The sequence below is a fragment of the Schistocerca americana genome, chromosome X (assembly GCF_021461395.2).
Source record: "Schistocerca americana isolate TAMUIC-IGC-003095 chromosome X, iqSchAmer2.1, whole genome shotgun sequence".
Classification (NCBI taxonomy): domain Eukaryota; kingdom Metazoa; phylum Arthropoda; class Insecta; order Orthoptera; family Acrididae; genus Schistocerca; species Schistocerca americana.
This window is the reverse complement of record NC_060130.1, coordinates 620660373-620804551: the sequence shown is the minus strand read 5'-3', so window position 1 is coordinate 620804551 and position 144179 is coordinate 620660373. Positions and strand designations below refer to the sequence as shown.

Sequence of the window (144179 nt, the reverse complement as noted above, 5' to 3'; positions counted from 1 at the left end):
TTTTATTACACATTGGTCCACAGTTTTATATTGTATGTAATGTTCCTGGCTGATTCTCCATGAACAAGGTCTTTTGCAGTAAAATTTTGCAAGTTTTTGATGCGGTCCATACTGAAAGCAACTAGAACTCACTGTCACATGCGGGAAACTCCCGTACCCTGTTGTGACACTTGAATAACTGCAAAGCTTCTACTAATAATCAGATCAATAGTTGTGGTAACCTTCCAGTGTCAGCAGAATCCATTGTCCTCGAGAAGTGTGTAACAATGTTCAAAAGAGATCTGTGGTCCTTCATCAACGAGAGCAGAGAATGCTTTCTAGATCTTACGCAGACACTGCCAGAAATAAAAGCAGTGTCCCACCGCAAGTATTGTATTTGTGTTTGTATATTTGTGTTTGTGTATATTTGTGTTTGTGTATATTTGTATTTGTATTTGTGTATTTGTATTGATCCAAGCAATCATAGTATAGTACAGCTGTACATATGATATTAGACAGGTCAAGAGAGCTATTTACAAGTAATTTTTATAAATTGATTTTTACATTATTTTGTAGCAAGGAAATTATCTATATTAAACAAAACAGTTAATACAAATCATAGAATTGTAAGGTTTTACATACAATATCGGACAGGTCAAGAGAACATATTTGAAAGTAATTTTTAATAAATTGATTTTACATTATTTTGCAATGAGGAAGTTAGCTATCTTTGACAAAACAGCAAATACAAATGTTGTATGGTAAAATCCAAACAGCCAATACAAATGTAATAGTAAAGTAGTCCAGTGTATTTCATAGACATGCACAGTATATAATAATCCAGTATATTTCATAGACATGCACAGTATATAATTTGCAGACCTAATTGAACATTTATCATTGTTTACATTTTTAACCCCTTAAAAAAATCAACTGCATAAAAGCAATGGTCCAAGAGATACTTTTTTAACTTATGTGTGAAGGCTCTTGGGTTCTTTGTTGCTTTGATATCATTGGGTAAATTATTATACATTTGTATCCCAACATTTAAAACACTTTTTTGGTAGCAGGTAGTTCTGGACTGAATCATATGTAGGTCAGATTGCTGCCTTGTTGCATAGTTATGAATATCCCCATTGAATTTTAGTGTGCAGTCATTGTTTAACAGGTATGACTTGACAAATGAGACGATATTATAAATGTAAGCAGAGGGCAGTGTCATAATGCCATTTGTTTTGAAATGTTGTCTGCATGATTCGTTATGTTTTAGATTACATATTATGCATATTGCCTTTTTTTGCATTTTGAAAATATATCTACCTCCAGGTGAGTTCCCCCAAAATATGATTCCATACTGTAATGTAGAATGGAAGTAGGCATAATATACATGTATGAGAACAGATTTTGTGACTGATTTTTTGAGTATCCTTAAAATGTAACACATGTGAGTCTCCCACTTAAGATTTTCTTCAAGCCATATGCCAAGAAACTTGAGAGTCCACAAACATAAGCTCTTGGTTATTTAGAATCACATCAGGCATTTCTTGTTTTTGGGATGAGAGTCTGAAGTTGATGTACGTTGTTTTCTGTATGTTTATAATCAGTTTGTTCTCATTGAACCATTTGGTGAGTGATGACATAAGTGGTTTAATTTTTTGGTTGTGGTCCTCTGTATCAGTACCTGTTATTAGTATACTTGTGTCATCGGCAAATAGTGTGGTATGTCCTGCAGCAAGCTTCGTGCTTATATCATCAATGTAGAGCAGAAACAGTATGGGTCCCAGGATTGAGCCTTGTGGCACACCATATCTAACAGGCATTGTGTCAGAGTAGTGGACAGTAGATTGATGGGTGGTTGTATTATTTTTTTCAAAATTAATTTCAACTTTTTGAAATCTGTTTGACAGGTAAGATTCTAACCATTTGTTTGCAATTCCTCTTATACCTTTATTTGCTAACTTCTTAAGGAGTATGGTATGGTCAATTACATCAAAGGCTTTGGATAAATCTAAAAAGATACCAGTAGTGATTTCCTTACTATCCAGTGCTTTTAAGGCTTTGTTGAGATACTCATAAATAGCTGTGGTAGTTGTCTTTTGCTTTCTAAAACCATGCTGGTGTTTTGTTAATAAGGATAGTTTATTAGTAAAGTCTTCCAATCTGGTGTAAAATAATTTTTCAAATATTTTTGAGAATGAGTTGAGTTGTGCTATGGGCCTGTAATTGGCTACATCATTTTTAGAGCCCTTTTTGTGAAGTGGGGTAATTTTAGAAGACTTTAGTAGGTCAGGGAAAACTCCATTTGTAAAGGATGCATTTATTATGTGGGTTAGGGGTTCTACAATGGATTCCCCACATTTCTTTACAATTAAATCAGGAATGTTGTCACTACCACTGGAGTACTTGTTCTTTAGTCCTTTTATAGCTGTAAGTACTTCAGCATTGGAGACTTTATGAAGAAACATTGATGCCTGTACTGGTATGGTTTCTATTAGTGTTTGATGTTGAGTGGAAGAGATGTGTTTACTCACCCTCCAACAATTTCTTGTCATGAAAAAGAAATAGATGAATACCGTGAGGCTGTTGTCCCCCAAGTGCTGCAGGATATGGAGGATGGTAAGTGCACACTAAAAGTCATTATTTTACTCTTACTACGCATTCAGTATCGTCAGAGTTGCAATGCAAAAATCAGGTCTTGCTTGTTGCAGGGTTCCTGTTTCTTGGAGACAAGTGCTGCAAATGTAGGGGATGGAACTGTAACTAACATAAGCAAATTAGGGATATTTACAAGCCACCTCTTGAATGTTATGTTCATTACCAGTCGGGGGAAAATGTGAGAAAGTCCCTAGAGAACTGGTGTTGCATTCCTTACAACAACCACTCCATCAACACTGTTCTATGCTACACCCTTAACGAAAAATGGTTGCAGAAATTTTGCTGTAATGTTCATTCATAGCTGGAATCAACAAAACATGCCACATCTTATTTAAAAAGCAGTGGCCATTTGAAAGACTCGTAGTTGTAGTTTGGCATGAAGCAACATGTTGATACTCACTGGAATACTTTGTGTGTCATGCCAAAATCCGTGTTTATTCAGCAAGAACAAATTGCTGAAGTTTTACTTGAATTCGGAAAAATGCACTTGTTTGAGAACTGGGATTATAGTGTGCGCAAAATGCTGTGGCCACTAGATGTGCAGTCGGCTGGGGAAGCACGAGGAGAATGGCAGTGATGGGGGGTCGCTCAGTGTGCTGTAAGCGAAATGCTGAGTGCTTGAGGGGAAGTGCCTACACTCTCATTTTTGGAAAATATTACGGGGTCGCTCCACGCCCACCCATGTATGGTGACCATTCAAAAAGATATGTCATCTCTTCTTTGATTGTATCTAAGAAGAATCCCGCCGAAAATGAAGCTGTTTATTTTCACCTGGTTTGTTAACCATTTGTAACTTGCACAGAAGAGTCAAAAGTGGGGAATTTTGAGTAAAACCTACACACTGTTGCCATGTTAAAATTTGCTTTTGCCAAAACACAGTGGAGTTTACATATTCTGATCTCACTAATATGTTGTGCAGATGCAGTTGCGAGAGAATCGTGAAACAGTGGTTCATTAAGTGAGGAACTGAGAAAAAATGTCAGCATCTTATGAGAAAAGCATATCCTTGCAACAAAACTAACATGTAATGATTTCACTTATGTTGTTCCAAAACCCATAGCATCTCTCACTGCACCAGCTCCTAAAAATTATGTTTTTTCGTTTCGGAAAGTCTGTAGTTAGTGAAATAACACGGTAGACAATGAAGTTTTGCATAATAACCATACGGCAAAATACTCTCCTTTTTATGTGCTATCATTTGCCAAAATCTTATTTAGATATCTCAAATCATTTATGAAATATGAAAATTGTTGTGGATATTTCGCTCTGGCTTCGTCATTGGCGCAGCGCAATCGCAAATGAGTGCGCTATGTAGGATCAATTTTCTCAAGATACGTGACATGTAGAGACCTCCAACCAAGTCTAAAGAAAACTTCACTATGATAGCTAAATTTCATATGCAGCAACATATTATGTAATATCCACCAGATGCAAAATCATAGTGACTCCTATTTTTCGTTGCAAACTTTTTCAGTTTTCGCACAGTGTCTTCCTTCCATGTAAATATCACAATAACTATGATCATTAATGAAATGATGGGTACATCATAATGAACCTGACACATAAAGATACAAGTAAAGCAAAAATGATATTTTTTTTAATGAATAATTTCTGTACAATCGTTTGAGAAAGACTGCAAGGTGTACACATCGATTCTGTCAATGCCGACAGGCCAAAAGGTGGTAAAGGCTCATTGGCCACCCCTTCTGAACAAATGAATGAATTCGTCCACCTCTTTGGATGAAAACTGGTCACCATGCATCAGTCACCATATCCTGCACAAGCTATACCAGGTAGCTGACAAATTAATTTATTTTCTCAAAGTATTTCAAGGAGATACCAAGGTTATGGAAGCTGACAGTGATTTGAGGCTGCAGTTGCTTGTGCCATAGGTGTACCAGTTTCAGGGACACTAGGTTGAGAATGTGGCAGACAGTAGGCAGACAGTAAGGTAAGCAGTCCCTGGTTAAATATTTTAAATATCCATAACTAGATAAGAGATCATGTTTAAAGAAGATAGTGTGCCTCAATACTGTCAAACATTTGAAGGAAGCAGGCGCTACTGAAGCAAGCTCTCAAAAGCTCTTAAGCGAAAAATGGAAATAAAGTCAATGCATTTGTTTGCATTATTTGTAGATTTGTAGTACCACAGGTGCATCATCTAAAGCAACTCTTGATAATTGATCGAGAGGAAGTTTATGCCTCAGAACATTCCAGATACGCTGCACTATGAGGTAAATATTTTATCAGTACTGATGCCGTCAATGTTTCATAATATAATAGCAAAAAAGGCATAAATTTATATGACCAATGCATCAAATTTATTAACAACTACATGATATAACATATTTGTCATCCATGCTGGCATGATGTATTATTTGCAAAATATCATACAGAGAACAAAGCCTCAGCATCAACACCTTTAAAATGTGGAAAGAATGGTGAGAACAGTTGTACCATGATTTAATCTTTTAACTTCAGTGTGCGCCAACAAAAACTTTTAAATACTTGCCATTTCCTCATACAGTATCACAAAAATTCATTAATTAGTAGGGCAGCCTCTAATAAAATTAACTGCATCATAAGGTATAGAGCTTTTTACATGCACACAACAATAAGTTCATTTAACAGTTACAAGGAACAGTGAAGATTTAAGTATCCATCTTGTTCCTGATGTTACAGCCATCACTTATTTTAATGTAACACTGAAGGTTAATTTCTATGTCGGTAAATACTGTGGGAAGTAAATAACTGCTTGCTTACAGACCACAGAGATTTCGTTCTGCACCCACAACAGTGTCAGGCACGCAATGTAACGAGCAGCTGAGCCACACACATACCCGGGGAGACTCAGGTTCTGGTGGGGCACTGCTCGGCCTGGCTCATCCAGCTGACTGGGCAGTGTGAGTCAAGGCTTGCAGTCCCATATTTCCCTGGAAACTACTCCTAAATCCTACCCTCTCCCCCTCCCCCTCCCCCTCCTCTCCCATCCTCATCACTGCCGCCAACAATTTAGCCACCCCTACTTATGCGGTGCATATCCCCTCGCTCAATCTATGCTTTCAGTGTGAACTCTCGTGGATCTTCATGGTTGCAGACGTTACTGACCCAACTCAGGGCACTGGCAAATCCACTATTGACTAAATATCCACCCTGATGAAAATATTGGAAGAAACAAGGGAATACAGTATAGAAACACTTCATATGTTTCTTGATTTGAAAGCAGCATATAAAATAATAAAAAGAAATACGTAAGTTTATTGAAGCCATGAGTGAACTCAGCATACCGTAACAGTTAATACTCCTCATAAGTTTAACTCTGGGAAAAGTAGTATGTGAAGTGTGTATACAAGAAAATTTAATGACCACTTTTGAGACTAACTGTGGACTAAGGCAAGAGGATGCATTCTCACATATGCATTTTAACACACCAGTAAAGAAGGTAATAAGGTCACCTCAAAGCAACACAATAGGCACAATATACAACAGAATGGTGCAGATTCTGGCCTATGGAAATGATATGGATATTATTGTAAGAACAGAACTAGCTTCTAAAGCAACATACGGTGCACTGATGGCAGCACCCACAGAAATGGGACGAAGTGAACATCAATAAAACAAAATACACACAAATAACATGACCAAAACTAAATACAATATCAGAAATTTATCAGGTGTACATAAAATCTGTTAGTGAATTTGTCTATGTGGGAACACTAGTACAGAATTGTATTAAGTATGGAAATAAAGTGGTGCATCCCCCTTGTTAGTTAGTTAGTTAGTTGGTTGGTTGCGTGTTCCATTGATCAGTCGCTCGGTCGGTAGTGGTCGTGATGTGGGATGTGTGAAGTGCACAAGCAATGCACATATGAAACAAGATTTTTAAAAAAAAATATATATATATATAGTTAAAGATTAATATTTCTGTTATTTACCCCATTCCATTAAATGGCACAAAATGCATATACTATATTTATAGATTTATTTATTCCTATTCAAGTATTCGTCTATGGTATAGGAGTTGTCAAGGAGATATTATTTCAATTTATTTTTGAAGCTATTACTGCTGTCTGTCAGAGATTTTATTTCATCTGGTAACTTGTCGAAAAATTTTATAGCAGTATATCTTACCCCTTTCTGTGGCAAAGATAGGTTGAGCAAAGGATAGTGTAAGTCTTTCTTTTTTCTGGTATTATGATCACGAATGTCACTGTTGTTTTTAAACTGGTCCATGTTGTTGAGAACAAATTTCATTAGTGAGTAAATGTACTGTGAGGCTGTTGTAAGAGGCTTTTAAAAAGATGCCTACAAGATGTACGACTATGAACCCCACACATTATTCTAACCACTTTCTTTTGAGCAGTGAATACTTTTTGTCTAAATTTTGAGTTACCACAAAATATTATTCCATATGACATCAGAGAGTGAAAGTATGCAAATTATGTTAGCTTACAAATTTCTATATCCTCAAAATTGGCAATTGTTCTGATTGCAAAAGTTGCTGAACCTAGTCGCTTTAGAAGATCCAAAATATAAATTTTCCAATTAAGATTCTCATCTATATGTACACCCAAAAACTTAGTATGCTTTACCCTGTCTACTGACTTCTGTTGATGTGTTATATTTATTGAAGGAACTGTACTTTTTGCAGCCGAAAATTGGATGTTCTGTGTTTTTTCAAAGTTTAGAACAAGCCCATTTGCAGAAAACCAATTAATGACTTGTCCAAAAACCTTATTTGCATCATTTTCAATTGGAGTTTCTTTTACTGGGTTAATAATGATGCTTGTATCATCAGCAAACAGTGTCAGTTCAGCTTCCTGTTTCAGATAGGAAGGGAGGTCGTTCACATATATCAAGAACAGAAGAGGACCCATGATTCAACCCTGTGGAACATCTAATGTAATTTCACCCCAGTTCGATCAAGCGGGAAACTTATTTAAATCGCTTGACCCATATAAGGAAACTTTTTGCTTTCTGTTCTGTAGGTATGACTTAAACCACTCATATGCTATTCCATTTATACCATAGAATTGTAATTTCTGTAACATAATGTCATGGTTCATACAATCAAATGCTTTGGACAAGTCACAGAAAATTCCTGTTTCTGACATTTTACTATTTAAAGACTATTATGTGGACAGTGAAATTGTACATTGCTGTATCAGTGGAACAGCATTTTTGAAATCCGAACTGTGATTTAATAAGTATCCCATTACTGTTGAGATGGCTAGCCACTTGAGTACATTACTTGCTCAAAGGTTTTTGAAAATGCTGTAAACAAGGATACTGGCAGATAATTATCGACATCTGACATCTGTGGTGTCCCCCTTTTTGTAGAGAGGCCTGACAATGTCACATTGTAACCTATCTGGGAAAATACCTTGAGTTAGTGAGGCATTACATATGTGACTCAGAACATCAGCTGTAATTGCTCCACATTATTTTAATATCTTATTAGAGTTGTCATCTACTCCAACAGAACACTTATTTTTCAAAGATTTAATAATTTTACTTATTTTACAAGAGGTTGTTAGGTGAAAGTTAATCTGACTAAATTTTTCAAAACAGACTCTTCCCTGTACTGCCTGGCTTTTTCTTTTAAACTGTTCTCATCAATTTTTTCTCCTACACTTAAGAAACGGTTGTTAAATACATTAGCTACTTGTGTACTGTTGGTTAGGATGGTCTCATTCTCTTTAATAGTAATACTACCCACCCCAGTGATTACTTTTCCTGTCTCCATCCTAACAACATTCCATATTGATTTTATTTTATTGCCGGAGTTGTTAATTTCTTCTCTGACATACATATTTCTTAATTTCCTTAAAACTTTTCTCAGTATGTTGCAATAATTTTTAAAGTGTAAAACTACTTTGGATCTTTACTAGTTCTTGCTGTCTCATACAGTTTCCTTTTCCTTTCTGAATACACTTTAATACCTGCAGTAATCCAAGGTTTCTTTGAAAAGTGTGTTTTGTTAAATTTAGAAATTTTCTTTGGGAAACAATGTTCAAAAAGGGACATAAATTTATCAGGAAATATGTTGCATTTGTCATTAGCATTTGGCTCATTATATACATCTCCCCAGTTAACATTTCTTAAGCTTTCCCTGAAGTGCTCTATAGATACCAGGTTGAGCGACCTCACACTTTTACTTAATGGTTTCCGAACTGTACACCCTGTTAGATTTTGTAAGTTAATCAGTTGTGCAGCGTGGTCTGACAATCCATTTACCACAGGGAAAGCATGTGTTTGTTTTACATTCTCTTTCTGTACAAATACATTATCTATTAGCGTGCTACTGTCCTGAGCTATACATGTAGGGAAATTGATCACTGATTCTAAGTCATATGTTGTTAATAACACTTCTAGTTCACTTTTCCTATCAGAATTACTTAGAAAGTTTACATTCAAATCACCACAGATTAATAACTTTTTCTTTTTGTCTGACAGACAGTGTAATAGGGAGTCAAACTTTTTTATGAACAGCTCCCAGTCTCCTAATGGGGACCTGTACACTGTTGCTAACATCAATACTACATTATCTAGCTGAAGTTCACATGCACAAACCTCAAAGTTTTGGTCAACACAAAATTTGCTTACTTCTACAGTTTTACATTTATACCCTTGTTTTATGAAAATGGCAACTCTTCCTTTATCCGTCCTAGACCTACAAGTGTAAGATGCTAAATTATACCCACTTATACTGACACTATCCATGCACACAGTTACATGGTTTTCAGACAGACAGACAGAGTATATGAATTTCATTCTTATTTTTGATATCATCTAAACACACTAATAGCTCATCTACTTTATCTTTTATTCCCCTGATATTTTGATGAAGTAAGTTGATACTGCCCTTAGCTTTACCCCTATTTACTGTACATGAAGTTTCTTTTGTTCTATTATCTTGATTTTCATCTGTCTGGCCTTTGGCTTTAACCTAAAAAAACCCTGTCTGTCTGGACCCATTAACCACAGGGATCACCCCTAGTGACTGTTGACCCCCTTACAGTTCCCGCTAATAGAGAATCTAACTTATTTTTCCCCATCACATTCAGTTGCAGGCCATGTGTAGTGTACCCCCACCTACCAATAGCATTTACTGGAACAACACTTATGTGAGATTTTGCTGGTGTCTGGAGCATCCTGTTCAGCTCAGTGTTAACATGTCTTACACCTGTGTTTACCCAGGGCAGATCATGGTGCTGAAAGACCTCCACAAACCCCACATTTGTGTTCTCAGTTTCTGCTCCTATTTTATCCAGGTCACTCCTAATACTGTATCTTGGATTCATAGCCAGGCTGTTTCCTGCTCCCCCCAACTATAATCACCTGATCTTCCTTCTCAAAGTCCCTGCATAGCTGACCTAAGTTTTCTGTCACCTGGTTAAGGCTAGCACTTGGTTTCACAAAACTAGTGACCTTTTACCCTGCACCTAATTTCTCCTGAAGCTGCTGGCCCACATCCCTCCCATGACCGCTGCCTACAAGCAGAATTCTTCTTTTCCTATTCTGGTTTGAACCTGACCTGTTTTTTTTTATTTAAGCTAATATTCTGCTTCACCCTACTTTCAACTACATCTGGATGAGGCCCTTCCTCCACTTCAGACAGCAAGTCAAACTGAATTACTAATGGAATTTCTGGATTTTTTTCAAGTGTTACTCTTTTTCACCCTTTGCTTGCTACGTGTTCCCAGTTCCCAGTCTCTTTTTCCTCCCTTAATCTACATAGTTCCAAGTTTGCATTTTCTAATTTAGCCTTAAGGGCACAAATTTTTGCCTCCTGTTCAGCAATTTTTCTGTTGTTTCTACATAACCTACACTGCCATGGAAAAGCCTTGTTACCCGTGTTTCCTCGCCGCTACATTTGCCCCAATGAAATCATAACTTACAGTCTACACAGAACACCCCGTCTTTCAAATATCTACGGTAACCACCACATTTGTCACACTTGATTTGATAGACAAACTTAACACAAAAGCAGAGAATAAGTTGGCACAAGACCACAGTAGTTTCGTAACCTGTAGCGAGCTAATCCATAAATAAACAGTAATGTACACAAACTTTTAAACTTACTTTCGAAAGTTTTAACTACCTAAACTCTGCATGACCAACACGAATTAATCTGACGTTGAAGCGATAACTCTAGTCAAAAACGAAAATCTACACTATCTCGAAATTTAAAATTCCTGGTGTCAGAGAACAGAGATGCAAGACGTTGGACAGGGATGAGTGGAATGTTGTCCTAGAGCAGGCTGTAGAGCCTTGAAGAAGAAAAAGAACAACAAGTATTGAAAGAGAGAGAAAAGTAGTTCAAATTGATTTTTTTAGTCTGAAAATTATATTATGTTTTATATTTGGTGTGACAGATCTTCTTCTGAAGATTTAAGTTAGCATTTTGATTTTTTAAAAAATAAGTGATGTTTAGAATGAACTCAAAAACTGCAATTATGGGTCCGCATCATCTGGAGAAGCATGCTTGGATAGCCAAAGTTACTGAGGTGATTTCCTGTGACAAGAAGGAAATCCAGGTTTGAGTCTCACTCTGGCAGGGCTGGCTCTAGGGGGATGGCTAACTGTGCCACATCCAGAGCAGTGGGTTTCTGGGCATGACAAGATCTTAAATTTTAACATGGTTCCAAAAGGATGAATAAAACAAGACAGTGAAGGATTTGTAAATATAAATAATTCATAAAATTCAGTGTCTTACAGGAAATTGTCAGTGTCATTGTGAAATAGATGAGATCTGGAGTTGATCACATTGGTTACGTCTTTCAAAATAGCAAAGATTGAAGCTGGCAATGTTGGCTGTTTCTACCATGTATCTACACAACACTTGAAATGTACCCGCAGCAGCTTGTAAGGCCCTACAGAGGTGAAAAACTTCATAATAAAGAAACAAAGATAAATGACAGCAAATGATGGTCTAACAATTCCTTAAATACTCATAGGGGTATCACTGAGAAAAACGCTCATTAATATATACAGAAAGAATAAGTAAACTATGCACTGCCCATCATATGTCATAGTCTTTCGAACCCACATGTTGTGATTAAGCGGCTTTTCCATGTGGAAAGATGTATGGCATCCTCCCACCACCACACACTACTCTCTCGCCTTTGGATCTACCATTAATACCATTTATATAGTTCTTCTTTTTAAGTTTTCCCTCAATGATTTTTTTCCCTCAGTGTTAAAGCCATAATCAATAGATATTGATATGTAAGTTAATATGGTAAAAACCTCTCAAACCTTATTTTGGAGCTGAAGTAACTAAAATGCACAAAGTGTTTGTTCAGTTACTTTTCACAACAATAAATGTAAGTGCTTTCTAAACTGCTTGTTGTGTGCCATAAATCTTGGTCATGGCAGGTCATAACTGACCATACGCAATTTTTCTTTACGTACTATGGACACATCAAATAGGCACTGCCAGTTTATACACTTTTTTCAACAGTTAAAGCATTTATGTGTAAGTCATTCGCAGTCATGTGATCTTGCACTTTGTACAGTGGAAGTGATATTGATTCTGCCGACAAGGCTGTACTCAGCTATGCTAGTTGCAACAGTTCTCAAACTTCATGCTCCACTCCGCTCAGAGAATGAAAAAAAAAGTGAACAGATTTTAGTACACACACTGCGAGTGACAAAACTTAATTTTGGTTGTGTAAATCATTTTGGAGCGGACTCAAAACAGAAGAATGGAAAAACTGATAGAAGCAGACATAGGGGAAGGTCAGTTTGCATTCCAGAGGAATGTAGCAACATGCAAGGCAATATTGATCCTACAATTTAACTTAGAAGATAGGTTAAGGAAGGGCAAATCTACATTTATAGCATTTGTGGACTTTGAGAAGGCTTTTAACAATGTTGATTGGAAATTCTGGAGGTAGCAGGAGTGACATACAGGACGTGGTTCAAATGGCTCTGAGTACTATGGGACTTAACATCTGAGGTCACCGGTCCCCGTAGAACTTAGAACTCTTAAACCTAACTAACCTAAGGACATCACACACATCCATGCCCGAGGCAGGATTCGAACCTGCGACTGTTGCAGTCACGCGGTTGGGCGCCTAGTACCGCTGGCCAACAGGAAGTGGAAGGCTATTTAAAACTATTACAGAAATGCGGCAGTTTTCTTGGGATGGGATTTCTTTTTCTCTCAATAAAATAAAAGTAGTTTTGAAGCTTTCTGTTTAAATTCTTCACCTGATGATGAAAACAGACATTTCATGGTTGCAAGAGTGCACATGTCTGGGGGGGGGGGGGGGGGGGGGGGGGGGGATGGTGATGGCCCCTAGCTCTCAAGGAAAGGTAAAATATAGTGTAGCCAGGAGTTTTTCTTTTTAGAAAATGATTTAAAAGTCAGTATTACATAGGCTTTTAACAGTATCATAACAAACTTTCTTATGGCAACTTACAAGTCACCACTCCTTGTCCAAAATATTAAAAATAGTCCATAACGACAGATCTGCTCCCACCCCCTTAAAATAATAATAATAATAATAATTATGCGTGCTCTTGCAGGGTTGCACTAGAGAATTGTGTTTGGGGAGAGGGGGGGGGGGCAGGGGGTGTCACTTTAATACTGTGTCTCAGTGATGACAATCTTGAAAAATCTCATCATATAACTGTGGGATTTATTGTTCTCTACTTTTATGAAAATATTAATAAATACCACGTACACACGTGTGCTCCCTGCCGCCGTTGGATAAGCAGCTGAGCAGCAAGTCGTATACTCCTAGCTCACTCATTTGTTACATAGTTTAATTCTTAATTTCTTTGCGTGTTTTTGGTTCTTGCATTGTTTAATTCATAAATTTCGGGCGTATTATAGTATTTGAGAGTGTAGCATCGTGTTTTAGTACCTGAATAGTGTAATTTCGCTTAGTCTCCTTCCGCCGCCGAGCAGTGTCAGCAGTGCGCAAGTAGCAGCATTACTGCATTTACTAGGCAATCTTGTATTTTAATAAACCGTTTAAATTTTGTCGATTTGTTTACGCTCTCTGTAGATTAGTTCAGACGTTCTTAGCAAAACAGTTTTTAGCATGGATAGGGACTGCAACTGCTGTGTTCGGATGCAGGCTGAGTTGGCATCCCTTCGCTCCCAGCTTCAGGCAGTGTTGGCTTCGGTCACACAGCTTGAGGCTGTTGCCAATGGGCATCACTGTGGGGGTCGGGATGGGGGTTTGTCGGGGACGGCCAGCTCGTCCCACGCATCCCCTGATCGGACTACGACTGTGGTTGCCCGGGATACTGCCCGCATTGAGGCTGATCCCTCACCTGTGGTAGAGTGGGAGGTCGTTTCAAGGTGTGGCAGGGGGCGAAAGACATTCCGGAGGGCTGAACGGAAAGCCTCTCCAGTTTGTCTGACGAACCGGTTTCAGGCTCTGTCTCAGGCTGATACTGATCTTCGGCCTGACATGGCTGCTTGTCCTGTTCCAGAGGTTGCCCCTCAGTCTGCAAGATCCGGGCAGTCGCAGAGGGTGGGCTTACTGGTAGTTGGGAGCTCCAACGTCAGGCGCGTAATGGGGCCCCTTAGGGAAATGGCAGCAAGAGAGGGGAAGAAAACCAATGTGCACTCCGTGTGCATACCGGGGGGAGTCATTCCAGATGTGGAAAGGGTCCTTCCGGATGCCATGAAGGGTACAGGGTGCACCCATCTGCAGGTGGTCGCTCATGTCGGCACCAATGATGTGTGTCGCTATGGATCGGAGGAAATCCTCTCTGGCTTCCGGCGGCTATCTGATTTGGTGAAGACTGCCAGTCTCGCTAGCGGGGTGAAAGCAGAGCTCACCATCTGCAGCATCGTCGACAGGACTGACTGCGGACCTTTGGTACAGAGCCGAGTGGAGGGTCTGAATCAGAGGCTGAGACGGTTCTGCGACCGTGTGGGCTGCAGATTCCTCGACTTGCGCCATAGGGTGGTGGGGTTTCGGGTTCTGCTGGATAGGTCAGGAGTCCACTACACGCAACAAGCGGCTACACGGGTAGCAGGGGTTGTGTGGCATGGGCTGGGCGGTTTTTTAGGTTAGATGGCCTTGGGCAAGTACAGAAAGGGCAACAGCCTCAACGGGTGCGGGGCAAAGTCAGGACATGCGGGGACCAAGCAGCAATCGGTATTGTAATTGTCAACTGTCGAAGCTGCGTTGGTAAAGTACCGGAACTTCAAGCGCTGATAGAAAGCACCGAAGCTGAAATCGTTATAGGTACAGAAAGCTGGCTTAAGCCAGAGATAAATTCTGCCGAAATTTTTACAAAGGTACAGACGGTGTTTAGAAAGGATAGATTGCATGCAACCGGTGGTGGAGTGTTCATCGCTGTTAGTAGTAGTTTATCCTGTAGTGAAGTAGAAGTGGATAGTTCCTGTGAATTATTATGGGTGGAGGTTACACTAAACAACCGAACTAGGTTAATAATTGGCTCCTTTTACCGACCTCCCGACTCAGCAGCATTAGTGGCAGAACAACTGAGAGAAAATTTGGAATACATTTCACATAAATTTTCTCAGCATGTTATAGTCTTAGGTGGAGATTTCAATTTACCAGATATAGACTGGGACACTCAGATGTTTAGGACGGGTGGTAGGGACAGAGCATCGAGTGACATTATACTGAGTGCACTATCCGAAAATTACCTCGAGCAATTAAACAGAGAACCGACTCGTGGAGATAACATATTGGACCTACTGATAACAAACAGGCCCGAACTTTTCGAATCTGTATGTACAGAACAGGGAATCAGTGATCATAAGGCCATTGCAGCATCCCTGAATATGGAAGTTAATAGGAATATAAAAAAAGGGAGGAAGGTTTATCTGTTTAGCAAGAGTAATAGAAGGCAGATTTCAGACTACCTAACAGATCAAAACGAAAATTTCTGTTCCGACACTGACAATGTTGAGTGTTTATGGAAAAAGTTCAAGGCAATCGTAAAATGCGTTTTAGACAGGTACGTGCCGAGTAAAACTGTGAGGGACGGGAAAAACCCACCGTGGTACAACAACAAAGTTAGGAAACTACTGCGAAAGCAAAGAGAGCTCCACTCCAAGTTTAAACGCAGCCAAAACCTCTCAGACAAACAGAAGCTAAACGATGTCAAAGTTAGCGTAAGGAGGGCTATGCGTGAAGCGTTCAGTGAATTCGAAAGTAAAATTCTATGTACCGACTTGACAGAAAATCCTAGGAAGTTCTGGTCTTACGTTAAATCAGTAAGTGGCTCGAAACAGCATATCCAGACACTACGGGATGATGATGGCATTGAAACAGAGGATGACACGCATAAAGCTGAAATACTAAACACCTTTTTCCAAAGCTGTTTCACAGAGGAAGACCGCACTGCAGTTCCTTCTCTAAATCCTCGCACAAACGAAAAAATGGCTGACATCGAAATAAGTGTCCAAGGAATAGAAAAGCAACTGGAATCACTCAATAGAGGAAAGTCCACTGGACCTGACGGGATACCAATTCGATTCTACACAGAGTACGCGAAAGAACTTGCCCCCCTTCTAACAGCCGTGTACCGCAAGTCTCTAGAGGAACGGAGGGTTCCAAATGATTGGAAAAGAGCACAGATAGTCCCAGTCTTCAAGAAGGGTCGTCGAGCAGATGCGCAAAACTATAGACCTATATCTCTTACGTCGATCTCTTGTAGAATTTTAGAACATGTTTTTTGCTCGCGTATCATGTCATTTCTGGAAACCCAGAATCTACTATGTAGGAATCAACATGGATTCCGGAAACAGCGATCGTGTGAGACCCAACTCGCCTTATTTGTTCATGAGACCCAGAAAATATTAGATACAGGCTCCCAGGTAGATGCTATTTTTCTTGACTTCCGGAAGGCGTTCGATACAGTTCCGCACTGTCGCCTGATAAACAAAGTAAGAGCCTACGGAATATCAGACCAGCTGTGTGGCTGGATTGAAGAGTTTTTAGCAAACAGAACACAGCATGTTGTTATCAATGGACAGACGTCTACAGACGTTAAAGTAACCTCTGGCGTGCCACAGGGGAGTGTTATGGGACCATTGCTTTTCATAATATATATAAATGACTTAGTAGATAGTGTCGGAAGTTCCATGTGGCTTTTCGCGGATGATGCTGTAGTATACAGAGAAGTTGCTGCATTAGAAAATTGTAGCGAAATACAGGAAGATCTGCAGCGGATAGGCACTTGGTGCAGGGAGTGGCAACTGACCCTTAACATAGACAAATGTAATGTATTGCGAATACATAGAAAGAAGGATCCTTTATTGTATGATTATATGATAGCGGAACAAACACTGGTAGCAGTTACTTCTGTAAAATATCTGGGAGTATGCGTGCGGAACGATTTGAAGTGGAATGATCATATAAAATTAATTGTTGGTAAGGCGGGTACCAGGTTGAGATTCATTGGGAGAGTGCTTAGAAAATGTAGTCCATCAACAAAGGAGGTGGCTTACAAAACACACGTTCGACCTATACTTGAGTATTGCTCATCAGTGTGGGATCCGTACCAGGTCGGGTTGACGGAGGAGATAGAGAAGATCCAAAGAAGAGCGGCGCGTTTCGTCACTGGGTTATTTGGTAACCGTGATAGCGTTACGGAGATATTTAATAAACTCAAGTGGCAGACTCTGCAAGAGAGGCGCTCTGCATCGCGGTGTAGCTTGCTCACCAGGTTTCGAGAGGGTGCGTTTCTGGATGAGGTATCGAATATATTGCTTCCCCCTACTTATACTTCCCGAGGAGATCACGAATGTAAAATTAGAGAGATTAGAGCGCGCACGGAGGCTTTCAGACAGTCGTTCTTCCCGCGAACCATACGCGACTGGAACAGGAAAGGGAGGTAATGACAGTGGCACGTAAAGTGCCCTCCGCCACACACCGTTGGGTGGCTTGCGGAGTATCAATGTAGATGTAGATGTAGATGTAGACTAAGCTTTGTTTGGGTTTATTTTCAGCGTAAGTAACCTGCAAATTGGAAAAGACTGTTTCTGCATAGGACTCATCCCTACTATTCTTGCATCACAGTTCTGAACTCTTTAGGCAGCGTGAGAGCTGCACTAACATAAATGGCTCACAGCCTGCCTGACCTGAACCAAAAATGCTATTTTTCCTAAACCCTTGGGTCATCTGGAGCTCCCGCTTCTTTCACTTTTCATTTCTGGCTGAGCTGTGTGTATACAATAAATTTTGACAAAATCAATGATGATGAGTAGGCATAATCACCATGACAGTACTCTACAGTAGCTAATATATGAATACGCTTTTTATTTTGATTTTACTTTTATAATACATCATTTTAACTTCCTGGTAGAGGGTTCACTGACTCACTTTCAGATTGTTTCCACTACTGTTCCTCTCCTGAACAGCAGCGGGAAAACAAACACCTAAATCTTTTTGTGAGAGCTCTTTTTTGTTATTTTATTATGGTGATCATTTCTCTCTGTGCAGAATGGTGTCAACAAAACATTTTTGCATTCAGAAAAAGTCAGTGCCTGCAATTTTGTGAAAAGATCTTGCTGCAATGAAAAATGCCTTTTTCTTAATGATTGCCACCCTAATTTACATATCATATCTGTGACACTCCCTCCCTTGTTTCGCAATAACACAAACGAGCTGCACTTCTTTGAACTTTTTTGATGTCCTCCATTAGTTGTACCTGGTCTGCAGCCCATACTGCACAGCAGTATGCCATAAGAGGGTGGATAAGCATAGTGCTGGCAGTCTCTAGCAGACCTGTTGCATCCTCTTAAGTATTCTGCCAATAAAACACTTTGATTCACCTTTCCCACAATATTTTCAGTTGTTTGTAATTGTAGTACCTAGGTATTTAGCTGAATTGATGGCCTTTAGATATGTGTGATTTATTGTGTAACAGATTCCTTTTAGTATTTGTACTCACGGGTATGACTTCACACTTTTATTATTTACAGTAAATTCCCACGTTTTGCACCATAAAGATATATTATCTAAATCATTTTGCGATTGGTTTTGGTCTTATGATGACTCTGCTAGATGGTAAATGACAATATCTGCAAACAAACTAAGAGGGCTGCTCTGATTGTCTCCTAAACCATTTAGAAACAGCCGAGAGGCCCTATAAAACTTCCGTTGGGAACACCAGATACCTATCACTTCTGATTTACTTGATGACTTACCATTGATTACTACAAACTGTGACATTCCTGACAAGAAATCACGAGTCCAGTTGCACAACTGAGACGATACTCCATAGACACACAATTGGATTAGAAGCTGCTCATGAGAAAATGTGTCAAAAGCCTTATGGAAATCTAGAAATATGGAATCAAGTTGAGATCCCCTGTAGACAGCAATCATTTCTTCATGTGAATAAAGAGCTAGTTGTACTTCATTAGAATGATATTTTCTGAATTTGTGCTAAATGTCAATAAATCATTTTCTTCATGCTAATTCATACTGTTCGAACACAGCATCTGCAAATCCTACTGAAAATTGATGTAAGTGATATGGGTCTGTAATTCAGTAGATAACTGCTGTTTCCTTTTTGAAGTGTTGATCGTACTGTGCAACTGACCAGTCTTTAGGTACAGATCTTTTGTTCAGCAAGTGGTTGTATATAATTGCTATGTATGGGGTTATTATATCAGCATACTCTGGGAAAAAAAACCTAATTGATATACAATCTGTACCTATGTTTTTGTTCTGAATTTGAAAGTGATCTAATATATAAAACATAATTTAGACTGTTTTGCTCAAACTATGTACAACTGCCTTACAAAGTGTGTGCTGCAATCCATACATATTATAAGAAGGTACATAGGAAGGTATGAAGTATGTATGTATGTATGTATGTATGTTCCACATCTCCTCCTAAACCACAGAATTGGTTTGAACCAAACTTGGTGCAAATCATTATGCTCACATTGTCATATTATATTCACACAGTATTTGAGAATGAGAGCCCTTAGTGACCTGTAACAACCTTTTTATACATTATTTCAAACCTTTGAGAGACTTTCTCTTGCTCAGATTCCCCACAAAATGCTGAAAGGAAAAAAGTTTATCACTTTCTACATTTTCGCTGTTCACGCAGTAAAACTGCTGCAGCATGCATGATGTTTTAATTTATTACTTCTTTACTACTAACTCTATTTGCAACACATTTCACAGACAGCATTCATATACCAGTGAATGTGCCTGCAAAATTATATCAATGTACAACACATAGTTCAGGAGATATGATGTCAAACATTGAGCTGTGTGAAAACGAAACTGCAGGGTGAAATTCAGTAGAGATATTGGCCTAATATGTGTGAAATATGTTAAATATAGATGAAAAATGTGTGACATGTGCAAACCAGGGCAGAGCAGTGGGTAAAAAGTCCCTCCTAAACTCCTGGAACAATTTCACCCAAACTTGGTGCACATGTTACTTCTGTGGTGCCTCCCTCATTTATAAATTTTGCAAGTCCCACAGTCTGCCCTAACAGATGACTTTTCCCATGCACCCGCACCACAGTGGACACTTGCTGACTGGAATGTCTTTTCCCCATTACCGCAATCTGCCTACCGTCTTCCACCTGGAATTCCTGTCCACATGCAAGCCAAGCATTCTTTGGCATGCACGAGTGACGACGGTCAATACAGCATCCATGCAGGTGCTCTGCCTTTCAATGTGAACCAGTGCTACCATTTGGGAATGAGTGATTCTGTGTATGAAACGGTGCTTTCATTTCAGATCAGCATGCTCAGTGAGGACCCACAGCTGCCACACAATTACTATTCAAGAACAAATCGGGTGAGTCAGGCTTGGGAATTGCTTTGCGCAGATAGCTCGTGAGCGCTGTAGCTTCCTGAGAAGGACTTGACACAATTTAGCAGTCATCGCATCATTTCCCCTTTAGTTTCCTTGAGATGCTCTGGAGAGTCGCCTACCGATTTCCAGAGGCTGTGAATTCTATATGCAGAAGCACACATATATGCCCTATACATTGAACTACTTTGTCCCAGCACCAAGCACTCCTGTGGATGGACCCATTCGATTATCGTGCACTTTTCATCTCCATTTGTGCGCAATGTCGCATCATCACATTTCTTACTTTTATTCATCACTGCATGTGGCTTCTGAAAGGGATAAACTTTTCATGTCTATGTTAAGCTTTTGAACTCTGTGTGATTCTTAGAGATGGTTCCCACATATGAACTTTAAGAATGTGTTTGTTACTATACTGGTACTGAAGAATATTTGATTTATGAAGTGTGTTACATACATACCTGTGTATAAAGTGTATTATTGTAACCTTAAGTAAGTATACCTAGAAATGACTTTCAGCTGTATACTTGACTTGTCCAATGTCGTATGCATAAGCTGTTTAGTAGGCAACAGGACCAATAAATACAATACAATTCCGATAAACTGAGAACCTTCACTGTGTAAGTCACACCTGAATTGTGTACGGATCACATAGTCCCCTTTTGTTATTGTTAAATGTAATGTAGTAATCTCAGCCTTCATAAATAGTTTGTACTGCTGAAAAATTGCTCCCTTGCTTTTTCGTTGCTTCACTGGAACACACGTTCCATGCCATTTCCAGCCTTCTCCTTCCTTTCCCCTTAATTTCTATTTCCCAATGGCTGTGATGTACAGTGTACAGTGAAATATTTTCAGCACTGTCAGTGTGACCACATTACTAACTGGAAAGAAATACTGTGGACATGAGAAGCACCAACTTCCTGTTGTGGTGGGATGATAACATGGCAATGGAGAGAGAAGGGGTGCAGAGGAGATGGACAAACAGAGACAGGGAGGAGGAAATGGACAGAGAAAGTGAAGAGGAGGAGATTGTGGAAGAGGTGATAGACAGAGGGGGGAAGGGGGGGGGAGAGGAGGGGAAGGACCTTTTATTTCACACATTTAGCGGTTTGGACAACTGCATAAAGGTTTAGTACACAGTCACATCACCTCCAATGTCAAGGGTACAGCTGTGGCACTCACCGCATATGGTAACCTGTTTGAATCCTGGTGATGGTAGATATTTTCATCATCACAATTTGGCTGGTACGGGGGTATGTTACTGTTCACGTGAAACGGGCCGTGCCCCTTCAAAGGAACCATCCCAACATTTGCATGAAGCGATTTACGGACATCACTAAAAACCTAAATCAGGATGGCTGGACATGGGTTTGAACCATTGCCCTCCCGAATGCGAGTCCAGTGTGCTAACTGCTGTGTCACGTCACCTGTCTCTACCTTCATGTGTGCATAAGCATAAATAATCAGTGTGTTAAAGGTTTCACGTCAAAGGTTGTTTCACATCAATCACTGATATAGTCCACCTTCACTTTGAATGTCATCTAAAAAGTTTGTTCACTACTTGCAATCATGGCAAAAAACCCAAAGTCACCATTTCCTGTAGGACACAATATTTATCGATGACATAGGGACAAAGCTTAAAGTAATTAGGTGGCTACACAAACATCCTCCAATATGGGACATTCAAAATGTTCTTCCTACAGTATTTGGAGAAGGTACAAAGAAGAAGAGGCAGTCTTCTTGGCTTGACTCAACTACTCGGAAAATTTGAATTTGTCTGAAAGATCTGGGGTTCTTGTACAATTCATTAGCTGCATAATTTCCAGAATTTTGCAAATTAACATCAATGGACTTACAGTGGGTTGAATTACTAAACTACAAATGCAGTGTATGTGATGGGAGGAATAATAAAATCAACCATAGGCTGAATTTAAACCATACCCCTAAAGGTTCTAGTGTTGACTGCATTGTGAGAATAACTACAAAGAGTGCTGCCAATAACAGACGAACATTTTGGATTCACACCAATTCAGCTGTATCAGCTGTTAGAGGTTGTTGATTTTTATCTCATAAAGAACGAGATTTGAATGTTCCCAGAACAAATTAGTTGTCACTTAGTATTCTGTCTTGCTTTGGGTGCCATTCACAGCTGCTGAGCTCTTGAGGGCTTTCCCACATTTTGTTTCTCCACTTTCTATGTAAAATATGGTTCAGAAAAACACCACACATGTTGTTAGGCATTGCTCACATTTTTGAGAAGATCCCAGTCAGCACAGCAACACTAACAGTGCCTGAAATATGACACTGGCAGCATGTTTCCAGTGCAACTCACTTAACTTTGCCTCTACCAACTCTTAACCTAAGAAAGAAGTGTTGTCAAATTACTTTACTGCGTAATTCAAGTTGAGCAGACAAAAATATTACATCTTAAACACACATCAATCACTGTGCTATGACTGTCCTTTGATAATGCTAGAGTTTTTGGTTGGATGGTTTAAAGGCGGGAGAAGGGACCAAACTATTAGGTCATCGGTCCCTTGTTCCTAATAAAACAATGCCACAAGGGTGAGAACAAAACTGACAAAACATATAACGCAAAACGGAAAGAAAGGAAAAGCCACAAGATCGAAGGGAAGGCAACAAACACTAAAAGGAACAAAAGGACAAGAAAACAACAGAGACACGCTAGAAGCAGAAGAGAGTAAACCATGAAAGCAGATTACAGTGGCTGGGCAACCACGAGAATAAAAAAGAGAAAGCCAGCCACTCTGCAATTTATTGAAACATTCACCCCAAAAAGCACAAGAGTGAAAAACACAAAGGGACAAAGGACATACGCTACACAGAAGTATAAAACCCACTCTCACAGATAAAACGTAAAACTAAAGCTGCTGTGGAGGCACTGTTGCCCAACACCGAAGGCAGGGTGCTGGGAAAGTTAAAAGTCTCCCGCAGAGTGGCTAAAAGTGGACAGTCCAGCAAGAGGTGGACGACTGTCATTTGGGAGCCACAGCGACACTGAGGTGGGTCCTCGCGACAGATTAGGTAACCATGTGTTAGCCACATATGGCCAATGCGGAGCCGGCAGACGACAACTGATTCCCTGTGAGAGGCCTGCATGGAAGACCTCCACACCTTCATAGTCTCCTTAATGACATGCAGTTTGTTGTGCATACTGTTATGCCATTCCGTCTCCCAAAGCTGGAAAACCCTGCAGTGCAAGACAGAACGCAAGTCAGCTTAGGCATCTTCGACCTCCAGAAGCGGTTTCTGCGTTGCCTGTTTGGCCAGCCTGTTGGCAAGTTCGTAGCCGGGGATTCCATGTCCTGGGGTCCACACAAACACCATGGAACGGTGGGACTGTTCCAGGGCATAGACAGACTCCTGAATGGATGCTACCAGAGGGTGGCGAGGGTAGCACTGGTTGATAGCTTGTAGGCTGCTCAATGAGTCAGTACACAGGAAAAATGACTCGCCAGGGCATGAGCGGATGTACTCAAGAGCACGAGATATTGCCGCCAGCTCTGCAGCCAACTGGCATGGAGTGCTGCTCAATATGTCCTCCATGAACACATGTAAAGCCTACGTGACCGTCAGCCATTGAGCCGTTGGTGTAAATCGCTTCAGAGCCCCGGAACACATCAAGAATCGAGAGGAAGGGCCATGCAAAAGGTCCAGATGAAGCTGCGGCTAAGGCATACACCATGGAGGTGTACGTGAACAGACCGCAAGTAGAGGTGTTCACAAACGGAAGGACTCCAGTTCGGAGAGAAAGGATCGCACGCGAACCGCAATCGTTAGCCCCGATCTGGGCCGCCGATGCAGGAGATGGACTGCCGCGAGCAGGAAAAGGAGATGGTAATTCGGGTGCTCAGGGGAACTATGACTGTGTGCTGCGTAACTGGCGAGCAGTTGCGCACATCTGATCTGCAGCAAAGGGACACCAGCATCCACCAGTACGCTGTCACTGGACTCGTCCTAAAAGCTCCTGTCACTATTCGAACCCCACAGTGGTGCACAGGGTCAAGTAAATGCAATGCTGAACACGCTGCCGAATCATAAACCACACTCCCATAGTCAATTCGGGATTGGACAAGGGCTCTGTAGAGCTGCTGCAGTGTACAGCAATCTGCACCCCAACTAGTGTTGCTCAGGCAACAGAGGGCATTGAGGTGCTGCCAGCAGTTCCACTTAAGCTGACGAAGATGAGGAAGCCAAGTCAATCAGGCGTCAAAAACCAGTCCTAAGAATCGATATGTCTCCACTACAGTGAGCGGATCATCATTAAGGTAAAGTGCGGCTTCCGGATGAAGGGTATGACTGACAGAAGTGCACGACACGACTTTGCGGCTGAAAACTGGAAGCCATGGGCTAGAGCCCACAAATGCGTTTTGGATGGCTCCCTGGAGGTGTTGCTCAACTACAACAGTACTGGAGCAGCAGTACGAAATGCAGAAGTTGTCTGCATACAGAGAAGGTGAGACGGAGTGCCTGACAGCTGCTGCTAGACCATTTATGGCCACTAAAAATAGAGAGACACTCAATAAAGAGCCCTGCGGGACTCCTTTCTCCTGGATATGGATGGAACTATGGGAGTCACCAACTTGGACACGGAAAGTACGGAGCGACAGGAAGTTTTGGATAAAAATCTGGAGTGGTCCCCAGAGACACCATTCATACAAAGTGGCAATAATATGATGTCACCAAGTCGTGTCATATTCTTTATGTAAGTCAAAAAAGACAGCAATCAGATGTTGGTGGAAAAGGCTGTTCGGATGGCAGACTCACTGGACACAAGATTATCAGTGGTAGAGCAACCCTGGTGGAAGCTGTCCTGACATGGGCCAGCAAGCCATGTGACTCCAGGACCCGACCCAACCCAACCCAACCCAACCACCGACATACCATACGTTCCAGCAGCTTACAAAAAACGTTGGTGAGGCTGATGGGCCAATAGCTATCCACATCAAGTGAGTTTTTACCAGGTTTGAGCACCGGAACGATGGTGCTCTCCTGCCATTGCGATGAAAGACGCCATCGCACCAGAGTCTGTTGAAGATGACAAGATGTCACTTGTAGTCAGATGAGAGATATTTAATCATCTGGCTGTGGATGCAATCACACCCAGAAGTTGTGTTGGGGTAATGTGCAACGGCGCTCATAAGCTCCCACTCTGTAAATGGGTGTTATAGGATTCACTGCAACATGTAATGAATGAGAGGACATTACCTTCCAGCCACCGTTTGAGTGTGCGAAAGGCTGGGGCATAATTCTCTGACACAGAGGCTTGACCAAAGTGCTCAGCTAAGTGCTCGGCAATCGTGTTTGCGTCGGTACATAACTCACCATTTATGGTAACACCGGGGACAGCTGTTGGGGCCTGGTACCCAAAAAGCTGTTTGATCTTTGCCCAGACTTGGGAAGGTGACATGTGGCTCCTCCTTCCGTTGTTTGATAAGGAAGTGAACACGGGCACGGAGCCGCTTAAACGATATGAGGTGCTCCAGGGAAGGGTGCCACTTACGCCGCTGTAGAGCTCGCCAACACTCCTTAATTACTTCAGCGACTTCCGGAGACCACCAAGGTCGGGCACCCTAAAGAGCGAGGGATCGTGTTTTCTGCCGAAGAAACAATTGTGCTAGTCACCTGCTCAACCATCACATCGATGTTACCGTGTGGGGGAGATTCAGTGGTGATAGCAGAGGTGAAAGTTCCCCAGTCTGCCTTGTTCAAAGCCCATCTGGGCAGGCATCCATGTGCCTGATGCAGGGGCAGTGACAGGAAGATGGGGAAGTGGTTACTACCACACAGGTCATCATGTGGTCTCCAGTGGATAGATGGGAGAAGTCCTGGGCTGCAAATTGATAAATCAGAGGCCGAGTAACTACCATGAGCCACACTGAAATGTGTGGCAGCCCCAGAATTTAAGAGATAGAGGTCGAACTGCGACAGTAAAGTTTCGACATCTCTGCCTCGGTCAGTAAGCGTGGTACCACCCCACAAGGGGTTATGGGTATTAAAATCTCCCAGAAGTAGGAAAGGTTTAGGGAGTTGATCAACCAGTGCAGCTAATACATTCAGGGGTACTGCACCATCTGGAGGAAGATATACATTGCAGACAATTAGTTCCTGCGTTGTCCTTTTTCTGACAGCCACAGCTTCAAGATGGTTTTGAAGGGGCACATGTTCACTACAGACTGAGTTTAGGACATAAACGCAAACTCCACCTGACACACTATTATAGTCGCAACGGTTCCTGTAACATCCCTTATAGCAGTGGAGGGCAGGGTTCCGCATTGCTGGGAACAAGGTTTCCTGGAGGGCAATGCAGACAGCAGGTGTCACATGCTGCCACCGATTTATTGCCTGAGCAGTCTATATCCATTGTGTCTGAGGGTCTGGCGAGATTTAGGTCCTCAGTGGACGCCAAAATCTCCACCCCATTCTCAGCCGCAGAGCTTGGAGGCAGCAATGGTGTGGGTGCCACCGCAATTTCCTTGGTTTTAGGGGTTTTCTTTATGGATCTCTCTCGCTGCTCCTTGGGTTTCCCTGGCTGGGAGGACTTCACTGGCTCAGACTTATGCTTCTCCGGCTTAGAAGTCGGGACAGATGTCCCCAATGGTTGGGGGGGGGGGGGGGGGGGGTATTGCTCCCGAAAAAAGGTGGTGCAGGAGCAACAGGGAGGTAAATGCCCCGCACCATCAAGGGGGCAGGTGTAGTCTTCCGGCTCTGAGAGGTGACCTGGTTGGCGGAGCTGATGGTGCCAGAACTACTGTTGTGGTGGCGTAAGATGATGTCATACACGCAGGATGCAGGTGTTCAAGTTTTCTCTTAGCCTCAGTGTAGGTCAGTCAGTCCAGGGTCTTGTAGTCCATGATTTTCCTTTCTTCATGGAGAATCCTGGAGTCAGGCAAGCAAGGCGAATGGTGCTCTCAGCAATTGACACATATCGGAGGTGGGGCACATTGAGTAGTGGGATGTGATGGGCGTCCGCAATCTCGGCATGTGACACTGAAAGTACAGCGGGAAGACATATGACCGAACTTCCAGCACTTAAAGCACTGCATCGGGGGAGCGATATAGGGCTTCACATCACACCGGTAGACCACTACCTTGATCATATTGGGCAATGTATCACCCTCAAAGGCCAAGATGAAGGCACCGGTAGCAACCTGATTATCCTCTGGACCCCAGTGGACACACCTGACGAAATGTACACCTCGTCGCTCTAAACTGCCGTGCAGCTCATTGTCGGACTGCAAAAGAAGGTCTCTGTGAAATGTGATACCCTGGACCATATTTAAGCTCTTATGGAGCGTGATGGTTACAGAAACATCCCCCACCTTGTCACAAGCGAGTAACTCCTGTGACTGGGCAGAGGATGCTATTTTGATCAAGACTGACCCAGATCTCATTTTGGACAAGCACTCCACCTCCCTAAACTTGTCCTCTAAATACTCGACAAAAAACTGAGACTTCGTCAGGAAAGATTCCCCATTAGCTCTCGAACATACCAGGGCGAATAAGATCCGCTGCCATCCTTAACCTGATGTTCCTTCCATGGTGTGGCCGGGGGTGGGGGGGGGGGGGGGGGGGGGTTGAATGATTTGGGGCCATACTTCTGTGGATTGAATTGAGCTCGTGATCTCTTAGAGACTGCTGGTGTTTCACCACCAGCAAGAGATGACGGACTACGCTTCATCACGTGTCATCCGTCCTGATGCCACCCACTCCGACCAGGGCCTCTCCCCACGGGCACCACCCAGCCACAGCAAAGGCCACCTGGTAGGATGGCCATTTCTGGGAGTCCCGATGCCCCAGGGGGATGGGCATCTACCCCTTGGCATACATGGGGAGTTAATGGTGCAGGCATCAGCAGAGGGATCCCTGTGTGGTCAGGGGGCTACAACCAACAGAGTACATGGCAGCCCCACCACAACGGATGGGCTACCATGCTGAATATCAGATGCAAAGAAGTCCACGGTCATCGTCAATGCAGAAATCGACACTGCATAGTGCATGGTGGAAAACGCACCCAGGAAGGTGTCCCAGCCAAGAGATGGAGAATGCACAGGACTGCAATGTGACGACGAGAAGGGGAGCTAAAGATCTCAATGCAAGATGGACATGATGCATCTTTTAAGTCGCTCTTCTCCAATTGGCGCGCTCTTCGTGGAAAAATTTGAAGAATGGTTGTCAAACCATATTATTCTTGAAGAGGTCACTATCGAATACATTTAAAGAATATTTCCTTTTTTTCTGAAGCCAAGCAGGTGAAAAAGGTAAAATTATATTTTTTAAGCTATGAATAAAGGAGGGTCAATAGTTAGAGGTTTCTATGATACATAAAATACCATAGGTTTCATTGAAAATATTCCATTTATTACTTCTTGTTTATATGTACATTATTGCTCTTTTTCTGTTTCAGCTTTGATTTAAAGTACACACATATACCCGTAAGCTCATTCTCATTAATATTAAACTTTAAACTGATGGTGGTTGCTTAACCAGAGTATTTTCTCAAACTTCAATGAATTTCTTCGCTAACTGAATCAAACAGCGGGAAGTTGCATGGGACTGGGAGAAGGCCCAGGTCATAGCAATCTATAAAAAGGGTAGAAAATCAGATGCACATAATTACTGGCCAATTTCACTTACATCGATTTGTTGTAGAATCATGGAACACATTTTGTATTCAGACATAATGACCTTTCTAGACTCTGAGAAGCTCATCTGCAGAAACCAGCATGGTTTTAGGAAACAGCAGTCATACGAGACACAGCTGACCCTGTATGTGCATGAAATACAACAGGCTCTAGATACCGGCTCCCAGGTTGATTCCACATTCCTCGACTTTCGAAAGGCGTTCGACTCAGTTCGGCACTATTGCTTACTCCAAAAAGTGCACGTTTACAGTCTATCTGATGATATATGTAGTTGGATAGAAAGCTTTCTAACAGACAGAGAGCAGTATGTCTTCCTGAATGGGGAAACGTCAACAGAAACAGGCATAACATCAGGTGTGCCCCAGGGCAGCGTAATAGGTCCGCTGCTTTTTACGATTTACATAAACGATCTAGTTGATGGTATTGACAGCGGCATTAGACTGTTTGCCGATGATGCTGTAGTCCACAGGGAAAGTAGTATCACACGAAAGTTGTAAACAAATCTGCCAGGAAGTTTCAAATCAATGAGGATTTGCAGAAAATAAATGCTTGGCATAATGGCTGGCAGTTATCTCTCAATATTAGTAAGTGTAACCTACAGTATATAACAAAAGCTACAATCCCCATTAACGTAGGAGTACAAAATAAATGCCCTGTCTTTGGAAGTGGTAACACCCGTCAAGTATCTGGGTCTGACTAGTTGAAATGATCTCAAATGGAACAATCAGATTACACAAGTAACGGGTAAGGCAAACTCTAGATTGCTGTTTATTGGTAGAATCCTGAAGCGATGCAGTCCTTCAACAAAGGAAATTGCTTACAATACTTTAGTTTGTCCAGTCTTAGAGTATTGTTCATGTGTATGGGACCCTCGCCAGTTGTGTCTGATTCAAGAGATTGAGAAGGTCCAAAGAAGATTGGCAAGATCCATTGCTGGTACAGTTAGCCATCGCAAGAGCATTACAAATCTCATAGAAAGTTTGAAGTGGGACACACTTGCAGACAGACGACGCGCTAAATGGAAGAGGCTGCTCACTAAATTCCAAAAACCAATCTTCACTGAGGATGTGAAGCATATATTATTACCCCCAACTTTCATATTGCACAATGTTCACCATTCAAAGATATGGGAAATTAGAGCTCGTACTGAGGCATTCATTCAGTCATTTTTCCCTCGCCATGATCCACGAGTGGAACAGAGATGAGAGAGAGAGAGAGAGAGAGAGAGAGAGAGATGAGAGAGAGAGAGAGAGGGGGGGGGGGGGGGGGCGCATGACTTTGGTGCGCGAATAGCGCCCTCTGCCACACACCGCTTGGTGGCTAGTGGGATATGTATAATGTAGAAATAGTGATTTTTTTTTATTTAAACACTAATTTTCTCCTGACTTTTTCCTGGTTTCTGCATTATTCAACTGTAAACAGCTCTAGACTTTTTTCCCCTTCAGTACTATCTAACTGCTTGTGGTCTACCTGCAATACAATGAGCTCCAGCACTTTCCACACTAAAACACAAGATTCAAGACCTTGTGGGTTTTATAATTTACTTCAGCATTAAAATAATGTACAGTAAATACTGAACACTGAATGTCCACAAAATATGTCACGTGTATTCATCTCAGTTAACTCTGACAGTCTCCACAAAAAGTTCAGTTGGTCCCACTAATTTCAAAGTGCTGCTATATACTAGTTGTAACACACGAAGCAAGGAAGAGCAGCTGAAATACCAACAAAAAGAAGATATTTTGAAAACTATCTGATCTTAAAACTAAATTTGCCACAATATGATTGAATCTAATCATACTTAGATTAATTTATGAGATTTAACTTACTTTTATTGTGTGCTATTGTTTGGTACAAGAGAATATTAATTTACGATAAGCTAAGTCACTGTTGCTTGCACTTTTACTGGCAATGAGCTGCAGCCAAACGAGTCATTTCTCTCCAGGGGTACCACCCCTCCCCCTCCCCTTTCGACCAACCTTTATTACACCGCAAATGTTACAAAACACAAGTGCGTTTCAGCTTAGTGAATATTTCTGAATGCAACACATAAGAACTCACGATTTCTGCTCCACTCAGTTGAGAGACTGCTGCTAAATGACAAGAGATTTAAATTCTCAAATTTTGATGGGATAAATATACTAAAAAGCAAAACTATAATATACATACTACAAATATGTAGATCCAATATTACACAAAGGGAGAAACGTTGTGCTGTTACAGCAATAATATATAAATTAAATACAAAAGGGTATTGCTTAGTGTTCATTTATTACTGTCTGAAGGTGCCTCACACCTTGCCGAACTACTGAAGAAGCAATTTGTGAATCTGTCACATCAGAGGAAACTTTTCTTAAAGCAACAGAACAGCTTATCGTTTCAGAACAGCTTATGCTTGTTTGCATCAAGTTGTCTATTTATGTAGTTATATAAGACAGTATATGCACCAGGACAAACTTGCATATTGATTTACTTTTACATGCATGCGCTAATTCTGCTTCCCCCCCCCTCCCCCCCCCCCCCCCCCCCCCCCGTCCGGGAGAGAGGGGGAGGGAAAGAGATTCATTTTCCTTACACTCTACATGCTAGTAGTGATGGGTCACAATAAACTGAGTTATTCGTCAATGGTGAAATGTAGCACATTTCATTTTCACACAATGGAACTGCCTCTTTTGAGTAATAACCAATGCATAAAATTCTCTCCAGCATGTATTAAAAAGGATGAAGTTGTTATGAGTGCAGCTGGTTTGCATGCTTCAAATGAAAATTTGTTAAACTTTGTCATCTGTGCTGGCACATTGAGAATGGAATGGTATTTCTTTTAAGATTGTAAGCACTATAGTATTTTTGTTTGGTAAGGTTTTTCATTTAATGCACAACCTAAATCTCACACAACTACACCATGATATAGTCCAGTTTTATGTATTTATCGATGAGCAAAAAACACTTTTGAATCTCATCAGTAGCCAGTGAAGATTCAAAATAATATCATAAAATTTATCTATAATGATACCTATTCTCACCAACTACTATGCATGTCTTTCCATCCAGAACATTACAATTTTCAAGCCGCACCTGAACTGACAGTACACTAACACGCGTAACTCTTGTTCTGCAGCTGTTTTGTTCATCAGAGTAAAAAAAAAAAATTTACACAGGAATCATGTGAAAAATTGGTCTACATAATATCAAGCGTTCATTTGCTGCCTATGAGGTAGACTTAATTTAAGCGACATAACAAATTCCTCTGCAATTGCAGCCACACTGTGAGAATCACTTCACATTTACAACAAACAAATGAGACAACAAACAATAAAAATTTTAACAAACTATATAACAAATGTTCATCATTTCACACGGAATTCAATAATTTATGCACGTCACACTGCTTATGTCTCCAGCTTCACCTAAAAAAGAAAGAAAAAAAAACGGTAAGTACTTGTTACAAAAACACAACAAATCATGGTTTCATAAGCAATTAATTCACATTTTCTATGGCAGATAGATCCAATACAGTAGTAGCTACAGTGAAACAGTTTGAAGAAATCTGATCCTCACACAGAAATCAATGATAACTGGCTGCACAGATAAATTACACTGTAAATAATAGCATGACATACATATACAAGTAGGGACAGTTAAGCAAAACAACAGGAAGGGAAATTTACTTAATATTTTGTCTAAGCATGCTTTACAAATTTTTGGGCAGATAAAACTGTGTGGCTTCACCAACTCTCAACCAAACATAGACCTCTGGCCACGCTTCTGATAAAGCTGTTGCCATAAACCACATTTCACATAACAGTGAATACAAATATTTAACAAATATGGAAATAACCAGTCTCAGTGTTCTGTCATGTTCCCAGAAATAGATTTGCATAGCATCACACACCATGTGTTGCAATTGCATTATATATTGTTATTTACATGTTTGTTAACACTAAAGTGTCGTATTTGAAGGTTTTCATTTTTGTATTTGTGTACAACAAAAATATGATGTTTGACTGGTGCACCAAACCAGAGATCTCCCACGCTGGATCATTTTTGTTAAAAATGGTTGTGCAAAAGTGTTGGGAAATGTGATGTCCACTTAAAAGGGCTTGATGACAGATTTATTGTAAGGGGGAAAAACAATTTCCAGTGATTAAACTGGCAAGCCCAAAAAAACGTGATGAGGCAAATCCGTCAAGCAAAGGTGAAAAAAATTAAAAAGACAGATACTTGCACCTTCGAACTATGCTGCCAACCATTATGGCGACAGATTACTGCAAGTCTATGTTCGCAGGCCAAGGTACTTGTTTCAACCTGACAATGACGACAGTCTCTGTCAAAGGTGACATGTCAAAATATTGTATGTAAACCTCAAATGGCATGTCTCTGCTGTGTGCATATTCTGAAGGGATACAAATAAATCCTTTCTGAATTTGGTAGAAAATCAACTTTCCATGCCAGCAAGAAAAACGGGCTTCGTCAAAAACTGATAACCAACAATTTTCTGCTTTTGCACTGAAGGCAGTTTTGGTCGCATGTTACAATACAGACTCTGAACAGCTATTTCCACACTACAGTGTTGTGGTATCAGTCTCAGGGAGACCACAGCAGCCACTTGTGTAACTTTGCAGTCAGACAGTGCCAGCATGATGGTATAGTGTTCTGCAATGCAATGGTCTACCATACCAGTGGGCTGTGTTGCTACATGCTGTATTGTAAATCACGTTTACACTGTTGGCTACATGACTGGAAACAAGATCCTACTAACACACCCAGACATGGCAAGTATATGAGGTCTGTTAAAAAAATTCTGGATCATTTATAATTTCATGTTAATGGTGTGTTGGACTGAAATGTGGTTTGCATTCCTGCAAACACCTGTGTTTAATGTGTAACTGCTGAAAGTTTCATTGTTGTATCTCTGTTACTTATTGTTCAGTGCTGTAGGATAGAACATTGTGTTGCACAGTTTGCGAATTTCGAGATGGCGGAGTTATAGCATAACATGTCTGCATTAAATTTTGCTTGAAACTCAAGAGAACCTTTACAGAGAGAGAGAAAATGATGCAGGAAACCTATAGTGATGAGTGCTTAAGCCATACTTAGTGTTATGAATGGTTCATCACATTTTGCAAATGGCTTGATGGGAAGTTAAAGATGGCCCTTGTTCTGGACGCCCTTCAACATCTACCAACGATGCTGCCCTTCAACATCTACCAACAACATTCATGTCAGGAACATCAATGAAACTGTGCACACCAATTGAAGACTGACTGTCCAAGAGATTGCAGAAGAATGTAACATTTCAGTTGGATCATGTCATGAAATCCTGACAAAGCATCTTGAAACGCATCACATTGCAGCCAAGTTCGTGCCATGGCTCAGGAGTCAAGACCAGAAAGACCTTCACTTCACAATCTGTAGGAGCTTTCGGATTACGTAAATGAGAGTGAGAGACGATAAGACATGGACCCATAGTTATGATGTTGAGACCAAAGTTCAGTCTTCACAATGGGTCATGAAAGGTTTTCAAGACCAAGGAAAGCTCGTCAGGTCAGATCAAATGTCAAAGTCATGTTGATAGTTTTCTTTGACTTTGAAGGATTATGAATTTGTCTCACAGGAACAAACTGTTACTCAATGGTACTACCGGGACATGTTGTGACACCTGTGAGAAAATATGAGAAGGAAACTGCTTGAAATGTGGCGAGACAATTCATGGCTCTTGCATACAATAATGCACCCACACATTCATTCCTGTTGGTGTGTGACGACTGCTATCACTGTGCTGCCTCATCCTCTGTACTCTCCAGACTTGGCCACTGCAGACATTTTATTATTACCAAAGTTAGAAACCCCATTGAAAGGATGAAGATTTGAAACAATAGACAAGATAAAAGAAAATTTGCAGACAGCGCTTCGTATGATCCAAAAAGAGGCATACCAAGACTGCTTCCAGAAGTGGAAATGGTATTGGGAGCAGAGTATCAATTGTGGAGGAGAGCCTTTTGAAGGAGAACATCCATAATAAGTAAAAAGTAGATGTAGAATAATTTTGAGGACAAAGCTCTGGAATTTTTTTAACAGACCTCACGTACATGCTGCCGCCACCACCCTCCACCCACCGGCCAATTCTAACAGTAAAGCTCCCAGAAGTAGGAAAGGTTTAGGGAGTTGATCAACCAGTGCAGCTAATACATTCAGGGGTACTGCACCATCTGGAGGAAGATATACATTGCAGACAATTAGACAGGGTATGGTGCCAGATGTGCAGTGACTAATTTTCATCCAAGGCACTGAGTCAATTCATTCGTTTGTTCAGAAGGAAAGGCTGACACCATATACCTGCTTTCAACTGGTTGGCGACATGCTGCGATGAAAGAATGAAGGCACCTGCCCTGAATCTTTCTCGAACAGTTTCCCAGACACTACTGGGTAAAAAAATTTGCATTACATATAGCATTGTATGTCAGCTTCATGATGATGTGCTCTTCACTTCATAAATGGTCATGGTTAGTGGAGTTTTTGCATTTAAGTAAGACACTGGGAGAATTTTGAAAATGTTTGCAATGGAAAATACACATCTTTACGATTTTGCATTCGGTGCATATTGCATAATATGTTGCTGCATATGAAATTCAGCTAACATACTGAAGTTTTCTTTTGACTTGGGTGGAGGTCTCTATCTGCCATGAATCTCAAGAAAATCTATCTGATGTAGCACGCTCATTTGCAATCACGTGCGCCAGCAATAAAGACAGAATGAAATATCCACGACATTTCACATTTTTCATTAAAGATTTGTGATATCGAAGTGAGATTTTCGCAAATGATAGCACACAAAGAGGGGAGTATTTCGCCATATGGTCATTATGCAACACTTCATTATCTACTGTGCTATTCCACTAACTACAGACTTTTTCAATGAAAGAATGTAATTTTTAAGGACCATCAATAACTGGTGAATAGAGAAATGCTGTGGGTTTTGGAACAACATAAGTTAAGATATTTCATGCGTATTTTTGTACTGAGGATGTGCTTTTTCATAAGCTATTGATCTTACTTTTCCTCAGTTCCTCACTTAATAAACCGCTATTTCAGAATTATCTTGCAACTGTGTCTCCACAACATTTAATGAGCTGACATTGCATAACCTCCACTGTGTTTTGGCAAAAGAAGCAAATTTTAAGACAAAATCCAGGTGAAAATAAATTGCTGCTTTTGCTGCATTTTCAGTGGCATTCTTTTTAATATTTACAAAAATAAATAAATAAAAAATATAAATAAATAAAAAAAAGCATAGGCTTCAGTTTAGAAGGACACTTCCCCTCCAGTGCCTGGTATTTCCCCTACAGCACCACCTGCCTGCCTGCAACCCTACCAGTATTGCTCTCTCCATGTGTGCCCTGCCAGTTGCACATCTGCCACCCACATTATTTTGCACGCACTCTAACTTCATTCCAATGACTGAGTCAGAGTTCTTGACTGGATTTGGTACTGGAAGTATCAACCCCACAGCCTCCTGCATACACAATTCTAGGGGGCAGAAGTGGCCATCCAACAACAGTGGTGTAAGCGTAACAATTGACATGGGCAAACGAACCATTGTGTAAATGTTGTCTACACCATCGCTAAAGGTCGATATTAGCAGCTCATTTACAATGGCTGTGATATCGCTAATTATCTAGAAGGTTCTGGAAGCTAGCTACATGCCAATGGTCAGGAAATCCTAGATGGGCTGCATGTGCTTCTGAGGCATTGGAGTGAGTCAGTCAGTGGTTAGTGGTTGAGGACGACAGTCAGGCTGCAGCCCGAAATGTGGACAGAAGTTAATTTTGAAATACAAGGGGCAGTGTGGTAAAGGGAAGTATCTAAGTAGTGTTCATGACTGAATATTCATGGAAAGAAATTTTGTGAAGCAAATGTGTGTAATTGCAAGTTCTGAGCTGTCTGAAGATCATGGAGTGATGTGTGTGTGGCAGCCATTAGAAGTACATGGCAGTTGTGTTGAAATTTGGAAGAATTCTTGAACAATTTTGGGTGAAATAACTAAACTGCTGAAAAATGTATACTGTGAAATAGTTGGGTAAAGGGGAGGTGGGGGTGCAGGAAGTGACTTCGATGACTAAGCAGACTGAGTGTTGGATTGAGACTGATGAGTGAACACAAACTTGTTGTAAGTGGGAAACAAAATTGTATTTGAGTGAGTTATTTCAAAACACTTATTCATTAAGTATAGTTTCCCTATACACAAAAAAATGCAGTGCAAAGGTTGGTTGAGGCCAGTGGTTGGCAAACCATGGCTCATGAGCCACATGCAGCTCTTTGGCGACTTCAATGTGGTTCTTTGACAAATCATCTCCGACTACAACTCCTGCCAAACTTTACGACCATGATGAGGTTTAAACTGATGTTATAGATGCGCTTATGCAGAGTGTTCGTTACTTTTGCACTGCAATCATTTTAAATGTCTCTTTGACAGAAGATTATCAAAGAGTGTAGTGGTAGGAGCCAGACGGGTCAGATAAAAAGAGTGTGATTGACGAAAATATCTACACAGTGTATTAAACTTCTTGTATCTTCCAACTAGCTGTGAATCTAACAGGTATATCTGCTATCAATTTAGTAAGCTATATAACTTTGTGAGTTTTTATTTTTGTTTTTGAATATGACTCATATTTTAGGTGCTACGTGTAGGTAAAATGTCACATGATTCGAATTAGAAATACCCACTGGACCCTGTTTTTATTTTTTTATTTATTTTTAACTACTGCAGTATCAAAGATATGCATCCTCAGGAGTAGTACATAAAATTTACTTCTTATCTCTTAACATTGACTGCTCTGGGATCATTTTGTGACTCTTTTGGATATATTAAAATTATTTAATGATTTTAATTGAGGAAAGGCTTCTAAGATGTTCCAGAAAGCTAGCTCCTTTTATGGAATTCAAATTTATCCAAGCACAATGACCACTTTTTTCATAAAAATCTCTCATACTGTAATAAACACAAAAGATGACAGTCTCCCATGTACAACTTTTTGTCAAAGATTCATGCAGCCACTGTCTTCCCTACTACAGACCATGATATAAAACTCTCCAGCTGCGCATTAACAATGCATGTGTTTGCAAGCTGGATAATATATCTTGACAAGCAAAACAAAATTATAATGACACTCTACCTGTCGTGTGCAACTAGTGTAAGATTGCGGTGAGTCAGTTACTACGTGGTAGGGAGTTCAGTGGTCAGCACTCCACATTTTATATTCACGTGCCAAGTACCAGTAAGCAACGGACCAAATAGTGTCACTGAATGCTTGAACACATACCATATTCCAATTGATAAAATTTTTTCAGCTGCAACAGACTGGGCAAAAAGTATGACAGGACTGAGAAAGGGATTTGCTTCTCTTTTCACGGAAAAAGTTAGCCAAAACGTACTTGTTTATTGTTGCATCAGTCATCAAGAAGCACTCTGTGCCCGCACATTCCCAGAAGAAACTGAAAGTGTGATGGACCTAGTCATTAAGATGGTCTACACAATAATGGCTAAAACTCTTTATCATCGGCAATTTAAGGAATGTTTGATTAAAATGTAGAGTGAATATGCGGATCTTCTGCTTTATAACAAGGTACATTGGCTTACAAGAGGATACATTCTACAGCTTTTCACTTCCTTCTTATCAGAAATTAAAGCATTTCTCCTACAAAAGGGAAATGAATATCCTGACTTAATATAAGGGCATTGGATCCAAAAACTCTGTTTAATGGTAGACGTTACAGCCCATCTACATGAGCTGAATTGTAAACTACAATGGAATGGAAAAACAGTCTTTTCAATGTTAGAAGACATAACTTTATTTGAAAATATATTGTTTCTTTTGGCACAAGATTTGGAGAGAGGAATGTTAATTCATTTCCCAAGTCTGCTGAAATATTGGCAGGAAAATAACTTGCTAACTGACATTTCCTTTTACACAAGAACAATTTTAAACACGAGAAAAGCTTTCCTGCAGAGGTTTCAGGAGTTCAGGAATAGCAATGTGTCATTAGCCACTCAGTGCTAAAGCAACAAAACAAAATTCCCCCGCTGATATTGAAACTGGCACTTTTGAAATGAAATTGCTACAGCTAAAAAACGAGGAATTATGGAGCTCCAAATCTGAGCTGCTTAATGCTGTTTTGGAACAATTAGAGAAAAAAAAAATGGTGACCTTAGTTCACAGCACAAACAGTCTGGTTTGAAAGACCCAGAGAAGGCAGACATGGTAATTTCTAACACCTATTCCAGACTCATTGCATCAGTTAGAAGCAACTAGCATTTGTTGTTCTCTCATTTTTCAGTTCCACATATACATGTCAACAAGCTTTTTCAAGCACGAACCTCATAAAAAGTAAACTGAGAAATAGCCTTATTGACAAGACTCTGGAATCCTTCCTGAAGTTAACAAACAAACAAAGCGGACCAAGTCAAAATTTCCACAGAAATGAAAGGCCACTGTTTGCGTGAAATATGCATTATCATATATTGTCTATTGCATTTTATTTGACAATAAATAGCATCATCATTAATTGTGATCTCTATATTTATTTGCTGTTAGTACTACTAGCGAACTCCTACAGCACAGTTTTAGAAAATAAGTGTGGCTCTAAGAACATTTTTTAACCACTTACTACTGGAATTTTGCTCTTTTTGACAAATGGCATTTCTGAACACTGGTTTAGGCCCACAGTTCGATTTAATAACTGCCTGTGTAACTGATGTAATGAACCCCGTTCACTCGTCTGATTGCTGTAAACTACAGTGAACACTACAATAATAAATAGATAGGGGAGGGTTTATAAGTGGCATAGGACATGTTTTGAGGCATCAAGGGATCACAAATTTAGCATTGGAGGGCAGCGTGGAGGGTAAAAATCGTAGAGGGAGACCAAGAGATGAATACACTAAGCAGATTCAGAAGGATATAGGTTGCAGTAGGTACTGGGAGATGAAGAAGCTTGCACAGGATAGAGTAGCATGGAGAGCTGCATCAAACCAGTCTCAGGACTGAAGACCACAACAACAACAAACAACAATCTCTCAGTAGAAAGCTCTACAGTTATGACAATGATTTCTTTTGAGAAACTTTCAGTGTTTGGCTGCACAGTTATTGTTCTTTAATTTATTAAATTTAACCTTTTCGTTCAAATAATTTAAGTAAGCATGATGTGTGATGTCAATAAATATCATGTGATACCAATAAATATGACGTGTGATATCAATAAATACACGCTAACACTGTCTACATCCATGTCCATACTATGTAAACCACTGAAAAGTGCATGGTAGAGGGTGCATCCCATTGTACAAGTTATTAGGGTTTCTTCTTGTTCCATTCATATAAACAGTGAGGCAAGAATGAGTGTTTAAATGCCTCTGTGCATGCTGTAATTATTCTAATCTAGTCCTCAGGTCCCACACACTTGAGGAATATTCAAGAATGGGTTGCATGAGTAATTTGGAAGCAATCTCCTCTTCCCCAGTATTCTACCAATAAACCGAAGTCTACCACCTGCTTTACCCACAACTGAGCCTATTTCGTCATTCAATTTCATATCCCTACAAAGTGTAGTATGACTTGGCCTTTTCTAACTGAGACTCATTGATATTATAGTCATAGGATACTACATTTCTTTCATTTTGTGAAGGGAACAACTTTACATTTATGGACATTTGAAGCAAGTTGCCAATCTTTGCGCCACTTTGAAATCTTATCAAGATCTGATTGAATATTTAGCAACTTCTTTCAGACTACTACATTATAGGTAACTGCATCATCTGAAAAAAGACTGAGGTTAGTATTAATAATGTCAAGGTCATTATTGTTTTTGTTTTGTTGCAGCATGCATAAACAACTAGGGTCATACGCGCCCATGTCAGGAACATAGAACACAAAGACAACAAAGGAGTTAAAGGCGATTACATGTTAAGCCCAATCGATAGAAGGAAAGACAGCTAACAGCAGGGACTTGGAGAAAGGTCCACAAAATATGCCATAGTGACAACAGAGGTCCTGAAATAAAAATTAAATGTCCTTCACCATATTGCTATGGCATATAAAAAGTAAAATATGGTCAACAGCCTGCGCATCATTCACTAAAATGGCTGGTAACTCAGACGACAAACATAAAACAGAAGGTAAGTGGTTAAAAAAAAAAGGGCACTCTGTCAGGAAATGACAAACCATCAAAGATGGAGGACAATGAGCACAAAGTGGTGGGGGATCACCACTTAACAAATTGCAATGGCTAAAAAGACAGTGCCCAGTATGCAACCTAGCTAAAATGATCTCATGACAAGAGGGCTCATTTGAGGGAATGGAAGAACTAGTGGGCCGAGGTACGAGGACTGCAGCCTTGGCAGCAGCAGCATCAGCATCTGTTTCCTGTCAGACCGACATGACCAGGGAGCCACATAAAGATCACAATGGCTCCATTAAGAGTGAGCAAGTGAAATCTTTCCTGGATCCATTGCACTAAAAGATGGACAGTGTCAGCACACACAGGCTCTGAAGAGCACAGAGAGTCAGAGCAGATGACACAATTGAAAAGCCTGTGTTGCCGGACGTATTGCGTGGCCTGATGCAGTGCGAAGAGCTCCACTGTAAATACTGAGCAGTGTTTCGGAAGCCGAACAGAAAATTGTCAGTACCAATGACAAAGGCACACCCGATACCATGGTCAGTCTGAAGCCATCAGTGTACACAAAAAGGTTGTGTAACCGAAGGTGATAGGACAAGGATGGAGTAGTGTCCTTAGGGAGCAAATGAAGGCCAGGGCGAACACAGGCCACCGCACGAAGCCAAGGTGACGAAGAGTTCACACCCACTGGGAAAGTGGCAGGTAGCGTGAAGTTAAGCTACCCGAGCAATAGCCAAAAGTGAACTCCAGGAGGTAACAGAGAAGAGGGGCATGCCCCATACTGGTGATCAAAGGAGTCACTGAAGAAGGAGGCATAGGATGTGTGGCCAGGCATGACAAATGGCATGCATATCTCTTGAGGAGAAAATCACGGCGGTATGGCAGCAGTAGTTTGACAGATTCTACATACACTCAACCAGGCACCAGTGGCCAAACAGATACTCGATGGTGGACAGTATTGTGACAACGTAAGACGGATGGACATGCAGATGCATAAACAAAGCACCCATTGTCTGGTTTCTAACAGACAAGGGACCAGTACAAATGGAGGAAGGTGGTCCGATCCACTCCCCAGCAAGTACCGCTGAGGACACGTAGGATACTGAGGGACTGAGTACAATGGGCAGCAAAGTAAGACACTTGGGAGGACCAAGAAAGTTTCCTGCCGATCATGAGCCTCAGGAAATTCATAGTTTCAACGAACAGAAGAGAAACAGGACCAAGATGTAAAGGTGGTGTGTTTAGGCGGTGGGGGGGGGGGAACCCTGAGATAGGAAGTTCTGAAATATTTAGTGAGGGTTGGAATGTGTATCGGAAAGACAGATTAGACACCGTAGGAGGTGGTGTCTTCATTGCAGTTGACAAAAATATTGTGTCTACTGAGGTCGAAGTAGAGTGTGATTGTGAAGTTATCTGGACACGTTTAACAGGGCTAGGAGAAATAAAGTTAATTGTTGGGTGTTATTACCGACCACCAGGTTCCACCGTGACAGTTCTAGAATCATTCAAAGGTAGTCTACACTCTGTATCGCAGAAGTACCCAGATCATGCTATATTAGTCAGAGGCAACTTCAACCTACCTAGTATAGGCTGGGATGTCTATGGATTCATTACAGGATGTACAGACAAGCCATTGTGTGAATTACTTTAGAACAAATTATCCAAAAACTGTCTTGAGCAGCTAAATTGACAACCAACGCGTAATGGAAATATTTTAGATCTGGTAGCCACAAACAGACCAAACCTCATTGACAGTGTTAGTGTTGAGACAGGGATTAGTGATCATGATGTTGTCATTATGACTATGGGTACAAAAATTAAAAAGTCGGTCAAGAAGGCTAGGAGAGTATTCTTACTCAAAAGAGCACATAAGCAGTTGTTAGCATCCCACTTAGTAAATGAATCGACTTCATTTACTTCTGGTATGAAGGATGTGGAAGAATTATGGGCAAATTTTAAACACATTGTAAATCCCGCATTGGACAAGTATGTGCCGAAAAAGTGGGTTACAGACGGAAAAGACCCACCGTGGGTTAACAGCACAATTCGGAGAATGCTCAGGAAGCAAAGACAGTTGCACTCATGGTACAAGAAAGATTGGGAGAATGAGGACAGGCAAAAGTTAGTAGAGATTCGTGCTGCTGTAAAAAGATCTTGCCGAAAACCCAAGGAAATTCTGGTCTTACGTAAAATCAGTAAGCGGGTTGAAGGCTTCCATCCAGTCACTCACTGATCAGTCTGGCGTGGCAACGGAAGACAGCAAAACGAAAGCTGAAATTTTAAATTTAGCATTTGAGAAATCTTTCACACAGGAGGATCGTACAAACATACCGCCGTTTGAGTCTCTTACAGATTCCCGCCGGAGGACATAGTGATAAGACATCCCTGGCGTCGTGAAGCAGCTGAATGGGTTGAAAATAAATAAATCGCCAGGTCCTCATGGGATTCAAATTCGGTATTACAGAGAGTACTCTACTGCAATGGCTCCTTACTTAGCAAGCATTTATCGCGAATCTCTTGCCCAATGTAAAGTCCCGAGGGACTGGAAAAAAGTGCAGGTGACACATGTATATACGAAGGGTAGAAGGACGGATCCTCAAAATTAAAGACCAATATCCTTAACATCGGTTTGTTGCAGGATTCTCGAACATATTTTCAGTTAGAATATAATGAATTTCCTAGAGACAGAGAAGTTGCTGTCCATGCATCGGCACAGTTTTTAGAAAGCATCGCTCCTGCGAAACGCAACTCACCCTTTTTCCACATGATATCTTGCGAACCATGGATGAAGGGTATCAGACTGATGCCATATTCCTTGACTTCCGGAAAGCATTTGACTCAGTGCCCCACTGCAGACTTCTAACTAAGGTACGAGAATATGGGATTGGTTCCCAAATATGTGAGTGGCTCGAAGACTTCTTAAGTAATAGAACCCAGTATGTTGTCCTCGATGGTGAGTGTTCATCGGAGATGAGGGTATCATCTGGAGTGCCCCAGGGAAGTGTGGTAGATCAGCTGTTGTTTTCTATCTACATAAATGATCTTTTGGATAGGGTGGATAGCCCTGTGCGGCTGTTTGCTGATGATGCTGTGGCGTACGGGAAGGTGTCATCCTTGAGTGACTGTAGGAGGATACAAGATGACTTGGACAGGATTTGTGTAAAGAATGGCAGCTAACTCTAAATATAGATAAATGTAAATCAATGCAGATGAATAGGGAAAAGAATCCCGTAATGTTTGAATACTCCATTAGTAGCGTAGCGCTTGACACAGTCACATCGATTAAATATTTGGGTGTAACATTGCAGAGCGATATGTAGTGGGACAAGCATGTAATGGCAGTTGTGGGGAAGGCTGATAGTCGTCTTCGGTTCATTGGTAGAATTTTGGGAAGATGTGGTTCATCTGTAAAGGAGGCTGCTTATTAAATACTAATACGACCTCTTATTGAGTACTGCTCGAGCGTTTGGGATCCTTATCAGGTCGGATTGAGGGAGGACATAGAAGCAATTCAGAGGCGGGCTGTTAGATTTGTTACTGGTAGGTTTGATCATCATGCGAGTGTTACAGAAATGCTTCAGGAACTCGGGTGGGAGTCTCTAGGGAAAAGGAGGCGTTCTTTTCGTGAATCGCTAGTGAGGAAATTTAGAGAACCAGCATTTTAGGCTGACTGCAGTATAATTACATTTTGCGGAAAGACCACAAAGATAAGAGAGATTAGGGCTCGTACAGAGGCATGTAGGCAGTCATTTTTCCCTCATTCTGTTTGGGAGTGGAACAGGGAAAGAAGATGCTAGTTGTGATACGAGGTACCCTCCGCCACGCACCGTGTGATGGATTGCAGAGTATGTATGTAGATGTAGATATGTAGATGTAGAAGGTCAAAGGATCAAAGGAGACCGGAAAGAAATGCAAGGGGTCGAAGCAGTTGTGAGGATACAATTTTGTTTCCTGGAGGCAGAAAACAAATGGACACTGCGATTCCAAGAGCAGCTGTAATTCCTCCTTGTTGGATTGAAGGCCATGGACATTCCATTCAAGGAGAGCCATGACGAGGAAAGTGGAGGAGGGAAAAAAAATCAAGGTGGTGTCACTCGGCAGCTGCCAAGTAACAGCCTTCAAAGACTCACTTCCAAAGGGTGCAGAGGTTCGAGTATCCTGCTCCATGAGATCTACAGAGGCATCAGGATTCTCTCTCTGCCAGTCTGTGGAGTCCAGGGCAGAAAAACGGCTGGCTGCACACACCGGCGACATGGAGGTCAGCCGGGTGAGGGTATCACGTGGTGACACCATTGAACAGGATCTCTGAGTTAGTGAATAAGAAGACTGTTTGCCTTTGACTGACTTCTTGGAGCCTTTCTGGTTGGCAGGGCAGTAGTCAGATGTCTGTTGGCTGGAGGGACGTAAAAAGTCTCCATGGGTGTATTCCTTCTGGCCTGCCGATTGTGTAGCAGGTGACTTTACATTGTCAGGCAGAATGTTTTTTGGCTTGTTGCACAGCTGGAGGAGGAGGAGGAGGAGGAGGAGACGGGAATGTTACCATGACACTGGACGATTTTTAAACTGTGCTGCTGTATTTGAGGTCACATGTCTGCGTGGCCATGTCCTTTTTGGAGTGAGATGTAGCAAGACAGTACTGTAAGTGCCAAATGGTAGAACACTGTTTCTGACTAGCCAACAACTTGCAAGCGACAGGGTAAGGCACTTTTTCTTCACCTGGATCTCCTGGAAGGCCCGATCATCGAGATATAAGGGACAAGGAGGCTGCATGGTCACCATTGCAAACTGATACGGTGGGGACGAGGAGGCGGACAATGCCGTTGTGAGCATCCATACCAGATGTTATACATCTGGCCGGGTGTCAACAGGACATTCGAGTGTGGTTGTAATGCTGAAACTGGTAACAGCACATAGGGTTTGGAATGTACATTTGGACTGTGATAACTTCATTATCTGTTTTGATCTTGGACAGAAGCACCACTCTATCAAAAGTGAGACGAGGAGAATGAGAGAGAGAGAGAGAGAGAGAGAGAGAGAGAGAGAGAGAGAGAGAGAGAGAGAGAGAGAGCCAGCCCCGATGGACTGTAATGACACCCTAATCAGAGCGGTATGCTTGGATTTCTGCCTCGGTCAGACCATCGAGCAGCCTAGTGTAAATACAACCACATGATGAATTCAGCATTGGATGGGCCTCAGCAAAGCTGCAAGCAGTTGGGCTTGAATCAGAAGTAGTCTCAAAAGCAAACTGTCATTGCATAAATGAGAGCAGCATTTCACAGGGCTGGCAATTACATCAACACCTTTCTGAATAATAAACAGATTTACCATAGCAAAGGACTGACCACCTTCAATACTTGAAACCATGAGGAATCATGGTGCACCTGAGAGGGTCTTTGAATCGTGAACCTCATTCCGTTTACATTTAACAGACATAGACTATGAGGATGATGATTGACTCATTGCGAGAAAACCTCCATGATTGAAAGTGCCTCCAATGAGCACTCCTTCCAACTGGGGGTCCCCACTCGGAGGGGGCTGCACCCGCGTTACATGATTTTTCACACCTCAGGTCACATCTCCCGAACACATGACAGGATCAATTGGCAGTCCGGGAAGCCAACAGCTCAGGGGATCACCCCTCCCTGCACCTGGCCTGCACCAGGGGATACATGCAAACCGTACCTGTTGACCCAGGGCTGGGAATTACGCACTACCCAGCAGTCACCTTCAGAAGCACACCTGGGGGAGGGGGGGGGGGGGAGGGGGGAAGGAGAGAGAGAGAAGAAGTAGAATAGGAACCTCAAATGCTGAAGTGGAGGATAGGAGAAGGGGAACAAAGAAAGGAAAAAGGAACGAAAAGCAGTGGAGAGTGTGTTCTGATGTTGGTTACTGAATATGTAGAACACATTCCTAAAAAACATCCCTGATATGTTTCCCAAGGGAGGGGAAAACGATCAGCAAGATGATATATACATGCAGCATGGAAGGGGAAAGACACTGCAAAGGCTGGGGCCCCATGGTAGCCAAAAACGAACCCGCCAAAGTGTGGGGAGCCCCCGGGGACAAGCAAGGTCATTATTATACAACATAAACTGCAAGGGTCCCAACACACTTCCTAAAGCACACTCAAAGTCACTTCTACATCTGATGAAGACACTCTATCCAAGATAACATGCTGTGTCCTCCCTAACAAAAGGTCCTCAATCCAGTCACAAATTTCACTTGACACACCATATGATTGAACTTTTGATAACAGGCGTAGGTGGATACTGAGTCAAATGCCTTTTGGAAATCAAGAAATACTGCATCTACCCGACTGCCTGTGTTGGTAACAGTACAATATTTTTGTTACTACCTAGTTTTGTAATTTAAAAAATTAAAGGTATTCATATGATGCGGACTATAAATTGAAAGTAATAGCATGTGCAGAAGAACATGGAAACAGAGTAGCTGAGTAGCATTTTGGCCCTCACCCAACAGAAAAAGCCATTCATGATTGAAGGACTAGTAAAGAAGAACTGAAAAAATGATGAAGACTAAATGTGCAAATACAGGACTGAAGACTAAATGTGCAAATACAGGACTGAAGACTAAATGTGCAAATACAGGACTGAAGACTAAATGTGCAAATACAGGACTGAAGACTAAATGTGCAAATACAGGACTGAAGACTAAATGTGCAAATACAGGACTGAAGACTAAATGTGCAAATACAGGACTGAAGACTAAATGTGCAAATACAGGACTGAATACAAAATGGCCAAAACTAGAAGATGACGTACTGAAAGGGATTCAAGGACACCATCAAAACTGCACTGGAATACAAAAACGATTCGAATACGTGCTTGTAAGCTAGTGCTACAGTGGAACTTAAAGGGTGGAGTTTGTTGGTGCTATTAGTTTATGAAGTGTCGAAACCAAACCCAAAACATCTCTGTAAATGCTACAAGAGTATGAAGAGGAAATATTATCTTTCAATCGCTTTATTATTTAACACCGAAAGAAAACCTGTGTGGTACCAAGCCAAACAGCGAGTAAGGACAAAACTCCTCTGACATTTGATGTGCCGAGTAACAGAACTGTTGCCATGAAAGGTGCTAAAAGAACAACTATAAAAACAAGTGGACATGAAAAAATGCACTACACTGTTGTCATTTCATGTTGTATTGGCAGTACTAAACGTAATCCAATGATTAGCAAGTGCAAAACATGCCAAAACCTTCTTAAATACTTCCAACTGTTGTCATTCACGTAAATGCCAAGGGTTGGACAGATGAGGCTGGTATGGAATTATGGATTAAGAGAGTGTGGGAGAAAAGGAAAAGTGCTTTATTGAAGAAGAAATCATCTTTTGCTAGATCAGTTTAGTAGTCATTTGAAAATTCTGTGAAAGAGAAATTGAAACAGGTACACAGAGAGCTTGCTCTTATTCCAGGACGACTTACTTCACAATTTCCACCTCTCGATGTCACGATTAATAAACCATTTAAGGTGTATATGAGAGAGGAATGGAACAAACTGATGAAATCCAGCATGAATTCACGTCTAAGGGAAATTTAAAATTATCTACAATCAAACAAGTGTGTCAGTGGATAAAACAACAGTGATCTAGAGTGAGAGGAAATATTATTGTTAAATCTTTCAAGAAGTGCAACATACGTAATGCTCTCAATGGCAGTGAAGACCATCTTATATATGAAGATGACAATGAAGAGGGTGACGAAAAACGAGAAGGAGAAAATTCAGGTGATGATTTCCTAGGATTCTGAAGGTCAGTTCAGTTTTATAAACTGAAAATTTTTTTAGGCTGGCTTTACAATCTAATAATAAAAATGATAGTTACATTTTTAAAAAATTGGTTAAAAATGAAGGTGTGTCTTACAGCCTGTAAAATGAGATATTTGTTCTATGAAAATGAGAAAGCCTGTAGCCATACACAAAACCAATTCTATTTGTGTATCCTGAAAATTAACTCATTCCACATAAATTCAATGGAAATCATAGTAGTGATGCATAGAATATGAGATGCACTTCTAACAAATCACTAACATTATATCTAAAAACAAAGATGATGTGACTTACCAAATGAAAGCGCTGGCAGGTTGATAGACACACAAACAAACACACAAAATTCAAGCTTTCGCAACCAGCGGTTGCTTCATCAGGAAAGAGGGAAGGAGAGGGAAAGACGAAAGGATGTAGGTTTTAAGGGAGAGGGTAAGGAGTCATTCCAATCCCGGGAGTGGAAAGACTTACCTTAGGGGGAAAAAAGGACGGGTATACACTCGCGCACATGCGCGCCCGCCTGCACGCACACACGCGCGCGCATATATATATATTTTACAGCCTTTCCTTGCCTTCATGCACAAATGAAATGAACTGAACTGAACTTAATTTCTGCATCTAGCCTCTTTAAGAAGAGCAGTTTTATCATGATTTGCTCAGTTTTTTCCTGACAATGTGTGTGTGTGTGTGTGTGTGTGTGTGTGTGTTGCTTCTAACATTCTGGTTGAGAATTTCACTCAACAAAGCATTACAGAAGATGCAACACTCTCAGTAAAGATATGTAACAACAGTCGAAGGGCACTCTCAGGTGACACAGGAAGCATCCACTTATCATTAACATAGCAGCCGCTACTGGTCTATTTTAAGGTGTTCACTTTCACCTTCTGGGTACACAAATACAGCACATAAGGAATTGCAGGGACTAATTTTGCAAATTACCTCTAAAGCAGACACAGAAATAGGATACTGGGGGCTACTTATGTAAAATATGCCAAATAACAAGCTTACTTATTAACACTTAATCCTTTTGGTGTCAAATATGACCAATTAGTCACAAAGTTTATGAAAAGGGCCACTAACTACTTAATTTTGTTATGCTATCCACATTTCCTGTGAATGCTTTTTTATCTTAGTTTCTGAAATTTAGGATGTGTAATCACTACAGCTACACTTATTTGTTGCATATTTTTCCTGTGGTTATTTCCAGAGATCATATTAAAAAAATTACATGGTAGTTGATTAAAATCTGTCATTTCTATTAAGCACAGTATATAGTTTATTAATTTAAAATATGCACATTAAATATATGTCAATTTATAAACTCACATCAAAATTTTAATGTTTCTATCTAGGAAAGATCTCTGGAGTAGTTGCAGTTGAAGAAAGTGTCCCTAAACTTAATAGCTCAAATTATATTTCAAATTTTATAGTATCTCCAATTTAATGTTAAACTTAATGAAAGTTTAAACCCTTCAGCTTTAGGGTAAGGTAACGAGTGTACCATCATGCTAACAAAATTAAATATAGATTTTTAACTTACCAGTTACTTTACACCCAAAACTTTTTTTACTGCATCGACAACATCTTTTGACTGTGGTAGAGCATGTTCTTCTAACGTCTTACAGTATGGCATAGGTGTATCAACTCCAGTTACACGGATTACTGGAGAATCCAGATGATAAAAGGCTTCACCTGGAGCAAAAATCATTAAACTGTTGTATTACACTATTGTGAATCTGAGATACAATGAGTAATTTGAGTGTCTTATTACATCACATCCTATACATCATGATTCACATAATCAGGTTCACGCCAAGACTGATGCAACCACAAACTCTGTAAGCCATATAATGAAGTCAGTATGGTAATTCTGCAAAGTACATAGGAGTAAGCACTGATAGGGTACAGACCACTTCCTCAGCACTCAGGGTCCCATACAACTACTTTAACAACAGTTTTTGTGTAAATATGTACTGCATATTCATGTTTTCTGACTTGTTGAACATCATCAAGGGTCTCCTCACAATGAATCTGTGGAATGAGCAGTACATGAAATGTAATCTCATTGAACACAATGCTGGCAGCAATACTGCACAGAACAATGGTTACAGCAATTAGTGTAAAACTAATGGCAGGCCTGGCTGCTGCCTCAAATACACTACTGTACCATCAAAAATACAGGAATGCAGGGTTGTTACTCTCGAAGAGGTATCATAATCAGCACAGAGATCTCATTGTGGCTGTACACTTTGTTGCCACTTATATGAACAACCAACAAACTTACTGATTTCACTTAAGTAACACTCTTAATGGTTCAGCAAATAATATTTTAATTTAAAGGGTGAATATTTTATTCTGGAATTACACGTCCTTTTTTATTCAATCAACATATTCATACAAAGTCTAATTTCTGGAATGTCTACAAACTTACAATTTATTTTTCTTCAAGCGAGAGAAAGTTTGGAAACAATCAGCTAAAGATTGGTTGGTTGGTTGGTTTTGGGGAAGGAGACCAGACAGCGTGGTCATCGGTCTCATCGGATTAGGGAAGGATGGGGAAGGAAGTCAGCCGTGCCCTTTCAGAGGAACCATCCCGGCATTTGTCTGGAGCGATTTAGGGAAATCACGGAAAACCTAAATCAGGATGGCCGGACGCGGGATTGAACCGTCGTCCTCCCGAATGCGAGTCCAGTGTCTAACCACTGCGCCACCCCGCTCGGTAATCAGCTAAAGAAAGGGACTGTTTATACTACAGGCAGTGCTACTCACTATATAAAAATGACCTGGAACAATAAAAGTATGATGCAGAGAATATCAAAGCTTTCACACTCAATGGTATATAAAGATTTTTTTTCATTATGTTCAGAGCTTAATCATCTGTGAATTTACTGTTTGGCAGTTACTTCCTATAACTGATGTTTTGTTATAATTAAATATTCATTCCTGTGCCAATTTTTGGTTTCCCTGTAATGTAGATTTTTGCAATATGAGAAAAGCATAGGAAAGAGTCAACTTTTCTTCAGTTTTTAAGAATGTAATGAAAATGTCACTATTTATTTAATTGACTAACTGCTTCTTTGCATCTAAAGTTTTATCTCCTGTGGCTTCTTCTTTTTGTTGGTTCTTCCACAGTCTGTTCCAAATAGTAAGCCTGGCTTGAGAGGAGACCAATGCTGTTTAAGGTTAGGAAGATCAACTGTGGATCTAAAATTTGCAGTTAGGAAATTATAGTGATGCCATTATGAATATGAAAGTGATTCAGATCAAAGGCTTCCTCAGACACAAAGAAAGCATGCAACAGCATATGCACGTGCAAAATCTGGGAGCAAGAAGAGAGAGTATGAAAACAATTTGCAAAGTTAGAAAAATGGCTCTGAGCACTATGGGACTCAACTGCTGTGGTCATAAGTCCCCTAGAACTTCGAACTACTTAAACCTAGCTAACCTAAGGACATCACACACATGCATGCCCGAGGCAGGATTCGAACCTGCGACCATAGCAGTCGTGCGGTTCCAGACTGTAGTGCCTTTAACCGCTCGGCCACTCCGGCCGGCCTGCAAAGTTAGAATTATGTACAAAGCTACCTTAGCTGGGTGAAAGTAAGAATGGTTGTAACTACATGGTTTGAACTGAAAAATGATCTGAGACAAGACTGTGTCATCTCAGTGCTCCTTATTGTAGCCATGGGTAGTGTAGCTCAGAGTGCAACATAAAAGTTGGTAGAAAATATAAAAAATAAGACACTGTAATTTGCAATAACATTCATGATGAAACAGTGAGACAGATCCACGAACAGCTAGTTGCATAATAAGAAATAGTTGCCCATTATAGAATGAGATTCTTGGGAAAACAGATTTAAGTGGAAATAGTGTAAAGCAAGAACAGACTTGAGTAACAATTTTTGTTCAGAGAAGGAGATGCTGCAAAAAGCAGAGTGCTTGAAGTACATAGATAGGAAGAACTTTTCAGCACACATGAAACCTAATTTAAAACAAAAAATTGTACCAAAATGAGAAAGAAATTTGTACAAGACCATGTTCCCATTTTAATTTATGGTGCAGAAACACTGGCAGTGCCCAGAAAGGGATAAAATTAGAATACAAGTCTGCCTAATGAAATTCTCCAGGAGTAGAACTGGAGTGGCACAACTATGAGTTCAAGTCTCGGTCCGGCACACAGTTTTAATCTGCCAGAAAGTTTGAAAATTATTGTTCTGCACATGACATCACCAATGAAGCATGTGGCTGTAGCAGCAAGGAAGCTACTGTTATTGTGTGTGTGTGTGTGTGTGTGTGTGTGTGTGTGTGTGTGAGAGAGAGAGAGAGAGAGAGAGAGAGAGTGAGAGTGAGAGAACGTTTGGGGGGGGGGGGGGGGGGGGGGAGGGGGGAGGAGTTCTGTTTCATTTCTTCATGTGCATGCTGTCACTAGTTGCCTGTCTTACAACAGGAAGAAAAAACAAACTGGAATTACCTTCAGTTCCCCAGGGACATACAGCTTCAATGAGTGTGGGCAGGAAAGTGTTACCAAGAAGGCCATATTTATGTCTCAAATGCTAGTTTTTGTTCATGGCATTTTAAATCAGACCATTACATGTGGGATTTGTGAGCCAATCTGCTGAATATACCTGCCAGAAAAGTTCTGAAACCAGATGCTGTACATGGAAACTGAAGGTCCATCAGTCCACGTTAACTGACGTAACCAACCTAGAAAATGAAGAATTGTGTCAGGAATTGTGTGAAAGAAATGGAGCATTTAAAAAGAACTCTGAACTGTGAGCAGTGATGTAAAAGAAAGAACGACACTTGTGAGAGAAATTGAGGCCTTTGAGGCCTTTCACCCCCCCCCCCCCCCCCCCCACACACACACACACACACACAAAAGGAGAGTCAATTAGCTGCAAATAATGTAGTATATAGTAAAGTAAAGGATGTTTTGAAGATCTTTTCTCTGAAACTCAAATCAGCTGTTTGCTTTTTGGAAAGAAGCAAGCGAAGTGGGAAAGAGGACACACACACACACACACACACACACACACACACACACACACACACACACACACAGCAGTGACAATTCACACTCTCTAGGAAGAGCTACACCTTTTTAACCCTTTGATTGCTCTGGACATGTTAATGTGTGTTGCTGCTACTGTCTCCCAGTGCTCTGGACATGTCTACATGTGCCCTTGACATTAACATGTGAGGCACTTAGCAGTCAGGTAGAGAGTCTAAGCAGTTTCCCAGTGCAGGTACCAGTATAGGGCGACAACAAAGCCATGCTTTCCACGGAATGCAGCAAGCATACTTTTAGCAATCAATTGATTAAAGAACAAACTCAATTTTCCACTCCCTGGAATTTAACTTCAACTGATGTGTGGCATTTGGTGAAGTGGTAGATTGTGTTATTGGCCTCCATAATAATGTGCAGGTTGTCATGGTTTGTGGACTTACCTCAGGATGGAAACAGCTGGTATTTTATGACTTTGATATTCAGAGGACTGCGATGTTGCTAAACTCAATAGTTTCCCCTCTTCATAATATGGGTTACAGTGTTGGTGCAGTTATTTCTGATCTTGGCCCCCCAAAAAAAAAAAAAAAAAAAAAATCAATGTGTGTGGAACAAACTGCACACTAATCACGAGATGTATTCACAGCTGTGGATATATACAACGTTCAGCTGTATAATGAAATTACGATATTGAAAATTTGTGCTGAACCGAAACTCGAACCAAAATTTCCCGCTTGTCGCAAGCTATCGCCGTAACAAGTTTGGCTATCTCAGCATGCTTCATGGCCAGACCCAAATTTCCATATGTCGTCATCCATGTGCCTATGATCTGCACTCTTACATTCATCATGTATGTTCCCTTACAGGGGAGACACTGCAATTGGAAGTCACTTGCTACTGACACAAAGATACGATATTGTAGCAAATGCATGTCAGAAGAAATGGGCACCAAGAAAATTTGTGCTGGATTGGGACTAACACAGATTTCCAGTTTACTGTGGTAAATATTTGGCAAGCAACTTTCAATTAAAAATGTCTCCTCTGTACAGCAATATACATAATGAATGCACGAGTGCAGGTTGTAGACATACTGACGACATATGGAAGTTTGGGTCTGGCCACGATTGCTCGGATAGCTGAAATGGTTAAGGTGACTGCTCAGGACAAGTGATAAATCTGGGTTTGAGTCCCAGTCTGGCACAAATTTTCAATGTCATCACTCCATTATACAGCTGAAGTTTGTCCATATTCGAAAACATGAATATAATCCACATATGTCATAATGGCTGTAGTCACCGCAGTGCCTGTTGCTTCAGACATGAATGCACTGTAACATTGCATATTGATTGTGGGTATTTTCAGATGTGCCTCATTTTAACGAAGTACTCCACAACCACTTCCTTGACAAAAGCATAAAGCTTTCTGATGGGAAAGTAATTACCGAAGCACCAATCAATGAATTGCAATCATTAGATAACACAGAAATTAAAATGTGCCCAAAACTGTCACTATTTCATGTCAGTGTTAAAGGTAAGGACCGCCAAAGAGTATATCTAGCCTTGCAACTTTTTTCAAATACAGCTACTCAGGCAATTCAATATCTGTAGGAAAAAAAAAAAAAACACGCAACATTCTTTCAGTTTGTTAGTCACTCATTTGACATCCTGAATTCTCATACAATAGTCAACAAAAAGGTATTAATGAGCACTTATGGAAATAATGAGCAACTCAAAAAAAAAATTTGCGGGTTCATAACAGAAAGCAACTATTGTAATTCCAGAAAGTACTGTTAACAGCAATTAATTCTTTATTTGGCCTTCATTCTGGCCTCCTGTCTCTTGGCATTAAGTATATTTTCAAAGGACAGCTGAATCAAGATTGTCTCCAAAATGTGTTTTCACAGATCAGAAGCATTGGTTTTTTTTATCAACATCATCCTCCAAAAGAAGTGAAAAATCACCTATATGTTTTGCTTCTGAGACAGAACGCCCATGACATTCCATTGTTGAGCTCTTTCTCTGTGGGACTGGAAGATGACCAACAACAGTTCCTCTTACTGAGTTTGCTTCGTGGAATATTGCCTGGTATGTCTGAAGCAATGGCCATTCTAGATGAGGAAGCAGAGATACACGATATAAATTTCAGTTGTCAGCCTGCTGCACTGTCTGCAGTGACATATCTTGGATGCTCTCCAGAAGGATTCAGATATCTAGCAAGTTACATAGCACATCATGCTGCACAATACACTGTGAACATCATCATCATCGAAAGAATTACTTTGTTGCCCTCCAACGTTCCTCTCAGAATACGCATGGATAGAATTTCTATCATGAGGCGGTTTAATAGTGCTGCCTGACAAGTGGCTGTGACCAATCTCAGAATTTGAGGTCACATTCTACGAGGCCAATGGAATTGACATGTAGTAAAAAAAAGTCTAAGAGATTAGCCAACATGATTTCGCAGAAATATACTCATGTGGTGCAGGAGGTAATTAAAACAGTCTTATGGATCCTAATTTTTATTAAGAGTACACTACCTCAATATGAAACTGAAGACAGAGGAAGCAGTAGTATCAAAGAGATGGAAACCTCATCAGTAGAACTGTTCAGCAGTCAGAGCAATCTAACGAGGTAACCACCATAAACGATGCACATATAGTAAATTTTGTGTGTGAAGTAGCCTTGTTTGTGACACTGCAATACAGCTTTATGCCCTTCCCTTGCAATTCCGCTTCCCTGCTGATGTAATTCCAACAGCAATCTGTTTCACTTCAGGCCCAACCTTTACAGAATAGCCTTGGTCAAACCTATGTATGCCCTCATATCAGTCTACAACATGGAGTTGTTCAAAATAGGGCACAGTGAAACAGGAAAACAAAAAGGACCACAAATAAGTGCATGCTCTGGCTGCAGAAAATGACCATCCACTATAGGCCAGAATTTTTCTATTCCCACTCATGTTGGCTCATTTCTTTCCACCCGAGTGGCTTGAATGATCATCTTCAGGACAAGATAGCTGGTTCTATGATCCTTAATTTGTTGTTTTGTGCCTCCAGTGCCAGTCTTTCCCCAGTTAGGCCCAAAATATCACTTAGCACACACCTGGAAGTGGCAAGTTACGTACTTAGCCTTTACTGTATTTTCTTAGTATTGTAGGTTGGCAGGTCTGTGGAGAATCCCAATTCAGTTTTACAATGAGTACTCTACAATGGCACTGGCCCCTTGCTTAGCTTACATTTATCGCAATTTCCTTGCCCAGCGCAAAGTTCCAAGTGAATCGGAAAAAGTGCATGTGACTCCTGTATATAAGAAGGGTAAAAAGAATGGACCCACAAAATTACAGACCAATATCCTTAACATTAGTTTGCTGCAGAACTGCTGAACATATTCTCAGCCTGAATACAATAAATTTCCTTGAGACGGAAAAGCTTCTGTCCACATATCAGCACAGTTTTAGAAGGCATCCTACATGCGAAACTCAGGTTGCCCTTTTCTGACATGACATCCTGAAAAACATGGATGGAGAGCAACAGGTAGAGTCCATATTCCTAGATTTCCAAAAAGCATTTGACTCTGTGCCCCATTGCAGACTTAAAAATGGTATGAGCTTACAGGATAGGTTCCGAGATATATGAGTGGCTCGAAGGCTTCTGAAGTAATAGTACCCAGTATGTTGTCCTTTAAGGGGAGTATTCATCAGAAGCAAGGATATCATCGGGAGTGCCCCAGAGAAGTTAATGCAGATAAGTAGAAAAAACAAACCCATAATCTGTGAATACAGCATTAGTAAATTAGTAACGTGCAGCTTGACACAGTCACATCAATTAAATGTCTAGGCATGTCATTGCAAAGCAATATGAAATGGAATGAGCATGTAATGATAGTAGTAGGGATGTCAAATGGTGAAATTCGTTTTATTGGGAGAATTTTAGGAAAGTGTGGTTCATCATTAAGGACACTAGTGGGACCCATCCTTGAGTACTGCTAGTGTGTTTGGAATTCACACGAGACTGGATTGAAGGAAGACATTGAAGCAATTTTGATCCAGGCTGCTAGATTTGTTACCAGTACGTTCAAACTACATGCTAGTATTACAGAGATGCTTCGAGAACTCAAATGGGAAAACCTGGAGGGAAGGTGATTTTTTTGCAGATGAGGGGGATTACCACTGAGAAAATTTAGCGTGCTGGCATCTTGAGCTGACAGCAGAATGATTCCACTGCTGTCAATGTACATTTCACATAAGGACTGCAAAGATAAGGGGAATTAGGACTCATACAGAGGCATACAGACAGTCATTTTTCCCTTGTTCTATTTGCAACTGGAACAAGAAAGGACTTGACTAGTGGTACAGAGTACCCTCCGCCACACACCATATGGTGGCTTGTAGAGTATGTTTGTGGATATACATGACCTTCCTTCTGTGACCGTGTGTGCAAAATGTGCCATTTTTTTGACCAGTGAATTCTTTACATGCCTCTTTGGTCACTGTGTCAGCTTCATGGTGCCCTGGTGTTCAGCAGAATGAGCCTGCCTTCACAAGTAATTCTAGATGGAGAAGGGTGTCCCAAATGCTGTAGATAAATTTTTCTGGCTGGTACACATTTGCGTAAGCCATTCAGGAAACCTGAGAGGACAAGGTACTTAGTTCCACAATTCATCCTAATTGGTTTCAGTGCCCTAAAGATAACATGTCACCATCAAGAACTGTAAATTCAGTTAAGCAGCACAACTCCAAGGCTCTACTGAAAAAAATGAGTGAATATCCAGAAGACAAATTCCATTTTTAGACTTGTCAGTGTATTAAACTCACAGTTATCATTTACAACAAATATTCAAGACTCATCTCAGTCCTGTTAATGGAAGACATTTTATTTGCTATACCTAGACTGATGAGTTATTATTTTGTTCAGACTACAGCTGCTTCCTCTTCTCGAAGGCATGAACCAACACTTAATAGGCAGTCGAAAAACTGTTTAACACAGTGGTACCAATTGCACTTTATACAAACGTCAAATCACATCAGCCTATTCAGTACTCTGCTCTGGTAGGCACACCGGAGCATGTGGACAGATGCTTTATGAAGGGACAAATCACAGGATGTGATGCGATACTCAGAGTTGCATATTCTGACTTCAAAAATTGTATTTATTCAGCAAAGGCATATTACTTAACTATGTGTGAAACCACAGCATTCAATCAGCATTCACAGCAGGTACCTTGTCACTAGAGCCACAAGGTTCCTTCCCCCAAAGCTGCATTCAAGTGGACTTCGTATGTCAGAGGCCATTAGCCACTCCTTCCAACCCTCTAGCTCCCTACTTATTTTAATCCTGTCACATAATATCCCACACTGTCAAACAAAATTTTGGACTTTTCCTTCTGAGAATGTGGTTTTAGATATTATTTGCTATTTATTATATTTAATAATTGACTTTCAAAACATAATTTATGGTACACCACTGTGTATCGATGAGACCTCTATACTATAAACATATAAGGTTTATAAACATACAAGATTTCTACAGACTGCTCATACAATATGTCTTTTATGGCAATTATGCTCACACTAAATTTTGTCACAGTGAAAAATAGTGAGAAATTCAACTTGCATCCCAGCAGAAATGAGGTGTTGCAGCCTCTAAAGCGGATATTACACGACGATCCACCACAAACGGTACTAGTCTAGTGTGATAGCCAGCTAACAGTAGAATGGGTGAAACTATGAAAATTAGCAGACAAATTATCCATGCGCCAGAATAGACAGCATTTCTAAACTGCCGTCTATCCACGCATGTGCACTAGGTACTGATAATTCGCACATGTGCAGAAGGGGGTACCTCAGTGATTTCTGCTTGTTATTTGCTTATTATTTGGCGTTTGATTACTTCATATTATAGAGGTGAAATGGAGCAAAGAAGCGTTAAGCGTCTAATTCCGGCATACAGTAAGGAAAGGTGTCTTTATGACCCACTGTACCATATTACGGTATGTTAGCAATCGTTTCTTTCTGAGTAATATGCGTAAAACATTACAGGGCAATTTTCGATTTGTATCGTAATGCCTCAGCTTACGAAAGTTCATGTTTGATCTGATTGCATCTCTTGCTTTATTTCAGCATGCCAGAAAGGAGAAACTGGCAGTGATGGTGAGAAAGTCCATGTAGTTTTGCCCAGTGCAACAGACGAGGACTGCAAAACTCTTAGTAGCATTCCATTTTCCAAACTTGGAAAAATAACACACGTGCACCTTTAAGTACTGGTCCTTCAAAGTGTTGCAAATTGCACAGTACATAGATCCACAACAACTTTTGAAATTGTGGGCTGTGCTACTCTGTGGCTAAAAGCCGAACCCTTCAAAAGATTTCTTAGTCCCCAGGAAACGGAATGTTACAACCAGCCCGAAACATAACAGGACATGTACTGGTATATTATCAGTGATATAGGTTGGTAAGATAACAAAACATTTATTTATATGATTTAATTCTTACTTTCGAGAAGGTGAGATAGCCTCCCTTATGACTGTCACACTTGCTAATTCCATCCTGTATCATAGACAGCAGCTTCTCGAAAAAGGCCATTTCCATCCTCACAAAGTTCCGAAATTGTGGCAGGTCTTCGGGCCTCAGTTCTTTCGAAAGCAATATAATCCCCAGCCTTCGTTCCTTCTTTTCAGCCAGGGTCGAACTCAACAACATCTGGCTTTTCGTTTTTGTCGTCGTTTTGCCCTAATCCGAAGATTTACTGTCACTGTTAGGGCAATAGCTCCAAAAACAAGTGGGTCCTCCATGTGTAAAATGTAAATTTAGATATACATATACCTTTGCAACCAAGTGTCATAATATGAAACTAACTGTTGAGTCTGCAATTCAGAACAGTTGTAGCCTAGATAATAGAATAACAATTACTTAATAAATAATGATAAAAACAATTTCTTATTAAATAGGAACCTTGATCTCACATAAACAATTTGAATGAATGACGTTCCATTAAGTCATATGGTCGCCCTTGTATTTCGCGTGGTACAATGAACGACTTGACAAGAGATCAGACAGTTATATTTGCATTTTGCACTTTATTACCGTCTACTGCGCATGTGGACCAGGTATATCCTGCGTGGATGGTGTAATAGGTCTACATGAACCACCTTGTAGTTACAGATGTGCATGCTTAGGGCACTGGTGCAGCACAGGCATATGGTTTACGCGCATAGTGTAATAGGGGTTAATGGGTCCTTCCTTTAGAAACTTGTACACACCACTTTGCTCTAAAACTGGCTTTGCTACCTTTTTGTATTTATATAAATTGTGTAAGTGAGGCAGGTTTGAGAATCAGAAAAATAAAGGAGTAAAACTTACTTTCCATAATCCTGGCAGAGATTTCAGAACCAATTCCACATTGGGGCCATCCTTGTTCAACACTAATAAGATGGTTAGTTTTAACTACCGATTTGACAATGGTTTCTTCATCGAGAGGGCGCAATGACCGCAGATTTATTACTTCTGCTTCTATTCCTTCACCAGCAAGTTGCGATGCTGCATGCAGGCACAACTCGACTGCCTTAGAGTGTGCAACTATAGTCACATGCTTTCCTGAAATAGAAAATACAGTTAGATTCACCAAAAATTAGCTTTCCCAAGTAAGACAGATGAAAAATAACATAAAATATAAACCTCTAAAAAACAGACTGTGGCAATACAATAAACCTGGTACAACAAACTGAGTTATTAAATTTGTTAAACTGTAATGGCCCATCGACCACAGTTTCAACAGAAACTATTTGGCTATCCTTTCGATATGACTAACAGGAAACATATAGCAGGACCACTGAACCAGCATTTAAATTATCACTTTCCTCGTTGAGAGTTTGATATGTCACTGTACTCAGTGGCTCTGAGGAGATGAAACAAAGAATAAAATATGAGAAGCCGATAAATGGAAGAATTCATTACAGATGGACCATTGTTTCAAATTATACAAGAATGGGGGAATGAATCTGGTGATGTCTCATGGAAGGATCACCTCAGCATAAATTATGGGAATCATAAAAAAAAAAACCTGAATAAGGATGGACCAATCTGAATTTGAAACCCGTTTCTCCTGGATATGAGCCAGTGTAAACAGTTCGGATATTATCATCAGTAAAAGGTGAACAAGAAAGTGGAAGAAAGAGAAAGATGGTGGCAAAATATGTAAAATGGAAATGAGCAGATCAACTGATATAGCAGGCACAGGAAATAGTAAAGGGAAACTGACAATAGTGTAAAATCATGGACTAACAAAGAGTTCACAGCTGCAAAATGTGCAGAAACCTAACAACAATTGTTAAGGTAAAAAGGTGACAGCATATTTTGCCAGATGCCTTGAAAATTTACAGTTTGTTACTAACACATAATCTCTTCTGTCTATACCCATTTTCTTTTACTGGAAGTTTCATCCTAATGACAGCAGTACATAATGTTGGTAAGTATTCCAGACACTTTCAGGACTTTTCTATTACCATGAACACAGCTCCTCTTAATGAGTAAAACCATTGTTGTTTGACTTATATTCATAAACAAGCAAACACTATAAAATACTGAAAAGTGTATATCATCGGTTTCAGCAGTCTAAATTTTAAGTGCTTAAATTTAGACGAGAGTTTTTTTGCTATAATGAGTTGACAAATAATTGAGTTCATAAGTAAAAGCTGCTCTTTATAATGCAAGTTTGTTTGTTTGTTTGTTTACTTCCTTACTTTATTTGTATACTTTATTAATGCAAAATTAAATTTGCAAATTGCACGTCTTGTAACCCCACTACATGTATTGATGTAAGACATGGAATTATTGACAAGCGTCATTACTTCTATGTTTGGTGGTGATGCTGCTGACAAGAACACAGCACCTCTGGCTTACTAGCCGATGAGCAGCTAGCCAGCTGATTTCAGCCCGAGTGGTCACAAGCTCGCCTTCATTCTCTGTGAGTCAGCTGACGCTGTTCCAATTGAACCAATGCAATGTTAACACACACTACTGGGCCGTGAAGTGGGCTATTCTACACTTGTAGAACTGTACTACACCTATCTGCTGTATTATTAGAGTGAAGTTACACTTCAGCACCTATGGTCTGGTATACTTATTCAGTCTAGGGAACTAATTAACCATTATGGTGGTTCCCACTGTGGTGTCACCGCCAGACACCACACTTGCTAGGTGGTAGCTTTTAAATCGGCCGCGGTCCGTTAGTATACGTCGGACCCGCGCGTCGCCACTGTCAGTGATTGCAGACCGAGCGCCACCACACGGCAGGTCTAGAGAGACTTACTAGCACTCGCCCCAGTTGTACAGCCAACTTAGCCAGAGATGGATCACTGACAACTACGCTCTCATTAGCCGAGACGATAGTTAGCATAGCCTTCAGCTACGTCATTTGCTAGGACCTAGCAAGGCGCCATAGCATTTGATATTATTTTATATTGTGGTTATAACATGTACCGTCAAGAGAGATGTTCTACAATTGTGGATTAAAGTTAAGTATTACATCAACTACGTACTTTATTTGCTACTATTAATTCCTTTAACTGTTCCAGACCTCACGCCAATCTGCGCGTGAGCTTAACGCGTGCCTTTCGGCTTCCTCTCATTGTGACTTGGCTGTCTTGCCAAGTCACAACACCCACCACTATCAGTATTGCCACACCTGTGTTACTATAATGCATCTGGCCTATGTTCTGTGTGCACAATAATTATTTGTGCAAGTTCTTTAATTTTCTTGTGGCTGAGGACTATTATTTTTTTTTTTAACTTAGTGACTTTTGTTTCACATTGCAGTGGACTTATGCATGAGTAATAAATAACTGTTGCCACAGAAGCACGAGTTACAAAACTGGCAACAAGGCGGTTATTTTCATATTTGTGCTGCACGTCGAAACCTTCCGTAAAGTTTTGGTATTTTTCAACTTGTGCCTCTTTGGTGGAATCACTTTGCCAGAGAGGCTTGTGGTGTGAATGTGATCTGCAAGGTGGTATGTGATTGGCAGCGATGGGAGTCTTGAGTTAGCAGGTGGCGAGCAGGCCTCTGTGCTGGGAGCAGCCCACGTATGTGCTGGAACACGATGTGGCCGCACCTGGAGTGATAGTGTGGCCTAGTTGTTGTTGAGAGCCGTTGTTTGGAAAACTGTAATTTGGAAAGGAACTCCCTTTTACATGCAAGAGTGCTTCGGTCGCACAATACTGGTGTTGCCTGAAGGAGATCGGCAGCTAAAGCAATGGTTAGAGGTCTGCATGGCCATCACTATACTGTCACTGCGCCCTGGTCGCATTTACCCATGAGTACTGGATAACTCCACATGAAGCTGAGCAACTTTATTATTGAGTACTTGCCCATCTGTGTGTTTTAGTTGCTCATCTTGCAAATTTGTAATTGAGTCTCTTCTTGTGGGGCGCCATTAGTTCCAATATTTTGTGACTGGTCATTTGTTTGTGTTAACTGTTCATGTTACAAGGTTCTCATTAAGTGTGCCCTGGTGGGGGCAATTATTTTGTATACATGTGTGGTAACTGATTTATATTTCAGGTCTGATTATGCCAATTTAATAATGTGTGTAATGTATTGCCAGGAAGTGTGCCCAATACTGACATGTGAAATAAAATAAGATTACAGCTCTGTAAACTCACGGTGGTAGCAGTGGATGAATTATAATGCCAAATCTGTTCCTGAGTTAAGTAATTACCTTTTGTAATTGAATAGTTCATGTGTCTCAATTTGGCACTCATCTGAAGGAGTTTTGAACCTAAATTTGTTTTGAAAGTGTTCGGTACTCCTGTACATCAAATGAGCAAATTTTAAATTGTGGCATGAGAAAGACTAGTGTGTGCAAAACTTGTGATAAGGTGGTCCCACTGTAATTTGTTGTTGTGTATTTCAAGTACTTTTGCCAAATTCGATTGATGTGAATTTTGTTTTTAGGTAAGAATTGCTGTCAGTTTGTTGTTATAAATTTGTTTAAGGGTTACTACATGCATTTTTATGATACCATTGGGGATTTTAAATTTTTTTATCGCAAGTAGTTATCAAGCTTGAGTTGAAAATTTTAATTGATGTTACAATTGCTGTGGGCTCAAATTTGACACTACTGTATTGCCAGTATTTTACTCCTGATATTGAATCAGTGTCGGTATCATCAATTAAGAGTAAGCCTTGAAATGGTTACACTCTAAATGAGGAAAAAATTAAAAGGGGTAGGAGGATATGTTTTTTTAATAACTGTGTGTTATGAAATTTGTTTTAAAGGATGTCTGAATTAATCTTAGCCCTGCCCCTTACCACTCCTTCATAGCTCCTACCATACCAGTATTAAGGCACAACTGTCAAGATGCAAAGTTTTTTTGAAGAGCTCATTCAGCATAAGGAACTGGTAAAGCTTTTGATGAGCTCAATGCTTCAATAGTCACAAGCATTGCCAGCTATATCAACCTCTTGACTGTCTCATGATGTACAGAAAGACTGGTAAACAAACAGTCTGCACTGAATTTAGAGGTAAGTGATAGTGTCTGTCATGAGGAGACATTTTGGTCGTCACCCACACCTGTCACATCAGTTAGTACAAACATCGGCACCACTATCGAACCTGTCAGCATGACCTTAAAGGTTTAAGAGGAATGTGCAAATTTACATTTATATGTGGACAACCGTATTTTGAAAGGTTAATTCGAGATGATGTAATCTGTCTGGCCCATGATAAAGATGTGTGCACACAGGCTCCTCTCTAGCAGGAGTGTTATGCACTGCACCTGCTTCTGGAATCTAACAGTAGATGTTTTCTTCTGGTTTCAAAATCTCTCCCATAACTCTGGTAAGGATGGACTCTGTGCATCAAACTTCAATGTCAGATCCTAATGTGATATATACGTTGCATCTGGTGGCAGCCCACCCGCACCATTCTACGTCGTCTTGTTCTGAGGCACCTATCCCTGTGGTTTCAGTTGTTCTCTAGCTATTTAGACCATTTTATATAGCATGCATGCCATGGGCAATGCCACCATATTGCAGAGATGCATCAAAGTGCATGGCATTACAGACAATTATCATGTAGCAGCATCTAGAAAGATACTGTTACATGCAGAATTATAAGAAGTGCCAGTGAAGTTTCTCTTAAATACTGGTGTGTCATTCTCTATGATCACTCAGTCCACATATTTCAGTATTGTGCTCTAACACTATGGCAATCAAAATTATGGGCATAAAGACATTATGAGAGTCCACAGATAGACCAAGTGCAAGTTTCAGTCAAATATAGCCAAGTTACTTTGACAGTGCCTTTCCTTACTCACCAATCTGTAGGAAACAAATTTGTACTGGCTGCTTATTCCACATTTTGGTTTTCTATTCAACATTCTGTGCTTTTTATTCAACCTTCAGTGCCACATGAACCCAGAGAGACTATCTGCTTTGTAGTTATTTGAGCTAGGTTTAGCTTAGTCTTTGAATTTTCATGCCCACATACTATGGATGAGTACAGTGGGGCCGCAGTTCTTTAAGGCATATCAAATACAGCTAGCACTCCAAGATGAAGTTAACCTTGAACTGGACTGTTTGGAACAGTAACAAGTGCTTTTCCACCATCTCTCTTAGCCAATGGGCCTCCCCTCTGGTGGTAGTACGAAAGCCAGGGGGGCTCCCTCCAACTGTGTGGAGATTCTAAACTTACGTGCAATGCAAAAGCAGTTGTATATACCTCTAACCATGCTGCCAAGGAGCTCTTTTCTAAATTGTGGGGTCAACGTTTTTCAAAAATTGATCTTACAGAAGCTTATTGCTATAAACGATAACTGACAAGTGGTGGTTTGGGATGGCAACACACCTGCAGCAATAAGTGTTGCAGCTACTCGGCCAATCACGTTGGGAACTACCCCCAGATGAAGCTGCTGGCCACGGATGGATAACGGGATAGCAACACACAGGTAGACCATCACTATACAGCCCACCAAGCACATAAGTCTCTCCCCCCCCCCAAATCTTATTCTCCATGGCCAAGATCAACACACCCAAGCAACCATGTCGATCCTGTTTTTGCTGGCCCCTTGGAAAGATGCAGTTTATCTTGTACTGAAGTCCTTTTCTCATTTTCCTTATGTTCTCAGATTGCAGCAGACAACATTTGTGATAGTGAGGGCACTCAAAATTTTTTGGCATCTTCTCTGCACCTTCTTTATGGACAATTGACTTCAGTTCACAGTATCAGAGTTCTAGTAATTCTGCACTTGCTATGGCATGAAGCATTTAATGACCTTACCTTTTTATCCAGCTTGTAAAAGCTTTGAAGAATTTCTTGTTCATAGGAAACCACCACCTGCAACTGTACGGAAATCACAACCAGCTTCATTTACAGCACCCCAGCCAGACGTCTCCACTGTCTGGAGTGCTACTGCAATTGCAGAACTGCCAGGGCGGCAGGTACCAGCACCAGTACAACCTGCTTCTGAAATTCCCACACCACTGGAGCCTTTAACTTTGATTCCAACACTATTGTACAGGGATCAGTGTCAACCCTGTACTGACTGCAAGGACTTCCTTAAGTAACAGTCCACTGCCACCTTGTCACCCTGCCTGGAAAGTTTCAGCCCCATGTGCCGATTCAAGAGGGGAGGGATCTTGTACCCCATATTTGTTTCATATTGCATGTATAATAAATATTGTCATAGAACAGGTAACAAAAGTGTGCATTGACAATTTTAATTTTTTAAACACAAAAATTGCTCACCTTGTCGCTCTATTTTTGCTTTGCCAATTGGAATAAGGAAGTCATTTGAAAGAGCTTCATCACTCATAGGAAACTGAACACCATATAATATTTCATTTTCTAAACAAACTACAGGATCTGGATCCCTGATAGCAGCCTTAAGGAGTCCTTTTGCATCTTCTGACGAGTAGGGCGAGACCACCTGTTGCAACAGATACAAATCATGTTATGCTATCACTGGAACAACATCTACAGAGAAAATAATCTCCACAATTATACTGCACAGAATTAAAAACTTCTGAAGCACAGGCAAAGTAACACAAGAAAAGTTAATGAAATTAGTTTATGGAACCAGGAGTTTTTCTGCTAAGACAGAGGAAATTATAGGCGACAAAATAAAAAATTCACTGGTAAGGAAACTGCAATACTGAGCACAGCAGGGCAGCTTTAGACAGAAATCATCAGGGAAAGGCAGCAGGAGATCAGCTTTGAAAAAAATTAAAAATTATTTAGTGCAGTTGACAAGTCAGGGAAGTGAAAAAGAGCCTGGGGATTAAACAGTACAGTTGAGATGCATATAGGCAGTGAAAAGAAAAAGGGTGGGGGGGGGATCGAGGAATAGCATACACAAAGAATGAGGGGAGTGGAGAGGGGGGGGGGGTTGCGGCGGGGAGGGAGAAATGGAAAGTACAAAAAGCAGATAAAAGCTAGGCATACAGTGGGACATGACTGTTGTAGATTAAGTTTTTTGTTCAGTTCAATAAAATAACTGTCCGCTATGCAGCTGGCTACAGTGGCTTAGTGGTTGTCACAACAACTTTAAATTCCATGACCCTGATGAATCAAAACCTCTCTCTCTCTCTCTCTCTCTCTCTCTCTCTCTCTCTCTCTCTCTCTCACACACACACACACACACTCTTTTTTTTTTTTTTTTTTTTTTTTTTTGGGGGGGGGGGGGGGGGGGGGGGGGTTGTGAAAGCTCATCAGCCTTCTGACTGGTCTTACACAGCCCATCCATAACATGCTGCCCTGACACAATCACTTCATATCGCTGCAACACCTACATCCAACAATCTCTTGTTTATTGTGTATATTCCAATCTCTACAGCTTTTGCTTTCTGCAGTTCCTATAGTATCATAGAAGTTATTCCTTGATGTTTTAATACATGTTCTATCACTCAGTCCCTCTTCTAGTCAGTCTTTTCCACATATTCCTTGTATTGTCAATTCTGCAGAGGATTTCCTAATTTCTTGTCAGTCCATTTAATTTTCAGCATTCTCCTGTGACACTACATCTGAAATGCTTTAATTCCATTCTTTTCTGATTTTCCCACATTCCATGACTCACTTCACATATAATTTAAAAGGAGACCACATACCAATGTCCTGCTTAACTGTGGGCATTTTTAAAGTACTGTTACAATAAATATTCTTAGTTATGACTGTTGACTGACCTTTGTAAGGTACTCTCCAAGCACTGGCTATCACACTGTCGATTGTGTCTATAGCAATTGCACCCAACATAATCTACAGTAACTTGGTAGGAGCATAAAGAAAGTATTTCAGGATGGAAAAAAAGAAATAAAAATAAAATAAATCCCTGAATACCTAAACAAACACTTGACTTACAGTTGGTGTGTCTTGACTAGTTACAACACAAAATATTAAAAGCAAAAGTTAATTTCAAAAGTCTAAAGTTTGGGGTGCATTATATTGCATTTCTTTTTTGAATATTGAATACAGTATATGTTTCATTTCTGTGGCAGTCCTCTTCAAGCTCTCTCATCATTCACTCTTTGTGATCCTTCTCTGCACATGGAGGACATAATTTTTTCATTACTACTATGACAATATCACTTTTAAAGGAAAAAGATTTTTTAAGGAGAGAGTGGAAACGTGGGGTGAGGGTGAAAATCATTATATCAAAGACAGTCAGTGCCAAAAGCAATTACACAAAATAAAGGAAAACATACAAATAACCAGTGCATTTTTTCTAAAAAAAAAAGTTTGAGGATACTCTGACATTGGATATAATGCAGCGAAAATTACTTATAACTGAAGCATGGGATACCATCTGTCTGCTTTTAGCCATAACGTCATCAACATGTAAAAAAAAGGTATCGGACTCTTCAGTAGAAATACTGCTCAAATGAAGCAGATTATACCGAGAAACACCGAAGCATACAAGAAAATGTGGCATCGAACACTTCAGTTTACATCACTTCAAATGAAGCATGTGATTCCCATCAACCCCTACTTTTCTGTTCATCTTTCACCTCCAACTTAACTTACAAGTTGCAAGACAGGACACACTGTAAAACTTCGCACAACCGACAAGAATGGAACAGCAAACGCAAACGAATAGAGAATAACAAAACAAAGATGGCAATGAATCGCGAAGGGTGATGGTAACGGGACCGTACAGACATCTATCGGTAGCTCGGCGTTTGAGCGTACACATATCGTTTAGCACTACCATCGGCCCTGTTTAGCACTACCATTGGCCCAGGCTAGAGCACTACACATTTGTTTAACTGGCTGCCAGCAATTCAGTTGTCGAGAATAGTTACCGCAGCTTCGATAGGCTTGAAAGTGTCAATGACATCGCTTTTCCCACCAAAAACTGCACTGGTACAGTTCGTATTGCAATTACCAACACGAAAAAATGAAATAAAAAATTTACGTCCATGAAATAAATCTTTGGCACTCTTCCAAGTTCTCAACATCATAAAAAAATTACTTTGTTGACAAAAAAGTTTAGGGGTACGCATCCCCTAGCGTTCCCCCCAGAAAAACAGCACTGCAAATTACACAGCTATGTTAAAATACTGATTTTATCACCTAAATTTTAGCCTTTCCTTAAGGCAACTAAAAATAAAAGATTAATTTAAAACATTTAAATGATTGGCCACTCAGGTATAAAATTTTTTAATGTGTTTCCATCTACATATACTTTCCCACAATGCACTGTACAGCGCATGGTGGAGGGTACATCTTACCAATATTATGAATAGCCTTTTCTATTCTATTCACTGAGCAAGAGAAAAATGACTTTTTATATGCCTTTATACTTGCCCCAATCTCTTTTATTCTCACTAGTTCTATGTGAGATATACAATGGTGGCAGCATAAAGCTCGCACAGCCTTCTTTGAATACAGTTTCTCTATATTTACCCAATAGGATTTCACCTACACTGACCTGTTACGGTTCTAGCAGTCTGATTTTATTGGATGTGTGTTGTGCCTACTTGATAAGAACCTGAAAGTATGGAACAATATACTAAAATTAGTCACACTAGTGTTTCTTTACAGGTATATTGCATTTTCTCAGAACCCTTTCAAAAATCTACTTCTTCGATTCACCTTCCCTAATGCCGATAACATTATTGTCCGATTTTATATTGCTTCTTAGTATTACCCCTACATGGTTATGTGATATGTGCTCGACATGTTCACCACTAATCTTGTAATCAGATACTATTGGGTTCTTTCTCTTTGTTACACACATTTTCTTACATTTATCCACATTAAAGACTGCTCTCATTCATTACACCAAGGGGAAATTTGGTCCAAGTCATTCTGCAGTTCCTTACAATTGTCCAACAGCAATACTTTCCTGTATAAAAATGTATCATCACCAAACAATCTTATAGTACTGTTTATCTGCTCTGACACACAGTGTATGCATATTGAATACATTAGAGGTCTGTTATGATTCCTTTGAGCACACTGTGTGTGTGTGTGTGGGGGGGGGGGGGGGGGGGGGAGGGGGGGGGGGGGGAACCACCGTCCAATGTTATGTGCTAGGCTCAATTAGTAAAATACTCCTCGAGCTAAACACATATTTGCAAAGAGACTCCACAGGATATCTTGGTTAGGAATTGGTGCTGAATAAAGTAATATGTTTCGCACGAGTGGTTTTTCCTTAATCTATCCCGATTCTTTGAAAGAAGCTTCTTTCTCTCCCAGAATGTATTAATGTCTGAGCTTGGAATATGCTCTAGGATCCTGCAAACAGACAGAAATCAACGATATTGATCTTTAATTCTGCGCATCCAATTTTCTACAGATTTACAGCTACATGTAACAGTTGATCCTCAAAAAATATGAGGTAAGAAATGAACTAATTCCACGGTGTATTCACTATAAAATCAGTCCCTGATTTACGTAGTCTTCACTCTTCCTCAATACAATGTGTGCTATTATTAATACATCTCATTTGTGAGTCTGTGCAGCAGTCTAATAATGGTAAGATAGTATCCCATCTTGTGTGAATACAGTTTTAAATGTGGAATTTAAAATATATGTTTTCCATCTACTGTATTCAGTTTCAACATCGGGCAGATCCATGAGAGATTATATGAAAGGTTTAAATCCACTCACTCATTGACTTTATACACATTACCTGAACTTATTAAGATTTTCTGATAGCCAGGATCTGAATGTGAAATTTAGTGTTGACTTTACACATAGCACTTTTTATTTATGTACAGCTGCTATGAACTTTATTCTGTCTGATTCCCCAAAGTGTCATTTTGTAGACAGAGTGCAGCAGTCTTTCTTGCAAAATTTTTTTAGTCACATTATTAAATAGTATGGGTCTTTGCTGTATTTTATTACTTTACTTGAAGCATATTTCTCCAGTCCACAGTTTATAATGTCTTTTAGTTATAACTAACTGTTGTGTTTGTCAGATCTTAACTAAATGTTCTCATTTGGCCCCATAAATGAGTTAATGATTATCAGTTTGTCCAAGCACAAATATTCTCACTTATTTCTTGATGACATTTTCCATTTAGTGATCCTTGTTCCTGTATCAGCATCATGGTCACTAATCCCTCTCTCACTGGTGACACCCGCAAATAATTAGGAGGCTCCTCCTCATCCTCCTCCTCCTCCTCCTCCTCCTCTTGGAGAGTCTGATCTATCTTTCTGGTATATGTACACATGTATATAATTTCCTTACTCACCACTTCACAAATTAATATTTAAGCATCTGCACTGGGTAACACCGCTACACTAAACTGTCAGTGTGGGCTCTTCACTTGCCGACAGTAGCTCAATAATAACTGAGAAACAGAACACCATCAGAGGAAACTAATACTCGTCGTATGAGTCAACCTATGGTACCTAAAGTCTGAATCCTCATAGGGAAGAGCATGGGTATAACTCAGCACGTGACCGGTACGGGCGGCTTTCAACTGAGCACTAGGCAACACCACTTGGCTTGATGTGCAAGGTGAGTGAGGTCCACGGTAGTTGAACTCTGTGTAAGCACTGATCTGCTTGGCTTACAGCCACCTGCAGATAAACATCTTTGTCTGTGGGTCTGCCCGTACTACATCAAACATAAGATGATAGCACGCATAGGGATGGCATACTGAACTGAGGAACATGACACGTCTCTGTGGCTATTACACTTGGCCTTTATTCCCTGCAATACCCATGTGCCCTGGCACCCAGCAGGAGGACACCACCTTCCTGAGCCTTTGTAGCCGGAGGAGAGCATCTTAGATATCCTGGATTACTTTATCAGCTAGATAGAAGCACGGCAAAAGTGTCTTCGTCGTGTAGGTGAAGGGCTTTCCAGTGCCATCTGAGTTCGGATAGGACACGAATTCGCCAACACCATACTGGGATGTGCCATAGGCCAGAGTTTTAAGGTTTACCCAGCATAAAAGAAACTAGTCAGGGAGCAGACCACAAACAGAGCTTGAGGGATTGGAAAGCCCACTGACAATCCAAAGACTACACAAACTTATCACTCTTCTGGTGGTGGAGTCAGTTGAGAGGATGACAGATGCACATGGTGAAAGTTTGGGGGGGGGGGGGGGGGGGGTGGACAAATTTAGGCTTAAGAGAAACACATGCCTCGAAATTTGCAGCCCGGCCCTAAGTATTCTCAAACAGCAAGCTATATGACCAGAGAAAGGAGCCCACATGAAAAAGAACAGATTGAGACACCAAATGTAACTCATTAACTATCTGGAAGCTGAATGCAGAAAGGACACCTAGCCCAAAAATTTGACCATGAAAATATAAGTTGCTATTGCATATTTGTATTGTGTGCCAAGACGGAGTTCAGTGGAGGACTTACAGTTTTTGGCAAAAAGCCACACTGCCGAACAACAATACAGAACCACTATCAATGGGATTGACGACACACCTTACCGGCAGAGCAGCAAAAACTACAACAGGTAACTCTTCTACCTTTCCGTAGAGTCACTGAAACCACCAAACGGCATCAGGAGTGGAGAAAGAAACAGCACAATGGGCATCTGATCCATTGCCAGCAGGGCAAGGGTGCAAAGTAACTCAGCATTCTGTCCATCTGCGCCGGCATCTGCTCCTGCTACTGCTGTTCCTTTTGTAGACCCAACTCTTCCTGCCAACACTGTAGAAATGTCAGGTCCACAGTGGCACAAAATTACCCCTAGGGAACGGGACACAAAAAACAGGGGTGTTGCACGTATAAGAATGTCCTTCATTGCCACCTTAGTACCTGCAATGGCACGAAAATACGGCTAAACTACACTGACTGTGCAGGCACTTCATGGGCAGACAGTGGCTCAATAATGACTGGGCAACAGAACCCCACAAGAGTAAACAAATACTTGCCATCTGACCCAATCTAGGAGAAGCAGAAAGTCTGTGCCCTCATAGATATGTGCACAGGGATAGCTCTGCCCGTGGCTGGTGCAGGCATCTGCTGACTTAGCACTAGGCAACAATACTTGGCAGAATGTGCAAGGTGAGATCTGTGGTAGTAGAACTTAGCATAAGCACCAGCCTGCTCGCCCTGCAGCCACATCTCTGTCGGCGGGTATGCCCATACTATGCACCATGTGAGCGCTCTATGGCAGGTTTCCACATTATTTCACAGTGCTATCCAGGCCAGCTCATCTGCCTCCAACAGCTGGTGAGGATACTTAAAATACTAAAATATTTGTTTGTTACAAGTGATACAACTTTTTTTTAGATTTAGTGCATTAATTTCAAAGAGTTGTGTATCAACTCCACAAAAGCAGTAAAATATCATATTTACCAGACTATAAGACAACTCTGAATATCAGACAACCACCACTCATTTCTTAACAGGCTCTTTGAGAGATTTTTATCATTTAACATGTTTTGACTAATCATATTATCAATTGTTTTATTGATATAAAGTATCTGCCTAAAGAGTTAATGTTATAGAAGACTTATGACATTTATTGTCTACATTTTCATAATACAAGGAGAAATAAAACAAAAAGAAATGGTTTACATTAATTTTTATCTTCACTAACTTTCTCTGCTTACTATCAAAGCAGCCATCTGTGGTGGTAGTACCACCACGACCACCACCACAGCATATCAAAGTAAACAGATGTCTGACCGATGTTGCGCATATGGTCTAGAAATATTTTCTTGGTTATATGATGCTGACATGCAAGAATTTTTTTGTCAAACACTGCGGGAATTCACTGAGCTAACACTGTTCCACATTGTAAGCTCCATCCTCTTATCATGCGACAGCCAATACTTGCTTTGAAATCTGTGATGTGTGCAACTGGAAAATTCCTCTACCTCCAGTGTCTTAATTTGGATAATTTCTTGAGTAATTGGGATGTCTTCACTGCATTTGTCCTGCAAGTACTGAACAACCTGCTGCAACAATTCTGCTTCATTCCCCTGATAGTTCGGCATCCAGAATTCACATTTTTTAATTTACTCTTCGTCTACTGCCACTTAAGAACATGTGCTTGTGTGTGACGAAATTTTATTCCTGCTGCTCCTTTGTTTGTAGCCTCTGCTTCATGAATCACAAATTAACTTAAAATTAGCACTCTAATATCTGCAAGAACCAATGGTGAACTGCACTCTCCTAGATCCATTTTTGTCAACACAGTCATGGCTTCACTCCGCATCCATTATCAATTGCTACAGGATACAGTTCTTACTGTCAATATAAGCAAACTGAATAACAACAAACTTTGTCCTCTTGGCTCCCTACAGTTGAATCAGCAGAAATTTTACCACTTCAGATTAACTGTAGCCAACCCCAAAAATCAACAGTTATGCAGAGCAGTACAGCATTTCTGAAGCTTTTGGGTATCATTAATTTGTCTAGTGTAGAAATATATAGTATTGTAAAATATTTGTCAAATGTTGAAGTCAATTCAATTCCAGCCAATAGTGGATTCATGTGAACTGCAGTTTAAATGTGGTAAATGTTCATAAAAAGCCGAAGTGCATAAGACGTGCCTCTGGTTGGCAGTGCAGTGAAATTTGCTGCCTACTTTCCACTTCCTCCCAAAATTTGTACTAGTTGGCTCAAGCAAACTGCTGTCACTATTCTTCCTCTAACTTCTCACAATTCTTCAAATTATATTTGGATGTGACCTTAATTGCCAAAGCATCACCTGTAAATAAGAGATGGCCCTATATTAATCTATTACACAATGTAAAACTGTTTACCACAACAGCAATAATTTAATTTGTGAATGTAAGATAACTAAGTATTCTTTGAATGGCAAATTTGAGGAGAAAACCTCATAGTTTGGTAAATATGATACACTTTTTCTACTTTTCATCCCACTGGTGCAATATTTTATATGACCATAGTTGTTCATTTTCCCCTTTTCAACAATACAGCCCATTCCTTTTCTGTTTATTCAAGTGAAAGGATCAGATGAAACTATATTAACAGTAGTATGAATCACAAAACAGCTCTAATATATGGCCAACAATGAAAATTTAGAACTGCATATTCTCTTTGTATTTGGGGAGGACATTACCATTAGAGAACAATAATCAAGTGAATAAAATCTGTACGAAGACACAGGCATATTAGCGAGTGGAGATATAAGGTATCCATAAATGAAGTGCACTTTATTTCACTACAGCTAACTATTTTGCAAGAAGGAATTTGTTTGCTATAAAGTATTTTCCAGTCCCAAGTCACAAGAGAAGACTACATAAAAGACAACTATCGAAAGCAAAATATAAAATTCATATTATAGTAGAGAGAGCCTTAGACTGAGATTTTACTGATGGAGTTATATAGTGGAAGAAATAATTATTTTAACTATTTTTTAAAATTGCATCTAGGTAGAACACAAATTTACAGTGCCACTATTTCAACTGTATGTAAGACATGAAATGGATGGCTGAATGAATGATATAAATGTTAAAGCCAAGGGGAAACATGGGGGGGGGGGGGATAAAATCTCACTTTACATCTAGAAGTTATACAGGTAAGATATAACTTCCTAATGTAATATGGAAACCTTATTTTCATTATTTCACTCAATGATAAGTATTGTGAGAGGAATCATGTTTGTTAAGAGTACATTAAAATGACTAGGGAAGGGGTGTATGATAGGAAGAAGGATAAGTGAAGGACAGGCTCAAAATATGTAATGCAAAAATGAACAACTACAGAAAAAAGGGTTGGTTGGTTGATTGGGGTTGAAGAGACCAAATAGTAAGGTCATCAGTCCCTTGTTTCAAAGGTGGTCCATTCGGATGGATGTACATCTCAGAAGAGTCATAATAATAAAAGGTAAAAGGCTAAAAAAACATAGAAGTGCAGTCATGTTGTCAATGGTAAAAACAAAAGGACGGAAGTCAGCAAGGCTATGCTAGAGGCAGGAAATATCCCACCTCTGATGTAATACACGCAAGACCACCTGCTATTCAAAAGCATTCAACCGCCAGAATGTAAAAGTGCGTATTGTATAAGGAGACTAACCAAATCTAAAAAGCGATAGAAATAGAGTAACAGGGAGAGAGAAGAGGATCTTGGCCAGGAGGGGAGTCAGGAATCTCCAAACACATCTTACAGTGGGAGACACCCCAACCCTCACTTCCCCGACCCTACTCCAGAGGGAGATTAAAAACCTTAGAACTGAAAATAATAACCACTTTCACAGAGGAAACAGAGAACCAGTTCAACCACCTAGGAAACGTCGGCCAATATTAAAGGTACAGTGCGGGGAAGTCTGTGCTTGGTACATTCCACCAAAACGTGGGCTACCGACTGGAAGCCTCCACAACCACAAAGTGGGAGTGGCTCATCACGCACAAGAAAACCATGGGTCAGCCTGGTATGGCCGATGCGGAGATGACACAGTGTGGCAGAGCCCTTCCGGGAGAGGCGGAAAGAAGAACACCACGGGACAGGTGTCACCTTATTCGCACAAAGTTTATTAGACAGGGAGGTAGCCTCCCACGAGTTGGCCCACGATTGTGCGAAGTGGGATTTGATATGAAGCCATAAATCCACCACAGGAGGGGTTACAGAGAAGGGGGGGGGGGGGGGGGGAGATAAGTGACTGCTCCCCCAGCTAAACAATCAGCAAGCTCATTACCTGGGATATCCACATGGCCACGGACCCAAAGGAAGTCAACGGAACAAGCAGCATGGTGAAGATCAGCGAGGCAGTCATGGATGGTCAAGACCATGAGATGGTGGGAAAAACATCCACCAATAGTCTGAAGGCCACTCATTCAGTCCATACATAACAAAACACGGTTGAGTTGGGACTGTTTAATAAATGTAAGGGCCTGGGAAATTGTCATCAATTCCACTATAAACATCCCAGAAGCAGTTGGCAGGAGATGATTTTCCATACCAACAGAGGATGTGAAGGCATATCCCACATGATCAGCAGATTTAGAGCCATTGGTGTAAAAAACAACAGCATCCCGAAACTCCCATAAAATTGGCAGAAAAAAAACCACACAATGTAACACTATTGGGGGAACTAAATCTTTTGGACCTCAGCAGAGATACATCTGAATCTGGGGCTGAGGAACTAACCAAGGGGAGGTTATTGGGGAGGGAATGTGGGAGACAGGACAAACAAGGGAGCTGAAAATCACGGCAAAGAGAGACAAGGTGGAGCCCAACTGGTAAACCCGCCCTAGGGCGACGTCCTTGGACTGGGAACAGGATAGAATAGGAAGGATGAGTGGGAGAGGAACGGACAGCGATTGCATAAGAAACCAGAAGCTGGGACTGCCCAACAGAAGGGGGTGGGGGGATCCCAGCTTCAATCAGGAGACTATCAACAGGGCTAGTAGGGAAGGCACCGGTGGCCAAACGGATACCACAATGGTGGACCAGATCCAGGAGGTGCGGTGTGGAAGGAACAGCCGAACCATAAACTTGACAACCATAGTCCAAGGGAGACAGCACTAAAGCCCGATAAAGGTGAAGAAAAGTGGAATGATCCACACCCCAAGAGGTGTGGGTAAGAAAGGGAAGGACACTGAATTTATGGAAGCATCCTATCTTCAGAAGTCTGATATGAGGCAGCCAAGTGAGCTTTTTGTCAAAAAGAAGACCCAGGAAATGAAACTGTGAGGCCACAGGTAATCTTTGTGCATCATGGTAGAGCTCCGGATTGGGATGGACCGTAGTATGGCAACTAAAGTGGACCATCCGCGATTTTAAAGGAGAGGACTGAAACCCGTGTGAGAGGGTCCATGCAGAGGCAGGTCATATAGAACCCTCGAGCTACCGCTCTGCAGAGGCCATTGAAGAGAAACTAACCCAAATGCAGAAATCATCCACATACAGAGCAGGGGTGACCAAAGGACTGACAGAGGCCACAAGTCCATCTATAGCAATGAGGAAAAGAAGTACACTCAGTACGGAACCCTGTGGGATGGCATTCACTTGGGTCTGTGGAGTATTAGAAACAGTACCAATACGAACCCTGAACGACCGATGGAACAGGAACTGGCAGATAAAAATCGGGAAGTAAATGATCGATCAGAGACCGTCCCTCTCGGAAGCCACATTGATAAGGGGACAACAGATCCCGAGATTCAAGGACCCAATTGAGCCAACGGGCTACCATCCCATTAAGTAACTTGCAACCAACATTTGTCAGACTAATTGGCCAATAGCTTTCGACAAACGGGGTTCTTACCAGGCTTACGGATGGGAACCATGATGCTATCCCTCCATTGTGAAGGGAAGTCATCCTGGAGTCAAATACAGTTAAACGCCCGGAGAAGTTGTTGTCGTTGTGGAGCACTGAGATGTTGAAGCAATTGGTTATTAATGGAGTCTGGGCCAGGGGCTGTATTATGAGAACAAGAAAGTGTGGAAAGAAGTTCCCAGTCAGTAAAAGGTTTGTTGTAAGATTCTCACTGACAAGGGGTAAAACAAGGTGGAAGCTAAGGCCTGCTGTTTCTGGTGAAGGAAAGCAGTCGTATAGGAGGTTGATGCAAATGCTGTGGCAACCAATGTAATGAAGGGAGGAGGGAGGGAGGAGAAAGAGAAAGATCAATGGCAGAGAAGGTACCATGACTGGCACTGAAATAGGTAGGGAAGCCATCATTAAGAAGGCACAAATCGTGGTCTGCAAGAAACTGGTCTATGAGAAGACCCCGACTAGATGGAAATGCACTGCCCCACAAGGGATGATGAGAATTAAAATCCCCGAGAAAGAGGAAGGGAAGAGGAAGTTGCTGAAGAAGGGCAGTTAAGGCAGCAGGTGTAAGAGTCCTGTCAGGAGGGAGATAAAGATTGCAAACTGTGACCCCAGAGTCCAGGTGGACCCTAACATCAACCACTTCCAATGCAGTTTGAAGAGGAATCCACACGCTAGTAACGTCTGTACGGACCAACGTACAAACACTACCAGAGGCCCGCAGGGGGCCGACCCGATTTTGGCAGAAAGCACAGAACCCACGGAGGGTCGGTGAGTGATCATCAGTAAAATGAGATTCCTGTAGAACCACACAAGCTGCACAGTAAAACTAAATAAGGGGTTTCAACTCCGGGAGGTGACAGTAATATCCATTACAATTCCATTAGATAATCACAGAACGATGATTCAAATGGGGGGGGGGGGGGGGGGTGAACAGGCTAAAGCCAGTCATGCCGCCGGGTCACCATCCATCACTGACAAGAAGGGGGCAACGTCCATCGTCCATGAACAGCAGGTCAGAGTCAGGTTGCAAAAGTGGGGACGGGACCTCTGGCGACACCAGAGGCTCCTTGTCCTGGGACTTATGTTTCTTCTTCTTTTCTGTTTGAGATCGAGGAGGGCTGCGTTGCAAAAGGGAGCCAGCTGCAGCAATATCTGGATCAGAAAGAAAGCAGGCAACCTGGGGGCCCACAGACCGTGGTTGTTGTGGTCGTGGTGTGGCAGCAGACCTTTGGCCTGGAAGGTGCCGAGAAGGGGGGTCCCGGGAGGGGTGCGCCCGGAGAGGGTGGGAACCGCAGGGGAGGGGGGGGGGGGGGGAGGAGAGGCGTTCGGGACTGGGGTAAGTAAGGGGAGGAAGGGGTGAAGATGTAACTGAAGCATAGCTAGACATCATTGACAAAGGATGAAGACATGCATACTTCTTACGAGCCTCAGCGTAGGTTAGACGATCAAGGGACTTATACTTCTCTATCTGCTTTTCCTTCTTGTAAGCCAGGCATTCCAGTGACCGTGAATAATGATTACCATAACAATTAACACACACAGGAGGGGGAACACAGGAACTCCCCTCAAGGAGTGGATGTCCACAGCCACCACAGAGAGGGGTCTGCGAACAGTGGGAAGATGTGTCCAAACCGCGAACACTTAAAACACCTCATAGGTGGTGGGATGTACGGCTTCACGTCACATTGATAAACCATAATCTTGACCTTCTCATGGAGGGTATCCCCCTTCAAAAGCCAGGATAAAGGCACCAGTATCAATGCAATTGTCCTTCAAGCCCTTCTGAACACGTCGAACAAAGTGAACACCCCGCCATCCTAGATTGTCCCTAAGTTCCTCATCAGAAAAATATATGTATAAACATGTTGTGAAAAGCGGAGAGTGTAATAAAAGACAAGAGGTGCTCCAAACTAGAATAATAGAAATTAGTATAACAAAAAATGGAACATGGGAAAACATTTAAATGGTAAAGAAAAAAAAGAAAAAAAAAATGGAGAAGAGAGGCATATGCTCAATAATAGGTTCCCCACTAGAAACTTTCAAGGTGTTGGGGTTTGAATGACATACCGAAACTACTTGTGCAGTATCACATTACCTGCCACTGTTTTGCAACTAATTGTCTTGGGAAAGTGATCAGTTCTTTCAGTTTCTTCCTGTGGGATGATTATAGCTTTGGTCATTCAGTGTTCTGTGTGGTCTTCAAGTTGTTCACGAGCGCCAAATTATTATACCAATAGAGGTCACACCCTTTAGCTAGGAGCTGGAGAAATTTGACAGTTGAAAGGCAAATTTACAAACATTAATGAGAAGTCAGTCAACTTATTTAATGTATTCTGTTTAATGGTTTTATAACTTTGTTTGTGCCAGAAGGGCTAAAGCTAATCTCAAATAACCAAGTTAAAAGTTCTAACGATACCTCACCCACCTATCCTTCCCCACCCAGCTACATCAACACTGTGATAAAACGTGCACACCCTTGTCATGTCTCAAATTGTTTCTTCCTTCCTCTTTCAGTTGGGTCTCTTCGTCTTTAAACTTAATCTGAGAGTCCTTGACCAGTCCCACTTGTTAGTTGTCAGGGTTGTCACTGACTCCTATCTCTGATTAAAATTACATACAGAAGAGCTTCCTCTTAATTAAATCTGAATGTAAACAATGAGTGACACTTTAAAGTACTTTTGTAGACTTATTCCCACTACTTAAGACACTGTGGAATTAAGGTAGACAAGCCCAATCACCACTGCAACTATTCAATGTAAATAATAATATCTGTATCGAATGCTTCACTCCGGTACACTACCGCTAGAAGAGGAGCAAGTTCTTTTACATACTCTGTGTAGAACTGTGCTGGTATCCTGTGGTGTCCAATGACCTTTCCTCTGTTAGGTGATTTCAATTCCTTGTGAATCCAGTCATCATTTAGAATGAACCAGTTTCGGTAAAAGACGTTTAGTTTTTCGGCCTTCTCTCCATCATCTTCGGCTTTGATACTATTGGGGTCACAGGGTCTGGATAGAGGGCTTCGATCTATCTACTGACTTAATGTAACACTAAAGTTTCTTTGGATTTTCTGTCTAGTTCGTAGACAGAATTTTACTTTAAATCCATTGACCCTTAACCCATGGCTACCCTTACACTAATTTTCACTTCAGTTTTTGTTTGTGAGGCTTGGGCTACATTTATATTTGTTTTTATTCCTTGTGGGTTTTCATGATTGTGGAAAAAGGGACAGGTGGCCTTCGTAGTCTGGTCCCTTCAACTCCCACAAACCAAAAGGTGGATTAAACATGGTCATTTGTTGCTTTTACTGATCCTCTGCCTCGGGAGTAGTAGAGCCAGAACATTAGAGGTGAAACTTAGAAAAGATTACACATGTATTTCCTTGCTGTGTTATTGTATTAAATGGAGATTTCAACTTACCACCTATAGACTTGAAGACTCAAGTGATTAAGCCAGGTAGTAGAGATGGGGAATCACATGAAATTGTCCTAAATGCCTTATCAGAAAATTATATCGCATAGCTAATCAAAGAACAGACTCATGAAAATAATGTATTAGATCTCCTGGCCAACAAGAAGCCAAAAATGTTTGACTCTATGTTGAACAGGAAATTGGCAATCATGAGGGTGTTTCAGATTAATAGGGTAAGGCTTAGTGAGAGTGATAAGAAATAGATTTCAGATTACCTGAGCAGTTAACATGAAAAATTCATCCTAAGGACCAAAAATGTTGAGCATCAATTAACATAGTATTGTACAATATGCCTCATACAGGTATTTGCCGAGCAAAGTTGCGAGGGGTGGAACAGATCTGATGTGGCTAGACAACCGTAATAGCAAGCTGCTTCAAAAGCAAATAGAGCTTCACTGCAAACCCTCAGATTGAGCGATAGAAGCCCCCTGCTCGAATAAAACTCTAAACTAAGCCTGCCGTTGCAGCGTCATCCGTTAAAAGAGCAGGGAGCGTATCAGGCAGCGCAAATGTATGTCTGAGCGCAGTTAAAAGCAGACAGTCCACCAAGATGTGGACCACTGTCAATACTGACCAGCAGCGACATAGAGGTGGGTTCTCACGGCGCAATAAATGAGCGTGTCAGCCAGGTGTTGCCAATGCGTGGCTGGCAGAGAACAACAGAGTCCTTGCGGGAGGCTCGCATGGAGGAGTGCCACACACACCTGCGGTCTCCTTGATGACCCAAAGTTTGTTGGGTGAAGGCAGGGTGTACCATTCATCACTCCAGGTACCAAGGACTTTCTGCCAAAACACAGTCTGGAAATCACATTCCGAAAGGCCAATCTCCAGGGCTGGTTCATTGATAGCCCGTTTGGCCACCCTGTCAAAATGTTTGTTACCCGGGATGCCGCCATGAACCGAGGTCCACACAAAAACCACAGAGCGGCTGCAACGGGCAAGAGTGTGGATGGACTCCTGGATAGCCATTACCAGACAAGAGCGAGGAAAACACTGGTCGATAGTTCTCAAGTCACTCAGGGAGTCACTACAGATAACGAAGGACTCACCTGAGCAGGAGCAGATATACTCTAGGGCATGAGAGATGGCTACAAGCTCTGCAGTGAAAACACTGCAGCCATCCAGCAATGAGCATTGCTCAGATTGTTCCCCAAGAGTAAAGGCATAACCAACTTGACCAGCATCCATCGAACCGTTGGTATAGCCTATGGCAGAGTTGGGAAACGCGGCGAGGATGGAAAGAAAGCGTCAGCAGAGGGCCTCAGGGGGACTGAGTCTTTCGGGCCTTGAGCTAAATTCAGCTGAAGGCATGGCTAGGGCACACACCACAGGGTATATGCATACGGGCCTGGAAAAGAGGTGGGAGAGGGAAAAACTCAAGCCCAGAGAGAAGAGACCAGATGCAAACCGCTATCGGACACCCTGACCGGGACCGCCGTTCGGGAAGATGGACAACCGAGTTGGGGAACAGGAGACGGTAATTGGGATGCCCGGGCAAGCTAAAAACATGCATTTCATAAGTGGCCAGCAGTCATTGGCACCGAATCCGCAACAGAGGGACACCAGCCTCCACAAGTAGGTTGTCGACAGGGCTCGTGCGGTAAGCTCCAGTTGCGAGCCGGATCCCGCAGTGAAGGATGGGGTCAAGCAACCGCAAGGCTGAAGGCAATGCCGAACCATAAACCAGGCTCCCATAATCGAGACGGGACTCAATTAATGCGTGATACAGTCGGAGAAGTGTAGACCAATGGCACCCCAGAAGGTGCAACTCAAGCAACGAAGAGCGTTAAGATGGCACCAGCACATTTGTTTAAGCTGCAGAATATGAGAAAGAAAAGTCAACCGGGCATCAAAAAGCAAGCCCAAAAACCAATGCATCACCACCACGGCCAGAGGTTCGCCGTCAAGATAAAGCCGTGGCTCAGGGTGAACAGTGTGATGCTGGCAGAAATGCATGACGCAGGTCTTGGTGGCCGAGAACTGGAAGCTGTGCATGACCAGCCCAAGACTGCGCCCTGCGGATAGCACCCTGTAGCTGCCGTTCAGCAACCACAATGCCAGTGGAGCTATAGTACAGGCAAAAGTCATCAGCATACAAAGAAGCCGTTACAGACGTTCCCACAGCTGCAGCTAGCCCACTGATAGCAACTAAAAAGAGGCAGACATTCAAGACAGAGCCTTGTGGGACCCCATTCTCCTGGACTAGGGAGGAACTACGGGAGGGACCAACTTGCACGCGGAAGGAACGAAGTGACAGAAAATTTTGAATAAAAATCGGGAACGGGCCGCTAAGACCCCACCCACGAAGCATGGGATTTCGCCATGTTGTATCATAAGCCTTCTGCATGTCAAAAAAAGAAAGCAACCAAATGCTGATGGTGGGCAAATGCCATGCGGATGGCAGACTCCAGGCAGACCAGATTAATGGATTACGGAACCCACCCTGGGACGGAACCAGAAGGCACCAAGACTCCAGTAGCCAACTCACCCTCCAGCTCACCACACGTTCGAGCAACTTGCATGCAATGTTGGTGAGGCTAATGGGGCGATAGCTGTCCACCTCCAGTGGGTTCTTGCCAGGTTTCAACACTGGGATGACGATGCTTTCCCGCCACTGTGATGGGAACTCGCCCTCAACCCAGACACGGTTGAAAAGGTCTAGCAGGCATTGCTGGCAGTTCACTGAGAGGCGTTTGAGCATCTGATAGTGGATGTGATCCAGCCCAGGAGCCATATTAGGGCAAGCGGCAAGGGCACTTTGGAATTCCCACTCACTGAATGGAGCATTGTACGATTTGCGGTGGCGTGTATGGAACGAAAGGCTCCAATGTTCCAACCACTCTTAAGGAGCAGAAGGCCAGTGGGTAATTCGTAGAAGTGGAACTCAGAGCATAATGCTCTGCTAAGAGTTCTGCAATCACATCTGAGTCAGTACAGATGCATCCATTCAGGGAAAGCCCAGGTATGCTGACAGGGGTCCGATATACATAGGCGCCTAATATTGGCCCAAACCTGCGATGTAGAGGTACGAGTGCCAATGGTGGAGACATACCTTTCCCAGCACTCCTGCTTCCAGCGGTGAATAAGGCATCGAGTTGAGGCATGGAGCCACTTAAAGGCAATAAGGTGGTCCAGTGACGGGTGCCACTTAGGATGTCGGAGGGCCTGCCTGAGATCGCAAATTGCCTCAGTGATCTCTGGTGATCACCAAAGCACAGTCCCCCACTAAGGAGACCCAGAAGAACACGGAATTGCAGATTCCGCTGCAGAAATAATGCAGATGGCGATCGTGTGAACCACCACATCAATGGTGTCATGAGAAAGAGGCTCAATAGTGGCAATGGAGGTGAACGAGTCTCAATCAGCCTTACTCAAAGCCCATCTGGGGAGACGCCTAGAAGAGTGACGCTGTGACAGTGACAGAAAGATCAGAAAGTGGTCATTACCGCACAAGTCGTCATGCACATGCCAGAGAATGGATGGTAGAAGGCCACGGCTGCAGACCAACGAAAGGTCGATGGGTGAGTGTGCCATGTGTCACACTGAAATGTGTGGAGGCACCATTATTTAAGAGAGAAAGGTCGAGCTCTGGCAACATTTGCTCAACAACAGTGCCTCGGCCTGTTGCCACCAATCCACCCCACAAAGGGTTATAGGCATTAAAGTCGCCCAGTAAAAGAAAAGGTGGCAGCATTTGGGCTATCAGCGCAGTCAACACATGCTGTGGGACATCACCATCTGGTCGAAGATAGATACTGCACACAGTAACAGCCTGAGGCTTCCACACCCAAACAGCGACAGCCTCTAAAGATGTTTGAAGAGGGACACACTCGCTGTAAAGAGAGTTAAGGACGTAGACGCAGACGCCACCAGATACCTTCTCATAAGCTGCTCAATTCTTATAATAACCCCGATAGCCACGGAGGGTGGGGGTTCGGGGGTTTACATCCCTGAAAATCAAGTTTCCTGGAGAGCAATGCAGAAGAAAAGGTGAAGGCTGAGAAGTTGTTTGAGCTCAGCAAGGTGGCGGAAAAAAACCGCTGCAATTCCACTGGAGAATGACATTGTCCGCAGCCGAAAAACGTGTGAAGGGACCTAGGAGGCAGATTACACTGCTGGGTCATCTATCACCACCAAAGAAGAACCAGGATCTAGAACCATTGCATCTGAGGTAGAGGCGTGATCGAGTTCGTAGGGTGACGCCGGAATCTCCACCTCATCCTCAGTTGCAGAGCTGGTAGGTAGCGGTGACGGTGGGGATGCCACCACAATTTTCCTGGTCTTAGGGGCCTTCATTTTTGACTTGTCTCACTGCTCCTTTGGTTTCTCTGGCTGAGAGGGCTTCACAGATTCAGTCTCCAGGACTGAGGAGGATAGTGAAGCCCTATTACCAGCTGTTTCTGGACACTTCAGTCACTGGCAGGAGTCATCCTTCCCACTAGGAGAAAAACCTGGGGAGGAAGGGACCCAAGGGACCCCTTCCGATTGAGAGGAGCATAAGAAGTGGTATGTTTCTCCAGCTGAGAAGTGGGGATGGACGTCCCCGATGATTTGGTGGGGGGGTGTTGCTCCCGAAGGAGGAGGTGCAGAGGAGCAACAAGGAGGGAAACACCCCCCCCCCCACCATCAAGGGGGCAGGTGTAGTCTTACGGCTCTGAGGACTGACTGGAATTGGTGAAACGGATGGGGCTGGAACTGCAGTTATAGTGGCAGAGTAAGAGGTTATCATGCACATTGGATGGGGCCTTTCAAACTTACTTTCTGCCTCAGTGTAGGTCACTCAGTCCAGGGTCTTGTATTCCATTATTTTCCTCTCCTTCTGCAGAATTCTACAATCCGGCGAGCAAGGGGAATGGTGCTCCCCGCAGTTGACACACATGGGAGGTGGGGCACATGGGCTATTGGGATGGGATGGACGACCACAATCTTGACATATGAGGCTGGAAGTACAGCGGGAAGACATATGGCCGAACGTCCAGCACTTAAAGCACTGCATTGGGGGAGGGATATACGGCCTGACATCACAGCAGTAGACCATCACCTTGACCTTCTTAGGTAATTTATCACCCGCAAAGGCCAAGATGAAGGCACCGGTGGCAACCTAATAATCCCTCTAACACTGGTGGACGTGCTGGACGAAATGGACATGTCGTCGCTCTAATTGGTGCACAGCTCGTCATCAGACTGTAAAAGAAGATCCCTGTGGAAGATAATACCCTGGACCATATTTAAGGTCTTATGGGGCACGAGAGTAACAAAAACATTCCCCAGCTTGTCACAAGCGAGTAACGCCCGTGACTGGGCAGAGGATGCTGTTTTGATCAAGACTGACCCAGATCGCATTTTGGACAAGCCCTCCACCCCCCCAAACTTGTCCTCTAAATGCGCTACAAAGAACTGAGGCGTCATGGACACAAAGGATTCCCTATGAGCTCGCGTACAAACTAGGTAGCAGGGAGAATAAGATCTGCTCCCATCCTTAGTCTTGCACTCCTCCCATGATGTGGCCAGGAAGGGGAACGACTTGGGGGTCATAATTCTGTGTGTTGAATTGAGTCCTGGAATGCTTCGAGACTGCTGGTGGCTGGCCACCAGCAAGAGATTATGTACCACGCTCCATTGCAAGTCATCCGCCCTGATGCCACCCACTCCGACCCAGGGCCCTCCCCACAGGTGCCACCCACCTGCAGCAAGGGCCACCTGGCAGGATGGCCATTGCTGGGAGTCCCGATGCCCCAGAGAGATAGGTATTTACCCGTTGGCATACATGGGCAGTTAACGGCACAGGCATCAGCTGAGCGATCCCTGTGTTGCCAGGGGGTTACAACCAACAGGGTACATGGCGACCCCACCACAACGGACTGGCTACTGTGCTGGATATCAGGTGCAAATAAGTCCATGGTCACTGTCGGTGCAGAAAGCGACTCTGCAAAGTGCATGGGGGAAACCGCACCCAGGAATGTATCCTCACCCAAGAGAGAGAGAATGAGTGGGACTGCAATGGGACGACAAGAAAGGGGGCTAGAGATCTCTACGCACTATGGACACGATGCACAATGTAAGGCACTCTTCCCCAACTGGCTCACTCCTCAGGAAAATTTGGAAATACGGAGGTCAAAGCCTACAGGGGACCATTACATGAAAGCCAAAATGTGTGCGACTCATTTTAGTCGCCTCGTACAACAGGCAGGAATACCTCTGACCTGTTCTAACCCCTGGACCCGCAGGGAGGAATCCATCTTTTAACACTTTATCTTCATCCAAATATTTCACTTTCAGAATCTGCACTAACCTCACTAGGTTTCTTTCTTCTTTTTCAGCTATAAACACACATCCACTGCCAGCATTCAATCTATCTTTGCACTGTAAATTCAAATTGGAATTTAGAAATTAACTGCTATTAACATCCAATTTCTGCAAGATTTCTGCCCCTTATACTAAGTGGGCATTGTTACCATTTATAAGTGACACCAGTTCTGATACCTTTCCATAGACACTCCTGCAATTGAGTAATATTACTCTTTACTGGTACAGTATTCTTCCTTGTCCTAAATCAGAATTTATCTTATCAGATATGTGGAGGGATTGTTGTAACTGCAGGAAAAGCCAAGTCTAATTACAATCGTTTTCAAGCAGTACGCCAAGAATAGTACGTAGGAAAGAGTTAAAATTGTAGAGCTAGATGCCAGGCGTGGTAGAGGGGTCAGTCAGGGCAGAAGTTCAAACTGTCGGGCAGCTGCGCTTGATAAGAAAGCAAACAGCCACCAAGTTATAAAGATACAAAAGAAGATCTGTGCAGGGACCCGTGATAAGCAGCCAATTAAGAGTATCAACAGAAAGCACTTCTGGTTAGAGAGAGAAGTCTGGGAGTGGAGAAAGAAAGAGGGCGCTTGGTGGGGACAGCACTACGTCATGAGGAGCCAATGAAGGGCTCAGGACACAGTGCGTGACCATATAGGGAGAGGCACCTCTGTCCCTCCACCCAGCTTCTGAAGAAAAATAATGAAATTAATACTTGCCAATACCAAATAAGGACAAGTTGCCTTCGACACTACGTCATGTCAAGCGCTTGTGGGGTCGAAGGGGAACACTAACAAAACTCAGGAGTATGCTGCTCCGCGGTCTTTTCACGCTCTAGAGGTTAGGCTCCCGGTAGCGACAGTAGTCAGTGCAGATAGCAACAGCCGACTTGAGCTGAGGAGCGGGCTGTACGCAGGCAGCCGGAGATAGCTGCCGATGAGTGTTTAGGCAGTAGCCGTGGTACTCTGACGTAGGGTGCTAGTGTGGGCAGCAGTTACTGCAGAGCGTCTGTCAGGCAGTCGGAACGGTGAAGTTAGTCACCGTCTCTGTAATAGACTTGGCAATTCCGCAGGTACAATCACTAAGCAGTTATGGTGATCTGTATTTCTTTCTTAATAAGCTAGAACTTGTGTAACGTTTGCAAGAGTTTAATTCCACCCACTTCCTACCTAGCCTTGTACTTTCACACCAGGGATTGCAACATCTTTGCCAGATCAAAGTCTCCCTCTCACTAAGGTCAACTGGCTAAACCCCTTTGACAAACCATGTCACTCAATCCCCTGCAAAACCCACACTTGGGACACAACAGGATTTCTCTATCCTAAAACATCCAAGTGTTCACACACTCCACTACCCTAGTAGCATGTGCAGGTGTGTGTGTGTGTGTGTGTGTGTGTTTCATACCTACCCTATTAAAGGTTTGCCACAATTATCTACCCAATAGCGGAGGCTGAGAAATAGACATCCAAGATGATCACAGAATTGTCTGAACCTCTGGTTCCAGCCTTCCACTCTCTGCTTCAAACCAGGGGACCATGATCAGTCTAGGGAATGATGCTACAAAATGTTAACTCTGCTTCCACCTCATGCCTGAAGCTAACTGTCTTCACCGAAGCAGCCAACTGCCTGTAGGAACTGAGGATTGCCTCTGAACCCATGCAACAGGCATCATATGTGCTGACATGAGAGAGAATCTGCAACCATGTGCACCCAGTGCACTCAGTTACTGCCAGTAGAGCCTGCTCCACATGTCTGACGTGATCCCTGGCAAGTAGACAGGTGGGCACTGACTTCCCTTCCTTGCCTGCTGTTTCCCTACGGAGCTCTGATGTGTTGGTAAATGTGCCAACACCTTATAGATAGAGGAGGCCTAAATGCACGCTATCTAACGCAGACGGGCGTGAATTCTGGAACAGGATAAGTAGTGAATGTTTATAAGAAAAGTATGCAGCTCCTCGAATACTTATCTTTTATTCTTTGATGTGAATACAGCATTCTTGATGAGACATTTCATACGATAACTATCCAACTATGTAAGGCTAATGGCGCCTTGCTAGGTCGTAGCCATGGACTTAGCTGAAGGCTATTCTAACTGTCTCTCGGCAAATGAGAGAAGGCTTCGTCAGTGTAGTCGCTAGCAAAGTCGTCGTACAACTGGGGCGAGTGCTAGCCCGTATCTCGAGACCTGCCTTGTGGTGGCACTCGGTCTGCGATCACACAGTGGCGACACGCAGGTCCGACATGTACTAAATGGACCGCGGCCGATTTAAGCTACCACCTAGCAAGTGTGGTGTCTGGCGGTGACACCACAAGCTCCATCAGTCGCCAATTAGTATTTTTCGGGTTAACATACCTCCACCTGTCTACGACATTTATTAGCTGAACTAGGTTCTCCATGAGAAACAGGACAAGAAGATGAGAAGATGTAGTCAACAAATTCTGCTGCACTTTCTGCCCACCCCACCCCCCAAACACACACACACACACACACACACACACACACACACACACACACACACACACACACACACACACACACACAATATGGCAGTTTGGATTCTTTCGGCTTCAACGAACCACATATTCTTTCAACAGTATGGCTGAAAAAGTGACAGGTGCCAGAAAAGCAGAAACCAGGCCCTACAATCGATACTCACCTTCCACATGGATGTAAATAAATAGTGAACATTGAACAAGATAAAAATGTAGTTTATGAGGAAAAATTTATTTAACTAAACATGAAAATCATGTAACTGCTGAATAATGTTCAAAAGAAAATATTGAAGAAATGGGCAACCACATTAGTCAGGCATTTTCACTAATAAGATGCTTTTGCGCTTGAAGTAAAACTGTGCATTAATCAGTAGGAGGTATTTTCATTTGCCATTAATTCTTCTAATAACTGACTATTATATACCGTATTTTTTTGGGAACAGCACTTCACAATGTCAATATTGTAAGATAAATTCCATTAACCGACCAAAAGCATAAAAATAATTTTTTAAATTGATAACACTGCACCAACTGCAACACATTACACTGTGACATGTAGATTTGTGTTCATATCACTTAAATGAGTCACTTTGAATATCTATCCAGAAAGTGTGTCAGTATTTTACTTAAAATATCACATACCAGAATAAAAATTCCACAGTCTGAAAAATTTTGGAGGAGGGGGAAGAAGAGGGATGTTCAGTGGCTGCAACATTTGCTGTGATAAGGAAAGTGGTTTCCATTTTTGAACAGAAAACACATTATGAACTACTCAATATTTGACTTCCTCAGTAGCAAATTTAGTTTTTAAAACCATTTTGAAATTTGTGAGTAATGACTGTATGTACAGTTATCCAGTTATGTAACTGAGTGTCTGTTATCAGTAAGTCACACTACCCATGTGAGGCCCTGAGAGTCCAGCTTCAACACCTACAGTTTATGCTATGTTTACAGTGTGAAGTTCACAGTGCACTGCATTACAGTCCTCAACAGGTGTCTCCACCAAGGTAATCCTCAACCATAATGCTCCACCTACCACTATCAATGTTTCACTGGAAGAACATCAGCAATTTGAAATGGCAACATATGTGGAAAAATCATAAGATATTACCCTCATTTACACATGTATAAAAAATCAGATCACTGCTTTTTGATATAGGTGTAAATGATGGTAATATCTTATGATTTTTCCGTATATGTTGCCATTTCAAAGCTGATGTTAAAATGATGTCAGAACTGTGATTAAAAATATCAGTGAAAAATTTTTAATAGTCCAAAGTAATTACTTGTTTTATTTGAGGCTCCCAATAGCAATACCCCCCCCCCTCCCCTCCAGCTAGAAATGAATTGTGCAATGCAGTCACTGGAGTGTTGGGGGTTCTACCCTTTATTTCTATACAATTTAGTGACTGTGTGTTTAATTTAATTCTAAAATACAGTGCCATAAGGAAAGAAATAATTCTGACTAATTAACTTCCTTCTAAATGAGGACAGTTCTTTCTGTAGTGTGTTGTCAAAGTGAATGTAGACATCATTTTAATGTAATATGAAGTCAAAATACATGAGACACTCCTCTCCTTTCCGAGGAAAAGGGAAGAAAAATTAAATTAAAATGAAGCTATGTTAGAATGAAACTAACTTCTTTATGGCAGTCGTATTTTGTTTGCAAGATTCTCAAGCCATGCCTGAAAACCTAGGGGATCAGTACTAAAATACCTAAGCACTACTACAAAAATAATTTTCACACAACATGACTGACAAATTTTGTATTAGATAAACCTTTCAGGTACAGTCAAAACATTAAACTTTTCTGTACCTGTTTCCAAATTACTACTGCATTCAACATTTGAGACTTAATATGGCAAGTTTCCACATATGCCAGTCCATGCTGTGGCAAAAATCAACTTTTAGCACATCGACTGACATTACTGGACCAAAAATTGACTACACATGTTATTGTTTTGTTGGATTATTAATCTACTTCTTCCCCAAGCCACCAAATAATTGACATGAAATAAGCACAAAACCTCATTACACTGAGAAACTACAAATTCACAGAACTCTACTACATACATTACAAGTTTAGCAGTATAGTTTATTTGTAATTCAATTAAAAATGGTGTTTTAGGTATCCAGAATGAGATTTTCACTCTGCAGCGGAGTTTGGACGGTAGGAGACGAGATACTGGCAGAAGTAAAGCTGTGAGTACCGGGCGTGAGTCGTGCTTCGGTAGCTCAGATGGTAGAGCACTTGCCCGCAAAAGGCAAAGGTCCCGAGTTCGAGTCTCGGTCGGGCACACAGTTTTAATCTGCCAGGAAGTTCCGTGTTTTAGGTAATTTCTTTAAACTCAAATATAAAATTAAGATTACCACCTTCAGGTAAGTATTTCAGCATTGCATACATAGTAAAGGGAATCTCTCATTAGTCAACCAGAACTGTAAAACAGACTATTTTCAGTTCAGCAGTACAACTTCATATTACTGCTGGCTTTTCCTGTTAGTCACTGACTAATTTCAGTTCATGTTGACTGTGTCTTCTAAAGCACTGCATGTGAGAACTCTCAGTTCATTATGAAACTTAACAGGTTCCAATTTTGCTGTCGGTTATTACGTGTCAAATATAACCACCAAAGTCTTACAAACTAACTCTCCTGTTCAGCTACGTTTAGCAGTAAATAAGTCTGAGTATCTGAAAATATGGCATTTTATTTACAAGAATCCTAAAGTGCTTTGACCCATTTAAGAATCCAAAACACTTTATTAAAATGTGTATTAACTATTCTGTATTTACACAATGAACACACATTAAAATATCCTTACTTCATTGACTATGTACACACCATTCCACACATTAAACATTACAAAATACTCAGGAGGCTTGGTCTATACAATATCAATAAATCCAGTGACTTTAGTTAGGAAAACAGTCAGGAAACAAGAACACTATGGCTCTACAACACAAAAACATGCTAAGGGAGTTCTGTTAGCAATGACAGGAAAGTTTAACAGCTTAACTAAATTTACCCTTTTAAAGACACATACACAAAATAATGAACTGTTAACATGGTGCGGAAAGTCTTGGCAGAGTATAAATAATTTAAGAGTACAGGTAACAATTCACCAGATAGTGGACGCATCAAATTGTCTACAAGCACACAATTCACCAGTTTGCAGACAAATCCTTTTTCGAGCTAGCATTTGCTTGTGCACCCACCTGCTGGTGACCCCCCCCCCCCCCTCCCTCTCACCACTGTATGGCTACATTATAGTCTAGTGAATGAAGAAAAATTAGTGGTAAAATTAATGTAGCCATAAATTTTTGTACATTGGTAGGGGTGTGTGTCACGAACAGCATGCTAAAAATTCTACCTGGTAGGGTTTGAGTGTAGGGGGCATGTATAAGTTACTTTTTTAGCTTTTTATTGAATATGTCAAAAACTGCACAATCTAACAAGAAACAACAATAAACTACATCAAATTTCTTACAAAAAACATCATATTCATGTTTTCTCTAGGACTAATAGTTTCCACAATGCAGGTGAGAGAAAACTCCCAGATTACTAGAAACAGAGTTTCAATGGAATAAAAATCAATGCATATTGTTAAATAATGTGGGTTACGTACAAATATTAAATGTTTGTAGCACATCTAAGTGCAGTAGAAGCATATCAAGGAATAAACTTTGTTTTGGCGGTGTAATACAGTGGAGGGCCAGGGGGTAGGTTAGAAGCATGACGGGAGATAGGTCACCAGAGTGTGGTCATGCATTTCCCTCCTTCACTGACCAGCAAAATTAAGAGTGAGCAGGCAATTCCCCACATAACCACAATCTGGAGACACACCCTCCCTCATGCTTCTACCCTGTTACACCCCCAGAACACAATTTTTTCTTTAATGCAGTTCTACTGTGCTTAGATGTGGTGCATAAATTTAATGTTTATTCTTAACCCACTTGATTTAACAATAAATATAAATTTTATACCATCATAACAATGTTTTTAAGAATGCAAATGTGCAATGTGGAAAGTATTAGCCCTACAGCAGTGGTTCCCAACCTGGGGTAATTAACCTCTGAAGAGTACAACGAAATTTTCTGAGGGGGTAAACATAAAAAGGTTCTACTGTGTTTTGGTCATGAAAGTAAATTATTTTTAAAAAGTTATCATCATTATTGTAGTTGATAGTACAATTGGTATAATGTCAACTGTATCCTGATGCCACATGTCCCTGAGTTCCTCAGCCAGTTGGATGTATTTTTCAATTTTTTCTCCTGTTATCTTCTGTATATTGTAATACTGATTACAACAACTTACCAGTAACTGTATTTTCTCAAATACTACCATTAGCATGTGTCACTATGTGGTGGTGATTACAGATTATGAAACAAAGATACGGACATCTTCCTCACATAATCCACCCACTGCATGCATATTTTGAACTTTGTACCACGCACAAACAACGGTAAAATTGAGACTTGTTGATCACATATGCTTACATATCTCTTGCAAATGCCTTCTCCAAATTTTTGGTAGTTCCCGCAATGGGCAAGAAATTGCTTCATTATTCACTCTGCAACAGATAAACGAACTAATTGATAGCACAAAACAACTGTAACTGTGTAATGGTTACTGTAGTATGGTAGGGCCTACATACTATCATTATTATTTCTTTCCTTTCTCAGACGTTATGTCTGGTTAAAAAATGGAAAGTGACACGGACCTTGATCAAGCGTGACTTCCTTTTAACTGTATGGTATATGTTACATTGCATTTAGGAACTTTCAGGTAATTGAACATGTATCAATAATTACAGATTTCTGTAGTTTTATATATACGTTTGGATGTAGCTGTATTGTGTTGATGTACTGGTGGATATTGTGTGGTATGACTCCTGTAGTTGACAGTATAATTGGTATAATGTCAACTTTATCCTGATGCCACATGTCCTCGACTTCCTCAGCCAGTTGGATGTATTTTTCAATTTTTCTCCTGTTATCTTCTGTATACTTGTTGTATTGGGTATGGATATTTCTATTAGTTGTGTTAATTTCTTCTTTTTACTGGTGAGTATGATGTAAGGTTTGTTATGTGGTGGTGTTTTATCTGTTATAATGGTTCTGTTCCAGTATAATTTGTATTCATCATTCTCCAGTACATTTTGTGGTGCATACTTGTATGTGGGAACATGTTGTTTTATTAGTTTATGTTGTATGGCAAGTTGTTGATGTATTATTTTTGCTACATTGTCATGTCTTCTACTGTATTCTGTATTTGCTAGTATTGTACATCCACTTGTGATGTGATCTACTGTTTCTATTTGTTGTTTGCATAGTCTGCATTTATCTGTTGTGGTACTGGGATCTTTAATAATATGCTTGCTGTAATATCTGGTGTTTATTGTTTCATCCTGTATTGTAATCATGAATCCTTCCATCTCACTGAATATATTGCCTTTTCTTAGCCATGTGTTGGATGCGTCCTGATCGATGTGTGGCTGTGTTAGATGATACGGGTGCTTGCCATGTAGTGTTTTCTTTTCCCAATTTACTTTCTTTGTACCTGTTGATGTTATGTGATCTATAGGGTTGTAGAAGTGGTTATGCAATTGCAGTGGTGTAGCCAACGTATTTACATGAGTGATTGCTTCGTGTATTTTTGCTAGTTTCTGCTCCTTCTATAAAGAATTTTCTTAAATTGTCTACCTGTCCATAATGTAGGTTTTTTATGTCGATAAATCCCCTTCCTCCTTCCCTTCTGCTTAATGTGAATCTTTCTGTTGCTGAATGTATGTGATGTATTCTATATTTGTGACATTGTGATTGTGTAAGTGTATTGAGTGCTTCTAGGTCTGTGTTATTCCAGTATCATTACTATTACTACTACTACTACTACTACTACTACTGGCTGTCGTCAGACATTATCAGGGTGTATACGTAGACGAGGAAAAAAAAATTCCCCAATTTCCCGGTTAGAAATACACATTCTCCCAGATGAAAATACACTTTTTCCGTGTTAAGTAACAGTATACTTCCTCAGAACCATAAAACTTATCAATCCTTTTGATGGTTGTGGTTTTATACACCAGCACAGAATTTCCTGGCACTTTAGAAAACGAATCTCAGGGGAAAAAAACACGTTTTGGAAAGATGTCTGATGCGCAGCAACAGGTATACTGCATATTTTTGTATTACGGAAGTATAAATTTGAACTCCACCAAACACCACATGTTACTTTCTGAACAATTGAAATTGAGTTTGCGATGCGGTTTTGTAAGCCAGTCATAGCTCATGTCAAGCGATCGCGCCAGCCGATGACTGCGGATATTCACAGTACAGCACATGTGACAATCAGCCAATACCAACATCACTGTTGAGCAGTGTGAACACACAAATAGGTAAAGGTAATGGTTTAAATTAATACACACAGTGTTGCTGCAAGAAAAGAAAAGCTTTCACGTATAATATTTGTCTTTAAGGTTAATAGGCTGCAAGAGAAGCTAAGCTTTCACACATAATGTTTATCTTTTTGCGCATGTTACACTTTAAGACACATCACACAAATGTGCCTCTAAAATTTTTAACAATGACGTAAATGTCTGTCTTCTGGGCTCAAAAATATTGTAAACGGTCATCCTCAAAGATCTGATTTTTGAATAAGAGTCAAACCGCTCTGCGATTTAAGAAATTCATCAGACATTTGTGAACAGAGTTCTTTTTGCTTAAACGGAAATTTACTTTGAAAGTAACACTTTTCAAACAACCATTCGGAATATTTTCCTGCGACCTGTTAGAAATAGATTCGTTTCAGCAGTTGCCAGATAACAGGTGTCGCTGTGCTTATGCAGCTACGATGACGCAGGAAGCTGGTACGTTCGTACGTGTAAAACATTAAAAGATCTTACATTATGCCATAAAAGACACAAGACATTAGAGGATATTCCAAGAGCATGGGAATTTTGTGAACCATACTAAAATGCATAATTCGGCTTAAAGTGCACATTCGTATGTCCAAATTCAGATGTAAATTTTCTTGCAGTATCAGTACTGTATTATCTCATGTTTGGTTCTTTATTATGGCATAATGCCATACGTGCTAGAATATGAAAACATGAACTTCAAATGAAGTGAACAGTTGAAACTAGCCAATAGTGTGGAATTCAACACTTCGTTTCAAATAAATTGACTGCCTCAGCAAAAAAGATTAATAAAACCAAAATTTCTTTAGCAAACCGACAAAAATAACTTCATTGTTCTGCAAGCTGATTAACGCCTGACTTACAGAAAGGTGGAAACAAAATCAAATCTGAAACTAATAACATATTTTAGCCTTCCATAATTATGTGAATGTATTTTAATTCACTTGATAGCTTCCGAGCACAGAAATCTGTTTTGTTTTCATTTGACGTGAGAGCAATAAACGAAGAGGAAACAGCAAAAACACTTACTGGTAACACGGGTCACGTGGAGACTACCACCTCAGACTGCTCTGTGCATCAGGTCCAGATCTACGATATTTCCAAACCTGTGCAATATTAGATAGCGGCACTCCCCCTCCCTCGAGCGTTTAAGGTAGGACGCCAAAAATTTAAAAAAATCGACTTTTCAAAAATATCTTCATTTTGCAGTGCACATCTTACTGAAGAGTCTGCTACATAAAACATATATGTTCGAGGGAACGTAAGACATGTTATTTGGTCTTAAGTGTGACAAAGTGCAGTGCCACACCTCTTCACACAGCATTCTTCCATCGCACGTCGCTGTATTTCGCTCTGTGGAATTCAAACGTGTAATATTTTGTAATGGGTGCCATCAAACTATATTCAGGCCAGTGGAAATTAAAACGTCCTGTGGTGCCTCTCCTGCTCGCAGGAGACAAGAGACAAGCAGGACAGTACACATTTCTTCAATCCTTAAGCCCTAGCTTTTTTTCCCTCTCTAATCTTGCCACAGCTTTATACGGCATACTTTCCTTTCTGGGAAAGAACCTATTACCTCACCAAAGTTCATCAAGATTTTGCTACACGGAAAAACGAAATGTCATTGTCTAATACTAGAAAAGCTCTTATTAAAATAGTACCCAAGACTAGTGTGGTTTCTTGATCTGATTACGTGTATTTTGTCACTGTCTGCTAGATAAAACAAAATAGGCCTGCCTAATATTGCAGCAATTGTTACACACACCAAATAAACGAGACTGTTTTGGCACAAATGGTCATTCTCATAACACAATAGAATATAATTCACGAAGTACCAATATCAAATGCCTATTAGGCCAACTACAAGCAAAAAGTTTTATGTTAGGAAATAGTTTCACATTTCATTCATACTCTCTAGTTTCTGAAGCAAGAGATCAAAAAGCAGTAGTACAAAATTTTTATATAAATTTGGAATTGTCATATTCTTCCGTAATTTGTGTGAGGCCCCGTTTATTCTCCTTCTTCGTTCTAACAAACAATCTTGTTGTCACTAATTCTGTAACAATTCCTGGCAGTGTCAAAACTTATCCTCTGGTTAACTTCACTAACCCTGCCACAATCACCGGTTTAGTTATCGCATTTATTCCCCGGTTAGGCATTATTACGAGTTCCTACAACGCATTTTCCACGCTACTCCCAGAATAGGACTTTAGCAGCTGTTAGCCAGGGACTGTATATCTGGCCCTTAATAGTGCAGCGGTCTGGTCAAAAATTTTCCGTCAAAATTTCATTTTCTTGGATACATGGAGAAGACAATACATAATCTTTGTTGCCTGTTATTCCTGTTATTCCTTTATTTCCACTCTGGTAGTCTGAATCTATGGATTTCACTAGTAATTATAACGCTGATCATTTGCAAACCCAGTCAACCACATAAACAGCGATTGGCATTCACCCGTTCAGCTTTATTCCGATCAGCTCATATAGCCCTGTCCCCTTTTGTCTGCAGGAAAGTTTATTTCTGGATGCGATGGGGATTCCCCTGGCAGAGGTAACACATACACTATGTGCACATTCAAAAATCAACTTATGATAAATTCAGAAATAAACTTAGAATTTGTTCAAAAATGTTCAAAAATCAACAGGGATGCGTTCAAAATCATAGCTCCGAGCCTGTTGCACATACGTGAATCTGGCAGATTAGTAGCAACAATAAAATTTTTCCGGATAGCATCTGGCTACTTGCTGTTGTGTACAGCTAACTGCCACACTTCTGTAGCCAGAAGCGAGAGAAGGTACTACTCATACGCGACTCAACTGCGCATGAGCTTTCTCGCAACCACTCAAACAAATCTAATATAAACAGTTGTGACGTCAAGCTCATTGGAGGCAATTTATTGTTATGAAACATTGCATAGTCTTCCTAAAGCGTTTGACACATTTTGCTGTTGGCAGACGCTTTTATGACCACTGGGTTTTGTTGTGGTATATGGTGCATTTCCTTTGTAACTTAAGTTTTACTTTCATTTTTTCCTTTCGTTCGTGTTTTATTGTTGTAGCATTATTCTGCAGTAGCAAGATACAGCAATATTCTTTGTTAGAGTATTGGTTCTTACCAGTCAAAGTTACAAAAATATACCTGAAAACTAAAACAATGAAAAATTCCTGGAATTCTAAAAAATTCCCAGGTTTTTCCCGGTTTTCTCCTGGATGTAAAAATTCCCGGGTTTTTCCCTGATCTCCCAGTTGTCTCATGTCGTATACACCCTGATTATGCATTCACAGTGGCAGTCTTCCCATTTCTGTCAGTTAAGAGGTAAGGAGTCCAGCCATCAACTAAATTGCAAGTAATATGTATAGTGCATATATCTTAACTTGGTGGATTTTAAATGTGGGTGCAGATTATGAGTGAAGCAGGTGTCATTAGGGAGAGGAGTATAACAGAGGAAGCATGTTTTGTAGCAAGGTTGTTAGAAACGTGCAGTACTAATTGTCTCATTGACTTATTTGTTTGTGGGTTAATAATCTACAACAAATATACAAAATTTATGTTGAATTTTACGAGTGAAAGTGCTTAAAGAATATTGTTTTTGGTTCTAATTTTTAGTTAGGCACTGATGTTGTTGATGGTGCAGGGGGAGAGGGGGAGGTGGTACTGGCTAATTACCAGCTAATTTCTGGTTACACTCAGGGGTAATAGTCTCAGAAAGGTTGAGAACCACTGCCCTAGATAAAAAATGAATAGGGTCTTTTTTGTACGAAATATAACTTAATTGAGTTTTATATTGGGAAACATTTTTGTGATGAGGTACAGTTTTCAAAATATTCAAGAAAAAGTGACCTTTACATGCCCCATGCACTAACACCCCACCAGTCAGAATTTTTAGTATGTTGTTGTGAAACATCCCGCAACTGCACAAAAATTTGCAACTACACAAATTTTTCCTCTAGTCAACATTTTTTGGCGCACGCGCACACACACACACACACACACACACACACACACACACACACACACACACACACAGAGAGAGAGAGAGAGAGAGAGAGAGAGAGAGAGAGAGAGAGAGAGTGTGTGTGTGTGTGTGTGTGTGTGTGTGTGTGTGTGTGTGTGTGTGTGTGTGTGTGTGTGTGTGTTGGGGGGGAGGTTTAGAACACTGGTTACCTTTCCTCTTAAATTATTTACAAATTGCTTGTACTTAATATATGAATAATAAACTATATACATGTAATACTGGGCTGAAAACATAAGTAGTCACATAAACAAGTGGCATTAAGGGCACACAAAATGCTCAATGTTACCCTTTGGCATAACATAACTTAATATACACATGGGACAGTGCAGTGTGACATGTCCGAGCTTGTGTTCAGAGATACTTACTAGTAAATAGTTGAAGCAAAGTGAGCTCATGCAGGCATCTTCTCATATAAATGTGAAAAACATTTCACACCCACTAGACAATAAACTACCGAACTCAACCACACGGTGTAGTATCACTTCTTTCCTATCTTGTTTATTCATTACATTACTTCAGAAAATCAGTGTAAATTATGATTTCGAGAAATACCTTCAGTCCTGGACAGTGGCTGTACCACGCACCAAAACATTGGGAATGTTGAGCTGCTACTCCAGCTGCAGCACCATTAGGTCCTCGGAAAACTATTGGTACGTTCACCTGCACATAAATTGTTTCCACATAAATACACCCAAACACAGGTCACATCAATAATGTACCAATTTGTACAGCCAAAAGTAACATTGTTTATCTAACTACAGTTAAAAATGCAATTATTCAGTGTGTCCCAGTAGAAATGGTCAATATTTTGTGATGTGACAGGAAAGGTCATTCAAAGCAAAAACGCCTAGCAAACATGAGCTCTAACATGCACACCTTAAGAGCTATGAGCACTTGTGCATTAAAAGATATGTCTTCAAAAGTAGCGAAGATGAACAAGTGCTCATAGCTCTTAAGGTATGCCGTTTAGAGCCCACATTTACTGGACTTGTTTCGTGTTTTGGTCCGTACTACCACGTCTCAAAACATGGAAAGCAAAGAGCTTGCTGTAGAAGAGATTTGTTTCACAGTATACTGCTGAGACCATTCATCCTTGAACACTGAATATATGAAGATACCTTGATATTCATTTAGTCTGCAATTAACACTTGTTTTATTTTCTGCAACACACAACTGCTGCTGCTAGTATTACTAACTGTATTATGGCAGTGAATGCCCTATATCTTACAAAGTAGTTTAGAAGCAGTATGTTCTAACTTTTTTACCAAATAAATCTACACCATAGCCAAATATTTTCTCTAAAAATGTCACTCACTCACTCTTACTGTTCCCTCTCTCAGCGTCCTGCCACAATCTTGGACTGATATCTTAATAGCTGCACCTAATTATTATTGACCCCTACGAGTTAACGTCTGTTAAATATTTGCCAATTTTTGCAGTATCAGTAGAGAATACATATGTTACTAGCATCTATTAAATCATCATCTTCTACAGGACGTAAGTACAATATTTATTATAATGTCACAGAAGAATTAAATCTCCCACTGGAAATGCAACAATTTTTCAGAATCTTCTGATCTTCTTGTTCGCACATTTCAATCATTAATTGATGATACTCCTTTCAGGGTACAGCTGAGTTGTCTATTCCATTTTATGCACAATATTTTAACAACCAACCTGCTTATCATCCTCAGAGCTGTGTTTTTATATGTACTTGCTGCCTGCACTCCAACCAGACTAAAGCAGTGTTAGTGTCACACTCCACATGTGAATCAAACTAGGGCTCATTAACATTTTGTCTCTCTCAAATGAATTTCAACTGAAAATAGTTCACTTCTTTACGCTTCACATCTATGCACTGAGCCTCTTCAGCAACATATCACCTTTTCCCCCTCAACATTCATATCATTCCATTTCATTTTCAAATATCACTGATCAAAAAATCACATTTGTGTGAGACATGTGGTACAATGGAAGTACCTTCTGCCATGCACTTCACGCTTGATTGCACGGTACTGATGTTTACTGGGACAGCAGGTTGCCAAAATCCGGAATCTACTCAGCAGACTTATGTGGCCTGTAAACAACCTTTCATCAGTTTGGGAATGAGGTGCAGATATTGGCAGCTAAAATCAAGCTAAGTTTGGGAGATTTTCTCAGCATTCTTGTCATGTAAAATTTGAGTAATTATCTCGAGCATTCAACAATCACAACCATCGTCAGTAGCAATTGACAGGATGACTGCTGGTTATAAAAAGCAGTAAGATCAATGAAGATACAATGTGACTCCATTATGGAAGCATCACAAATTTATCCATCAGTTTCTCTCTTTGGCAGTTCATTGAAAATATGTACAAGATTACGTTTGTTGATAGTAGAGAAAAATTACATTTGCAAATGTTTTGGTTGTATGCAAATCAGATGCATGTCTGGGTCAATTTGTATGTTGCAAGTTACACATTCATACTTTAGCTTCATCATGCAGATCTATCACCTGACTCCAAAAAAATGTCATTCTAAATGCTCTGATACACAGAGTGGAAGCAATTTCTGAGAAGGACCATCCTGAACCCTGGTGCCGGTTTGTTTTCTCTCTGGCACTTTCGAATTCACTCCAAGCCAGCAATTGAATAGTTCCTCAGCCTGTCTTCCTGACCATTCATCAGCAGTGATCTGCGTGCTGCTACAGAGTGGCACTGCTGATGTCCAGACTGGTCACGAGGCATGGAGTGCTTTCTGGGAGGCTCTCAGTGGCATGCTGTCAGTGATTATGATAACAGCATTGACAAGGGACTCTATGGTGGCAATTGCTATAGTCCTGGTATTTGGTTTGATTCCATAGTTCATAGTACAGTGGAGGTGCAGAGCAGTGTAATCCGTTGTTCAATGGTGCTGTTGGTTCCGAGTGTTTGCTGGTGCGTTTGCAGATAATTACACTGTTGTCCGTGAAGTTGTTAGTGATGTTTTAATTTACCGAGTTATAACTCCATCACCTTGCACATCCATTTACACAAAGATAAGCACCAGGTGGTACACCACCATGAAGGATAACTTTGCCTTATGTTGCTGCTGTGTATTACAGTAATGACTGGCTCTAACAACAGGGTAGTTGGTGTCAGACTGGTTTTGCTTGGGGCAGATTGCCAATTATCACTTAGTTCATGTTGTTTAGCATTGGAGCCAAGTGTTACTGCATTTGTGAACACCTAAAAGCTATAATGGCGTTACGTGTTTGACTTCCTTTATCTCATCATTTTCTGCAACTGATTATTTGAGTAAGTTTTGCCATACACATGAAAACTTATTGCTGCACAATGTATTTAATCTAGGCAGCAAGGCCAAACTGTTACCCAAACCAGCCTGTGGGTCTGTTGTGTCGCCGCATTCCACTGACGGTGTGTAGTGTAAACTGAGTAATTCTGCGCCGTCCAGTTTTAAGGTCATCAGCTTCTTAAGTTGTCATCATCATCTTGACGTTTTATTATATTTTAAACAGACCTAGCACCCGTATTGGAATAGTATTTTAGTACAGCAGCTTAATTTACTGGCTTCTCTGGGGCTTTCCTCTAAATTTCACTACCAGTTTGCCAAGACAGGTTCGGTTATTTTTAAGGTTATCTAATCATCACTGGCAGTTAAGTTATTCTTTTCAAAATTTGGTTGGTAAAGTAATTATTTCAGCTTTAAATTGAACAACTAGTTTTTTTATTAGATTCATTGTTGAGTTATGATGTGCCTGTTGCATTAGTAGTTTTCAGACCTGTTCTTAAATAGTACTCTCAAGTATAGTGATTATCAAGTTTAAGACAACTTGCATTGTTCTCTCTATGTATAGGTAGTAACTGTATTGATTGAAGGAAATACTTCATTAAATATGCTGAACATTCAATGGGATTGCATTCAAGGGAAAATTAAATTGCTATTACAGGATTATCTTTAATTGTTGTACTGGTCATCAGTGTCTATAATAAGCTATCACCAAGAATGTAGGAGTCAGTTATGGTGAAAGAGATTTTTCTGTGTCTGATCCTTTGCAAACAGGATGCTGAAGACACCTTCCAGCACGCCAAGCAAAAAGTGGACATCACATGCTGGTCATAGTTGAGAGCTTCACCTATTCTGTCAATCTCTAATAATTCAAAATTAAATTAACCTAAAACTTTTCAATATCCAGCCCTCCACTATTATCATATGACAATACCCTAGTTCAGTGTCTATGGTAAACGTTATCTTAAGTTGAAACAGATAAAAAAATTGTAGAATTACACTAACACCAGATACTATACTCGCTTCCCTTCTCCACACTTAAATTAACAAAACAGATTCAATTTCATGTGCACTTGAGAGTGTACATCTTAGCTAACCATTCAGGAAGAATGAAAAAATGTCGCAGAAAGTCTGGACTTTATAATATTCCTTGTAAATGCTGCAGAAGCTATACTGCACTGTCTGTGTGTACCATGTGCACTCATTGCACAGACAACTCTTATCACATTACATAAACAGTAGTGCCCAGAAGTCAAACATTATCAGAAAATAAATGCATATGAGGCAGTGTCAAAAAGTAATGCCTTCAATTTTTTTATGTGAAAACTCTGAAAGCTTTCTAAACCTGCAGAAGTCGCACATAGACTGACAGACCATGCGAATGTATTTTTCTGTTCTATAAACACTTTGGAGCCATGAATCAAATGATCTGAGTACCTTCCTGCAATCAGTGGTGCTCCTTTGTTTCATCTGGACTACAGCAGGGGTTGTGGAATGGTAAACAGCTACAGACTGACAGTCCCACATGAGTAGCAGCAATGCGTATAATTTGTTTCGTTTTCTTTAGGAGAAATAGTGAAACAGAAGCCATTTTATACTTTATTCTCAAATGATTTCTTATGATTGGAGTGTTACTTTCTATTAGTTGCATCATTTTGTTAGTTATAGGTTTGCTCATCGTTCTAGTTATATATGTTTGCAGAATGGAATTTCCATTTCAGTTCATGAGGCCACATATGCATCCAGAGGGTTAAAATACATTGGCCTTCAGGAAATCTTGTACTCTTGTACTCTTGTACAGAGGCAAAAATGTTTTACTTGTATCCAGTCTCCACCATAACGACAGTGTAGATCAGTAAATTATAGATTGCAGCAATCAGTCGTCATTTTAAAATTTTATTATGCACATCTAGACTTTGGCCAGAAGCTAGCCATTCTCAATGCTAAGAATATAAGAAGTACATAGTCAGATGATGTCATAAAAAGTTAAAAGTAATGGCTTAACTCACATGGTTTGTATATTACATACCACTATTATTTTCGCTCGAAGCATGTAAGTCCCTGTTGATCGCGCTTCACCCACAGTTCATTGAATATAACTGTTTGCAGAAGGCAGGCTGTATAGAGAACACATCGGTTGGTTACATGGCGCCATCTACATGAACTACGTATATAAAATTCAAGGGAAGTAAACCACTCCAAATTTGAATGAGAATTACATAAAATGAAACATAAGTGAAATTCCTTATATCGTAGTCCAACTTATTTCATATTTGCCGGTAAGTAATAAAATTTCCATATTCACTCCTTGTAAGTCCGTTATTATTATTAAAACATCTAAATTACATCAATGGGTAAATTTTTTTAAAAATTTATAAGACACAAGAAGACATGTGCTGTATACAGCTATTAGTTGATATGGCTTAAATATTTTTATCTTTATATTATACCTCCCTTTATTAAAACATAATACATATATTGTTCATCATATTTACTAAATATTTCATAGATGGCACCAAATGTCAGTCAGATGAATGGTTGGTGCAATTTGGCTATTTAACCACATCATCCCTTAAAACCGATTTTCCTTGTAAATGCAAAACAACCAATATATACTGAATTGCTGTTAATAATACTGTATATGCATCTGAGCTAATGTATCATGGAAGAAGTTCTGTTGGTTCAGAATTATAATCATCGTACTCATACAGTATTATGCAAATGGCTGCTACATATTGGCAAGACAGCAGGTGTTACCTCATTCCCCCTGAGTCAAACCATAAACTGTTTCCCAGCAACAAATCTTTGAACAATTCCCAGAACCGCGCATTTTTCATAACAACCTGATCATTAACCAGGTTGCTGTCAGTATTTTTGTGATGGCAGATCTCAACATCTTCTAGGAGGTCGAGGAACCTGCCCTTCTTGCACTTGTACAGCAACCTCACACTGTATGTCAAAGTCAGCACCTTATGTTTTGTTGTAAGTAAATGTGCAGCCATACTCTATTTCTCCGTGGTATCCTCCCTCCTCAACGCGACGTGTTCCCCAAACCTGATTTCCAGCCTCCTTCCTGTTTGGCCAACGTAACAGGCCCTACAGTCTTGGCAATCAATTTTATGAACTCCAGAAGCATGAATTATGTTTTTTACATTTACAGAGTGTTGCAAAATACACCCTAAGTTGTGTTCTCCATACATCCTGCCTTCTGCAAACAGTAGTATTCAATGAACTGTGGGTGAAGCCTGATCAACAGGGACTTACATGCTTTGAGCAAAAATAATAATGGTATGTAATATACAAACCATATGAGTTAAGCCATTACTTGTAACTTTTTATGACATCATCTGACTATGTACTTCTGTATTCTTAGCACTGAAAATGGCTAGCTTCTGGCTGAAATCTAGATGTGCATAATAAAATTTTAAAAGGATGACTGATTGCTGCAACCTACAATTTACAAGTCAATATAACAGTCACTGAGAGCAACCGCTTTCCGAATGGAAGGTAACCTGACAGTGTAGATATTAAGACAGGCAAATCAGAAATGATAGTTATGTACAACAAGATGAAAGGTGCAGATGCGTGACAAGTTTTGTGCTGTCTACAATTTCACGAAACACTCGCAGATGGCCTATGGTCACATTTTATTCCTACTGAATGTTGAAGGTATCAATTCTTTACTAATTCATACTGCTAATGGCCTAAAGAGATTTTCCATACCTGTTGTTTTATCAGCTGGTTTCAGACCAAACCCAAGCTCCCACTACAATTCAAACATAACAAATTACATATTCACAATTACTTCATTGATTTTTCTCCATGTTGACTGCCTGCAGTGACTACTAACAATAAAAAACATGGTGCAACTACTGCAGGGTTAAAACATTATTTACATTCTACTTCTTTACTCTTCATACCTACACATTTATTTCTCAATGTATACACTCTGGCAACAAACCCACTTCTCCCACCGAGAGACCAGTTTGTTGATACTGTCATTGTAGAATTTTTGACTTTGTCAATAAAGCCACAACCGCATGTCCACTTGCACAGTTTCATCACCAGAAAAGTGAAGTACTCGAAGCTGTTCCTTAAGTTTTGGAAATAGATGAAAATAGGATTGGGCAAAGTTGAGTCTATATGGAGGATTATGAACAACAGTGAACTGAAAGTGTTTGGTAACTGCAGATGTCCCAGTGCTCGTGTGTGGTCTCGGTCTCTCACACACACACACACACACACACACACACACACACACACACACACAGACAGACAGACAGACAGACAGACAGAGAGAGAGACCCATCTCAGCGATATAACAATGAGTATAGAGAAGTATTCGATCAAATGCTCCTATGAAAAATTGTATATGCATTGGAGTGCATCAATACAATACTGGATGTGAGTGGTTACTTTTATCTGATGACCAACATTTCTCAAGTCTTTGAGCTGTTGCTGGAGATTACATATCATGAGATACTCCACACTGCTGAGATGGTGCTCTTGTGTCTGGAGCTGTTTTGTGGTACCTGGGGATTCTACCCTTTAAAACAATGTCGAAATGTTGAATTTGCGACATTCTACTGTAAATTTCATCAACAGACTACATATGGTACACTATGCAAAAGTCAACCATTTTTGTTTGCTGAGAAATCTTGACAGCAGTTTCTGGTGATTGGCGACATTCTCTCTTTCTGTTTATTCATTTCCTTAATTACGCTTGACTTTTAAATACTAATACAAAAATTCAGAACAATGTAGCAATCTGGGAGAGAGCACAGCCTTGCACATACAAATAAAATTGTGATGTTTATCTCCTACGCATCTGCTCACTGTCAACAAAAAATGATAAATTTCAGAAACAAATTTAACCAGGACATTAGTAGTTACCACAGATTAGTACACGATTCCTGGAGGTTAAAGAGAAATATGCACAGATGTTTGCATAACTTAATCTTTGATTACAAATATATTCATTCCTCTGAATCTGTGTGACATCAAAATGATATTTCAACTCACTACATGTTATATCAGCTTAGAGGAGCAGTTACAACATGCAGTTTTCCCATTACGATAACGGCATGATGTAAATGGCTTATACTATGTTATTCATATGAAACACAGCAAGGACATCAAGAATATTTTACACAATGAGGATTTTCTGAAATACTTGCAAGATAGGCCATGAGCAACAATGTGTCAACAGATAAAATTAATTTTATGAAAATTTGATATACTGAACATGGGTATTGTGGGTCACTGATCTGGACTAAATCTCACATCGATCTTCATCACTCAGGAAAAAAACAGTTGGCAAGTTGGACTGGTAAGAGAATTTTGAGTGAGTTATGCTCTGCTTAACACACTTAGGTTCAAGCTTTCCAAATTTTATATATATCCTTTTCCAAAATGTGAAATATACTTTTCCTAAAAAACAAGATCAGTATTTCTGAACTCTGTGCAAAAAATCCTAGTATTTCTACTATTTTTACAGGTGGTTGCACTGGAATGCTCAAGAAACCCAATGTATAAGCTAAAATTTGGCTAATGTTGCACAATACTATAGTTCTGTTAATTGATAATATTTTACAGTTATTTAAAACCTAAATTTGAATTTTGCTAATAATCAGAATTTCTTATATAAAAATAAATCTGTAAGACTTTAAAATTTCACTGTTTCATGAAAATTATTTTTTAATAATGGAAATAAGTGACCCACAAATCGAAAAGCAGACTTGGAAATCCACAAGGCATATAAATCTCTGCACTCCCAGTTCAAAGCAACACATTGTTCTCCTAACCTAATAACAGAGATATTAGTAAAACTATACAACATAAGTGACTGTTAGCTCAATTGGTTCTATACAGTTACTACTCCATCTCAGAGCTATACCCCCCTGATGCATAGTTTTTACTTCAACGATAGCACGCTCTTTCCACTACATACTCCCCTGGTCAAAAACAAGCATAATCTTATTTCCTCCCAAATTTCAATATTTTTAGGTGCCTTACACCTTCATACTTACACCATCCCTTGTCTTTGCAGTTCTATACAGGTTCTCTGAGTGTCCAGAACAGTTTTTACGATTAGCATATGTATGGTATTTTATGGAAGCATAGAAACCTTGACAGATGACTTTCACATTCTGTTTATGTCTCGTTTACACAGAAAACTCCAGGCTTGCATGAAGCTCATAATAAAAAATTGTAATTATTATGAAGAAAAATCCTGAAGATGTGTCCCAGAAAAACAAACTAAAAATATAGCAACTTATTCTCCTTGACAATATCAGTATATATAAACTGAAAAATGCTGTGCACATTTGAAATAATGTTCTGAAACACATAATATGGAGGCTCTAATTCTGCTGTATTTGATCAATCAATTCTTAAGATATTCTAAGCCTTTGAAAGTCACACCAATTCAATCCAACCCCAAAAACTATTTCATACTTGTCTCCCTCTTAACTCTTCATACAAATCCCAGATGAACTGGACACTTTTAGGATATTTTGATAGGAGCACTTTTTAGGCTTATAGGCAACTACACTTATGTCCATGTTCACTGTGGGACTGATTGTAATTTCTATGCATGCCACACTATAAGCAGCAGCTACAGTTTCAAGACTCACTGAAAGTTCATCAGGTTAGACACACGTTTAGAGCCTTTGTGTATGCTCTACAAGCAAGCCAAATACATAAAAAGTGCACTGCATCTAAGATCGCCATGAACAAAAATTGTGCCCATCTCTAGCGTGCAGAAAATATAGCCAGGGATGAAAACACAGGTGATCTACCTATCCCATAAATTTAAGAATGCTGAGAAACTTCAGAGCTTATTTCTACATCCTTCTGGTGCTGTAGCCAGGGCACTGTTCACCTCATAGATGAGGCCCAGGAACATTACAGACTGTACTCCAATTAGTGAGGGAAAATGGTGTTAATGTCACAATATCTGACAGAACACCTTGCTCAATGGTGACAATGAAGAATGTATATGAAATAAACATATTTTGACAGGAGCATTTGTTTTGAGAGTACGTGCTCACAACCAAGTTTTAAGTGGGGAGGCACCCACATTTTCAGCTTTAACCTCTTTTTTTCCTTTGTGTAATATCTGAAACCAATTTCAAACTAGAAGGTTTCTGATGAAGAAAGTATCAATCCTGCAGAGAGGAAACCAAAATTAGTCTTTCCTCAATGACAGAGCAACATTTCAGTAGGAGGAGGATGGAAGAAGAAAGTCGCAGTGGCCTGTTTAAGAAACTAGGCTAAAATTTACCTTAACCAATACAGGGAAATTGGAGAAAACAGAAATTGGGATAGCTAGAAATGCGTATGGACTCAACTTGCCTTGAGAACAAATTCAATACCTTAACCACTTCACCATCTCACTCAGCACCTGTGGTATAATGGTGTCCTCATTTGTTAGTAATAATTGTCACCACCAGATATTTAAGGTGAACTCTGAGGTCTATTCAACACCGATCTACATAGTCTACTGAAAACAGAATTTTAAACAGACAAAAGGTGGTAGATGCCAACTGATCACTTATGTACTTCAATTTCCACATCACATGAATTCTGAACTCCTGAGTCAGCTGTATACATCATCTCTCTCTCTCTCTCTCTCTCTCTCTCTCTCTCTCTCTCTCTCTCTGTTATAGCACCATTACTAGTCTCAAGGTTGTGTGCAGTTCAACTGTTGCTGAATAGTTGCCAAGTTGTTTTCTTTAGAGACTGGTTGGATGACGTTCTTATTTAGAAGAAGAGTTACAGTCTGGATTTTTTTCAGATTTGATTATGCTGGCATACTTAAATCCTTTATTCATAAAAGTAGAGTGTCAAATTACAAAATGTAAGATACTTGTCTGTGATAGACAGTTTCAGTCTCAATATGCTACTCAATCATTGTAGAAGGTGAGAGATTCACACATTATAGCTCAGCTGGACACCTGTATTGACTGAAGAACTTCTCGTGGACACTCTTCACACTGTGTTGCCACTTTGGGGGGGGGGGGGGACTTTTTTGTGATTTAGCAAATTTATTTTTATCTGAACTTTGTAAACAGTAGCCCTGCTTGTCGCCACAGTGATAAGTTCGTCTAAGTGATTGAAGTCTAGTGCATCACTTCGCTGTGAATTGTGAGAACTTGATTCTGTGTTTTATATTTTAATTGTATCGTATTTTCTGAGGCGTATACTAGGAACCAGTCCAGCATTTGCCTAGACAAGAGTAAAAACCCACATAAAAACTACACTCAGCTGGGCAGTGTACCAGACCAATGGTCATTAATGTGACCTATTGTGATATGGATCTGTCTCATCTACCTGTCTCTCAAACTAGTTTTAAGCTACATGAGCACATATACAACTACCACCCACATTATTATGAATGTAAATAAATACTTCTAACCATCTCAGTGTATGCCCAAGTTTGGAATAAAAAGAAAGGATAGGAATAGTTAGCTGAGACACAGCTAGTGGAGCCATAATGGTGAAGCTATGTATGGCTCATAGCAGCCAAAATGTTGCTACTTCTCTTTCAGCAATTACAAACACATTGTAACTTATTTGTTGTATCCAGTTTCTTTGTTTTACTTTCACTTTATACCCACAAAATACTAATACTGCCAAGATGATCCTCCATACTGAGTGAATATGGCTATTCAATGCTTTGGAACTGTAAGCTTGCCAATTGGAAATGAGATGGATAAACCCCCCCCCCCCCCCCCTAAGTTAGAGGGTCCATCCTAATACCAGCTGCATGCCCATCTGTGCATAATAGAACTGTTGTATCACAGGTACCTCAGCAGTTGCACATCGATAACTATTTTATTTCAATGCAATGTATCTACAAAACAACAAAGATCAATTTTACCAGCTTTGCGGTAATATTATTTAGTTTAGTTCCCTTTTGAGTCAATGTAAACTGCATCACTGAAATGAGGTTCCAGGAGTTCTGCAAAATATCTATATGCAAGTCTGTCAATCTCTCTAATACAATACGGATCACATCCAGCCACAAATTTCTTTGTGTGAGGAAAGACACAGCAGTTTAGGACTAAGATCACAACAGGTCAGTATAGCTCATACAAAAGTGTTTTGTAGATTATTGATAAACTTAAGTGGAAATCTTCCGAAGAAAGGCAGCATCTATTTTGCAAAACATTATTTATAAATTTAAAGACCTGGTATTCGAGGAAGACTGTAACAGATTTTCTGCCTCATATTATTACTCATATAGTAACACTGAAAATATATGACAAAGTAAGTTGCATACCAAAGACAGTCATTTTTCTACTTGTTCTAGGTGAAAATGGAATAGTAAAAAGTGGTTAATACTGGTATCACATACCCTCCACTGTGCTCTTCAAAGTGGCCTGTGAAGTATATTTACAAATGCAGAAGGCACCAAATCTGCTGAACGCAGTAGACGTTTCTACAGTTTGAGCCCCATAACTAGGCAAATGTTTCACAGATTAACTGAGGCACTTGACTGCTTCACAAACCCACAACTAAACAGTCACCTTTCAATCTAACCTACACCTTGGGCTACGATACAGAATTGTGTCACCGCAGCCTATATTTCAAAAACTAATACTAATGCCAAATAAATATTGTCACTGTTTTGCTGCCTTTCTGTTTATACTAATACAGTGTCACATGCCACATTCTGTTACAGGACAAAGCTAACATCTGGTATCTATATGTTCATTTGACCCTGACTCACGGTCCTGTGATAAATACACGAAATTTTATTGCTGATCAACAGGCATTTTATTTTCTTTCTTTATGCTGATTAATGTGAACCTTAAAGCTTTAAGTCTGGCATTTTAAGATGCCACAAATTCTACTCTGGCCTCTTGGATAATCCAATAAAAATTAAATCATTACTTTATTTCTAGATGTACGAATAGTAAACATCACAACATAATCTCTCAAAAATTCAGCTATTAGCAAATGAATCTTCATTATTAATGCTATTATTTACACCAGACATTCAGACATTTTTCCCTTTTTTATGAGGTTAATAGGTGCACCACCTACCATTAGCCTAGATAGAATATTGTAGATAACTTTATTATGCTTCATGAAAGACGTCCTGAAAAATTACGATTGTTATAAATGTGCACATGCAAGTTTCAAAAACTGAATTACTAATCACAAACATCTGCTACATCAAATGGAAACTTTTCAGTCTGAGACCATAGAAAATGAACTGGTGACTGAAAAGCATAAGATAATAGTTAGTGTACACTTACCGAACCAGCAGACATATAAAATGTCTTAGCAGCAGAGTTTATAACCTGGTCAATTGCTTGCATGGAGAAATTAAATGTCATGAATTCACATATAGGCCGCAAACCCGCCTGAAACATGGAGTAAATATAGCAGTTTTCTAAACTAATTATCCAATAGTTCTATCGCGAAGACTATGCACAGAAACACACCATTGCTGCTCCCACGGCAAGTCCAGCAAATCCCATTTCTGTGATTGGTGTGTCAATAACTCTCTTGTCACCATACTTTTTCCAAAGACCTCTAGACACTTTGTATGCTCCATCATAAAGTGCAACTTCTTCACCAAGAATAAATACTCTTTCATCTCTCGCCATCTCTTCATCAAGTGCAGAATTCAGTGCATCACGGACAGTCATCTGTGGAAGTAAATTAATTTAGCAAGAGTCAGTGGATGAATAAAATGCAACAACTAAATCCGCAACCAAAGTTAAGCAATAAGGCACCACTGGGGTGGAAATAATATGGCTGATTTCCATCATGTTCAATGAATCAGAAAGCAGAACTCTATCATGAAACAGGCACTCCCTGGGGCAGTTAAATGGGGTCCTCCTTAAGGTTACATACTCCTATTTTTTCAGTTTTCATAAAGCAGCAGCAGTTTTGGTAAACAATGGTCTAGCGGGAGGTGGGGGGGGGGGGGGGGGGGGGGGGGGGAAAAACGCTCACTTAATGGCTAACGTTCTAAGACGGTCTATGATCTTTTGTAACTCTGTAATCTACATTGAAACAATGCACTCATGACCTTCCTTAACCTCACAAGGGAGAAATCTAAATTGTTTCTCTGTACCAATTTCTAAACTCTACTTACCTTTTCTTTACCCTTTATCAGGTCAGTGTTCTGAGGAAGGAAAGAATCAAACACCAACTATACTGAAAGGGTTGTTGGGCGCTGAAGGAGGAAAGAGCTACCTGTCTGATGTAGGTGCTATGAACAAGGGAAATAGGACGGTCTTTTGTACCAAACACACCCAAGTTTACAAAGAATGCAGACAAATGATATTTTCGCACTTTTGTGTAATCTAAGATGGCTGTGATGCACCAGCTTCTTTCGTTCAGTTTTTAAAATTGGCTCCTAACTAATGTTCACTTCAATACACACAAATGGGGTGCACTGTTTTGGTAATGTGGATAATCAGAATACAGACCAGGTAAGAACAATAAATATGAAACAAACCGACACCTGCACATTGTGCTGGCAAGGTGATGTATGATCAGGATGGCACTGTTGTATGTATGATTTCCACGTAATCTGTCAACAGCTCAAATATACAGATTTAAGACCTCAAACACTTTGTTCTGACATTTACAGTTATGCAACTGGAAAATTATTTCCGCTTCCCCACTTTAAATATTTGTACAGCAATACATGAACAACACTGTTTGTTTACTGACAGCTCAGTTTTTGGAAAATGAGGTTCTGCACAGCCAGAATATCACTCCATACCACAGCTAAGTATGTCCTGTTGAATTTAATCTAACTTTAAATATCTGGAAATCACTTTTCAACATTCTGCATCACAATGTGGCAGGGTATCACTGTCCTCAACGACTGTACACGAAGTAAGGGCACAGTAATTATTATAGATTTGCCTCACTTTGTGGTATTCTACTGGTTCAAAAACTGTGCACTAATATCCCGATTAATTTTGACTAGGTTTGCAAAGCACTTACCATGACTTCAGTAGATACCAGCAAGTTACACTGCACTGGTGTATCATAACTATGACATCAAAGTGTATTAAAAGTAATTTATTTACCAGTCCAGTCGTAATCTTTCAACAATACAGGATTTGTCATCTTAATACAATGAAAATTAGCTCCACACACACACACACACACACACACACACACACACACACACACACAATTCTCTAAAGTTCTATCAATAGTTAATTTCCCTTATTAATATATCACCACAAAATGGAACTATGTATTCACATATATCCATCAACAACTTATTATCAAATGTGTGGTCATATGGCGTATCAAGCGAAATCTATGACTGGATTGAGAATTTCTTGGCAGGGAGGGCACAACATGTTATCATGGATGGAGAGTCATCACAAAATGTAAAAGTAACTTCAGGAGTGCACCCGGGTAGTCTGTTGGAACCTCGCCGTTCAAGTCATTTATTAATGATCTTAAGGACAAAATTAATAGTAACCCTAGACTTTTTGCAGATGATGCAACCATCTATAATGAAGCACTGTCTGGAAAAGATGTATGAATGTTCAATCACATCTTGATAAGATTTCAAAGTGGTGCAAATACTGGCACCTTGCTTTAAGTGTTCAGAAATGTAAAACTGCGCATCTCACAAAATGAAAAAAACATAGTATCCTGTAATTATAATATCAGCAAATAACATCTGGAATATGTCAGTTCATACAAATAACTGGGTGTAACAATTTGTGGGGTTATAAAAAGGAACAATCACATCGGCTCCACTGTGAGCACGACTTCACTTTATTGGTAAAATACTAGGAAAATAAAATCAGTCTACAAAGAAGATTTCTTACAAAGAACTCATGTGATCCATTCAAGAATATTGCTCATGTGTGTGGGACCTGTACCAAACAGGACTAATACGTGATTCTGAATGTATACAAAGAGATGCAGCACAAATGGTCACAGGTTGTTTCACCCACACAGAGATGTTGAAAGAGCTGAACTCTGAGACTCTTGAAAATAGACGTAAACTATTCCAAGAAAGCCTACTTACAAAATTTCATGAACTAGCTCTAAATGATGACTCTAGAAATATACTACAAGCCCCGGGTCAAAAGGAATGTTCAATACGAGTCTTCGGCTTTGGCCACTGGCATGTCAATCCCTTAATGCCTGAAAAAAATTCTTCAAGGAAGAGGTACCAGAAACACCCAGGACATGGCAGCACATGTCAGAGGTGTTGGTAGCTTCGCATAGAATCTGCACCTACCAATACTGCCACACAAAAACAATTAACCTTACACTTATTAGAGCAACACTGGTATGATGCAAGTTTGTGATGCCCAACATTAAGGGATTAATGGCTGCTGCCACGTCACCTCCTCATGCATATATTCAAAGTTTTGTTGTCAGTTGGCGAAGCCAACATATATGAAAAAAACTGAGTGTAATGACATATTGATCTACAGCTTAGCGCAACGTGGTTGTGAGCTGGCGAAGTTAACAAACGTAATACTAAAGAAATCTGGTAGTAATGACAGACTGATCTATAGCTTAGCCAGTTTGAAATAAAACTGCCAATAACATCACATTATAGTCACCTTATTCTTTATGGCATTCTTCGCACATTTTCTATGTTACTGGTCAAAGTCGACAATTCATATGGAACTTTCCTCTATATCTCAATCCCCTACTTATCGCTAAAATAGGGATTCTGAAAACAAGATTAAGTACAGTGAGCACACAGCCATTCAGTCATTCTGGGTGAATGGAGTGGAAAAAAGCCTAATGACTGACACAATGGGATGTACCCCTCTGCCATGCACTTCATAGTGGTTTGCAGAGTATACATATGGCTATTACTGTTTATACAACAGTACTTTTGCACCTGCAATATATGTTATTTTTATTACATTACTGTATTTCAGTTCAATATTCCCTAGCCACGCAATAATATTTTCTAATATGTGAGAAAAGGTGTCCATTTGAAATATTTCTCAAATCACTTCAGACAATTTATTTTTCAGCTTTAATCCCTGGTATCTATAATCTGAGTTTGTAATTTATGTTTACCTTCCAGGTGTAAGAACTTACTAGGTCTTTTGTCATGTTTAGCTTGTGTATACGGGTCAATGGAAGCGTCCGATTCAACCTGTCAGCTTTGACCCATGATGTAAGGCTGTTGTGGTGTGTGACATCTCGACGGTGCGGAATTTAGTTTGAGAGAGGGGAGGGGGGTAGTTAAGATTAATAGCTTTTGAATAATTAAAGGTAGATGTTTAATTATTACTTTGAGAGTCCTATCATAACACTAAAATTTTGGTTAAAGTGTGGCATTGGAGCCTCCCGATATTTTGGTTGTGTTGACAGACTGAGCTGTAGTGCAGCCCACTGTTTCAGTTAGGTTGAAAGGTGACAATAAGGTTGTGAGTTGGTGAAGCAAAGAAATGTGTAAGCCACATAAATGTAGCAGTAACTAAGTCATTGGTAACACAGCCTAATGTTTACGTCCACGTCATATTGAGAAAGCAAGGGGTATCCAATACGTAACTTACCACAATTTTTCTAATGTTTTGACTCCAGGGTAATTGTACCATACTTAATGATTGAATGAATATATGCACAAGACACTATGCAAATAACTAATGCTCATAGTTGTATTGCGCAAATGAAATTAGTTCAACTACAATTTTAACGTGATCTATCCCTGTGACAGTAGCAGTTGCTTACTTTTCGTCAGACTTTTCCTGTGGTGGTGTACATAACTGACTTCACTGTATTTTCCATATATAGGTGTTGCCAAGACCAACAAATGTGGCAAGTACCATTCTCCAATGTTCACATATCACTGAATCTAGACTACGTTTCTAATGGTCCGTAGAGAACACTGAGAAAAATCTGCAAATTAGTAATAGTCGCAAAAACTGATACGTCAACAATTATCCAAGTCTTAACATTTCTTCTATTTACAACTGTAGGCCAAGACCACAACACTTCGTGGGGAAAATCTCATTCCCAACACACGTTCGCTGTACACCAAGAACATCTGTATTCAACGCCTGTTAGCCTCCGGGATAAAAAGTCTTTATTGTTTTAACACATCTTTCGTGAGCGAATACTGAAGACGACATCAAACACCAAACATTTTACTGCTCACAGGTGCCTTCCATCCAAGTGTAACTTCATTAACACTTTACAGACAGTGTAATAACGTGATAGCTGAAGGCTTGTCATTAACAATGAATCTTACCGCGCCCCCCGACAATTATAATAAAAAATCGTGGGGGCCCAGCCTTTACATTATGTGACCTGAAGTACTATTCCAGTGACAATACTTGAACATAACTTTAAACATTTGTGGTCGACAAATTTCATTAATTTTATACACGCAAGACCTTAACTAATAAATGTAATGTTACCTTTAACACAGAAACTTACTTGTTGAGCACTTGCAGCTGCAGACGTTGACAATAGCCTTCTCGTTGCAATTCTTGCTGCTGGCTGCAATAAGAAATATTATACTTAGTTTTATGATATACACATTGATAGAAAAAAAATCTTAAATAACAATTACCAGCAACATCTTTGTTGTCATTATTACTCAACGTCTGCAACCTAACCTACAGCTTCAGGTTAAACCAAGGGCGGAAGACACAACTACTTAAAAAACTCAGTAGCGCATGTATCCTCGACTCCCTCCCCCTCACTTCACCTCCTACTCACGCAATTCAATACGATCACGCCCCTACCACATGAGAGCTTATAGCAAAGATATACGAGCAGCAAACACGCTACAAGTTGTCTGTGCTCATGTCTGCACAGTTAAAATGTCAATAAAACTACTTGAAGAAATATCCGCACAGAAAACTGTGCATTATCAATACACTGGCTGCCAGCCTAGCAAATAACTAAGTGGCTAAGCTCTCTCAAATAATATTTTATTTTCAGTTTTGGACGCTAATTCTAAGTGTACGAAATTCTTTTGTGGTCAGTGTTCGCAACGCGTTTTTGCAAAAACGAAAAAAAAAGAAAAGAGAAGAAAAGAAAAGCGTCAGAGGCGCTAAGAAAGATCTTAAAGGTGAAGACATCGGCACGTTAAACGATAGCAGCTTTTCCCCCTTTCATTTATTAAGCTAGTTGCACGGCGAAAGGGAAGACGGCTGGATTTATTTGAGAATGGAGATAATAACATATAATTATTCATCGAAGCTCACAGCTCCTAACGTAATACGACACGAGGTTTACAGTGACGTTACGATTCACAACAACAGGTATAAATAATAAGGATTTGAATTTCTCGACTGCACTATTCAAGAGATGATGTTACAAAGCTATGCACACTTCTGAAAAAAAATATTTCGCGATGGCAAATAAAATATCTCAGATCGAATAGATATATCTTTCATTTGTTTGACTTTGTGGTAAACAGACCCCAATTTTTTATTATCATTAATCTTCCTGCTGTAGGGTCCTTTTTTTAAAAAATCAAGGAATTATAAGCAGCTGTCTTCTTATCCCAGCCTCTGCGTTCTGTACTTTCAACTTTCCACAAACGTATGTGGTTTTTACATGCGCCAATAAATTTATAAATAAATTTATTTTATTATTTATTATCTGTCCATTGGCTCCCTGTGCACGCCATGTACAATCAGATATATCGATACTTACATTCTGGAGCCATCAATACCTGGATACCATGAACTCTTCTTTGTAGTGTTTACTTCGAAGTTATTGTCAAGCCTGCGAAGTAAACTCTCCAAAGACAAATTCACGTTATCGAGATGTTGATGGCACTAGCACACAACTACTGATGTATCCAGCTGTCTGTATATGGAGTGCATAGGGGCCTGAAGATGGCATCATTGAGATACCGAAAATGGTTGTCTAAATAAATTAACTTCTGAAAACATACAGCTATTTCGCAATTTTTCTTGGTAAAAAAAATGGTTGTTGGATGTTCTCCTGAGAATCATGGTGCCAATTTCAGCCCGATTGGTGTGTTCGATAATCAAAATCCCAATCTGATTTGAGGGCTGTGCCCACAATCCTCTAAACTGTCTCAATTGGGAAGAGATCAGGTGACATCTCTGGCCAACATGAAGACAAGCAGTAGAAACTCTCGCTGTGTTTGGACAGGCATTATCTTGCAGGAATGTAAGCCCAGGATGGCTTACCATGAAGGGCAACTAAATGGGGCATAGAATATCGTCGACGTACCACTGTACTGTAAGTTTGACATGGATGCGTACCAGAGGGTTCCTGCTATGAAACGAAATGGCACCTCACACCCCAATTCATCACTCCAGTTGTCACACTGTATAGCAGGCGACAGCTTGGTTTGTATCCCACTGTTGTCTGGGAGGTCTCCAAATGCATCTTTGGCCTGGAACCTCATTGACTGGAGTGGAATTGTCCTCAGTGATGAGTCCCACTTCAAACTGAGCCCCAACGACCAGTCTGTACATATGCTTCACATCTACCAATTTCTGTCCCATTCAGATAATTTCTTCATGACACGTCACTTTGTTGTTTTGAAACGTCCCCTTTGTACAATTATACAAGGCTGTGCTTAAACTGACACACAATATTTTGTTAGCGCAACGCAATCTGACTTTCAAAATTCCCTACAAAAGAATGGCCCTGACTAACATTAAACTATACCTTTCACAAATCACTTACCTCACAAAAATCTTCGCTGCTCAAGCTACTGCAATACAGCAAGCGCCACTACTGCCAGCTAAATAAAAGATTCAAACTATGGAAGGCACTAACTACTGATAGGGATAGTTAGCAAATGAAAGATATTAATAGAGAGCAAACAATGTATTTTCCTTTATATCATCGTATATAAATATAGCAGTTCATGACAAATTTCAAAACTCCGCCATCTCTCTCCCCACATCCACCACTGCTGGCGGCTCACCTCCAACTGCGCAACGCTACGCGCTGTTCACATCCAGCTGCCGCTGCCCAACACTACAATGGCAGACAACAATGCAAACTAGCCACAGACTGCACACAGCACAGCCAGTGATTTTCATATTGAGCGCTACGTAACGTTGCCAATAAGAAAACATAAACAGCCTACTTACATAGAGAAAACATAAACAGCTTACTTACATAGAGAAAACATAAACAGCCTACTTACATAGCCCCCATGCTCCCCAAAAAAAATTTTACAAATTTTCTTTGGGCAGTTGCCAATAATGACTTGATAAAATTTTTCATAATTACAATAACAAATATATCAAATGCACACACTTATTGATACATTGTTGGTGAAAAGCTAAAATTTTCTCTCAGTCCATAAAGACAGTCCTGATCATTCATCACAGTAACGTTGCAGTGTTTTTCTCAAAGTCTGAGCAGTAAAAGAAAATGCACACGGAATTAGTGGATTTCCATGCAATCTTGAAGAAGTAGTGTTGTCCTTCCAATGGAAAGACAGTGCTGACTCTTGACATGCAGACAGATATTGGTCCACAACAGAGCAAACCCACAGCAGAGTCAGTCGACGTTTTGAAGAATATTGGTAGTAGGTCATCACAGTGCAGACCCACTGTAGTCCTGGTAGAGATTACGGTACTGGTGGGCCACCAGAGGTGCAGACCCACTGCGGTCGTTGTAGAAATAATGGTATTGGTGGGTCATCAAAGGTGCAGACCCACTGCAGTCCTTGTAGAAATTGGTGGGCCATCAAAGATGCAGACCCACTGTAGTCCTGGTAGAGATGGCCAGCAGCCATCTGCTGTGACTGTGCAGGTGCACAATCACCATCAAAGAGTCTTGCGGAGAATATAGCAAGTCCATAAACCACCACTTGTCCATTCACAACCGAGCTAGGTGGCGCAGTGGTTAGCACACTGGACTCGCATTCGGGAGGACGACGGTTCAATCCCGCGTCCGGCCGTCCTGATTTAGGTTTTCCGTGATTTCCCTAAATCGCTCCAGGCAAATGCCGGGATGGTTCCTTTGCAAGGGCACGGCCGACTTCCTTCCCCGTCCTTCCCTAATCCGATGAGACCGATGACCTCGCAGTTTGGTCTCTTCCCCCAAAACAACCAACCAACCAATCCATTCACAAAAAATTTGTTTGAAATGTCCTTAGAACCAGCAATGCTGTTATCCAGTCCCTTGCTGAATTATTAACACACGCGTAAACACTAACAGTCCCTACTTCTCACATATTGTCCATATACTATGACCAACAGAAACGTGTGCAGTGAAATGTAACTAACAAGTTACTTAATTTGATTAACTGGTGTCAATTACAATATTATAACACGAAAATATAATTGCAAAGGTACAAAATACATCATTAAAAACATAACAATACAGATAACATTTGTAGTACAGGCTTTACAAAAGAATCGAAATAACATATACATCAGTGTTACAGGAATTATGACATGAGTACATACATAAAAGATCAGAATAACTTTTGGAACATCAACTTTACACATGAGCATTAAAACAAAACAGAATAAATAATGTCTAAGCATATTTACAAGGTAAATAACATATTATTAATGCCAATTATATTTGAGGATAACAGTATTCCTCATCATAGTGAATGTAGCTTAGTATTAGGAGAAGAAAAAATCCTATGAAACTACACAGAGACAGGAAGAAAACAAATACACAAGCGTACACAAACATATAGTGGGATAACACCAATAGGAAAGGACAGGGTTCGTTTTCAGTGTAACATTTGGTACTGCAGTCCAACCCAAAACTTCATATATCTTTCCTCTTATTTCATCCTTTGTTTCCACCAAAAAAATTCTATCTAAGCATGCTTTCTGTATTTATATGTTCACACATTTCGTACCTCAACATTTATTTCCAAGAAAACCCTACCTAAACCTGTTTTCTGTACTTTTTTTGTATAACTTCTCAATGCATTTCTTCCAATTCATCGCAACTCATTCTCTTAGAGGCTACCCCCTCTTAAGCTAACTTAAATCTACTGAGCTCAGATATATATACCAAGGGACGAGGCAATGCAGCATCACATAAAACAATTAATATAAACAGCAATGAAAAAAACGCAGATTTGCAAAGCAAGCAGCATTAAGAGATTAGCAAAGCAATTGTAATATTACAACTAATCTAAGGCAATGTGCAGCAAACAATAAAAATAGATCATTAGTAAAACTGGCTTAACAGAATAATACAAAGTCAAATTCAATAACACTATGCCTGGCAAACAGCAGCAACTTATACCTAAACACGACATAGCTCAAGCAGAAAAAATATTACACTAAAATGACCATGTCTAATACCTATGTCACATCTTAACACTAGAGTGATGCATCGTGAACTTACACTAGCAGATAAGTTACCAAATCGTAAAGAAATTATTTATGCAATTCCTGTGAAAGGAAATGTATATTTATGTGCCCTCGTTTTCTTGGAAGTAGATCATAAATTTCTTATTGACTGGATCTGTAGGCATAAAATAACTATATTAGTACATACATTAAATTTTATTTTAACCAATGCTGCAGTGCAGCTAGAAACTTAATATTAAACAAAATGTGTAAATAAATACATAAAGCAAGCCATATGGCATTTTTCTCAACTAGCAAGACAATAGCCGTGAAATGTTTCTCATCGTTTCATTAGGCATTTCAGTAAATATCATAAATTACGACCTCCACAGTTTGCTTTCAACAAGGAAATGTCAATAGCGAGGACAATGGCCTCCCCTTTCTTTTTTTCTACCTGTGCCGCTGAAAGGCTAATGGCTTTTTTTTCCGGGCGGCTGTCGCCCAGGTGGGTGCCCGCGACGCATTACGTGCAGGTGGTCACTTAACTTTCTTACGGAAATATTTACGACAGCAGTTTCCGCTACCCTGACAGTCTCACATAAAAATATTTCACAGGTCAAGAATTAGCGTTGCAAATCTGTAGAAAGAAAATCCTATAAATATAAGTGTCCAAATAAAATATTCGTCAGCATTGTGATACAGTCACGCATTTACGCACATTTCATAACTCTTAAAGTACGATTCTTGGTTTCCAACAACCTTTTCCACAAATCAGAGTCCCTAAACACTACTCATTATTTCTTACCTCATTATACATATACATATTCGTCGACACTTCTTCAATATTTCATCATGAGAAATACGTAGCATAATAAACATTCCTCAACAACATAATACACATCGTCGTCGTAATAATAACATCATAACACCTCAGTCAAATCTCAAAAACGTCGTAGCTTTCTGCAATAATTTCAAACCCTAAAAAAATATTCCCTGCTCATTTCAATAATGTCATCTACCTCAAACGTACTTTAAAATCATGCTCCCTTACCAAATATATCATTCAAAGCTCTCATAGTATCACAATGGTTCCGAAAAAATATGAGCATTTCACAAAGTACAGACAAAATACAATTTCATAAGTGTGAAGTTATCCAACTGTGTAATTGCGTAAACATCTGTCACTGATGTAATAAAAAAAAGTTTAGATAGCTGTGTAATTTGTGTGTTAGATAAATATGGTACCGATGTGTAAAGTTGTATAAGCAAATACCATATTAGCTAGGGTTCCTTGTGGTTGCCACACACATGGTACACAAAGTATTCATGTACCCCCCTGAGGATTAATGTAATTATACCCTCAGGTGTTACAGATTACAGCAATGGAATGAAATGTATCACGGAAAACTTTCTTTGTAATTCAAAAATATTTAAAAATAAATGTTTTAAGTACAAAATTAATCACTCAAACACGTGTACTGTAGCGCTAAATGTGCGTCTTGTTGCAACATAATCTGTGTGGAAGTGTCGTAGTTATCGTCCTCCGAAAGCTAAGTTCTGCAGAAGTCAATGTACTTACCTCATAATACACAAAAGTGAAATGCTTTGCGTATAAATGTCTTAGTTATTACGCTTATTGCCGTGACGAGGAAAGTACTGTGCTGTAACGTATTGTTGTGCTACGGAAAAGGCAGTCTCATTGTAGCTATACCACAAAAGTTACTACTAAAACCTGTTTTACTTTCCAGAATAAAACAGAAAACTGTGCAGATATAAAACAGAAACACTGCAAAAGCAACTTTGTAAATTGTCACTCATTAGTAGCGTCGTGATAAAATGGTGTAGCTGTCACATAAACTAATCACTCTGTCGTCTGGTATCTCACAGAAAGTACTTTAAACCCAGAATGTATTTTCAAGTAAACCAAAATGTTGCATTAAAATCTCATTAGCAGTACTGGTAAATGTTCTAAGTATGTGAGCATTATAGTCGTTATGTAAACGTGCAACTAACAAGCAAGAATGTACACACACAATAACACAGTGTCGTCTGTTCACAATAACAATGCATTCGTAATTTCTGTTTAAATAAGTTCTCTTGGTTCTTGACTGGATATTTAACTTCAAACATTGTTGCATGTTAACAGATTCTAAGTCTGACTAAGCATACTAGTAATGTAAAGTGAAAAATTTTATAGCAAAGACTAAGTTAAAAAGCAGATTACCTTTCAATAAACGGTTTTACATGTGAAATGTGGTGTAAACCTTTACTCTTCCTAGTGCACAGAGTTTCAACTTCAAAGTAATTATCATGTTGTATACATCGGTAAAGAATGCTAAAATTTTTCTCAAGGCTAGCGTCTTATGTTGTTTTTCTCGGAGCCAGCGGGCGCACGCGGCTGCCTGCTGTGCGAGTCATTGTCTGTCTCTTTGTTGGCGCGCGCCGTTATTGGGATTAGGAGACCTAACTTCTACAAATTCACTCTGACGAGAAGGCCCTGCCCTGTTTGAATCCCGCCAGTTCCGATGAAATTGACGTCTGTCGTCATGATCACATCGTCTGTCGTCATGTCGGTAGATTCCGTAGTTTCTTCCTTGTCGGTCACGTGGTGGAGAATTTCTCCCTGAATCGTAACTCCGCGCTGAACTGTTGCGTCTGAAGTTATTCTGTCTCCCCTGGTAATAATTGTTTTGGTTCCCATATTGTCTGTTTCTGTGGTTATCTCTGTCATATTCATTACTACGGAAATGCGATCTTTCTCTGTAACTGTTATTCTGCCACCGGTTGTCATAAGGGTGGTGTCTGTTTTGGTCACGATTTGTGTTGTGAGAATAGCCTTGTCGTGTCAAGTTATTGTTTCTGTCGTCACGGAATTGTGACGGATGTGACCTGTAGTGATTGTTGTGTTCCTGTTTCCGCGTTCCCCGATTGTCAGTGTTAATTTCTAATTCTTGTAAGAGTCCCTGAAATGCTTCAATGTCGTCTTTGCAGCGTCCTGCCAAAATAATATGTCGTAAATGTTCAGGCAGTTTGATTGAGCAAATGCGGATGAGTTCTGAGGGGCTGTATGGGTTTGAAAGATACTGATTCTTATGCAACATGTCTTCAAAATATTTCATAAGACTGGAAAATTCAGATTGTTCGAAACGTTTCATCATTATGATGCTATGTTTTACTCGGTCTTGTGTGGCTTGAGACCAATATGCTGAGAGGAAGGCATGGTAAAACTCTCCTGCACTGTGGCAATCGTGAATTACCGATCGCATTCTTACAGCTGGTTCATTCTCCAAGTAGCCACACATAAATTCTAATCTGTGTTCTAACGACCAGTTGGGAGGAAAACAATGCGAGAATTGATGGAGCCATGCTTGTGGATGAATGTCGTTGCCAGAATTCTTAAATGTTTTGAATTTACGTGTAGTAATGAACAGCTTATAGTCAAAATCATCATGTCGGCAAGTCGCATGTCGGTCATTGTTACGTCGTTTCGGCAGTTCCATCTCAAAATTCGGCGTACCTTGCCAACTTCTTTCACAACTTCCGAAATGCCCTGTGTTATTATTTTGTGGCTGTTCCGTATTTCTGTGTCCCTCTTCCCGTATTGGGGCGCGAGTATCCTCTGAAATACGTAATTCTTGTATTACCTGTGTCAGCTGATCTTGTACTTCCCGGATTTCTCTTTTGTACTGTGTATTGATTTGATTTTGATTCTATTTGAATTTTCTAATTTGTTCATACTCTTCTGTGTCAGTGAAGGCTACGGGTCTTGTGTCATTCAGATCATCATCTACCTTTGTAGATAAGTTAGTGACCTGATCCGAAAGTTCGGCTACTTTCTCCGATAGTGAACACATTTCCTCAGTGTGTTTTTCTGAACCAAGTTTCAGAGTGTCCGTTTGTGTTGAAATCGAATCTACTGTGTCCTTTAAGTTTTCCTGAGTTATTGCAAGTTGCGTAACTGAATCGGTAGATGCAACTGAGTCAATTTTAGCCCACAAGGTCTCATGAGTTTCATGAACAATGGCTTGCAGTTCTTTTATGGCTGCTTCGTGATTCTGTAATGCATTTTCATGCCGCGAAAAAATAGGTTGAAGATGCTCGCAAATTTGCGTTTTTACGTCATTACAGACTTTTTGACATTTCGATTCAATGTTATGTAACTCAGTAGTTAAATCTTCACGTGTTTGTTCAAGTGTGGTGTCTAACTTTTTAAGATTTTGTTCCACTGTGTCTAACTTTTTAAGATTTTGTTCCACTGTATCTAACTTTCGAAGATTTTGTTCCATAGTGTCTAACTTTTGAAGCTTTTGCTGTGTTTGTCCCATTTGCTGTATTAATTGTAATAACAATGCACTGGTGTCTGGAACATGTTCCTCAGTGCTTTTCGGCAGTGAATTTGCACCGGAAACATTCACATTTTGACAAGCAGAAAATGTGTCTTGACTTATTTGAGAAAACGGTGAGGATCCAAAACCTGAATCTACAGTATTTGCGAGATTGTTTCCTGTCATTTCGGATTCCTGAGGCGAGCTGTTGCCGACCGATCGATCGATAATGCTTCCCTCTTCTCTAATTGTTTCACTGTCTACACCATTGTTTGCCGCCCGCTCCATTTCCCTATGCACAATTACCAAATTACTACTTTGAACATTAGTTAATTCATTACTCTGCGGCGCTAACACACTGCTTTCGTCTTCACTGTCATTTCTCAATTTACTTTGGAGCCTAGTATTACGTTTTTCACACGCCATTATTGTCACAATATTTCACGATAACACAGAAAAGCACAATTTGAAGATCAAAAATAAGAGAACACATTAACATAGCACTGAAAATAATATCTAGTTAATTGCAGCTGCGAAATACTTAGTGCAAATCTACATGCATGCCACAACTGTTTTACTGTACAACAATGAAAGACTGCAACTACAAAGGAGATTTTCTCTACAATTACGCGCTAGCAATAAACAAAATCTACACTAATTACACAAACTACAACAAAAAATCGGAAGATTCCAGTGAGGTATCCTCGGCTAAGGGTCGACATATGAAACGTCCCCTTTGTACAATTATACAAGGCTGTGCTTAAACTGACACACAATATTTTGTTAGCGCAACGCAATCTGACTTTCAAAATTCCCTACAAAAGAATGGCCCTGACTAACATTAAACTATACCTTTCACAAATCACTTACCTCACAAAAATCTTCGCTGCTCAAGCTACTGCAATACAGCAAGCGCCACTACTGCCAGCTAAATAAAAGATTCAAACTATGGAAGGCACTAACTACTGATAGGGATAGTTAGCAAATGAAAGATATTAATAGAGAGCAAACAATGTATTTTCCTTTATATCATCATATATAAATATAGCAGTTCATGACAAATTTCAAAACTCCGCCATCACTCTCCCCACATCCACCACTGCTGGCGGCTCACCTCCAACTGCACAACGCTACGCGCTGTTCACATCCAGCTGCCGCTGCCCAACACTACAATGGCAGACAACAATGCAAACTAGCCACAGACTGCACACAGCACAGCCAGTGATTTTCATATTGAACGCTACGTAACGTTGCCAATAAGAAAACATAAACAGCCTACTTACATAGAGAAAACTGAAACAGCCTACTTACATAGAGAAAACATAAACAGCCTACTTACAGTTTATATATATATACAGTGGCGGTCGAAATAATAGAGCCACCTCTATTGACGAGATTAAGAACTAGGATATCTATTAGTTCGCGAAATCGCCACGAGTGCCGTGTTGTCAGTCCCTTGTAGACAACATCAGGGAAGACGTTGCTGCTATCTTTAGTCGTCCGAAAGGAAGCGTTTGAGCTAGACGTGTGAAAAGAGGCATAAAGGTAAGAATCTTATGGGTCAAAATAATAGAGCCGCTTTACACATGTGCCTTTAAATTGATTTTTATGCAGTTGTTTTGTATGTAAATTGACGTGTGGTTTTGTTTACATTCGTCTAGATGGGCAGAGCAAAGCATACCAGTGAAGATGAGCGTATAGTAATGTTCCGGATGTCCATGAATAAAATAGCCAATGTCTTGCACGTTTCGCGAAAACGAGTCCAGAACGCCATGAGACGGTCAAAACAAACAAAGCCGCAGGTGGAGAACAGGGGGCGACCTCGTGTAACTACTCCTCGCGTAGACAGACTCATCACTAGGGAAGTGAAGAAAGACCCATTTTTGTCAACACCACGACTGAAAGCCATTTTGTTTAGCGACGAACATGATGTTCAACCATCAACCTCAACGATTCAAAGACGACTGAGATCTGCAAAATTGAATGGGCGCATTGCAAGAAAGAAGCCACATGTTTCACAAGCTAATGTTCGGAAAAGGTTAGCCTTTGCCCGGAGAAATGAACAAAAACCTAATACTTGGTGGAGGAACATCCTTTGGTCCGATGAATCCAAGTTTAATAGGTTTGCCTCAGACGGAAAAGTCTATGTGCGCCGCCCACCAAACCAGGAATTTAATCCCAAGTACACTTTAAAAACTGTGAAATACGGTGGCGGAAGTGTTATGGTATGGGGATGTTTTTCGTGGTACGGCATTGGTCCAATACACCGTATCAACGGCATAATGAACGCAGAAATGTACAAAGACATCTTGGCAAATGTGATGCTGCCTTATGCTGAAGAGGAAATGCCGCTGAAATGGAAATTTCAGCACGATAACGATCCAAAGCATACTGCAAGGATCATAAGGCAGTTTGTTCAAGAGCACAATATCGAAGTATTAGAGTGGCCACCTCAGTCCCCTGACGCATCACCCATTGAGAACTTATGGGAGATCTTAGACAAGAGAATTGACCGCTCAAAAGCTACATCGTCAGAAAAACTGTGGGAAGAAATCCAGAGAGCCTGGTATGCGATCAGTAGTGACGAATGCAGGCGTTTAGTAGACTCTATGGGTAAGAGGTGCAGGGCAATCCTCAAAAATAAGGGTTACCCCACGAAGTACTAATGCAGTCCTATGCAAAAAAGACTGTTCCTGTACGTTTCATAAGACTGAGATCAAGTACAATATATTTGTTTCAATTGGCTCTATTGTTTTGACCCTGTGGTCTGGTATTCTTTTGAATATTATCGATTATTACTGATTATTTTGTGTTGTGTTATCGATATAACTGACTATAGTACAATGTGACTCGGTTGTAATGGTTTCCATCATAGTTCAAACATGTCAAGTAATAAATGTGCACTTTATTCCAAACCTTTGCCAGGTGGCTCTATTATTTTGACCGCCACTGTATATATATATATATATATATATATATATATATATATATATACTATTATTATTTTTTTTGTCTCACCATGTGGCAGACACCTGATGGTGCAGTCAATTAAATGAATGCCGTCAAAGTTATAAAATACACAATCATCATCAATTCCATATTTTTTCCGATACTCAGGATGTGTCTTGTAATTTCTCTCACAAGCCAGCACTGACCATGCAAAACAGAATTCACCATCTATATTTTTGACACTAGTACAGGCCTATCTGGCAGCTATATCCTCTGGAAGTGGGATGTAGGAGTACCTCTTCTTAATGGATGATTAACGAGTGCATGTCCAAATGGCTGAGTGCCCTACTAGACTCTCTTTACTGCATACTGGAAAATTCACCCACTAGGTCAGACACTCGAAATGAAGTCACTGAATAGTCTGAAACTGAGCCACTCCACAGTGCCACATTAGTTCTTCCACCCCCCCCCCCCTTTTCTCCCTCAGTTTTCTCCTCCAAGTCATTACTGTCTTGTCTCAGGGGTATAGTGGTTCACAGTATGAAAGTGTATAACACTTAATGTTGGGATACTATCTATTATATACAGTTTTGAAGAGCTCGCTTTCCAAAACGCGCTGACACATGTTAACCCTTTGAATACCAGTCGTTTCTGAATAAATCCACAATTTTTATTAATTTTTTTTTGAAACAACAGCGTCTTTCCCATTAAACCACTGACGCTGTTGCAAGACAGCGACATCTGGTGGTACACTGAGGTACTCTTGTGAATGTAGTGCATCGTAGCAGTCGCTCATAGTGTTCAAACCAACAGTCACTGCAGAGATAGTGCTACGTGTTTGTAGGAGATTGTGACGTGGTTCTTTTATAGTGATCATATTGAGGTGATCGTTGACAGTGAAAGTAATGATATCTAAAGATACTGCAACATAATTGTGAATTTTGTACTACTGATGGAGCAGTCTGTACTTCTGATTTAAGTTTGTTAAATTTGAGGCTAATTTTTGCTTCTTATTTAGGACTATAATTTGTTTTAAGCATTATGAGTTCATGGAAACTTCGAGATGTTGGATTGTGTCAAGGCAAAATGTGAAATAGCCTTCAAATATATGTCATGAAAAGATGATTGGTTGAAAAATGTATGTCCCAGTGATTGCAAAGTGAAACTCTTTCCTTGAAACAACTGATTGTTTCATTTTTGCCGACTTCTTCTTGTATTCGTTGTTTACTGTGATGATGAAGGTAAATTTTGTGAAAATAAAAAAAAGGTGTTTTTGGGACTCACAGGGTTAAGGAAATGAGTTAGCAGACTTTGAGTACGGAATAGTTGTTTGAGTTGCGTGCATGGGAAGTTCCATTTCGGAACTCGCTAGGAAATTGAATATTCCAAGATCCACAGTGTCAAGTGTGTACCGAGAATACCAAATTTCGGGCATTACCTCTCACCACACACAACGCAATGGCCAACAGCACTCACATAGTGACTGAGAGCAGCAGCGTTTGCGTAAAGTTGTCAGTGCTAACAGGCAAACAACACTATGTAAAATAACCGCAGAAATCATTGAGGGACGCACAACGAACATATCTATTAGGATAGTGAAGCGCGATTTGGCGTTAACAGGCTAGGGCAGCAGATGACCGATGCGAGTGCCTTTGCTAAGAGCACGACATTGGCTGCAGCGGTTCTCCTGGGCTTGTGACCTTACCAGATGGACCCTTGAAGACTGGAAAACCGTAGCCTGGTCAGACGATTCTTGATTTCAGTTTTTAAAAACTGATGGTAGGGTCCAAGTGGGGCGCAGACCCCATGAAGCCGTGGACCCAAGTTAACAACAGGACACTGTGCAAGCTGGGGGTGGCTCTATAATGGTGTGGGCTGTGTTTACATGGAATGGACTGGGTCCTCTGGTTCAACTGAACCGATCATTGACTGGGAATCATTATGTTTGGCTACTTGGAGACCATTTGTAGTCATTCATGGACTTCATGTTCCCAAACAATGATGGAATTTTCAGAGGTTGTGAAGTTTAGAGATGGTCATGTCACCTAAATTCATTAGACAAATCCGTATTAGATAGGCTATTACACTCAACCGCCTCCCCCCCCCCCTTTAACTACCACACTTCCTATCATTCAGCAGACAATTTATGGAGGAAATTGTGATATGGCACTGTCTGTGGTCAGTTTAATAGTTGTGTCTTCCACATAATTCTATTTATGATAATTTAATAGCTGATCACTCGTACCTGGCAAAGAGCGCTGATAACAAAGGTGAAATTCACCTACTAAAGGGCACTGATAATAAAGGTGAAATTCAACTACTAAATGATGTAAAAATTTTGCTATCATAGAGTGATTTATTGAGAGAATTCCCAAAGTATTAAAAGAGACAAATATTGACTGGAACATAAATAAGAATAATGTGGCTTGGATACTGAGATGTTGGCTGAATTCGCATACAGGAGTGGTATTAACTATCATGTTACAGAGCCATACCGACTTTATGAGTGAAAGTATGGCTTAACATGTTACCCCCGACTATTGCGAACAAAATCTATAGCGAATGAGAATCCTTGATACAGATCAAACATGCAAGCCATGGCTGTGTATGATGACAAGATGACAGTGTAAGCTGGGAGAGGTCAAATTAATTAGACTACTGCGCCGGTGCTGCATATACATTAGCACCTGTAAGATGGAGCACAGGGATCTACATCTACGTGATTACTCTGCTACTCACAATAAAGTGCCTGGCAGAGGGTTCAATGACCACCTTTAAACTGTCTTCCTACCGTTCCACTCTAGAAAGGTGCGCGGGAAAAACCACCACTTAAAGTTTTCTGTACGAGCCCTGATTTCTCTTATTTTATCTTTATGATCATTTCTCCCCATGAAGGTGGGTGCCAACAGAATATCTTCGCAATCGGTGGAGAAAACTGGTGATTGAAATTTCACTAGAAGATCCCGCCGCAACGAAAAACGCCTTTGTTTTAATACTTGCCACTCCAATTCATGTATCATGTCTGTGGCACTATCTCCCCTATTTCGAGATAATACTAAACGAGCTGCCCTTCTTTGAACTTTTTCGATGTCACCTGTCAGTCCCACCTGATTCAGATCCCACACCGTACAGCAATACTCCAGAATAGGATGGACAAGTGTGGTGTAAGCAGTCTCTTTAGGAGGTCTGTTGCACCTTCTAAGTGTTCTGCCAATGATTGCAGTCTTTGATTTGCTCAACCCTCAACATTATCTATGTGATCGTCCCAATTTAGGTTTTTTGTTACTGTAATCCCTAAGTATTTAGTTGAATTCACTGCCTTCAGATTTGTGTGACTTATCGCGTAATCGAAATTTAGCGGATATCTTTTACTACCCATGTGAATAACTTCACACTTTTCTTTATTCTGGGTCAACTGCCACTTTTCGCACCACACAGATATCTTATCTAAATCATACTGCAATTCGCTTTGGTCATATGATGACCTTAAAAGACGGTAAATGGCAGCATCATGTGCAAACAATCTAAGACGGCTACTCAGATTGTCTCCTATGTCGTTAAAATAGATCAGGGACAATAGAGGGCCTATAACACTTCCTTGGGAATGACAGATATTACTTCTGTTTTACTCGAAGACTTTCCGTGTATTACTACCAATGGAGGCCTTTCTGACAGGAAATCACGAACCCAGCCGCACAACTGCGGCGATATTCCATAGGCACGCAGTTTGGTTTGAAGATGCTTTTGAGTAATGGTGTCAAAAACCTTCTGGAAATCTAAAAATATTGAACCAATTTGACATCCCTTGTCGATAGCACTCATTATTTCATGAGTATAAAGAGTTAGTTGTGTTTCTCAAGAACAATGTTTCCTGAATCCATGCTGACTGTGGGTAAATAAATCGTTTTCTTCGAGGTAGCCGTGCGGGATTAGCCGAGCCGTCTGAGGCGCTGCAGTCATGGACTGTGCGGCTGTTCCCGGCGGAGGTTCGAGTTCTCCCTCCCTCCCTCGGGCATGGGTGTGTGTGTTTGTCCTTAGGATAATTTATGTTAAGTAGTGTAAGCTTAGGGGCTCATGACCTTAGCAGTTAAGTCCCATAAGATTTCACACACATTTGAACATTTTTCTTTGAGGTAATTTGAATGTTCGAATACAGCATATGTTCCAAAACCCTACTGCAAATCGACGTTAGTTATATGGGCCTGTAATTCAGCGGATTACTCCTATTTCCCTTTTTGGGTTATGGTGTGACTTGAGCAATTTTCCAGTCTTTAGGTACAGAACCTTCTGTGAACGAGTGGTTGTATATAATTGCTAAATATGGAGTTATTGCATCAGCGTAATCTGGAAGGAACCTGACTGATATACAATATTGACCGGAGGCCTTGCCTTTATTAAGTGATTTAAGCTGCTTTGCTACACCGTGGATATCTACTTCTATGTTCCTCATCTCGGCAGCTGTTCTTGATTGGAATTCAGGAATATTTACTTTGTTTTCTTTGGTGAAGGATTTTCGGAAAACCGTGTTTAATAACTCTGCTTTATTGGCACTGTCATCAGTGACTTCACCGTTGTTATCGCGCAGTGAACGTATTGATTGCGTCTTGCCACTGGTGTGCATTATGTATGACAAGAATCTCTTTGGGTTTTCTGCCAGATTCCAAGACAGAGTTTCGTTGCGGAAATTGTTAAAAGCATCTCGCATTGAAGTACGCGCTATATTTCGAACATCTGCAAAACTTTGCCAATCTTGGGAATTTCGCGTGATCAGTACCATCACTTATAAATTTATGTGGTACATATCTCTCAATTGCCAATTGCCGTCGATACTATCTCTTTGAAATCATTCCACATCTTTTCTACACTTACGTGATCAGATCGGAAGGAGTAGAGGGAATGAAGACTGTCTCTTAAAAACGCGTTAAGAGCATTTTTATTAGCTTTTTTAAATAGATGACCTCTGCATTTCTTTTTTATGGTTGTGGGTGTTACGGTATTCAGCCTAGCAGCAACTGCCTTGTGGTCGCTAATCCCTGTATCCGTCATGATACTCCCTATTTGTCTAGGATTATTTGTTACTAAGAGGTCAACTATGCTTTCGCAACCATTAATGCTTTGAGTGACCTCATGAACTAGTTATTCAAAATAATTTTCTGAGAAAGCATTCAGTACAATATTGGATGACGTTTTATGCTTGCTGCCGGCTTTAAACGTAGAATTTTTCCAGCATATCGATGGTAGATTGAAGCCGCCGCCGACTATAGTTGTATGAGTGGGGTACCTGTTTGAAATGAGACTCAAGTTTTCTTTGAACTATTCAGCAACTATATCTTCTGAGTCGGGGTGTCGGTAAAACGATCCAATTAATAGTTTAGTCCGATTGTCAAATATAACCTCTGCCCATACTACACACATCAAAATAAGTTTTTGCATCACCCGGTTCCCAGGTCTCCTGAAGGTAGATGTTAACTGAGGATACTGTGTCACTGACACAGTCCTTTAGACTGTTCAGAGATGTCACTAAACCCGTCCAAAGATGTGGGACATGCATGAGGAGCGCCTATTAGACGGATGGGGTCCGACAGTTCCAGTCGCTCCATCAGGAAGGAAGTATATGGCTCGTGTTGTCTGTGGTTCAGCCATGCCTAGACTGTCAATACCAGGGTTCGATCGCGTCAGCATTGTTACTTTGTGCCCGGAAGGACTCTCAACTAGGGAAGTGTCCAGGCGTCTCGGAGTGTACCAATACAATGTTGTTCGGACATCGAGGCAATACAGAGAGGCAGGAAATGTCGATGACATGCCTTGCTCAGGCTGCCCAAGGGCTGCTACTGCAGTGCATGGCCGCTACCTACAGATTATGGCTCGGAGGAACCCTGACAGCAACGCCACCATGCTGAATAATGCTTTTAGTGCAGCCACAGGACGTCGTGTTACGACTCAAACTGTGTGCAATAGGCTGCATGATGCGCAACTTCACTCCCGACGCCCACAGTGAGGTTCATCTTTGCAACACCGACACTATACAGCGCGGTACAGATGGGCCCAACAACATGCCGAATGGACCGCTCGGGATTGGCATCACGTTCTCTTCACCGATGAGTGTCGCATATGCATTCAACCAGACAATCGTCGCAGACGTGTTTGGAGGCAACCCAGTCAGGCTGAATGCCTTAGACACACTGTCCAGCGCCGGCCGCGGTGGCCGTGCGGTCTAGGCGCTGCAGTCCGGAACCGCGGGACTGCTACGGTCGCAGGTTCGAATCCTGCCTCGGGCATGGATGTGTGTGATGTCCTTAGGTTAGTTAGGTTTAAGTAGTTCTAAGTTCTAGGGGACTGATGACCTAAGATGTTAAGTCCCATAGTGCTCAGAGCCATTTGAACACTGTCCAGCGAGTGCAACAAGGTGGGTGTTCCCTACTGTTTCGGGGTGGCATTATGCGGGACCGACGTATGCTGCTGGTAGTCATGGAATGCACTGTAACGGCTGTACGATATGTGAATGCCATCCTCCGACCAATAGTGCAACCATATTGGCAGCGTATTGGCGAGGCATTCGTCTTCATGGAATACAATTCGCGCCTCCATCGTGCACATCTTGTGAATGACTTCCTTCAGGATAATGATATCGCTCAACTAGAGTGGCCATTATGTTCTCCAGAGATGAACCCTATCGAACATGCCTGAGCTATATTGAAAAGGGCTGTTTATGGACGACGCAACCCACCAACCACTCTAAGGGATCTACGTCGAATCACCATTGACGAGTGGGACAATCTGGATGAACTTTCAGATATTATGCCACGACAAATACAGGCATGCATCAATGCAAGAGGACGTGCTGCTGGGTATTAGAGGTAACGATGTGTACAGCATTCTGGACCACTACGTCTGAAGGTCTCGCTGTATGGTACAACATGCAATGTGTGGTTTTTGTTATGATGATGACGAACGAATCGTCACCAATGTGAATGACTGGTGGCCAATGCTAAATAGAAACATACATATCTCTTCTTTGCATATACAGCAGGTTTGTTAGTGAAGTCGATAAGGAGCTGGCTGCTTGGTCTGGGTCGACAACGACTAAAATAATTAGAAGTCGTTGGTAAAAAATAATATATTATACTTAACTGGTGGTACAGGAGTCTTCACAGTCAGGAGGAATATAATTACAAATAGAGAGCTATAGAGGCATTACTTTAACTAAGCGCATTGTTAGAGGTTGCTTCCTATTAGCTGTAGGCTATACTACTTACCTACTTCACGTCCCGAGCAAGAGTGGCCGGCCGAGGGCACGCTAAACAGCGTGCGCCAGTGGCGCTAGTCTCGACTGGCGGGTACAGCGATACTAGTACGGACCGCGGTCGATAACTGCAACCGCTAACAAGTGTGGTATCGAATGTCGATACCACAGTTTTCATGAGCAATAAAAAGGGCAGGAAAGATGTTTATGTTGATCTCTATTAAAATTTTATGTACATGTTCCGGAACTCTCGGAACTGAGGTGATGCAAAGTTTTTTTTATGTGTGTTTTGCAGGAACTATCTAATTCGATTTCATTATGAGGTAAACTACTTTTGACTGCAATAAATACTTCACCACCAACTGTATTTAAACTATCCTTTCTGAACACTGTTAGGTCATTTGAAAAAATTTCGGCTGAACTTATTTCTGGCTTTAGCCAGCTTTCCATACCTGTAACTATTTGAATTTCAGTGCTTTCTATCAGGGCTTGGAACTGTGGTTCTTTCCCAACACAGCTACAACAATTTACAACTACAATACCCATCGTTTCTACAACTACCTCACTATAATTTACCTGGTCCCTTTTAGACGGGATGATGTTGCAGCTGCTCTAAGTGGCAGTCTGCGTCCGTGGATAAAGACCTGACCGAAATAGTACGAACGTGAAACGACAGACAAAAGCAACCGTTGTCACCAAGAGGTAACAGACAGGCTCTGCCCAGACTACCGTGACAATAATACTTCTGGCTCTTACGATTACCTCTGGCCGACCAGAAGTGAAGAATTCTAACGTTAACTCTGGCCGTCGAGAAGCGAAACATGACCGATCTCTCTGGCCGTCCAGAAACGAATCCACTGAGCTCCTCACTTCGCCTTCACACCAAAAGATTAGCGCCTTGTTCCCAGCACACAAGGAAATCTCTAATCGTGAGAGGACACAGAAACAGCAGCCAGTCATACACTTAGATTCTGCCGCTCCTTTCCCTCCACACTATTACAGTAAATTTTCCTCCTATCGTGGGTCGCCCGGAAAATTTGGAGTGCTTTCTTTTGTGTCAGCGCATGTCACGCTGGTTCACCAATCAGATGGTCTTTTTCAGTCTACGCTCAGGAAAGTGTAGGCCTGAAACTGCCTCTGGCCGTTGGAAGACCGTCGTCTACGTGGGCGCCGTACTGTCGACCCCATGGAGGTAAGAATAGTTACCTCCCTGGTCGACCCCCATATGGACGCAAACATTAAATTCTTCGAACCGGCGCAGACAAGGCAGCCGTCCAGCGTCATCTGGTAGGCGAACTGTGGGCGCCAGTGCACTAAAACGATTTGCAAGGCGCCGGCCACGTTGCTGCCCATCCCGCAGCCATCCTGCTCGTCTCACTACAAAAGGCGAAAACGCCAGGCAGCCTCCTGTAGTGCGATGAGCGGGGCCATACTCTGCTCTTGTCGTTCTGGTAACCATGCCATCACTCGTTGTCCCACACCTAATAAAGTGCACCAGCCCCGTCACCCAGTTACTATCTAAGGAAAATCAAAGCTCTGATTCTAAATTTCATTACTCCAGTGACCTTAATTGGCCATCACCACTTGGGAACTTAACAAGAAAAAGTTGAATCAAAGCCAAAAAAAAGGGAAGGGAACATGCCATGGGAACTTGGCGTCTTTCACAGCCCCTCACCCCCAAAGATTTTGTCTTATAGTGATTGGCTCACTTAATGTTAGGATAGTGTGTCATTCATATAAAAAAAAGCCTGAGAAATTGGAACTTACATTGCATCTTAATCAAATCAGAAAAAAATCAGCATGGATACAAAGGTGGTGGAAGCGTTAACGATGCAGCCAACCGCTCTTTCCAATTAACTACAACACCTTACCCAACACTGACTTATGCTCTTGGACACCACACACACTCAATGAGCAAGTCATCCATACAAATGAAAGTTGGACACTTGGCAGAAGGCTGTGCTGGAAGTTGCTGTTAATTATAGGACTATTTGGTCCCTGCAGCTTCATACACACTCTGAAACAATTAAAAATCTATTTTTTGTGTACCCAACACAAACGCATTGGTCATCCTCCAAGAAAGCAAATGATCTTATTACAACAATTTAACTTTCACATTGGTTCAGTTGACTCTCACACATACAGTATCCTGTTCCTAAAGAGGATTGTACGCTGAATGCAGGTGACTGATGGTCCTTTCAGCTGACATTCAGTACTTGATACAGGAAATTTGCAACAAATATTCAGCGCTCATACATCTGACAGCACGCTGGAACATTATCGGTATTTGTGTGGCATCTATAGGGTGTGAAATTAAGTAGGTGGTGATAAACAATCATATTTATATATCACATTACATGAGACAATTCAAAAGATCCAAACAACATCACAATAAAAAAACTCAACAGAATTAAATATGTTACCCCAGTGGCATCAAATATACATAAGAAATTTACACCCCCAGAATAAAACACAAAAAAGGATTTGAGTTTGCAGTAAAAAAGTCATTGACAGCGAGCATTGTATGAAATTATCTGAAGGAAGCTACCCACTGATTTAGCAGCACCAGACATCCTGCCACTTCGATAGAGGTGGCTCACACCATGACAAGGTAGCTCATCAGCTCATCACAGGTAGACATCTCTATGGGAGATTACGTCAGCCATCGCAGGAAGTCTCTGTAGGTCTCTCAGTCGTGACTGAAACATGGCATGTGCCTCATTCCCTCTGTGGTTCTCACCTCATATGGGATATTGACATGATTATGAGACAGCTGTCTGATGAGAGGAAAGAAAATGATTAGTTCAGGGCTGAGCAAGGAATAGGATGGCCTGGATGGGGTGCTACCACTGATTTGTTGGTCAGCGACAAGGATTTGAAAGCTGGTTTTCAGATCGAATCATTCATCATTGATCGCTCATGTTTCAGTCTCTCTAGTGGAGGAGAAATTGGATTAGTATATAAGTGTCCACACTTCTTAGAACGAACTGCATTGAACCTGCTGTTTGGCCAATTGCGTGGGAGATTGAAGCATGAAAAGAGTATAGTGTCGACAGTGCATGTCATCATTATGCACTGGAGATACTGATTTCATTGGTCGATACCATTGTCGCCATGCAGGTGCATCTGCTTCTGGTCGTTTTCTCTTGCTGTGAAGGGGAGCCGCAGGGAAGTCCTCTTCTGGTCAGGCGCTACGCAGTCTGCTGTGGCTGACACCTTGCACATGCCCAAGTACAGCACTGCACCTGGGCCAGTCTCTGGCTTTGTTCAACCACGTGCCAGTTAGCTGCTTTGGAATTTGGAAGGGCCCCAGTGTTCGCTCGGCAGGGTGCCTGTTAGCACGTTGGCACAGTCCCAGGCTTTTCCCCCAGGCCTGGTGACCCCGGAGTTGGGTTCAGGTTATGTCGTGCACCCTGCCTCGCTTCACCTGTACAATACTGATGGATTGCATGTCGGTCATCATCCCCAATACTTTTACAATACAATTTTACGAATACATTACATACTAACAATGTTAATCACTAGTCTTCAATTGAAATTATAATTTTGCCACTACCATGTCCGAAAAATTTAGTGACTGAATAGCTTACAGTAAACTATACTTATTTACAAGACTTTGGCCCTCTTACATAATAACATTAATGTTATTACCAATCTAAAGTAATGGTACAAGGCTCGAGATCTCTTATGGCCTACGAAACCTTCATCCAAAACAATAAATAGATGCAAGCTCAAAACACA

The 144179-nt window shown here is 40.7% G+C and overlaps 1 protein-coding gene across 1 annotated transcript; it reads right to left on the bottom strand.

Moving 5' to 3' along the window:
• Positions 1 to 31999: 31999 nt before the first annotated feature.
• Positions 32000 to 121381, bottom strand: LOC124555354 (pyruvate dehydrogenase E1 component subunit beta, mitochondrial). The gene is made up of 9 exons (XM_047129233.1): positions 121223 to 121381; positions 121087 to 121149; positions 116130 to 116336; positions 115941 to 116048; positions 102958 to 103065; positions 67800 to 67980; positions 61414 to 61647; positions 50593 to 50744; positions 32000 to 32500 (listed from the first exon to the last, which is right to left on the bottom strand). Exons 1-8 carry the CDS (start codon positions 121241 to 121243, stop codon positions 50596 to 50598), a joined length of 1071 nt encoding a protein of 356 aa, XP_046985189.1. The 5' UTR covers positions 121244 to 121381; the 3' UTR covers positions 32000 to 32500; positions 50593 to 50595.
• Positions 121382 to 144179: the final 22798 nt, after the last annotated feature.

Bases quoted from the DNA above. Each gene is read 5' to 3' on its own strand.
- LOC124555354 (XM_047129233.1), bottom strand. From the start codon at position 121,243: ATGACAACAAAGATGTTGCTG. The intron at 116,049-116,129 runs GTGTGTTTCTGT...TCCATGTTTCAG, and splicing joins TTGCCGTGGGAGCAGCAATG to GCGGGTTTGCGGCCTATATG. The intron at 67,981-102,957 runs GTATTTCTCGAA...CTGTTGCAACAG, and splicing joins GCCACTGTCCAGGACTGAAG to GTGGTCTCGCCCTACTCGTC.